The sequence below is a fragment of the Aulonocara sp. 'chitande type north' Nkhata Bay genome, linkage group LG23 (assembly GCF_057382095.1).
Source record: "Aulonocara sp. 'chitande type north' Nkhata Bay isolate Kocher_YH1m ecotype deep benthic linkage group LG23, A_spYH_male_GT1.1, whole genome shotgun sequence".
Taxonomy (NCBI): domain Eukaryota; kingdom Metazoa; phylum Chordata; class Actinopteri; order Cichliformes; family Cichlidae; genus Aulonocara; species Aulonocara sp. 'chitande type north' Nkhata Bay.
In genome coordinates this window covers 51,993,250-52,137,428 of record NC_141365.1, presented here as the reverse complement: position 1 = coordinate 52,137,428, position 144,179 = coordinate 51,993,250, and the positions used below count along the sequence as shown (strand labels likewise).

At 42.3% G+C, this 144,179-nt stretch overlaps 1 protein-coding gene across 1 annotated transcript; it reads right to left on the bottom strand.

The window, feature by feature from the left end:
* Positions 1–28,185: 28,185 nt before the first annotated feature.
* On the bottom strand, positions 28,186–135,649 carry nlgn4xa (neuroligin 4 X-linked a). The gene is made up of 6 exons (XM_086281688.1): positions 135,289–135,649; positions 120,877–121,592; positions 94,449–94,601; positions 47,641–47,826; positions 43,183–43,972; positions 28,186–31,149 (listed from the first exon to the last, which is right to left on the bottom strand). The coding sequence occupies exons 2-6, from the start codon at positions 121,439–121,441 to the stop codon at positions 30,255–30,257; spliced, it is 2,589 nt and encodes an 862-aa protein (XP_086137814.1). The 5' UTR covers positions 121,442–121,592; positions 135,289–135,649; the 3' UTR covers positions 28,186–30,254.
* Between the last annotated feature and the right edge of the window lie 8,530 nt (positions 135,650–144,179).

Genomic DNA, 144,179 nt, shown 5'->3' with positions numbered 1-144,179 from the left:
AGAGAGATAGAAGGCAGGAGAATAAACCAGCTGTTCTCCACAGAACCAGCAAAGGTGTACTCTCAGTGGCAAGGGAACAATAAGAGAACAGCACCACCAAGGCTGGAGACGGAGCAATACTGGAAGAGCATATGGGAGAAGGACGCAACCCATAACAGCAATGCTCAGTGGCTAGAGGATCTGAGGGCAGACCACAGCGACCTCCCTGAACAGGGTCCAGTAACCATCACAGTGGCAGATATCCAAGAAAGGGTCTCCAGTATGAAGAGTTGGACAGCACCAGGGCCCGACATGGTTCACGCCTACTGGCTGAAGAAGCTGACTGCACTCCACGAGCGTCTGGCAGCACAAATGAACCAGCTGCTAGTTAACGAGAGACACCCGGAATGGCTAACTGAAGGTCGGACTGTCCTGATCCCCAAGGACCCCAAGAAGGGACCGGTCCCCTCCAACTACCGACCAATAACCTGCCTCAGTACTACATGGAAGCTCCTGTCAGGCATCATATCGGCTAAGATGAAAAGGCACATGGGTCAATACATGAGCGGGACACAGAAAGGAATTGGCAAGAATACCAGAGGCGCAAAACACCAGCTACTGGTAGACAGAACAGTCAGCCGAGACTGCAAGACCAGACTGACCAACCTGTGCACGGCCTGGATTGATTACAAGAAGGCCTATGACTCAATGCCCCACAGCTGGATATTGGAATGCCTAGAATTGTACAAGATCAATGGGACCCTAAGAGCCTTCATCAGGAACTCAATGGGGATGTGGCGTACAACACTAGAGGCCAACTCCAAGCCCATAGCACAAGTCACCATCAAGTGCAAGATCTACCAAGGAGATGCTCTGTCCCCACTGCTGTTCTGCATAGGCCTGAACCCCCTCAGTGAGATCATTAACAAGACTGGCTACGGATACCGACTACGGAACGGAGCAGTTGTCAGCCACCTCCTGTACATGGATGACATCAAGCTGTATGCCAAGAGTGAACGAGACATCGATTCACTGATCCATACTACCAGGCTATACAGCAATGACATTGGAATGTCATTCGGACTGGAGAAGTGTAGTCGGATGGTAACAAAGAGAGGGAAGGTAGTCAGAACTGAGGGGATTGAACTACCAGAAGGCAACATTGCAGACATAGAGGACAGTTACAAGTACCTGGGGATCCCGCAGGCAAATGGGAACCATGAAGAGGCCGCTAGAAAAGCTGCAACCACCAAGTACCTGCAGAGGGTCAGGCAAGTCCTGAGGAGTCAGCTGAATGGTAAGAACAAGATCCGGGCCATCAACACGTACGCCCTGCCCGTGATCAGGTACCCTGCTGGGGTAATAGGCTGGCCAAAGGAGGAGATAGAAGCCACTGACATAAAGACAAGAAAGCTCCTTACCATGCATGGAGGGTTTCACCCCAAGTCCAGCACCCTGAGGCTGTACGCTAAGCGGAAGGAAGGGGGCCGGGGACTGGTGAGTGTCAGCACCACAGTCCAGGATGAGACAACGAACATCCAAGAATACATTGGGAAGATGGCCCCAACTGACCGAGTGCTCAGTGAATACCTCAGGCAGCAGAAACCCAAGAAAGAGGAGGGAGACGAGGAACCATCATGGAAGGACAGGCCCCTGCACGGTATGTACCACCGGCAGATAGAGGAGGTGGCTGATATCCAGAAATCCTACCAGTGGCTGGACAAAGCTGGACTGAAAGACAGCACAGAGGCACTAATCATGGCAGCACAAGAACAAGCTCTGAGCACAAGATCCATAGAGGCTGGGGTCTATCACACCAGGCAAGACCCCAGGTGCAGGCTGTGTAAAGATGCCCCAGAGACAATCCAGCACATAACAGCAGGGTGCAAGATGCTAGCAGGCAAGGCATACATGGAACGCCATAACCAAGTGGCCGGCATAGTGTACAGGAACATCTGTGCCGAGTATAACCTGGAAGTCCCAAGGTCAAAATGGGAGATGCCCCCAAGGGTGGTGGAGAATGACCGAGCTAAGATCCTGTGGGACTTCCAGATACAGACGGACAAAATGGTGGTGGCTAACCAACCGGACATAGTGGTGGTAGACAAACAGAAGAAGACGGCCGTAGTGATCGATGTAGCGGTTCCGAATGACAGCAATATCAGGAAGAAGGAACACGAGAAGCTGGAGAAATACCAAGGGCTCAGAGAAGAGCTCGAGAGGATGTGGAGGGTGAAGGTAACGGTGGTCCCCGTGGTAATCGGAGCACTAGGTGCGGTGACTCCCAAGCTAGGCGAGTGGCTCCAGCAGATCCCGGGAACAACATCGGAGATCTCTGTCCAGAAGAGCACAGTCCTGGGAACAGCTAAGATACTGCGCAGGACCCTCAAGCTCCCAGGCCTCTGGTAGAGGACCCGAGTTTGAAGTATAAACCGCCCGCAGGGGTGTGCTGGGTGTTTTTCTTTTTATTTATATATATATATTGGAGCTGCAACGATATTCGTATCGATATTGAACCGTTCGATACAGTGCTTTCGGTTCGGTACGCATATGTATCGAACAATACAACATTTGTAATTTATTTTATCAACTTTCCTTCTGACGATGCTGTCTGTGTTGAGCGCTCAGTGAATCTGCGTTCGACTACTCCGCCTAGGCTGCACTGTCGAGCGCAGATCCACTGAGCGCTCCACACAGACAGCATAGTCAGAAGGAAGAGTGCAGGGCAAGCTAGCGAGACAGAAGTTAAGCTCTCCTTGCAACATGGCAAATTGAACCTCTCCCACCCTCATTCAGATCTGGCGTTTGGAATTATTTTGGTTTTCATGTGACGTATGACCCTGAAGGTAAGCGAGTCATGGACTAAAGTAAAACAGTATGTTGGATGTGCCGTGCAATGCTCAATTACATGGGTGGGAGCTAGTGTGTTAGCGCAGTTAGCTCGTTAACGTGTTGGCCGTCTTATTAATCGTTAGCTTACTATGCAAACATGACAAGTGAAATCTCCCGCAGCAAGCTTAAACATGTGAGAGGTTGATCGCGCAGAGAATCGCTGAGCTTATGTGAGTGCGTGTGTAAAAGCAGCAGGATATATATTTTAGTTCTGCTGAGCCAAATAAGACAGGTCAGGGTGAAGAAGTGACAGCCAAAGAAAAGCTTACCACAAAACGGAGAAGTTATGACAAATCAGACTATAAGGCAACAAGAAAGTGCAGCTTTATGGTTTCATGGACAAAATAATTTCTGTGGCTGCGATATGACGAGCTAAATAACCAGGGGTGCGCATAAGTGGTCCGCAGGTGCGCATTCGCTGTCAAAATAAAAAACACGCACAAGGGTTAGGGTTAAATTTAAAAACTGTACTTTTGAGTTAAAATATATATTTATAATTTTAATAAATGACAAATTAAAAAGGCATGAACATTTTTTTTGTATCGAAAAAATATCGAACCGTGACACCAAAGTATCGAACCGAACCCAACCGTGAATTTTGTGTATCGTTGCACCCCTAAATATATATATATAAAAAAAAAAAAAAAAAACACCCAGCACGCCCCTGCGGGCGGTTTATCCTTCAAGCTCGGATCCTCTACCAGAGGCCTGGGAGCTTGAGGGTCCTGCGCAGTATCTTAGCTGTTCCCAGGACTGCGCTCTTCTGGACAGAGATCTCCGATGTTGTTCCCGGGATCTGCTGGAGCCACTCGCCTATCTTGGGAGTCACCGCACCTAGTGCTCCGATTACCACGGGGACCACCGTTACCTTCACCCTCCACATCCTCTCGAGCTCTTCTCTGAGCCCTTGGTATTTCTCCAGCTTCTCGTGTTCCTTCTTCCTGATATTGCTGTCATTCGGAACCGCTACATCGATCACTACGGCCGTCTTCTTCTGTTTGTCTACCACCACTATGTCCGGTTGGTTAGCCACCACCATTTTGTCCGTCTGTATCTGGAAGTCCCACAGGATCTTAGCTCGGTCATTCTCCACCACCCTTGGGGGCATCTCCCATTTTGACCTCGGGACTTCCAGGTTATACTCGGCACAGATGTTCCTGTACACTATGCCGGCCACTTGGTTATGGCGTTCCATGTATGCCTTGCCTGCTAGCATCTTGCACCCTGCTGTTATGTGCTGGATTGTCTCTGGGGCATCTTTACACAGCCTGCACCTGGGGTCTTGCCTGGTGTGATAGACCCCAGCCTCTATGGATCTTGTGCTCAGAGCTTGTTCTTGTGCTGCCATGATTAGTGCCTCTGTGCTGTCTTTCAGTCCAGCTTTGTCCAGCCACTGGTAGGATTTCTGGATATCAGCCACCTCCTCTATCTGCCGGTGGTACATACCGTGCAGGGGCCTGTCCTTCCATGATGGTTCCTCGTCTCCCTCCTCTTTCTTGGGTTTCTGCTGCCTGAGGTATTCACTGAGCACTCGGTCAGTTGGGGCCATCTTCCCAATGTATTCTTGGATGTTCGTTGTCTCATCCTGGACTGTGGTGCTGACACTCACCAGTCCCCGGCCCCCTTCCTTCCGCTTAGCGTACAGCCTCAGGGTGCTGGACTTGGGGTGAAACCCTCCATGCATGGTAAGGAGCTTTCTTGTCTTTATGTCAGTGGCTTCTATCTCCTCCTTTGGCCAGCCTATTACCCCAGCAGGGTACCTGATCACGGGCAGGGCGTACGTGTTGATGGCCCGGATCTTGTTCTTACCATTCAGCTGACTCCTCAGGACTTGCCTGACCCTCTGCAGGTACTTGGTGGTTGCAGCTTTTCTAGCGGCCTCTTCATGGTTCCCATTCGCCTGCGGGATCCCCAAGTACTTGTAACTGTCCTCTATGTCTGCAATGTTGCCTTCTGGTAGTTCAATCCCCTCAGTTCTGACTACCTTCCCTCTCTTTGTTACCATCCGACTACACTTCTCCAGTCCGAACGACATTCCAATGTCATTGCTGTATAGCCAGGTAGTGTGGATCAGTGAATCGATGTCTCGTTCACTCTTGGCATACAGCTTGATGTCATCCATGTACAGGAGGTGGCTGACAACTGCTCCGTTCCGTAGTCGGTATCCGTAGCCAGTCTTGTTAATGATCTCACTGAGGGGGTTCAGGCCTATGCAGAACAGCAGTGGGGACAGAGCATCTCCTTGGTAGATCCCGCACTTGATGGTGACTTGTGCTATGGGCTTGGAGTTGGCCTCTAGTGTTGTACGCCACATCCCCATTGAGTTCCTGATGAAGGCTCTTAGGGTCCCATTGATCTTGTACAATTCTAGGCATTCCAGTATCCAGCTGTGGGGCATTGAGTCATAGGCCTTCTTGTAATCAATCCAGGCAGTGCACAGGTTGGTCAGTCTGGTCTTGCAGTCTCGGCTGATTGTTCTGTCTACCAGTAGCTGGTGTTTTGCGCCTCTGGTATTCTTGCCAATTCCTTTCTGTGTCCCGCTCATGTATTGACCCATGTGCCTGTTCATCTTAGCCGATATGATGCCTGACAGGAGCTTCCATGTAGTACTGAGGCAGGTTATTGGTCGGTAGTTGGAGGGGACCGGTCCCTTCTTGGGGTCCTTGGGGATCAGGACCGTCCGACCTTCGGTTAGCCATTCCGGGTGTCTCTCGTTAACTAGCAGCTGGTTCATTTGTGCTGCCAGACGCTCGTGGAGTGCATTTAGCTTCTTCAGCCAGTAGGCGTGAACCATGTCGGGCCCTGGTGCTGTCCAACTCTTCATACTGGAGACCCTTTCTTGGATATCCGCCACTGTGATGGTTACTGGACCCTGTTCAGGGAGGTCGCTGTGGTCTGCCCTCAGATCCTCTAGCCACTGAGCATTGCCGTTATGGGTTGCATCCTTCTCCCATATGCTCTTCCAGTATTGCTCCGTCTCCAGCCTTGGTGGTGCTGTTCTCTTATTGTTCCCTTGCCACTGAGAGTACACCTTTGCTGGTTCTGTGGAGAACAGAACCAGCAGAACCTAATATATATATATATATATATATATATATATATATATATATATATATATATATATATTAGAGATGGACCGATCCGTATCGGTATCGGTCCGATACTGACCTAAATTACTGGATCGGATATCGGAGAAAAATAAAAAATGTAATCCGATCCATTAAATATCACGAAAGCACCTCACAAAACTTGCAACACGCGGTAACTCACCTCAGAACGTTAGCACGTCGGAGCAGTATGCATCACGTGATAGAGCGGCTGTGGCATGCGGGACCTGTCGGTGGTCTGGATAGCATGTGGAGCTTCGCTAGCAACCCGGCATTTCATCTCCGACAAAGTTATCCCGAGAGAAGTAAAGCAAGTGTGTAAGTCCATCTCTGAATGTTTGTAAAGCATTCCTGCATTAAGCTTACCAAACGATATATGGAGCGACTGCCTCCTCTTGCTGCTACTTCAATCATGAAACTGCTTAACGATCAGCTGATCGGCTTTTCTGTCGCGAGTCCGTGTCTCTAGTTTGTTTTTGGCCCACTTTGCACCAGAAAGAGGAAACCAGCGGCTGAACAACAGCAGCACGTTTAAGCTTGATCAGCTGTTGTTAGAATTTATTTATTATTACTTTCTACTCGAGGATCTTTTTCTACGTAGCTGACGCTGGTAACTGTGCAGGGGCGCATCTAGCAAAGTTTAGCCAGGGGGGCCGATAGGGCATGAACAGGGAAAAGGGGGCACCAAGACATACTTTTCTTTCTTATTCTCATTTAAAATGTCGAGCTTTTAATAAAAAATTATCTGACACCCAAAGTTTTAATTTGATGCAAAATGAATAGAAGTCCATTACTGTATATAGTAACTATTAAGTCTAATATATAGTATACCCTAGTAAGGTATAGTACTTTTTCCTTTGGGAAGGTACCATCTGTGCAGTCTGCAGTTCTGTAGAAGAAAGATGTTGAATCTATTTAATATTTCTTGAAAAATAATTGATTTCTGTGCATTTTTTTTTTCACACTGCATCAAATTAAGGTTGATTACGTCGATTAAGCATCATGAGGTGGAGCGTGAGGGGTGGTTCCCTATTTTTTATTTATTTATTTTTGTTGTTGCTGGGAGTTGGAACCCTATTAGTTAGGTTGCTTAATATTTACGCTAAGTACTCTTTAAAATACCAGAATAGGGAGGATGGTGTAGGTTTAAGTTTATTAGATTGATCAGTATTGCTGAACTATGAAATATTTTTTTTGCATACAGGTATAACAGAATAGCTTTAGTGTAGTTGTTGTTTTAAACTTGAGTATGAACTTATACAAAATGCAGCAAGATATTTAAAAAAAACAGTTTTGTTGATTAAAACACACTATATTGGATTCATATCGGTATCGGCAGATATCCAAATTTATGATATCGGTATCGGACATAAAAAAGTGGTATCGTGCCATCTCTAATATATATATATATATATATATATATATATATGCAGGTTATATGCAGTGAAACAAATTATTTTAAAAAAACAACCAACAGAATAATTTACGTTTCTGTTTCAGACAAACACCATCTGACTTCACAAATAACCCCCAAGAAGCTGTACTAGTCATGTGCTTATTGAACAGATAATTAATGTATTATTATGGGATCTCTTAAATTATTGTGGGGTCTCTGCTTTACAATATTAACAATATAAACTTGAGATGACTGCTAGCACTATATAAATAAAACTGAGTTGAACTGAACATAAAAGAGTAACAACTTTACAGGCCGGGTTGGAAAAAGGAAGAATTTATTGAAATCTTTAGCTTCAGCAACCGTTTCTTGTTGTTCCTCATAGGACTGCTGATAAATTCTGGCATATCCAAAAGGTGCACATTTGTTTTCCTGCAAGAGGTCGCTTATCTTGTTAACAGTATTGCATCTTCACTGCATTAGACTCTTGATACTAAATCAGACGTACTTGACTCTCCGGTGTAACTTTCAATAGGTTATCTGTACCTTAAAGCAGATACCTCATAAGCTGGAGAGGAAATGGTGCATCAATAATTTAGACAATCTTGATTTAGCTTTGAAAAATTTGAATTTCTTCCATGTATCCATTCTGTTCCACTTATCCTTATTAGGGTGGGCTGGTGAAAAGTGGGGTACATCGTAGGCAGATTGCCAATCTGATGCAAGGACAGACAGTTATGCCAGTTCCACAGGGTTCAGTACTAGGACCAGTTCTATTTACATTATGCATCCTCCTCCTAGGGGGTATTGAGACTACATAAGATACGTTTATTGTCATTGTAACACACAGCAAAACTGGAGGCACTGTGAACTTGGTGTATACAGACAAATGTAAGCAGTCATCCCATTTGACAGCCATTTAATTTATAAGCATCTCAGGTATGACTGTAATGAAAACAGACCTACAGGGAGTGCAGAATTATTAGGCAAGTTGTATTTTTGAGGAATAATGTTATTATTGAACAACAACCATGTTCTCAATGAACCCAAAAAACTCATTAATATCAAAGCTGAATGTTTTTGGAAGTAGTTTTTAGTTTGTTTTTAGTTTGAGCTATTTTAGGGGATATCTGTGTGTGCAGGTGACTATTACTGTGCATAATTATTAAGCAACTCAACAAAAAACAAATATATACCCATTTCAATTATTTATTTTTACCAGTGAAACCAATATAACAGCTCCACATTCACAAATATACATTTCTGACATTCAAAAACAAAACAAAAACAAATCAGCGACCAATATAGCCACCTTTCTTTGCAAGGACACTCAAAAGCCTGCCATCCATGGATTCTGTCAGTGTTTTGATCTGTTCACCATCAACATTGCGTGCAGCAGCAACCACAGCCTCCCAGACACTGTTCAGAGAGGTGTACTGTTTTCCCTCCTTGTAAATCTCACATTTGATGATGGACCACAGGTTCTCAATGGGGTTCAGATCAGGTGAACAAGGAGGCCATGTCATTAGTTTTTCTTCTTTTATACCCTTTCTTGCAGCCACGCTGTGGAGTACTTGGACGCGTGTGATGGAGCATTGTCCTGCATGGAAATCATGTTTTTCTTGAAGGATGCAGACTTCTTCCTGTACCACTGCTTGAAGAAGGTGTCTTCCAGAAACTGGCAGTAGGACTGGGAGTTGAGCTTTACTCCATCCTCAACCCGAAAAGGCCCCACAAGCTCATCTTTGATGATACCAGCCCAAACCAGTACTCCACCTCCACCTTGCTGGCGTCTGAGTGGGACTGGAGCTCTCTGCCCTTTACCAATCCAGCCACGGGCCCATCCATCTGGCCCATCAAGACTCACTCTCATTTCATCAGTCCATAAAACCTTAGAAAAACCAGTCTTGAGATATTTCTTGGCCCAGTCTTGACGTTTCAGCTTGTGTGTCTTGTTCAGTGGTGGTCGTCTTTCAGCCTTTCTTACCTTGGCCATGTCTCTGAGTATTGCACACCTTGTGCTTTTGGGCACTCCAGTGATGTTGCAGCTCTGAAATATGGCCAAACTGGTGGCAAGTGGCATCTTGGCAGCTGCACGCTTGACTTTTCTCAGTTCATGGGCAGTTATTTTGCGCCTTGGTTTTTCCACACGCTTCTTGCGACCCTGTTGACTATTTTGAATGAAACGCTTGATTGTTTGATGATCACGCTTCAGAAGCTTTGCAATTTTGAGACTGCTGCATCCCTCTGCAAGATATCTCACTATTTTTGACTTTTCTGAGCCTGTCAAGTCCTTCTTTTGACCCATTTTGCCAAAGGAAAGGACGTTGCCTAATAATTATGCACACCTGATATAGGGTGTTGATGTCATTAGACCACACCCCTTCTCATTACAGAGATGCACATCACCTAATATGCTTAATTGGTAGTAGCCTTTCGAGCCTATACAGCTTGGAGTAAGACAACATGCATGAAGAGGATGATGTGGACAAAATACTCATTTGCCTAATAATTCTGCACTCCCTGTATAGTCTATGAAAAGCATTCTGACTGAGGGTCCTCAGAGCTCTAGGTGGCTTAGCAGTGGAAATGGCACTATCCATTGATCAGTTTGGTCTGTATGCAAATTCATGGGGATCAAAGTCAGGAGGAAGTCAGGCTCTGATATGTTGTTCAGACATAGCTTACATTTTTATTGCTATGCAATGACCAGTGATGACCAATTAGTTAAACTGCAGGAATGCCCTGAAGACATATGTCTGAGATACTTACACTGAATAGCATTAGGTTGTCCTCAAATAACACTGTGAGGAATCTTGGAGTACTTTTTGACAAGGATATGACCTGTGATGTGAATATTGATCAAATATGTAGGAGAGCTTCCTTCCATTTGTGCACCATCTCTAAAATGAGAAAAATCTCAGAGTCTCAGAGTGACGTTGAAAAAGTAGTTCAAGCATTTATTACTTCCAGGCTGGACTATTACAATTCATTATCATAAAAATTCCCTGAAAAGCCTTCAGCTGATCCAAAATGCTGCAGCAAGAGTCCTGACAGGGACTAGAAAGAGAGAGCATATTTCTCCTGTTTTGGCTTCCTGTTAAATCCAGAATTCAAAATCCTGCTCCTCACATACAAGGTCTTAAATAATCAGGCCCCATCTTATCTCAATGACCTTGTAGTACCATATCACCCTATTAGAGCACTTCGCTCTCGCTCTGCAGGCCTACTTGTTGTTCCTAGAGTATTTAAAAGTAGAATGGGAGGCAGAGCCTTCAGTTTTCAGGCCCCTCTTCTGTGGAACCAGCTTCCAGTTTGGATTCAGGAGACAGACACTATCTCTACTTTCAAGATTAGGCTTCAAACTTTCCTTTTTAATAAATGCTAATGGCTCATGTGACCCTGAACCCTTCCTTAGTTATGCTACAATAGGCCTAGTCTGCTGGGGGCAGTTCCTTCCTCACTCACCTGTTTTCACTCTCTATACATTACTTTTTTTTAATCATTTCTGGCTCTTCTACAGAGTCTGCGTCCTTTCTTCCTCCCCTTGTGGCAAATAGCTGCTCCTCCATGAGCCAGAGGCTTCTTCCTGTTAAAAGGATGCATACAATTACAAATAAAACTGAATTATATATACACCCTAACTCTAAGTTGCATCCATTGGAGTGTGAATGTGTGTGAATGTTAGATACAAACGTCTTGATGAATGCTCAATCAACCAGGTAAGGAAATCCCAAAAAGAGGACTGAAGACGTCACCTGGATGAGTGACGAAATGGCCTATAATTAACTAAGACTGCTGGGTCTAGAGATGGGCATGTTTGCTGCGCCATGATACATAACAGTGGTGAGTATATATGCGTTTACTCTCATGTGGTAGATACAGATATATTGGCCACATGCAGGTGTTATTTTCCATCCTCTGTGTGTATTAACTGGTCTGAGGAGATGGGGAGCTGGAAATCAATCCAGTCTCTTTGGGTTGTCACTGCAGCGTATCTTTTTCCTCCTGACAGATGATCAACGTGCTCTCCTCCTTTTTTGTGGTCCCGATCAGATTCAGAAGCTTCCTGTGGCTTCAGCACCTGGATGGTGATGTGATCCAGTTTACATCATCACTCAGACAAACAGGTCAAAGAGATTTTGTCCTCTTTAGAAGGGAAAGGCTTCACTTTGTCAGTCCAGACTGTTATAGTCACAATCCAGAGAAACAAGGAGCTAACCTTTTTTGAAGCCTTATAAATCACTAAATTATGTGTTGTTCCCTCTGTTTTTCAAACACATATTTATTGTGGATTCACCACAGTACTCTAAGATAACCTCTTTATCTTGCACAAAACTGTTGAGTATTTTCATGCAACACTTGAAGAACACAACATTGGTATACATGTAATTAGTTTGTTTTGAATGAAGTTTCACAATGTGAAAAACTATTTATCAAAACACATCATATACAGATCCAACAAAGTTATTACAAATAATGACATTAGAGGTCATTTTTAAATCTGCAGTTTTTCAAGTGTCACTGAGCAGTCCCTACCTTTAAATCTAACCTCTCTTCTACCATTTATCTCCACATCTAAACATCTCTACCCCTGTTTTCTCTCCGTGGGAACTATAACAGCTGGACCTTTACCCAACAATGACACACTGCATACGATCACTTTGTGTGTTTGCTGACATTTCTTCAGCTATTAAAACTCTAACATTTGAAATTACCTACCACCAGTGTTGGGTAAGTTACTTTAAAAAAGTAATTAATTACTAATTACTAATTACTAAGTCAATATTGTATTTAAAATACTTATCTAATTACTGTGTCAGAAAAGTAACTTAATTACTAAATAATAATGGATTGGATTTATATAGCGCTTTTCAAGGCACCCAAAGCGCTTTACAATACCACTATTCATTCACTCTCACACACTGGTGGAGGCAGCTACAGGTGTAGCCAAAGCTGCCCTGGGGCAGACTGACAGAAGCGAGGCTGCCATATCGCGCCATCGGCCCCTCTGGCCATCACCAAATAAGTAATTTAACTAAATACTTCTTAAAATCCCTATAAACCTTGAGTGGCAAACAATAGAAATTAAACTCTTTAAATAACAAATTTTTTTTTTAAGACGGAGACTCTACAGTACGCAGCGGCAGCATCTCTTCCACAATGTAGCCTGCAATCATTTTTTAAGCTCACCTTCAGACGCTTTCTGTGCTGCTGAAGTAAAATCAGGTTTTGCTGCTTAGCAGGAGTTGCTGCGGTGTTATCCATGGATGATGAACAAGAATCACTCAGAAATGTTCGTCTATGCTCTGTGTCAGGCGCTTCAGTAGATTACTTGTGCTATTAACAGCAGCCGATAGTTTTTTCTCCCCAGGACATAGCTTACATATTACTGTAATGTTCTTGTCTGCTTGTTTCAGAAAAGTGAAGAGACGGGAATATGTCCATTTCAAAATGACGCGCAGCTGCACTACAGCGATGTTAAAGCGGCAGAGTTTACTTCTACGTTTAGAAGACAAATTATGGAAATTAAATAATGATATTCAGCGAGTTTAATTATTTTACAATGTAACGCAAGTACATTGTAAGTAACTGTAATTAAAATACCTAAAAATGAACAGTAATTAGTTACTCTACTTTTTCAGTGGAAAAGTAATTTAATTACCGTAACGCGTTACTTAGTAACGCATTACACCCAACACTGCCTGCCACTTAAAACTTTACTCCTTTTTTGCTCACCGCTCTTCTCTAACAGTAGTTAGATGCTGAAGTACATGACTTACAGACTTCTGCACACATTTCAGCCACTTTAACTCCTGAGTGTAGACACTATAAATGATGCTGTTAAACTTAATGTAAGTAGAAAGAGCAGATGTTTGTGTTAAACTGTAAGGAGTAAAGGTAAAAAGTTACAGATACCTGAAACTTCTACTTGACTAACACTCTTTTAAATTCTATTCAGGGGTCAAACTGCAGCAGGGCCTAACAGTAATGAACTCTAACTCCAGACATACATTTTTAGGTCTCATACATCTAATGAAATCTTTTTTCTTCCAGGTACTGAAAACATGCAGGATGTTCATTTAATGTAATGTGGACACTTAACCAACAACATTGCTTCCCAGAACAGTGACAGTGTTAAAATCAGCTAACATGACCATGGGGCGTGATGCTAAATAAAATGTAATGAAATGGCTGTTCAGTTGTAAGCTAGAAACCAGACCTTATCTACTAATATTACGCTGAACCTCACTAATGCTCTTGTGGCTGAAAGAGAGCAAGTCCTTGCAGTCAGATTCCAATTATGCTCTTCCAGGAGAGGAGGGGACTTTCGGTATGTTGCATCATCAGTAACATGTTTTAGAAACAGAGCTTTTAAAATATGTCTTGGTAAATATTTTTAAATGGTTTGGTCTTGAGCTAGTCAGACTGAAGCTTTCTAGAAAACTAGAAAATTGTTCAAGCAATCGGTATAAAATTGTAGTCTGAGCTTAATTTATGTTTAAAGCTGGTCAGAGAAACAAACAATCTCGACTCTCCTCTGAGAATCCTACATGTTTGTGCTGTAGCCATATTGACAGGACTACATTTGTGTCTGCCATAAAGAGACAGGGAGAGATGAGAGACCTCTGTAATCCGACAGTATTAAAACAACCTGCAGGGAAGAAGGCCATGATTAAATTTATTAGTCTGAGACAGACCCTACATTTTGTGAGTAACCCAATTTTAGCTGTGTCTGCTGGGGCCAGTGAAAACACTGCTCCCTGCGCTGCTTCCAGCCAGCCAGCCACCATAAATCATCTCTGCTGTTTCATCTGGCGACTGAGAGCAGGGAAAAATATCATCAAACCTGACCTCCATGTCCTACATTTTATGTTTTATGTTTTCCATCAGAGGGAAACTCACTCTCTGTCTTTGTTTTCCTACACAGGGTAGCACCCTGCAATGATGAAAAGCCGGGAATAATGAACACAGACCTAAACAAGAGCATCGTGTTAAATTGTCTTAGTGTTAGTGTCTTAATGTATGTCTCAATGGAACCTAAGATGCCACAGTGCTACTGCAGATAAAGGAACTTTTAATATTACAAAAAAGAATTCCTCAAATAGATTGAAAACAAAAAAGAGGGTGAAAACCAGAGCAAAAACAAACAAAAGATGAAGATCTGATCCAAATGGGCTTCAGAGTCGTGCTCTCCTCAAAAATAATATCAGCAAACTTAACTAAAGAGACCAAAATTCAAAAACAGGACTGCTGGTAGCCTACGACTCAAATTCTGATTAATATTCTGACCCCTTGAGGGAGAGAATGGATGAGAGACCCTACTCCACCTTATTTAAAAAATTTTATTAAGCGTGCTGCTGAGCCTATGAGTGAAGCAGGAAAAGAGAAATCACATAAGAATGATAGAATAAAACAATCAATGTGCATTTGCATCCATTTGCACTAACCAGAGTGATGATTTAGCAAAGACCTTGAGCTTTTCCACTATTTTTAATGCAATTATTTACCTCTGTGAAATGGGTTAAGTGGCAAATTTGGCTCTGAAAATGTTACATTCAATTTAAAAGGGATTACTACTCTGAACAAAAGCTCCACAGTCTAATCTATCCGTCTAATTCATCCAAAGTGATTTTCTGAAATTGTTCAGAACAGAAAGTTTTCATTAATATTATTTCTAATCACACTGAACTGTATTTTTCATTGTTGAATAAACAGTGTGTAACAATAAAAATGATGGTCTTGCCAAACATCAATTATTTATTTTCAGTGATCCCGAGTAAACCGTCACCAGACTGGTTCAGATCTCTGGAATCATCTATTTCTATATTCCTTTGGAAGGATAAACCCTCGCGTATAAGCTTAAAAACACTACAAAAGACCAAGGATAAAGGAGGACTAGAGCTGCCTAACTTTCAGCACTACTTCTTAGCCAACAGGCTTCAGTTTATCTCAGGATGGCTAAAACATACCCTCTTAGATGAACCTTGGCTAGATGTAGAACAAGCACTTTGCAATAATCTAGAGATCTCAGACCTACCATTTATCAGCTCAAACATCCAACGACATGAATGCTTTAAAAGCATCAACATCAGCTCTTCTCTGACAGCATGGTGGGAGTTTCTAAAAATGACTTCATTAATCCCATGCAAACGTACACCTATCTGGAACAACCTTGACATATTACAAAACACTAATATGATAAACTTCCCAGACTGGAGTGGTAAAGGAATTAAATACTTGGAACATACAGTGGGGCAAAAAAGTATTTAGTCAGCCACCGATTGTGCAAGTTCCCCCACTTAAAATGATGACAGAGGTCAGTAATTTGCACCAGAGGTACACTTCAACTGTGAGAGACAGAATGTGAAAAAAAATCCATGAATCCACATGGTAGGATTTGTAAAGAATTTATTCGTGTGATCGTGGCTCAAGAGTTGGCAGTTCGTCTTGTGATCAGAAGATTGCCGGTTCGAGCCCTGGCACCAACAGTCTCGGTCGCCTACTGCCTACTGGTGGTGGTCAGAGGGCCCAGTGGCGCCAGTGTCCAGCAGCCTCGCCTCTGTCAGTGCGCCCCAGGGTGGCTGTGGCTACAATGTAGCTGCCATCACCAGTGTGTGAATGTGAATGTGTGTGTGGATGGGTGGATGACTGGATATGTAAAGTGCTTTGGGGTCCTTAGGGACTAAGTAAAGCGCTATACAAATACAGGCCATTTACCATACTTAATATGATGTACAATTTTGATTACATTCAGTTTACAGTATTAAGTAGATGGAACAAAATTTTGGATTAACTGACCATCTATATTTCAGTTACATTGACCAAGCATGTCAGTGTTATTTACTCAATTTTTTCATGTTTGTTTAACAACTACAATTATTCATTTCAACTTAATATGTTTAAGCTTTAGTTATTTAATTGATCAAGTATATTGAACAGATTTGGCTGGTTTCCAATCTACTCAATATTTTTAAGTGTAAAAGTGTTCCCTCAAAAATTTTAATTAAATGTCACTTTTAGTTTTTAGAGTGTGTCCTCATGAACATAAACTAAAAATAATCTTCATTCTAACCAATATAGAGACTGTCTGATAGATCACATTATTCTTGATACAGCCTCTCCCACCACATTAGGTCAATCCCTCTGGGCTTCTTTGATTGGCTGCTCCCATGTTTTAAACAGCACGCAGCAACACCACATATGAGCAGGCGGAGTGAGGTATGGGGTCTTCTCAGACCTGTTCTCTGTTTGCCGTCTGGAGCAGGGGACCGGGAGGAGGAGTTGGCCGTCTGGTCGGGGTCTGGGATGCAGTTGTAGAAGTATAGTCTTAAACTTAGTTACAGCAGTTTCAGAAAGTCATCTCCTGTAATGACATGCATTCCCCACTGCCGTGTGGGGATAATTGTAAGTTTTAATGATTAAAATTGATCAGACAGAATAGAGTTTTCAGGAAACACTGTTAAATGTTCAGTTTCTATGCCATACAGGGAGTGCAGAATTATTAGGCAAATGAGTATTTTGTCCACATCATCCTCTTCATGCATGTTGTCTTACTCCAAGCTGTATAGGCTCGAAAGCCTACTACCAATTAAGCATATTAGGTGATGTGCATCTCTGTAATGAGAAGGGGTGTGGTCTAATGACATCAACACCCTATATCAGGTGTGCATAATTATTAGGCAACGTCCTTTCCTTTGGCAAAATGGGTCAAAAGAAGGACTTGACAGGCTCAGAAAAGTCAAAAATAGTGAGATATCTTGCAGAGGGATGCAGCAGTCTCAAAACTGCAAAGCTTCTGAAGCGTGATCATCGAACAATCAAGCGTTTCATTCAAAATAGTCAACAGGGTCGCAAGAAGCGTGTGGAAAAACCAAGGCGCAAAATAACTGCCCATGAACTGAGAAAAGTCAAGCGTGCAGCTGCCAAGATGCCACTTGCCACCAGTTTGGCCATATTTCAGAGCTGCAACATCACTGGAGTGCCCAAAAGCACAAGGTGTGCAATACTCAGAGACATGGCCAAGGTAAGAAAGGCTGAAAGACGACCACCACTGAACAAGACACACAAGCTGAAACGTCAAGACTGGGCCAAGAAATATCTCAAGACTGGTTTTTCTAAGGTTTTATGGACTGATGAAATGAGAGTGAGTCTTGATGGGCCAGATGGATGGGCCCGTGGCTGGATTGGTAAAGGGCAGAGAGCTCCAGTCCCACTCAGACGCCAGCAAGGTGGAGGTGGAGTACTGGTTTGGGCTGGTATCATCAAAGATGAGCTTGTGGGGCCTTTTCGGGTTGAGGATGGAGTCAAGCTCAACTCCCAGTCCTACTGCCAGTTTCTGGAAGACACCTTCTTCAAGCAGTGGTACAGGAAGAAGTCTGCATCCTTCAAGAAAAACATGATTTTCATGCAGGACAATGCTCCATCACACGCGTCCAAGTACTCCACAGCGTGGCTGCAAGAAAGGGTATAAAAGAAGAAAAACTAATGACATGGCCTCCTTGTTCACCTGATCTGAACCCCATTGAGAACCTGTGGTCCATCATCAAATGTGATATTTACAAGGAGGGAAAACAGTACACCTCTCTGAACAGTGTCTGGGAGGCTGTGGTTGCTGCTGCACGCAATGTTGATGGTGAACAGATCAAAACACTGACAGAATCCATGGATGGCAGGCTTTTGAGTGTCCTTGCAAAGAAAGGTGGCTATATTGGTCGCTGATTTGTTTTTGTTTTGTTTTTGAATGTCAGAAATGTATATTTGTGAATGTGGAGATGTTATATTGGTTTCACTGGTAAAAATAAATAATTGAAATGGGTATATATTTGTTTTTTGTTAAGTTGCCTAATAATTATGCACAGTAATAGTCACCTGCACACACAGATATCCCCCTAAAATAGCTGAAACTAAAAACAAACTAAAAACTACTTCCAAAAACATTCAGCTTTGATATTAATGAGTTTTTTGGGTTCATTGAGAACATGGTTGTTGTTCAATAATAACATTATTCCTCAAAAATACAACTTGCCTAATAATTCTGCTCTCCCTGTACACTCCGCTGTTCTTCAGCTTCCCTTCTGTCGGTTCCACCTGCTCGGCTGACTACCATTGGACTCAGAGCCTTTAGTTGTTCTGCCGCGAGACTTTGGATGCACTTCCACTTGTTCTCTGGTCCACACACTGTCTCACCACTTTTAAATCACGTCTCAAAACTCATCTATTTAGAATTGCATACATCTGATCTGTCTTAGTCCATTTTTACCTGCTCAGTTTTTATACTTGCCTTTATACTTTTATGACTGTCTAAATTTTATTTCACCATGTTTATTAAATATACATATATTTTTTAAATGTTTTTTATGCTATTGTTCACGTGTAATTGTAAAGTGACCTTGAGGGTCTGAAAGTCGTCTATAAATAAAATGTATTATTATTATGATTATTACCTTACTTTTCACAATAAAACAGGAAACATAATGAGACGCAGACATGACAACATGAGCTTGACAACACAGGACACCCAGACATTAAACATATGACAGATTAAGACACACAGACTTAACATGACGAACCGACGTTGTACACACGATCACACTCCCCAAGCGTACTCTACAAACCGGGTCTAGGTACCCTTGCCCCTGGAGGGGGGCACTGCACCCAGACCCAGGTGGTGTTTCCCTTTTCCCTGCGGTGGGGGGAGGCAGACCGCCCCGACTCCGCAGCAGCAGGAAGGCTCCACACTCCAGACCGCAGTCGGACGGCCAACTCCTCCTCCTAGCCCCCCCGCTCCAGCAGGTCGCAGAGAACGGGGGTGAGAGAAGACTCCGAACCTCCCTCCACCCGCTCATTGTAGTGTTGATGCATGTGTGTTCTAAGGTGCATTTAAAACCCAGGAGGGCATGGAGCTACCTGCCAGAGAGCAGCAGGTAAGCGCATGGTCCCTCCTGCTAGCCCTCAATGTCTACGTGTATTTAAAATTGAGAGGTGGGCAACGATGCCAGGGGTGAGGTGTACACCCTGATGGTAATTTGGACTCCGTGTATCGTGCCCACCCCCAAGATCCTATATGTATGTGTAATGAGAGTGTGAGTAATGTGAATGTCTAAGTTGTGGGATAAAATTGAGGCAGAGGCAGCCAGAAGGGGACAGAGGGGGGGGGGGGGGGGTAGCCTCCTCTGCACCCTGGTGACATACCCCTACTCCAAGGCCCTGCATGTGTGGGTGGTTGTGGTGGAGCGGGAAGAGGGAGGCAGCTGGAGATGGGGAAAAACAAAAACAAGCGCGTCCATGCTCACAGGTGTACACACGGGTGATCACACCCACAAACTACACCCTTTTTGGCTCCTACCTCAAAGCACACTGTGTTCTGTTGATCTTATGTGCTGCACAATAATGTTTAACATTTAGTATTTACTGTCATATTCCCATATATCATTGTGATGTTGTTTATTCTGTTACTCTTGTTCTCTTCTGCTTGTTTTCTTTTTTCTTTCTCAGCAGGTGATCCAGGTGATTGATATATGCATTTTTTTTTCTCTGCCCGTTCTGTTGGTTTTTGTTTTTTGCCCTTCTCCCCCGTCCCTCTTCTCAGCTGTTTCTCTTTCCCTCTTTCTTTCTCCCCTTCTTTCCCCCAGTCAAGTCTGTCCCGTATTCAGTAAGTGAAAATAAAATAAACAATAAAAGGTGAATCAAATGGACCATTACGGCAAGGCTGGGATGGTCAGTTTGGTAAAGTAAATCCGTTGGGCATCTTTCTTTGCCTTTAGACAACAATTCTGATGCAAAAGAGCCAAACGGGACAGGCCAAAAAAAAAAAAAAAAATCATGTTATATCAATTTTTATTTGGGTTTTATTCGTAGACTTGATATATACTTGGGGAATAAAAAGCTGGCCTTAGACATTAGGAAAACAGATGATGATTAATGGTGTTTCTGATTTTTCTTGTCTTACTTGATTAGATTTAAGTTACAGACAAATCTATAATGAATATAAAACCATTCATTAGTTATACATGTTAATCAATTTCATAAAAAGGGTTGAGTCTTAATTAGAGAAGAAGCTATTTCAACAACCTCTTTCTTGTGTACTACTCATAAACAAAGCTGCCATTTGACCATTTGCATTCCACAATATCTTCACATTGTCGAATCCTTGGTGATGCGAGCTACACTTGACATAGCATAGCTCTGTAGCTCGCAGCTTTAACTGCTTTGGTGGCTGACACAGAGTGGGATCAATGGATTAGTTTCCATGAGATGGGTGTTCTTGGGGGCCGTAGGCGTGCCTGTACATCCTAAGAGCGGGATTACGGCAAGGCAGATAGGAGGTCTCTGGTCCAACGGGCGTCTTCCGGCCCATCTCATGGCTCAAGATGGTGACAAATGGAGAACACTGCCAGCAGAGTGCACTCACATCTCCAACTCAATCACACTGAGTCAACACTGGAAGTCATTCTGTCAATCAGGCTTTCCCATTTATGCAAACACGAGCAAATCGCCAAACACCAGCATACACAGTCACGGCGTTATTTGCCTAGTTTTACGTCAGGGTTTCATGCGTTCTTTCATTTCTGGAATATTACTTTTGTTTTGTGTGCGGGTCTGTGTGCATCTACAAAATACTGTCAATCTATTCAGCTTTGCTGTGTTTCTATTATGATGTTAGGACTGACAAAAAAAATCTCTGTGATGGAAGATCAGTCATATTCCTTACAGCTACAGTCTCTATCAAACTGAAATGACGAGGAGACTTTTAGGAATATGAGGTATTGTGAGGGGGGGGGGGCACGTGTTCTTTTCATTTTTCCATCACATCCGTTATCTTGTCAGAGTGAAAGAACAAAAGAAAAAAAAAAACAAAAAAAAAAAAACATGACGAACCGACGAGGAACACGCACACTATAAATATATACAGAGGGAAAAGGAGACTGGAGGTGAGACATGGACATAACTAAGCACAAACACAACACGATGGCTGGGGGAAAGACAGGTGGAATGGGTCACAAGGGGAAAACATGTAAAAGAGGACGAGACGGGAGACAAAGACATCACTGAAACACATGAAGGTCGAGGGAGACTCAAACACAGGGGGAATCTAATAAACAATGAACTATAAGGGCAACCTAGGCAAAATAGAAATGAGTTTAAGATAACTAAATGAACTTAAACATAAACCATAAACATCAAACTATAAGAAAACACTGGGTCAAACGACCCGGGATGGTGACACCTTCATCAGGTTGCAAGTCCAAGAAGTACATACGGCTATTTTGAAATTTGCCACTGACGTTTTTTTGCCCACCTGTCTTCCCTCATGTCTTCCAGTTTAGATTTTTGGATTTTGGATTGACTTTCTGCTAGCCTCAATAAAGTTTTTTATTTTTATTTATTTACTTTTTCACCACCTGAAGCTCTGGTGATAACAATGAGCTGGTTAAACTTTTCACTAGCCATCCAGTCACAAAGTACTCTGGTTTCCTCCGACCGTCTAAAAACACATCAGATTAGCTTAATTGGTGATTCTAAATTGACATTAGGTGTGACTATGAATGTTAATGGTTTTATATCTCTGTGTGTTACACCTGCGGGGTGCACACGGCCTCTTGTCCTGTGACAGGTGGAATAGGCCAGACTAATCTTAATGCTGTTGGGCATGACACATTCCTCTGCCATAATGAAGCATTGTGGCAGAGGATTCACATTCATTAATGCCAGGAGTCATTTTTAGAAAATTTGAGAAGCATGCTATGGCAGAGGATTCAGCTGCATGAATCCCATGATCCTTTTTGCCATCACACTAAGTCACTCAATTACATGGACAGCAAGTGATGTAGAAAATTCTTGAAATCAGCAGCTGATGAGAAAAGAACAACCTGAATGTGAGTTGAGGACAATGTTCTCCAAAGTAAAAGTTGTTAAGGCGGATTTCTGCAGGCCATTTCTGCCTTCGTGGTTCCTTGCCACCTAACTGCACATATATTGACTTTGAAGAATTCATCTATTGAGGCTCCAGTAACCCAGGGAGGGAAATGCAATCAAGTGGCTTTACTGCTGAGTTATTTACCTGCATTTTAATTCATGTTTGAGGAACACAGCAGAGGTTCTTGCTGCACCTGGTTACTCACACACACACACACACACACACACACACACACACACACACACACACCTCTACTTGCTCCTATTTGGTGCACTACCGTGTCACTGTGAGGATCAATATGCCTCGGTAATGGCTGCCTGGAGAGTGGTGCGCTTGAATGACAGTTCTGGGACCGTGGCTGAGTGATGGAGCACTATTGCCAGCTTAATTAACTTTTAGTCAAGTCTCCAACAACGTTCAGCACCTCACCACCCTCTGCCGCCTCACCTCTGCAATACTCCTCTCCACCTCCACCATCCCATAAGCATAAACAATGTGCCAATTAAAAGGCTGCCTGCACATCCACACCTCTTTGTTTGACACACAGCTCTCTAAATAAGCATTCATCTTGGTATCTATCAGACTTGTTTATTGGATCATACTTTATTGCTCAAACAGTTTTGCTAATGAAGAAAGGTTTTTCCCTTAAATGAATTTTATATGGCAGCCTTTACTTACTGTGGAGCTTTGTATGGAGACATTTACTGCATTTCAGTAACTGCACATTACTACTAAAGAATTCAATTTTCCCCCTGTCAATCCACATTTAACTCAAAACCTAATTTGCTTGCCTTGTTGTAAGGAGGATCAATATTTAGTATTTAGTATTTATTTATTTATTGTCATTGTCAAGAACAATGAAATTGCGTTTGGGGCTTCCATACAACCCAAAAAAAAGAAGAAAATAATAAATACCCCTTAAAACCCAAGTGTACATATTTAACCCAGTGTGACTCCAATGCAATAAGACAATCCTTAGCAATAATGTTCGTAGAAATTCAGACAAAGACCTGAGAAACATGACAAAATACAACAATGCAACCCATTCAATATTATTGTACTGTGAGATATGATATCAGATATGATAGTTATCTATTTAAGAAAGAGGAGAATAGGTTGAATAGTGAAAGTGGTGCTGTTGGGTGAGAGGGGAATTTCAAGGAAGCGTTACTGAACGGTTTATGTCTGCATGCACATGTCAGGGAAGGGCACACACGCTCCACAAACACACCTCTACAATGTGTATATTTTTTCCCTGATGGAGCACAACAGTACGAGAATTCAGCTTAGCTAGCAGAGACCAAACTGTTTGCAGATGCAAAGTCAGTGTTTCAAAAGTTCCAAGCGTTAGACTACCAGTATCGATTTATTCTAACTCAGTAAGCAGCATAGAGCTACAATACAACAGGAGTCAGTCTAAAGTTTTGCAGCATTTCACATTGTATTAGTGTGTTAGAAGAAAGTCAAGTCAAGTCAAGTTTATTTATAGAGCACATTTAAAAACAACCAAGGCTGACCAAAGTGCTGTACAGTAAATACAGATAAAAATACAATAGAAGAAAGAAAGGTGTAATGCAAACCTTCAGCCTGAACAATAAATGACACAACTGATGGTGTAATCCTGAAACTGTGAAACATCTAAATGACAGTCGGAAGAACAACAATGCTGAGGTCAGGAGGAATTATGAGGCACAGTGATGTGCATTTGGTGTCATGATCTGGCTGTGTGGCAGGCAGGAAATAGGACCCAAACGCAAACTCACGGGAAAACAGGACTGAACTCAAAATACAGCTTTATTGCTGACAAAAGATAACAGCGATACAAAATAACATGAAACTAAACTGGGAAGTACTAAGGAACGGACTTACGAGGAAACACACGGACGGGCACACAGTCATGAGGGAGAACACGACACCGAACTGAGGGAGACGCAGACATAAATACACAGAGGGTTAACGAGGGAAGTGGGAACACACGGGGAACACAGCTGACACATACTGACGAGAGACTGTCAAAGTAAAACAGGAAGTACACGGAGGTTCAGACAGGAGGAGAGAGAGCACGGGGAGAACACAGACATAACGGGCTGGGGAAAACATGGAATAAAACACAAGGAGAGACGAGGGCTCACAGATACACAGGGGCACACAGGAGGTAACCAAATAAGGAACATCTTAACTAAACAACCTAGGAACCAAGGCATAAATAGGGAACAAAATACAAAACACACAAAAACTAAGAATACTGGGCCAACATGGCCCAGGACCATGACATTTGGTGTTCTAACAGCTAAATAAGTCACGCTCAAATAACAGTTGCCAGCACAAAAAAGTAGCAAGCGCTGAAAATGGCTGACACTGCCCTCACAACTATGCTCTGTGAACCTCAAATTTTGCCAGGATCAGCTTCCTAATTTTTCCTTATTTGGTTGATCAAGTGCTTAAACATGCTGCCTGAAAGACAAGGATCAAAAATGAAACATGAGTCAAATTATTTCATGTGTTGGGCACAGACTGCAATTTAATTCAGTTCAGTTTCATTTAAATCAAGTCCCCTCAAGGCGCTTTCTATTGTAGGGTAAAGGCCCTAAAATTGTATATAGAAAACCCCAACAGTTAGACAACCACCTATCAGCAAACATAGGTGACAGTGGGAAGGAAAAACTCCCTTTTGACAGGAAGAACTGGCAGAACTAGACTCAGGTTGGAGCAAACATTTGCTATGTGACCGGTTGGGAAAAAAGGAGAGCTAAAGGAAAATGAGGAATGCTTCCATCTTCTATTTACAGCAGTAAAAACCCACTTTGTGTTTCTGTTTTGCAAGAAGAGTGTCCCGGTTACCAGTGTGCTTGTTTTAGGTTTGTGTTTATCTGGAACTAAATATACCAGGGGTTTTTTCCCTTTTGAAGCACATTTCACTGGCTGTAGGAGAGCTGAGTCATCATCCTGTGCCAGTGTTGTGTTAGATTATAATATTATTTTATGCCATGTTAAGATAAGATAAGATAAGATAGAACTTTATTAATCCCTCGGGTGGGTTCCTCTGGGAAATTCGACTTCCAAAAAAAAAAAAAACCACAGCAACGACCGAAGTTACAGTTACAGAATTGTTATATATATATATATATATATATATAGGGGATAAATAGAATAAATAGGAATAAAAAATAAAAATACAAGTGAATTGCATATTTCAAGTATTGAGTCTATTGCACTGTTGACTATTTACAAAAGTATTGCACAAGGTATTGTACAGTGAGGTGAAGAGGCACTACAGCTTAGTTGTTCCCCCCTCCTTTGTCCCCCTGTCTCCCCTCCCTCTCCCCTCCAGAGAGGAGTTAAACAGTCTGATGGCGTGTGGGACAAAGGAGTTTTTAAGTCTGTTAGTTCTTGTCTTGGGGAGAAGCAACCTGTCACTGAACAGACTCTTCTGATTGTTAATGGCCGTGTGCAGAGGATGCCCAGCATTGTCCATAATGTCCATCAGTTTCTTTAATGTCCTTTTCTCTGCCACTGTCACCAGAGTGTCCAGCTTCATGCCGACCACAGAGCTAGCCCTCCTGATCAGTTTCTCCAGCCTGGATGAGTCCCTCTTTGCTGTGCTGCTCCCCCAGCACACCACAGCATAGAAAAGTACTCCAGCAACCACCGACTGGTAAAACATCCTCAGGAGCTTCCTGCAGATGTTAAAAGACCTCAGCCTCCTGAGGAAGTACAGTCGGCTTTGGGCTTTTTTATACAGGTGCTCTGTGTTGCATGACCAGTCCAGTTTATTGTCCACCCACAGCCCGAGGTACTTGTACTTGTTGACCACCTCCACCTCCTCCCCCTCTATCTGAACCGGCAGTGGACCTTCTCAGGACCTCCCGAAGTCCACAACCAGTTCCTTAGTCTTTGAGGTGTTGAGTTGCAGGTGGTTTGTGTGACTCCATGCGACAAAGTTCCTCACCAGACTTCTGTACTCCTCTTCCTCATCGTCCCAGATACACCCCATGATGGCCGTGTCATCTGCAAACTTCTGAATATGGCATAATTCAGAGTTGTAGCAGAAGTCAGAGGTGTACAGGGTGAAGAGAAGAGGGGACAGCACAGTTCCCTGTGGTGCTCCTGTGCTGCTGACCACTGTGTCAGACGTGATGTCCTTCAGCCTGACGTACTGTGGTCTGTCAGTGAGGTAGTCGGAGATCCAAGCCACCAGGCAGGGGTCCACCTCCATCCTGTTCAGTTTTTCCTGAAGCATACAGGGCCGGATGGTATTAAAGGCACTGGAAAAGTCAAGAAACAGTTATACCCCTAACTAAAGCTTGTGAATTATTATGTAGTTTTAGTTTGCATTATTCTCCTGAATTAGAAGAAGCTGATAACTATTGCATTAGTTAAACTGATTTGCATTATATTAGACTGCTGATTTATTGTGGATGAATGACATTGTTTTATGATGCATTATACTGCTGAGTTATAAGAAAATACTGTTTGCAGAAAGTCATCGCCTTATTTGTCTGATTAGAAGAGAACAGAGCATACTGGAGTTTTCTGCCCCAACTCAGCAGGAGCAGATAAACAGGGAGCCAAGGTCGTAGCTTAGGCGCTGTGTGAGAGAAAGCATGTGAATGTTTAGGCTTTTATGATAAGGTGGAGGCACCAGAGGCTATAAGAGTTTGAGCAATGCTCCACCATTTTGAGATCTGAGGCTGTCTGCATCAGTGTCCATCTCCCACGTGTGTGATCATTAAAATCATCGTTTGACTCAACCCGACCGGACCAGTGTTGTTATTGTGGTTTTTTCTCTTGTCTCCATCCCCAATATTTTGAACCTTAACATTTGCCAGTCCCACTAGATTACACAGAGACAGACTGTGCAAACAACGTGGTCACGTGTGATCAGCTTCAGGCCCGTGCTGAATAGTGGCTCCATAATAACTTATTTTCTGCAGTCTTTATCCGACTGGCTGACTGACAATGACTGAGTGATGCAGTAATAGCAACTATTGTGCTTTAACTTCACTGTAACTAAAATGCTACCTCTTTCAATTACTGCAAAATAATTAAAAAAATATTTTTTTGTTAATCAAGAGTAAAAATGATCTAATGACATAATACAGAAAAAATACATAAAATTACAAATAAATACTTTTAACACTTTCACTGAAGGACTTTTAGCTTGGTTTCTTAGTACTTTTACTAAAGCAAATAGTTATTATTCTACTAAATAGTTTTTCTACTGCTGGTTAGTGTGGTGTCATCTGAGATTATACTGGTATACATTGTAAATTGAAAATGGTTTTATTGGAAGAGTGCCACGCCCTTTGTAAGCGTGTAGGCCAGGATGGAGTGGGCTGCTCTCACCCATTGACAGATACTAATTTCCTAGTCTGGCATCAACAGGGCCCACTCTTTGCTTTATGGACCATCCTGTTATCCTTCTACCTCAGTTTGACATCTTGCATTGATTTCACTCCTCACTCACTCCAGTGGTGTCCTCATGATTGTCCACAGGGTAATCTGAGGTGAATTTAACTGATGAGTGTCACCTGGTGGAAACAGGGCACTGACAGTAGCACAGTCACAGTCAGTTCCACACACCAAACTTGTACGTATGGATGGAAATGTTGGTTTCCAATTTTGCACAACCCCTTATTTCCCCTTGAAGAACACACATTTCATTTGATACTTAAAGCCTCAATAATTATGTCAATGAAACAAAACAAAAAAAGCAAGCTTCAAATATACTGGAACTCTATTCGTGTGTGTGTTTGTGTCTTCTTTGTTTTTTCATTGTGAAATTTGTGTTATTATTATTTTGACCCTATAAGTTGTAGAAGGTTTTTTTTTACATGTGTTAGCTCATTTTTTTCTCTACTTAAGTATTTTTTTCAGACTTTTGTTGTATGACTTACATTTTAACTACTGATTTTATCTGTTTTGATTTTATCTGTTTTGATTTTATATACTGTTTTGTTTGTTTGTTTCTTTGCTTGTTTTAATCAATTTTAAATCATGCTTTTTATTTGTTCTTGTTTCTAATGTCTCTGTAAAGCACTTTGAATCACCTTGTTGTTGAATTGTGCTATACATGTGCTACACAATAAACTTGCCTTGCCTATGACAGTGGAATCACAACAAAATACTTGTTTTTAATCACTGTTTTTACTGTGATAAAAAAATGACTAGTTAAGCTGACAGAGTAATTTCTGAACGTTTTAATAAATCAAAGTGTTTTTTACTAAATAAAACAAAGATGAAGAACGTGAGCGTGTAACAAGATGAACATTTTAAAGAATTACACTTAAAACAACATGAAAGACTTACCTTTGCAACATCCTTGTTTCAGATAAAGTTTGAGTTCTTGCTGTGAAGCTGTTTTTTTATTATCAGGGTGGCTGTGGCACAATAAACCCAGATAAACTTCTAATCCAGCAACTCTTGTGTGTGAGTTTATTTCTATAAAATATAAATTGCTGTAGAAATATGTGTGCAAAGGTGAATGTGACTTTGTAGGAGTGAAAACGCTTTGACGTGTGCTCTTTTGTCCAGTGGCAATACTCTCCAATTAAACACACACCAGACAAATAATCCGATCAGACCTTGAACCATGTTTCTTTTCTATCTCTCGCCCATTTTTTTATTTAGAAAATACTGTGATATTTTATTAAAAATGTTGCAGAAAAACTTTATACAAGTGTCCAGAAATATGCGTAGTATTACCGAAGGCAAAACTGCAAATAAATACAAGACTAACTACTAAATAAGGACTTTTCAACTCTATATTAAAACCCTCGTTATCTCGACTGGTTTATAGACCAAATGAATATATATTTAATAGAATTTACAAATGTAGCTTAAAATCATCTGCCTCTTTTTTCATAATAGGATGCAAAATGGAAAGAGAGTTATGACTACTCGTGTTGTAATTTCATAATAATTAGCATCATTAATATTTACACTCATTCACTTTTTTGTAACCCAAAATATCACAATCCTGGCACAATACTTTACATATTGCTAGCATATGACAATTTAAAATATCTAACATATATTTCTTTACAAACATATCCAACTAATATTAATACAAAAAAATCACTGCCTTTTTATTTCTAAATAATACATTGCTGGTCACATTGTAAGCACAGGCAGTGCTGAGACAGAAAACTGCTGGAAGCATAACAGGGTGACAGCAGGTGATGGGAGTGAGTCAGTCCATACTGTCAGACAGTAGATGTCTGAAATGCAAAGTAAAGCTCGTTCTACATGCAGTATCTAAAACGTGGACACGAAGCAATGCACGAGACAGTACTGTATGTGGTGACCTGCGAACCCGCAGTGTGCAACTCTCCGAGTGTGGGATTGTGATCGCAATTTGGTCATTGTGCGAAAATGAATGAAACACAAGTCGTAACAGGAAGAAAGAATGACCGATGTTCAGGTATATTTACACAAACCTCAACATAAAGCACAAGCAAAATAAAAATGAAAACAATAGTTTCAGGAGCAATTTTAATATTGTTTTTCTTCTTTAAAACTTTTTGTATTTCCACTCATGTCTATATACCTTTTTTCGTGTTCTTTTTATACAAAGTTTTCATAAATACATTTCATGTGCCCAAGTCAGGTGCATGGAGGAAAAGATGGTGTTCCATTGTTGCTTTTCACCAACTGTCGTCTTTGTCTGTCAACATAGAAACTGCTGTTTTTGTCTCATGAGATTATATAACAGTCATCCACTGGTTGCCCTTTGTCTTGGTAACACTCCTCGAAAACCTTCGTGACAATTTGCTCCAAACAGTTATTACTGTAATAACATTCATTTTGAATAGTTTTGTGAGTTTATGATCACTTTATATTGTATATGCTTTTCAAGAAGGCTTGGTAGCAAAATAACATCTGCTGAATAACTTATATTCTCCTCGTGTGGGTAGTTGTTAATCCAGAGGGAACCTGGCACAGTCCCGTCCCAGCTGAGCTATACCCGCGTGGTGGAGTGGCCGTGGGGCAAGTTGGTACTGTTCTGGCTGCCACCAAAAGTGTTGAAATTGTGCAGAGGCTGCATGCCAGCCAGGGAATTGGGGATCATGGTGATGGTGCTGGGAGTCATCAGTGGTATATCATCAGGTGACCTGCGGAGAGTCAGTGTGTAGTCTGGTGGGCAGGTGAGCCGCAGCGTGTCGTGGGCCTGAAGTGAGTCACACTCATGGTGGTGCTCGTGTTCCAGCTGTTGCTGCTTCATCTGTAGAGACATCAGTTCCTCACTCTGCAGATGGGCTACGTCATTGGCAGTAGATGGAGTATTGGTTGGAGCAGAGTTGCGCTGCGGGGTGGGGACGCGCTGGTTGGACTCATGGCGACGTTTGTCTTTCTTGTAGTAGAGTGCAGCAAAGGCGAGGATGTTCAGAAATAGCAGCGATGCTCCCACGGCGATCGTGACGCTGAGCTCAGTGGAGTAGTCCCGTTTGGTCTCAATCACCACAGTTGACTCATCAGTCAGGTCCCCGCTCTTGCGCTGGTTGGTTGTTTGCTTGGTGTTGGCAGAAGGAACTCCCGGGTGGCGTGTGGTGGAGGGCCAGTTGTTTTTACCCGGGAATCGTTTGGTATAAGGATACGGTGTAGTGTCCTGTGGAGGTATCTTAGTAGTAGTGGATACATATTGAAAAAATTCATTAATGTTGTGAAGGTGTGGAACCAGTTCGAGCCAGAACGCAACCTTGGTAGCTCGGTAGTGGTCTCGGACTCGAGGTTTGAGGCCAATGTGAAGGTAGAGCTGGTCCTTGGGGTTGTACTTTGTCCACGCTACCTCCTCGAAGCGGTTAGGCTTTGTGTGGATGAATTTGGTATCCTGTGGAACTGGCTGGTTTGGATCCCTGAAAGAGAAAAGCAGATAAAACCCTTTTCAATCAACATGCCAAGGATTTCTGGACAGCTAATTATTACTCCATTACTGTATTTCTAATTCATTTTGACAAAGGAAATATACAGCTGTGAAAAAAGCTAAATATCTCATTCATTACCATTTAAAACACAGCGAACACAAAGTAACAAAGCAGGTTTTTCTGACTTTGAATTAGCTCTTCCTCAAATAGTTTTAAAGTGATGTGATAATACAATTCAACAATGTAAGAGTCCATTAGATTCAGTTAGCACGAATTTGTGACACTTCCAGATGAGTCATCAGCCCCAAACCCCAAAGTCTTTCATCTGTTTTCATCTGTTTGCTCCTTCTTTCCAAAGCTAATGTGTTTGGAGGTGACTCTGAATTTGAATGCACAAGCTGACAAAGTCTTCTGTGTCCTTAAACACCAATGACACGTTTCCAGGTTACATTTTCTTAATATTCAGTGTTACTCAGTGCACTTTTTGGTAGCTTGAGAAAGAGCTACCTCTCCAGTGACTTTGTGAGAATGATTTCATTAACTTTGAAGAATTGTGGGGGAGTGAAAGCTATACAACAACCTTGGAGCTGACACGCGGATTGTGGGTTGTTGTCTATCTCAGTACTCAAGAGGAACAGTTCACACATTGCATTTTAAGATGCAACAAGAAGCACTGTTTGTGACGTATTTTGTGATTACAGACAGATGTGTTGTGTACAGTCAGTTTCTGGCTGTCTGAATGAATGTGTTAGAAAATATCCGGTCTCTTGACGTTCTGTTCTGCTTGGTGATTTGCAGTCCAGCTCTTTTCAGTGCCTCGAATCCTTAGAATCCGTTTCTTTTAAAAGTATTATTATTATTATTATTATTATTACTGTGAATCTTTCAACGCTTAAGTGAAGCCTGAACTGAAACATAGCCAGAGTATAGTACTGCATATTGCTCTTTATGCACTGCTGCCCTCTCAAACTGACAAAAATGCAAAATTCACTTAATAGTTATGAAAGACATTTTTAATGCTATTAAGGCCAAGTTTAGCCTAAGAGCATATGTATAATTCCTACTGTCAGCAATTAAAGATTGTATTTTAAGGGGAAATGTTCATGATTAGCTCGTTGTGTGTGTGTGTGTGTGTGTGTGTGTGTGTGTGTGTGTGTGTGTGAGAGATGGTGGATTCAAATCCAGGGCCTTTTTGCTGTGAGGCAACAGTACTTATTGTAATTTTTATTATTACTACAGAACTGCTGCCCCTGACACTCCATCCGTCCAGTTATTCCACATATCCAGAGCTGAGTCACAGGAGAAGCAGACCCCCCTCTTCCTAGCAGCCTCCTCCAGCTTTTCTGGTGGGACAGCCGAGAGATATAATCTCTTGTGTCTGCCCCAGGGCCTCCTTCCGATGGGACATGACCGGAACACCTCACCCAGGAGGCATCCGTGTCAGATGCTCAAACCACCTAAACTGACTCCTTTCAATGTGACTCTACTCTGAGCCCCTCCCAGATGGCCGAGAGGCCAGCCAACCTTTGGAGAAAGCTCATTTACGCCGCCTGTATCTGCGATCTCGTTCTTACAGTCACTACCCAAAGCTCGTAACCAGAAACGCAGATCAACTGTTAAATCGAGAGCTTTACTCTCAGCTCTCTCTTCACCACAAAGCACTGGTATGTCTGATGACTTAAATCTACTGCCGAGTCTGTTTATTATTCTTAAAGTGTCTTATCTAGGCTCGAAACATGACCGTGTCCAATGAAATAAAGTCTTAAGGGAGAAAAAGCTGACCCAAGAGTTCTACAATCACAGTTTCCGATATGTTATTCCATATATTATCAAAAAATTCACAAAAATACCCACACACCTACACACACACACTTGTATGTGTGCCTTCATATATATCAGAATATATAAGGAGCTTAGTAAAACTGGCTAGATATTGGAGAACTGGAGAATCAAACTAAATTATAATGTTATATTGTTATTAAATTGCTGGTCTTTAAGGTTAAGACGATGTATTCATTTTGTAATCCTTTAAATGTTTATTAAACCCTGTTTTTTGTAAGCTATAGCTCAGAGCAGGTCATCTGCTAATTGGAAGGTTGGTGCTTTGATTCCTCCAGTCTGGATACCAAATATGCTTGGGCAGGATACTAACCCCATGTTGCTCTCCAATGCATCCATCAGAGTATGAATGTGTGTGAATGTTAGATAGAAAGCCCTTACATATAAAGAGCACAGTGTTTGTATGAGTGGGTGAATGAGGTAAGCTGTGTAAAGCGCTTTGATTGCTCTGATAGAAAAGAGCTGTATAAGAACCATTTACCATTTTACTCGATGTGATTGTGTTCTTTCCATAGTATTTACACAGTAGTAAAAAAATAAATATACCAGTGTAATGTATTGCTATATACCAAATAAATAAACAGCTAAACAAATACATTAGTGTAGACATTTATGGGATGGAAATTGTATTTACTAATATTTCACATGTCTGGTATACAGAAGTCAAAGCCACAGCTTGTGCTGTACTACCCTGAGCAAGCATGTCTGGCCTTGGAGGCTTTGCAGGTTGGGTAAAACTCTTACTCAAATAGCCTTATTTTGCTACAGAGATTAGCAGATGCCGTATGTAATCAAGGCACTGCACTGGTTTGAATCTATCTAACCGACTCCAATTTGTTCATGTAAATGAGGAGTTCTCTCCACACAGGTCTAATTGTGGTGTTACAGGGTTTTGTAATACGTGCTTTGCTTAGGCAGCATTATTAGAAGGCATAGCAAATTCAGATAAAACTCTGGATGGCATTACTTTGGACTTTAACGGACATTTTGAACAAATATGTCGGACTGCTTTCTTGCATTTGTGTAATAGCCCTAAAATCAGAAGCATCTTCTCTCAGGTGCTGCATAGAAAACAGCATTATGCATTTCTTCTGGGCTGGACTACTGTATTTATTATCAGGAGTGCTAAAATGCTGCAGCATTTTGGATCAACTAGAAAGAGAGAGCAGATTTTGCCCATATTGGCTTGAATGTTCTTGAATAATCCGGGCCCATCTTATCTTAAAGCCCTTAAAGTACCATATCACCCCATTAGAGCACTGGATGGAAGTGTTCATCCATTCTCTTCCACTTATCCCTTTCAGGGTTGCGGTGGGGGTGGAGCCTATCCCAGCTGTCCTTAGGGTAAGAGGCAGGTTACACCCTGAACAGGTCATCAGTCAGTCGCAGGGCTAACACAGAGACAAACAACCATTCACACTCAGATTAACGCCTATGGGAATTTAAAGTTACCAATTAACCTAACCCCACTGTCTGCATGTCTTTGGACTGTGGGAGGAAGCCGGAGTACCCGGAGAGAACCCACAGAAACACAGGGCGAATGTGCAAACGCCACACAAAAAGGACCAGACCAGGTGGTGGAATCAAACTCAGGACCGTCTGGCTGTGAGGCAACAGTGCTAACCACCATGCTGCCGGCAGGCCCTAACTATATGCTTTAGCAAAAAGGAAAGTTTGAAGCCAAATCTTGAAAGTAGAGATAGTGTCTGTCTCCTGAATCCAAACTGGAAGCTGGTTCCACAGAAGAGGGGCCTGAAAACTGAAGGCTCTGCCTCCCATTCTACTTTTAAATCCTCCCCAAGTCTAATTCTGACAGAGGTTTCTTCCTGTTGTTAGGGAGTTTTTCTTTTCAGCTGTCACCAAATGCTTACTCTGTATTATTGTAGAGTCTTTAGTTTAAAATAGAAAAATGACTTGATGTGTCCAGTTTAGAAATAATTTAGAAATAAAACACACACAAAATGAGACCCCAGCTGACAAAAAGGCTCAAAACCAGAACTTTCTTGCTATGTAGCCAGCACAACGCCACCATTGCTTTCTGCACGTCTTTAAGAACTTTCACAAAAATGAAGACTGCAGTTGTATGTATCTGCTAAGCAGTCTGCTTCGTACTTACATCCATATCTGTCCAGACCTATTCAAACATTTGTTCACCACCTTCTGTTATTGAATAACAGAGCTGAATTACAAGCAGATTTTCTACCTTGTGTGGAAGACATGAATTTGTATTGAAGTTTGATCTCTTACCTTTGAGCGAGTGAGTGCCAAATTTGAAAAACCTCCTATAAAATGTTAAGGAGAGATATCATTTGGGCATGCCCATGGATGGCTGTCTGATTATGTAAACCCACGTTTCATTTCAAGTAAGGAAAAAAAGTCTGGAATTCAGATGGAGACATACAGAAAACAAACAGAACCAACAAAAACCAGCATCAGTGGCATTCATACCTAAACACTTCACAGTATTAATGCTTTCTATATTCTAAAGGTAATGTAGGCCATAGAAAATATTTCTATACAGTTTCCAGTTTTCAAAGACATGAGTGTAATATGTTCACAGCACCACCTGTGCCATTTCATAAATTTGTCCTCTCATTAAAAAGGTTGATCACAGCAACGCTGCGAGGCTTGCCCTCCAACTGGTGCTTACATATGGACTCATACATTAGGCGTTAGCAGGTGGCGGCGTTTCACTTAAGGCCTGTCATCTCAGCACTAACATATGCTGGAACAATATGCCATCCCCTACCACTGCTATCAGCTTTAAGAAATGTCAATGTTTGAGGTCCTCCGTGCTTATTGAACAGCAAAATATATACTCCTCTTCCAGGTTTCCATCAAGCATCCCATCTGTTGGAAACAGCGACTCTTGCTGTAAGTTGGAATCCTACATCTGTGTTCCTGTCCATAAAGCAGGTGTTTTAAGGCATATAATTCACAGCTGCAATGCAATGTCACTACAGAGGTGCAACAGATACTTTCAGTGTTACTTTGTCCCAGCTGAAAATATCTATGAATAAAGTAGTATATTAAAAAATATTTAAAAAAATGTCTAGAATGTTTCAATCCTGTTTTAATCTGAGTTACAGTGATGGGGAATGAGGTAGAGGCCAAATACTTTGCTTTGGGAGAGGTAAATCAGCAAATGATGATATTATGAAGTGAACACAGTCTAAAACATTACTTAAGATTGCAGTTGCAATGCAGCTTTTATGATATCACTTCATGAAAAATGGGAAATATATGGCACTCATAAAACTCATAAAAGACAAAGAGAGGAAGTGAGGAAGCATTTAACGCAGTGAAGGCTGACATACTGCTGATTCTTCCACTTTCTAAATCAGTTGTGGAGACTTCAATATTAACATCGCTCTAGGACTGAACAGAGAGAGACTCAACTTTTGTTCGTCTGCCTGAAAAACATTCACTGTTTCCAAGGGAATGTGCTCGGTCCAGTCAGCAGCAACACACATGTAATGGGCCTGTAATCACTTTTCTCCTTTCCCTACATGTATGTCTGTGAAGATTCTCAGTCATCCAGGTCATCGTGCCACCACCATCTTTGAACAGAGGGCGGGGCTTACGACACCAACTATCCATCTATGATGCGGTTCTGAGATCCTTCCCAGACGCATTAATGCCCACATACATCTTGGGCCATTTGACCGCAGTAAGTCATATGATAGGGTGAGATTAGGTTTCACAGTGAGTGTAGCTGAGATATAATGTACGAATTGTGAACATTCTCAAAACTGTATTGTACATAGGTTATACTTTTTTATTGTGTGAACTTTATTTTTTGTGGAACTGAGGTCCCGTGTGTCATTGTTGAAGTGGGACATTAATCAGTGTAACGCCACCTGCGGCCACATTGCGGGTGTGGGGTTTCCTAGCCAGAGCTGTACGGACTCCACACTGGGTGAGGAGAAGCCTGCTGCCGCTGTGTGACACTGATTTTGCTGCTGCACTCTGTTTTATAGGAATAAACCCTGTTTCCAGCCAGTCCGTGTCTGTTGTCACAACGCAGTCGACCATTTCACATCTGCTACATGAGCTCACCCAAAACTTGCTGATTGTGACCTACACCCGTTTTCACACCTTGGCTTCTGTGATTAGGTAGAGGATCAATGGGGGTCCATGACCCTCTTGGGGACACTCCCATAGGGCTTAAAATCTGGGACTCTCCACCAATTGCTCTTAGAACTGATGAAGCTTCTCAGATGAAATGTTTTCAAGAAAGCCAGACGCTTTTCTTTCCAAGCCCCTTAGACTCTCCCTACACATACCTGTATCAGTGCACTGGCAAATCAAAAGTTCAAAACTTCTAAAACTTATGCCTGCTATGTGACAAATGGCAGAACTGTACAGCTGATATTCTGAAACTCAGCTGTCACTGCATCATCCAACACATCACATCAGTATGTTTCAGTCATATTGAAACGCTTCATCTTTAAGTGGCAGCCATGAAAGGCAGATAAACTGTTTTTGATGATGTGCCACTTCTTTAAAGAATTATGCTGATGTGTTTTGAACATTCAGCGTGCAGTTAAACCCACATGTACACTTATTATTCAGCTGTTATCTCAAACAACGTGCTTTGTAGTGTCAGTTTTAAAATGGTGATCTTTAGAAAAAACTATTAGCAATAAGAAAAAAGGATCAACGGTAAGTTCACATTACATAGGTCATCGCGGTTAGCTCTATCTTAATCTTAAATGTTGTTTGGGATTATACTTAATTACTTTCATCTCAGGAGAGCAGTTTATTTTTCCTCCTTTTTACTCAAGACTCAAGTTATTTGTAAGATACCATGGTCAGCAGTGGGCTGTGTCTATCTGAATATGAAAGCCTGGGATAGCACAGTGATGCAGTGATTAGCACTCTTACTTCAAGTAGGTCTCCCATCTACCATCTCCACACTGGGGTGCTTTGGAGTGTGCATGCTTTCACTTACTATGTGTTTATACACCTCTGCATTTAAACATTATTATTCATCTTTGGCTCTCTTCCACATTGTGTCTTTGTCCACATTTGTGTCTTTTGTCTTGGCTCCCACACCTCGCCCTTAGCCATTCGCAGCAGATGGCCCTGCCCCTCCCTGAACCTGGTTCTGCTGCAGGTTTCTTCCTGTTACAAGGTAACAGGTGGCTGTAGCTCAGGAGGTAGAGCAGGTCATCTACTGATCCGAAGGTTGGTGGTTCAATCTTTGGCTCCTCCAGTCTGCATGTCAAGTATCCTTTGGCAAGATACTAATCCCTCTGGAATGGATGCATCTCCAATGCATCCATTCCAGAGTGTGAATGTACTTAGAAAGCACTATGTATAGAGAAAGTGCTTGTGAGAATGGGTGTGAATGTGGCATGTTGTCTAGCTTTGAGTACTCCGAGAGAGTAGAAAAGCACTATATACGAACCAGTCCAACTCCACCTGGGTGTCTATTGTCTTGTGTAGTCTGGAAGAGGATTGGATGATGGGGTTGGTGCAGTTTTCTCTGCGGTGGAGTCGGGTGGGCTGTCCCGGACTCTGTGGGGCTGGGCGGTGCTGCTGCTGCGGGCCCCGGTCCGGATGGGCCTGGGCCCCCTTGCCCTGGTGGGTTCCGGAGTGTGGGGGTGCCTACTGGGGTCAGCGGGGGAGCTGGCCCCAGGGAGGGGCCGCTTGCCCCTCCCTCTCTTCCCTCCCCATCCTCAGCTGCCTCCCTATTCCCACTCCTCCACACCCACCCACACACGCAGGGCTTGGGGTGCAGGTGTGTCACCAGGGTGCAGGGGAGGCACTCCCCCTCTGTCCCCTTCTGGCCGCCTGTGCCTCAATTTTATTCTGCAACCTAGACATCCACATTACTCACACTCTCACATAACACATACATATAGGGGCTTGGGGGTGGGCACGTCATACAGCATCCAGAGGATGTTCTGTGTATTCAAACCCACCTCTGGCGCTGGTGCCCTACCCTCAACTTTAAATGCATTTAGACACTGAGGGTTTTTCTGGAGGAGCCGTGCTGCTCTCTGAGAGGAAGCTAGTACCATGTTCTCCTGAGTTTTAAATGCACTTTAGAAAAGCACACAGCAACACTACATATGAGCGGGCGTAGGGAGGTTTGGGGTCTTCACTCACCCCGGTTGTGTTAGCCGTCAGGGCTGGGGGGCAGGGAGGAGGTGCTGGCCGTCGGATTGGGGTCTGGGATGCGGAGCCTCCCTGCTACTGCAGATAAGGAGGCGGTCTGCTTTCCTCCACCCCAGAGAGAAGGGTTACATGTCCTGGGTCTGGGTACGGTTTTCCCTTCTGGGGGCGGGGGTACCTGGACCTGGGATATAGAGTATGTTTGGGGAGTGCGACTGTCTGTGCAGTGTCTATTTGTGTCTGTCTACACGTCGGGTGAGTGCTGAGTATTTGGTTGTGCATATGGGGTGGGAATGCATGTTTGTGTCCACGTGCGCCTGTTCGTCTGTGTCTATATGTCAGCTTGGGTCTTAGACTCCACCTCTCTGAGGTATGGAGACCTATCTCCCCTCACCACACTCCCTGCCGGTGGCTGATGCCCTCAGACGTTGGTGTGTCGGTGGTTCTTGGTGTCTGGGGCTGGGCGCTCATGTATGTACCGGCTCACTCCTGGTGGCCGATTGGCGGGGCGTGGCGCCTGTGGCCCAGCTGGGCCCCTTCTGGAGGGTGGGTGCCCTCAGGCCTCTGGGCCCGGTCCTCTCTAGTACAGCTGGTTGCCGGCAGAGCCCGCGGACGCGTCACTGCAACCCCCTCTGGCCTCTGCTCCGTGGCTGCTTGGTGACCTCTCGTTTGGGGCTCTCCTCAGCTCTTCCCAGGAGGGTGACACGGTTCCCCCCCTGGTGGTCCTCCTTGGGTCCTCGTATTCTGGGGCCTCTGGATGTCTGGGGCCTGGATCTCCTCCATACCTGCTTCATACCCTGGTGGACGGGGCTGTGGCTCCCCCACACTCCCTAGCAGATCGTTACATGGAGAAACCTTTGGAATGCAAGCATGCTGATCCACACAGGTGTGCACACAGGTATGCACACAGGTGTACACACGGGTGTTCACAGACGCGGACTACAGCTTTCTTGGCTGCTGCCTCAAAGCACATTGTGCGCTGTCGATCTTGCGTGCTGCACAATAACATGTAATATTTAGTATCTACTGATATCTACTGTTAGCTAGTTTATTGTGATGGTGCTGTTTTTTTATTATGTTGCTCTTTTGTTTGTTTTCTCTTCTGGTTTTTTTTCTCCATACAGGTGATCCAGGTGTTTTGTTTGTTTTTCTTTCTTTCTTCCCCCCCCTTCTCACCGTCTCTTCTCCCCTCTGTTTTTCTTTCTCTCCCTCTCTTTCTTTCATTCTTTCTCCCTGTCCTATCCCCCAGTCATGTTTGTCCCTTGGTATCTTTCTTGGCCTTCAGACAACAATTCTGATGGCTAAAGATCCAAACGGGACAGGCAAAAAAACCAAACTCTATAACTGTAGGGTCTTTATCCTATTATATCAAGCACATTGTTGTGATTTGATGCTACATAAATAAAATTGAACTGGAGTGAATTCAATGTTCTTCCAGTGTCTGCGTGAGTGCTCTTCAGGTACTTTGCTTCATCTCACAATCCAAAGTCATGCAGTTAATGGGATTATGTTAACTGGTTTTTCTAAATTGCCAATGGCTGTGCATGTGAGTGTGGATGTTGTGTGTCACTCTGTGTTAGCCCTACAACAGAGTGGCGACTTGTGATAGGCTGAAAGCCGACAGCTCGCTGATCCTGATGTGTTGGCGGGTCCGCGCTTTGTGTTTACGCCTGTTTTTGCACCGATTCTAAAGCTGTTAGTTTGATCTCTCTCCAAAGAATATTGACCGAACCAGCAGCAAAAGAAGATCCAACCCTTCACATAAACATCGTCATGAATTCACTCTGACTTTCACTGTTTTGCTTCGACCACGATGCACAGCTCCCTCTCTCTCTCTCTGTACTTCAAGAACAGTTTCCCTTTCTTCATTATTCGCTTGCTTGTTACGCACAAGTCTTCCGTTGTTTACAGGCTGTCGGCCGCTGGTTTTTTTTTCTGTTTACATACTTCTGAAAAGAAAACCTAATTTCTGCCGTTCAATACTGAACAAATTTAAACTTTTTAAAATTATACAAAATGCAAAACGCTCCGCCATGTCTCTAATAAAACCGCTGTAACGTCAGAGGTAACGTTCATAAGGTAATTAATGGTTTTCTTTCGTTTTTGATGTACTGCAGAATATTTTTATAAAATCCAGACCAGGAAAATCACCTTCATGTTTTTCTGTGTTTTATCTTCAGCTACTTTGACACAAAGGCCTCTGCTTTGATAAAGCCTTGCGTGTGTCAGCTTCCTTTTTATAGATACAAAAATATGTAAATTTACTGATCTGAATTATAATATTTCTGACTGTCAAAATTTCCCAGATTCAAATCGAATCGAATTTAATAGAATCGTGGCTCGAATCGATTCTAGAAATCAGTGACGATACCCAGCCCTAGTTAACATGCACATATGGTATCATGCTCAACTTGTCCAATTCTCTGTAGTGATATGAGGAAAAGTAAAAAAAAAGAAACGTCACTCTGCCATGATTCATGACAGTGCTTTATTCTGTGCCCATTAAAAAAGCAGCAAGAGAAAAGAGTCTTCCAAAATGTCTGCAAGTCTGCCAGAATGAACACTGCAGATTATGAAGCTGATCATGACTTTATTTATTCGCCTTAAAGTGAATTTTCAGTATGAGTGGGCTGCAAACACGCTGATACCTAATCTCAAGGTGTGTGTGAAGCAAAAGCGTGATCCAAATATAAACAGCAAGAAAATCCTTTCATCAAACCCAGCACTGCTGCAGCAGCTGGGCGGATTTGACTTGTTTTATTAACCTCCACTTGATCTTTTTGACTCACATGTTAATCATTCAAACTCTAGGTTAGCAAGAGTTTATGTTCTGTCTATCCTTAGAATATTAAGTATTTATACACAGTATGTATTATAGGTTACCTGACCTGTATGCATGCCACCATACTGTCCTTTATTGTGTCACAAACATACAATAAATGCATCTCATTAGGGGTTGGAGGTCATTTTGCTGCACTAGATTGGATCCACCTATATTTCTTTCAATTAAATCATGACAGTCTTATTTTAAGTGATCACCTTTACCCTATGATCAAACATTTCTGTCCTTATAGGAGGAGTCATCCATTGCCCATTAGGGCTCACGGAGGTGTTTGCAAGTAATAAAATGATTTGAATCACACGTTATGTCTTCACAGTCACAGGATCTGATGGTGATTCATGGCTACAGTGAAAATTTTAACTGAAAATAAAAAAAAAAAAAAACTACAGAAGTAATTAAATGACTATTTGAATCCACTACAGTCATGAAAACACGTGGAGCTGGTTTCTTGAGAAACAAAAAACACTTTACGATGCTTTTTGCCACTTCACTCACAGTACAATTAAACCAGTTATGAGAATAAGAGGGTAGCGAAATGGGAATATGAATTTGGTTTCTTCCATATAGTGCTTTAAAGAAAGTACATTTCAAATAAATCTGATCCCAAAAGAATGGCAGATTAGCTTGGGTAAAAGACCGAAAGTTGAGGCACACAACGATGTGTGCTGCTGGTAAAGTTTCTGGGCTGCCTTTACTCGTAACAGCCATCCCTCAAGATTCTTTCCATTTATTGGAGATTATGTTTCGGAATTTCAGGAGTGGGACCACGCCTCCAAACACGCTTCCGGCTGTCATCTACAGAGGTTCCCCCAGTTCTGCAAGCTGATCATTCTCGTTTACGTGCCCCACCCTCCCTCCCTCCTTGGTCTCCATTTTTTAACTTCTTCACTTCTATTTAGTGCACGGGGATCTGCCAGGGAGACGTCGCCAGTCCCCTTCGAGGCCTTCCCAAAACAGCAGCTCAATTCATGTCAAAACATCACCTTTACCTGCTAAAACGCTGTCAAACCTAAAATGAGGACGTGGGCCCAGCGAGTGAAAAGCAATGCAATATCAGGGACTATAACATCTAATCCTTTTACTGAATCTGATGTTTTTGGCTTCTTTAATTATTTGTCTGTTTGTCTTGTGTTATTTTACACGTATTCAGAAGAGTTTGATACTACTGATTCTATAGAGGCATTAAATAGAAAGAGCAGTGAAGGAAAAGAAGCACTTACCCTGTTTTAGCAAAGTTCGTCCAGTAGGTCATGACAACAGCACTTAACATCACGTCATTCTTGGAGAAATTGCAGTTGAAGAGATCCGTTGGGCCGATCATGGGGATTCCAAATACGTATGGGACTTCATCTCCATGAGCTGAGTCAGCCCAGCTGGGCTTCATGTCACTCTGACAGTGGTGATAGAAAGCATAGAAATATGTGGGTGAACCATACTGAGCATGGAGGTCAGCTGTGGCCACAGCTGGTGCCACCCACTGATGGTCAGTAAACAGAGCCACCAGGGTTTTGCGGCGAGTTTCTGGGTTCTCCTTGTCAGCCCAGTCAGTGTACATGAATTTGATGGTTTCACGGAGAGTGTCTTTGCCCTCAGGGTAGCCATACAGATGGTCAACAAAGTCAGAAACAGCAAAGTCAAAATCATTGGCAGACACGCCATCCTCACTGTCCACAATGCCATCAACAAATTTGAACCCCTCACCCTGATTGACCCCCAGCATAATGTCATAGTTCAGGAACTCCCCTTGCTCCATGAGAATCTGGGGGTCATCGGGGATCACATCACCATCGATCACTGGCCCGAAGGCAATGTGGTACTTAGCGGGTGTGATGTACTGCTCAATTAGTTCCTTGTAGTTCTTCTTCTGCAGACACTCCACCAGGTCGATGGTGTCCAGCATGTTGCAGCCCACCTTCTCAGCCAGGGCTCTTGTATATTTGGCAGGCTGGTAGTTGACTGCCCAGCTGGACAGAGCAGTGCCGCTCTGGATGATGGCTTTCTGGAACAGATCTGAGATTGGAATTCGTGTTAGTAATATACACACTTCACTGTATTCATGCTTTATGGTTTAAATTGGTATTGCAAAATCGGCAGTACTTTTCTCTTTCAAAACAGATTTTGATGGCACTCCAATCTATTTAACTGTTTGTCTGGTTACAGTGATTACTGAGTACATGCCCTTTTACCATTTAATTGAATTCAGAATCGCTGAAAAATTCTGTGAAAGTTATTTTCAGATTCATTGTCACACATTGTTAAAAACTGGTGCAGCAGTTTATTGAACATGGAAATACAACATATGAAACAAAAACTGAGTTTTCAAGTTCAAACAAGCTAGAAAGTCAGTATTTGGTATGACCACCTTTAACAAAGCCTCAACTCTCTTAGGCAACCTTTCACCTTGATAAAGCAAATGTTTTGCCATTTGTTTGTTAACACTATACCAAGCAAGACAAGCACAGTTATGATCTGGGAGAACTAATTCTCAAGCAATTTGATGTACATTATTCTATTGTAAGACTATAGTAATTAACCCTCTACGGCTCCTCTTCTTTCTTGGGTTTTGCTGCTTGAGGTATTCACTAAGCAAATGACGAGTTTTGGTCATCTTCCTGATGTACTCATGGGTCTTTGTTGTTTTATCCTGACACTCACTAGTCCTTGGCCACCTTCCGCTCAGCTTACGGTCTCAGGGTGCAGGACTTATGATCCCAGCAGGGTGTAAGCATTGATTGCCCAGATCTTGTTATTCCCATTCAGCTCACTCCTCAGGACTTGTTTACTCTCTGAAGGAATTAAGTGTTTACGGCTTTCCTAGTGGGCTCTTCATCATTCCCATTTGCCTGTGGGATTCCAAGGTACTTGTAGCTGTTTTCAATATCTCCAATGTTGCCTTCTGGTAGTGCAATCCCCTCAGTTCTGACTACCTTCCCTCTTTGTCCGAATGACGTTCCAATGTCTTTGCTGGAGTTCCGAGTCGTGTGGATCAGTGAACTGATGTCTTGTTCACTCCTGGCATACAGCTTGTAGCATGCCAGTAGTATGTAATATCTGTAGCCAGTCTTATTAACGATCTGGCTGAGAGTGTTCAGGCCTATGCAGAACAGCCGTGGACAGGTTAATACTTGGGAAATCCCACACTTAATGGCGTTTGCTATATACCCATAAAATTCCTGACATATGCGATTTGGATCTTGTTGCATTTGTACTGTTTTAGGCATTTCTGGATCCATGTCTGATGCAGTGTTGCAGCTTTTCTTATAGTCAATACAGGCGGTGCACAGGTCGGTTAGTCTGGTCTTACAGACTCGAGAGACTGCTCTATCTACACGGAGTTGGTGTTTTGCCCCTCTGGTGTTTCTGCCAGTTCCTTTCTGGGGCCTGCTGATGTATTGAGCCTGTTCATCTTAGCCGCTATGATGCCTTTCAGGAGCATCCATGTTAAGCTGAGGCAGGGTAATGGCTGGTAGTTGGATGGGACCAGTCTGGGGATCCTTGAGGATCAGGACTGTCCGGCCTTCAGTTAGCCATTATGGAGGCATCTCCTCCATTAGTAGCTGATTCATTTGTGCTGCCAGATCTGCTCATGTATTAGTTTCTTTTCGGTTAGCCAGTCCTCCAACACTTCAACACTTACAGAAAACATTTCTATCCATCTACCCTACATGTAAAAAATAAAAATAACAACATGTACTAAGTGGGTACAAAGTGTGATAAAATGTGTTGCCAAAGAGGTCATGACTACACATTAGTACATGATGATGTGCTGTGGGTAAGACTTCTCAAATAACACTGGGCATGCAGACCAGTATAACAGAATTCTAAGAAGCCATGTCTCCATTATTTCCAGCACACATTTCATAGCAAATAATAGAATAATTCATAATATTTAATTTACGTCTTTCTGTCTCTAACGAATGAATGAATGATAAACTGGCATATAGAAGATATTTGCTGTTACTATACTTCAGGCTGGTTCCACATTCTGGAACATTGTTAGCATGACTTCTCGAGCTGCCAGTCAGTAAGTGGGCCACAGTGCGGTAGGAACACTGAAGCCATGGGTTCTATTTATATTCATGCAAACACAGTGGTGACTCAGCCGGGCTCAGTTAAAAGTATGTTATTCGGACAGAGCAGATGTTTCCCATAAAGCCTGGTTAGTCGTGTACAAGCTTTCACCACTGTCACTGTTAGTTAGATGTTCACTCTAAAACTAAACACACTGAAAGAGTGAGAGTGTTATCAGCTTCTGGTGTGCTGCTAATGCAAATGTTGAAGCTACATAAATCTTTATGGCAGCTTTACAACAGAGATCCAACTGAGGCAACAAGTGACAATACCTTCCTTTGTGAAGTCTGATGAAATGAAGGTTGCCTACAAGGGTGTATGGGCACCATGACTGCTGCAGCAATTGAACACAAGGGATTTTATATGTGTCTATCAAGCCATTCATGTTTCTTCAAGTACAAGATAAGGAAAATGAAACGCCAAAATAGCCATGACATAAGGAAATAAAAATCTTCCCTCGCATATTTGGTAAAGCGACCAAGAGACTTTTACCAGCAAGATAAAATTTTTGTGCAGAGTTTTGTTTTTCACAAAGTTTTCATATCACAAAGAGAGGACAGCTGAAGGGGAACTGCGAGAACATTTTCCAAATCTTCCAAATCCTGTTTTTTGCTTGTTTGTTTGTTTTTACTAGAAGAATTATCTTTTGTGTTTTTTAATTAAAATTTTCCATATTATTGTCTGTAAACAAAGATGTAAATACAGTCTTTTTCTCATTCATACCTCATGCTCCAGTGTAAATGACTACAGACTGCATTTCAGTATCAAATATGATAAACAACCCAAGGAACGTGCATGTTTGTCATACGTATGAAGTGTTCTCTGTATTAGAAATAATCTAAGAGACAAAGAGCAAACACTCCATTTTCATACAGGAATATTTTTTGTTTGAAAAAGCTACAAAGTACACACGGTGAACAGGCGGGGCGATGGATATACAAACTGAAGCGCTTCCTCCAGCTGAGCAGAGCTTAGGTTTATATTGAGGTTATGTTCTCTTTTCTGTGGTTTTGTTTCTTTGTTTACAAAAATTGCCCATCGACCTCTAGTTGCTGTGCACAATTAAGTCAATTAAGTGTTTGATTTGCTAGAACTGAATATGAACGAATCCAGTCTATGTTTGAGAAAAATCTGATTACCTAGGTATACATATATCCACTCAAGGACAAATAAATACCTCAAAATAGTGTTGCCATTGTTAACTATTGCACATGCCCCTTGCCACAGATGTATGTAAATGCAAAGCAAGAGGAAACAGATGCAGGAGCTACTTGTTTGCATCCTTAATATCAAGGGTAAGTGAAGGATAGGTCTAAATAACTGCATGAATCTATTTAATACTGTAGGAGTTAATTTTAATTTTAACTAAACAAGAGAAAACAGATGTCTTTTTGCTACATTGTTTCCTCTACTATGAAATGTGTTATCATTTCAGGTCTGCTTTAAAAAAAAACTTCCACGCTTCACGATTCACTGTGGGTTTGTTTTTGATGTGAAATCCACACTATATCAAAATAACAGCAGGAATTATAAACTGATGACAAGACCCCTGCTTTTGACCATATATTACTGTGGTTGTGCCTTGATCCGTGAAAAAGAACATGTACCTTCTGAGTAATGTGAGAGGGTTAGCAGGCTGACACACGATGCTCCTGCACCAGAGCCAAAAATGGTCACTCGCTTTGGGTCTCCTTTGAAGGCCTGGATGTTTTCTTTGATCCACCTGAGAGCCTGAATTTGATCCAGCAGTCCATAGTTGCCCTTGGCTGCCTGGTCTCCTGTGCTTAGAAACCCTGTATTGGTGAAAACACACAAGAGAAAAGAGATCTATTCTTTACTTCCAAAAGGCACTGATTTAATGGGAGTATTCAAATTACAAGTAATTTTTTAATCTCTGAAATGCCTAGTACACTTTTTTTAATCTGGAGGCAAGTTAAACTGGTGAAATAGTGTTATATTTCTCATCTGAATCAATGTGACCTTGAGTATATTATGAAAACAGAAGATTGTGCTTCTCTGTATAATTATTTCAAAGCTGCACTTAGCTTCTTCTGAAACCATCTAGAGGTACTAGTGTGTACAATGCTGTAGAATATACTTGAAGAAGTACCTACTACCTATTAAACTTGAAATACTACCTATCATCCTCGTTTCTACAAGCACAAAGCAAAAGAACCAACCAAAAGCCCACAAATTTCCTTTAAATGTGCCTCTAAACTGTTATGCACAGAGTGTATGTGCACGAAACTGTCTGGTAAAAGCTACCTCCTGCTGGTGACTTTTTTAAAAATAGGAATCTTATATATTAAAGTTTCAAAGGGAGCTTGTGCTAAATTCCAGCTCTGTGTTATTATTTTCAGTCTGTGTTTCCTGTTTTATTTTGAAGGTCCAGGTCTGATGTTATGTATCTGGTTTTGCTTCCCCTGTTTCGTTAGGCCTGATCTGCACACAGCCGTCACATAACAGTGAGGTGATTTGAGCTATGCGACAAAGACACAATAACAAATCTCCAGCTGGAAACAGTGATTAGAAGATGGGGGCACTGGTGATAAGTGGATGGACATGGTCAACAACGATACTGAGGTAGGTTGTTGTGTTTTGACAACCCTGCTGGTTCTAAAGTGTGTCAAGAAAATATCCCTGTTGCACCGGCCTAGGGGGAGCCGGAGTGCAACACAAGGAAAACAAGAAAAAGAAAGCAAAGAAGTAAAACACACAGCCACTATTTGTTTTATTAATTCAACAGGTAGCGAGCATCAGGGTGGGCATGGACAAAACAACAAACAAAACACACTAGAAATGAAACAGAACTAACTTCCCTACAGTGAGAAAACCCTAAAAGAAAATACAAGCCTCTTACCTGTCTCCCTAACCGAAACACGAGAAAAAGGTTCTAAAAAGAAGCGGCTTCCCACCCCTACAGCTACCATGTCCAGATAGAGGTCTTTCTAAACTATTTCCACTGCAGCCTAGCTCTTCTCATCTCAGGAAACTCAGTCACACAGAACACAGGGCCGAACGCACGGCTCGCTACAAACAGGAAGTAGGAGAGGCTGCCGGCCCAGTCAGGTCCCAATTTGTAGCCGGCCTCATTCCATCTTCCACTAATGGTCGGCCTCCACCTGGAAACTTACATAACGCAAACATCACAGAGTGCAGAGGTTTTTTTTCTTCGTTCAATGCATCATTAAGTCCTTGCAAAAATGACACAAAGACAAAAAAATCACTGGAGAGCGTCTTTGAAAATGGAGAGAAAGCCAAAGATGTGACACCAGAAGAATCGGAGAGCGCCAACAAAAAGAAAGCTGCATTTAAAAGAAAATTTCAAGGATCATTATATTTGCATTACATCACCCAAACACACACACAGACAGTTTGTCCAACGTGAAACTGGTCCATGATAAAAAAGGGTTGGGGACCGCTGCCTTAAATCACCTTTTTTCCCACTGCCATGTCATTGTACCTCGTAAACAGGTATAAATCAATCAAATGGCCAGTGATACAGCACAATAGATGTCATGGAATGACTTTATGTGATGACCAAATTGATTTGAAGAACCACAAACATGCCTTGGCATGGAAATGTGCCATTTCTTACTCCAAATTTCAATTTTATTCAATTCATTATCATTCTAGCATTAAAGTATTATCTGAATAATATCTGAATTCATCTCTATTAATATGCAGAATGATAAAAAAATAATTGTTATCGTTTACAAGCCACTCACTGTCAAGTACTGAAAGTGCTTTGAATTTGATTTTGCCCATGCCTACACAAACAGTTGGCCAGCAGACATCCATTTCAGTCAAGTGCCAGACCGAGCAGCTTGGCAGAAGCTTCCACATCCAAAACTTGTTGACAAATTAGCAAATGTGCCTAAACCCATTAAGAGGGTTTCTAAATGCTGACACTGGGGGAACTGGTGGAGCGTTCTTGCCAGGCCTGGGAGCTCGGCAGCCAAGCCGGGCAGCAACAGCCGGGCAGCAACAGCCAGTCCCTGTGAGTTAACCAAGAGTGAGGCAGGGTAAATGACAAATGGGATGAGGGCGGCTGGGTAAGAAAGGGGAAAGAAAGACAAGAGGTAGCCTTTGGCTTTTTCATAGAGAGCCGATCCTGTTTGTCATGGTGAAGTGGAAAGGATGAGAGAGATGGGATGGAGGGCAGGGTAAGGGGAGATTACAAGGCCTCTGGCAGCCTCGTACACCCTGTAGGATGACCACGGGTCCTGGCACTGCTCCCCTTCCTTTTTCCCTTCTCCCTTCAGTCTTTCATTCCTGTTCTTTTCCCCGTTTCTCTCTCCCCTCACATATCTCACCACAAAGAAGCCAAAGAGAGAGGCACGCCTATCAGGCAGTCTTCAGGATGTGTGAAGATTAGTCAGTGCTTCATTTCAAAGCACTATGTCCTCAAAATAGACTGCATGCATAACTAAGCCTACAGCCTAGAGATGCAGCATTGACAACATTTTAGAAGCACAGGCTTAAAGAAAAAAATAAATCTACATGTCAATTTGAAACATCGTTTAGACAAAACTTTTTGGGGTAAATTAGCACGTTACGTGTAGCACTGCATAACGTAGAGTTAAACAAGCTGGTGTTTCATTTTAATGATGACGCTAATTTCAAATAGACAAAAGGGACTCAAAGTTTGTTTGTTTTTTAAAGAAAAATATCAAAAGCTGAAAAATGTGGTTCATTAACACATTTTCCTTGTATCTGAGTCTCACCCAGTCCTCATTAGTAGTCCTACAATTCATCAGTCTCACCTGTTAAAGGTAGTTCCCCTACTGATTGTGGCACTTGTCATTTCTGGAATGATTTTAGTAGCCTGGACAGCAGGCGCCAAGGAAAGATTCATTTAGTGCCACTAGGTAATGGACGGGTTTTTGTACAGTGCTCTTCTGAGCACCCATAGTGCTTTACACAACCCTAACTTTATTCTATGCTCTACGTAAGTGCTTCCATCCCACAGACATTCAGACAACGTGGGGTTAGTATCTTGGCCAAAGATATTTGGCATACAGACTGGAGCAGACAAGGATCGACTGGTAGGCTCTACCACCTGAACTACAGCCACCAGGGGAAACCTGTAAGAGCTATTTGCACAAATAAAGAATAATCCTCAGACTTTTACCTTTACTGCTCCATAAAAGGTTAAAAGTGAATGTCCACAATTTAGAATTTTATTCAAGCAATTTAGCAGGAGCAAAGCAAATGAAGTAGTAGGAATCCTAAACCAAAAAGGACCTCAACAGCTACAGGCCGGTGGCTCTGACATCCCACCTGATGAAGACCCTGGAGCGGTTGGTCCTGGCTCAGCTTCGGCGCCTAATAAGCTCATCACTGGACCCACTTCAGTTTGCCTACCAGCCTGGCATTGGAGCGGATGATGCCGTCATTCACCTCCTACATCGTTCCCTCGCTCACCTGGAGACTGCTGGAAGCACTGTGAGAATCATGTTCTTTGATTTCTCCAGTGCCTTCAACACCATTCTTCCCTCGGTTCTAAAGGACAAGCTGGTGAACTCTGGAGTGGACCATCACCTCACTACCTGGATCCTGGACTACCTCACCGACCGACCACAGTATGTGAGGACTCAGGGCTGTGTGTCGGACAGGGTCGTCTGCAGTACGGGGGCCCCACAGGGAACGGTTCTGGCTCCGTTCCTCTTCACCACCTACACTGCAGACTTCTCCCACAATTCCACCCAGTGCTTCCTGCAGAAGTTCTCTGATGACTCTGCAATAGTCGGCCTCATCACTGATGGGGACGACAAGGAGTACAGAGGTCTGACCCAAGACTTTGTGGACTGGTGCCAGCTGAACTACCTCCAGATCAACGCCAGTAAAACCAAGGAGCTGGTGGTAGACTTCCGCAGGCACAAACATTCTCCACTGCAACCACTGAACATCCAAGGTATGGACATTGAGGCTGTGGACAGCTACAGGTACCTTGGTGTTCATCTGAACAATAGACTGGACTGGACTCATAACTCAGACGCCCTCTACAGGAAAGGGCAGAGCAGGCTGTACCTGCTGCGGAGACTCAGGTCGTTTGGAGTGGAGGGCCCACTCCTGAAGACCTTCTATGACTCTGTTGTGGCTTCTGCTATCTTTTATGGCGTGGTCTGCTGGGGCGGCAGCATCTCTGCTGGGGACAGGAAGAGACTGAACAGGGTGATCCGAAGGGCCAGCTCTGTTCTAGGATGCCCTCTGGACCCAGTGGAGGTGGTGAGTGACAGGAGAACGGCGGCTAAGCTGTCATCCCTGATGGACAACATCTCCCACCCCATGCAGCAGACTGTGACAGCACTGAGCAGCTCCTTCAGTGGGAGACTGCGGCACCCACGGTGTGGGACGGAGAGATTTCGCAGGTCTTTCCTCCCCACTGCTGTCAGACTCCATAATAAAGACTTTAACTGATCAAGCACACACATCCATACATATGCAATAACACTAAGTGCAATAATCCTTTCTGTCATCGTTGTATTTTTACTCAGTTGTATATAGTATTTGTATTTGTATTCTATTTTTATCTTATTGTATATTTATTTTATTTTATTCTACTGTATATAGTATTTTATTTTATTCTGTACAGTTGTGTACTGTATTTATTCTTATTGTATTCTAATTTTTGCCTCATAACTTTTGCACTGTCCACTTCCTGCTGTGACAAAACAAATTTCCCACGTGTGGGACTAATAAAGGTTATCTTATCTTATCTTATCTTATCAAATCACTTAAACTGTACCTAACTAACCTGCTCTGAGCCAATCTGATTTTGTTCTTATTTTGGTGGAGAGAGGTTTATCCCCTTGTTCTGAGTTGATGATAATCAGCCAACAGGAAAGGAGAATCCCCTGGGCATTCAGTGGAAGTATGACATGAATCAAAATCCTCTTCTGAGCTGCTCGTCTCGCAGAAGACAAAAGGGAAGAACCCTGAGTCTCTGTCACACTTTTTATGACCAGTGCCTGCAGTGCTTGGAAAAAGAATTAACATAAATTCCTGATTTTGAAATGTGTTTTATTTTGATGCCAAAGGGAAATAGGATCAGAACAACATGACATGAACATTTTTGGTATTTTGTTAGTAAAATAAGTCCATAATTTATTCTGGTGATGAGTCATTTTGGAAACCAAGTTGCTAATTGACATTATCAATATTGGTGTAGCGAAACCAAGGTCTTGGAGCAAGTTACACTAATGCACGCTAATGCAAACTTACTTCATCCACATAGAAAATCTGAGGTGAGATAAAAAATGGATTTTTACTAGAAAATAGCATCAGATGACATACAGAGTGAGTGACACATATGAAAGTGAAACTGGCACTGCAGCTCTGTGGACAGACGGTGACCCGGCAGAATGCCAAGTGCTGAAGCTTTGGGCACAAACTGTTCACAGGCCACAGAGCGTATGAGTCACTGTGTTTAATTTAATAACATTCACTTACACTCATACTGGAAATGACAAGTATTTCTTTATCTCATTGAAACTTAAATGTATAAGTTACATTTAAGTTAAAAAACAAACTAGAATTACCAACAGGATGTGAATAAACAGCCACAATCTCAGACATACGTCAGACATAATATATGTTGCAACAAACATGTCAATATGTAAAGCCATTAGCAACATTGCAAATCTTACCTCATTTAAACTTCACCAGTTGATGTATCATGACATATAGCACAGCTGTCTAACACCAGGACCAAAGAAAATAATAGCTTGTTTCTATTAAAACTCTCTGACGACTCTTTCCAACCCATATTTCCTGATGAAGCCTTTTATGAAATGCAATGGAGAGTTTTTGGTTACACGTGACCATAGAGGGCATTTTAAACTGTATTTGAAAAGAGAGTGCCTTCCAAAGATCACCTCAAACAAGGATAATGTGAATCTAAGAACCGCTCTTTCTTAAAACCTGTTGAGGACCATACCTGAGGTTGGTATATAGATGCATACGTAAAAAAATGAATTAATAATCTATATAAAACAAGCAAATGATCTGCACTGGTGTCACCTTTTGTCTTTGGTAGTACAAAGAACAACAATAAATGTGAGCGTCGTGCTGTGACCATTATCGCAGCAGACAGCGGCTGCATGAACAGCTGGTTAACATGCAGCCACTATCATATTTCCAACACCCGGCTAAGAAGCACCTGAAATCCTGTTTAATTTCACCTCCTGACATTTTTCATCATCACAGTTTTCATGACAGTTGAGACAAGAAGCTACAAGGTGACTGAGTACTGCATCCATGCCCCCCCACACACACACACACACAGTGAATATTACTATCCTGGATATTGTTATGAATAGGCTCAGGTCTGACTCACTATGGGTGCTTTCAGCGTTTATTGACATGGTGTTCTTGTTGTCCATGTGATGTACAGTGGGGCAAAAAAGTATTTAGCCAGCCACCGATTGTGCAAGTTCCCCCACTTAAAATGATGACAGAGGTCAGTAATTTGCACCAGAGGTACACTTCAACTGTGAGAGACAGAATGTGAAAGAAAAATCCATGAATCCACATGGTAGGATTTGTAAAGAATTTATTGGTAAATCAGGGTGGAAAATAAGTATTTGGTCAATAACAAAAATACAACTCAATACTTTGTAACATAACCTTTGTTGGCAATAACAGAGGTCAAACGTTTACTATAGGTCTTTACCAGGTTTGCACACACAGTAGCTGGTATTTTGGCCCATTCCTCCATGCAGATCTTCTCGAGAGCAGTGATGTTTTGGGGCTGTCGCCGAGCAACACGGACTTTCAACTCCCGCCACAGATTTTCTATGGGGTTGAGGTCTGGAGACTGGCTAGGCCACTCCAGGACTTTCAAATGCTTCTTACGGAGCCACTCCTTTGTTGCCCGGGCGGTGTGTTTTGGATCATTGTCATGTTGGAAGACCCAGCCTCGTTTCATCTTCAAAGTTCTCACTGATGGAAGGAGGTTTTGGCTCAAAATCTCACGATACATGGCCCCATTCATTCTGTCCTTAACACGGATCAGTCGTCCTGTCCCCTTGGCAGAAAAACAGCCCCATAGCATGATGTTTCCACCCCCATGCTTCACAGTAGGTATGGTGTTCTTGGGATGCAACTCAGTATTCTTCTTCCTCCGAACACGACGAGTTGAGTTTATACCAAAAAGTTCTACTTTGGTTTCATCTGACCACATGACATTCTCCCAATCCTCTGCTGTATCATCCATGTGCTCTCTGGCAAACTTCAGACGGGCCTGGACATGCACTGGCTTCAGCAGCGGAACACGTCTGGCACTGCGGGATTTGATTCCCTGCTGTTGTAGTGTGTTACTGATGGTGACCTTTGTTACTTTGGTCCCAGCTCTCTGCAGGTCATTCACCAGGTCCCCCCGTGTGGTTCTGGGATCTTTGCTCACCGTTCTCATGATCATTTTGACCCCACGGGATGAGATCTTGCGTGGAGCCCCAGATCGAGGGAGATTATCAGTGGTCTTGTATGTCTTCCATTTTCTGATGATTGCTCCCACAGTTGATTTTTTCACACCAAGCTGCTTGCCTATTGTAGATTCACTCTTCCCAGTCTGGTGCAGGTCTACAATACTTTTCCTGGTGTCCTTCGAAAGCTCTTTGGTCTTGGCCATGGCGGAGTTTGGAGTCTGACTGTTTGAGGCTGTGGACAGGTGTCTTTTATACAGATGATGAGTTCAAACAGGTGCCATTCATACAGGTAACGAGTGGGGGACAGAAAAGCTTCTTACAGAAGACGTTACAGGTCTGTGAGAGCCAGAGATTTTCCTTGTTTGAGGTGACCAAATACTTATTTTCCACCCTGATTTACCAATAAATTCTTTACAAATCCTACCATGTGGATTCATGGATTTTTTTTTCACATTCTGTCTCTCACAGTTGAAGTGTACCTCTGGTGCAAATTACTGACCTCTGTCATCATTTTAAGTGGGGGAACTTGCACAATCGGTGGCTGACTAAATACTTTTTTGCCCCACTGTATATGGATTAGTGCTACTCGTGGCATTGATGGTGAATGCTCTATGTTAGATCGTTGATTCTGTAGAGGCCCAGGCTGTTTCTTTTCAATCTGCCATTATTCTGTTTTATCAGCTGTCACTTACTGACCTTAAACCACACCACTAAGATTTACTTAAATTGCATTTTGCTCCATCTCTCTTCAGTTTCTCAATCTGGGATAAATATAATATAAATCTCACCAAGCTTGTCAACATTTTCAAGCTTCATTCAAACCGAATGCAAACACGCTGCAAATCTTTCTAAATTACAACAAAATGAATGTTCATCCTCCCATCTGTTCCCATTTCACTTTGCCCTTTGTTGCATTATGTTGTCATCAGTAAGCCAACTTTCATATGTTATTAAAAACATCATATATTAAGATTTCCTTTTTCTTTTCAAGTTTTTTGCTCAGGGTGGCTATAAAAAAGGCGACCGTAACCTGCAGCTGGAGATTCATTTGTAGTGACATTCTGAAATTAGATGCAAGAGACGCATACCTGAGATTCATGAGAAACAAGCTAACTGGACACTTCCTGCTCTCCACTGCTTCAACAAAAGCTCAAGAAAACAAAACAACAAAACATCACTTGGTCTTTGATAGAACCTTGGAGCTATTTATTGTATGGACACATTATTTTGGTGCTAATGCGGTACATTTTCTTGGGCATCAAATTCAACGATACGTTCTTTCGGTCCACGTTTACAGTCAGTGGCAAATGAATGGTAAACTGAGCATCCAAACAGGTGGCTGCTACAGCAAATACTCACAACATGAAGGTAATAGCAGTACACTGTGCATGCTGTCCAGAAAGTAATCTCTCCATGAAACATTAATTATCAGAGAGAATGGAAGGCGGTGATTTAAGATAAGCTTAGCAAGGTCAGCAGCTCTCAGCCATAGCCATGTCCAAACCTTCCTCGTGTCGCATGCAAATTTGCTGAACAGGCTAAATCAACTGAGCACAATCACTGGGGCAAGGGAAGGTGAAGACAAGGCATTTAAAGCGTGTCAATTTCTGGTAATGAGAAAGAAGAAGCTTTAAAGCCCACACGGGACATCCCTGGCATTAAACACTAGCTCCTCTGACTGACAGCACAGCAGTGGAACCAACAGACCACAGCTGTCAGGTACGTCAGCCACTGTGGGTGCATTTGAGGGTCACATCATGTGGCACATTTTTGGATGGCAGCAGAGCAATGAGTCACACTCACAATGGCATTATGATAATGACTGAAAAAGATATTCCTCTACTAACTTCTCTTTTTTTCACGTAAGCTGCAGATTAGCTTTGGTTGGCTAGGCTTCATCCTGTCTCTGCAGACTACACATATTTGACAGTATTTTGGAGGTTAGCACCAATGTCATCATTAATGGAGGTACAAATACATGTAATGTATGTCAATTCACATACTAACACAGTAGGTTTTCCTTCAGGTCCATTAAAGAGTCTCACAGCGACACAGTGTTGCCTTGAATGATGTCATCCATCATGTCCAGCAACACATGCTCCACGGTTTCGTTATGCTGTGACTTTATTATGCAGCCAGTTACCAGTTTAATGATACTATGTTAAGATTATCCATTACAGCGCCCTGCTGGTGGCAATGGGGGCCAAAACAAAGGTAAAGACCAGAAAATGCCCTGTGATCTATCAATGACATAATCGGTAGAAATTAAGTGCTGATATAATCTCACTGCGTAAGGTGACGTTGGAGTGATGTCTTTTAGAAGGACCTTCTTGTAAAGGCTATTTATAGTCCAAATGTGGTCATTGTGGACATCTTTCAATCTCAAACTTTGTTTTTATAATGTTTCTACATGTATAGGCTCTGCAGTCCCATGTTTTCAGCGGAGGGCAGGTTTTCTGGACGGACACAGTCATGTGTGAACGAAGGCAGAGGGAAGAGCATCTCCAAGATGGCGCGAGCTCCTGAGCTAAAACAAAAGTGAACAGCTGCGCGGTGCAGAAATGTCCTCAGCTTCTCACAAGCAGTTTGCAAAATGTGAGCATGAACTTGTACAAACTTCTACTTTAGTCGCAACTCCTCTCCTGTGTGCTACCGAACACAAACACAATTACTTCCTGTTACAAAGCTCTTCATGATAAAACCCAATACCAACCTCACTAAAATAAAACGCAAGTGCTCTTTTAAACTTGATAAACACATTGTACTCCTTTTAAAAGGAATTCAAACTTCTTTCTAAATACTTGAACCATTATTATTTTACATTTTAACATCGATCAATTTAATAAATGACAGTTTTAACCTGGTTACAAACAAATAGGTTGATTAAGTACAATAAATAAACCAATGAAAGAAAAGCAGGAAAACCTACATGCACTGAATGAATCAGCAGGCAAAGACACAATAAATCGTGTTTGTTTATAGATAATCAGTATTCCTATGTATCATTGCTGATAACAACAATGTTAAGATTTGTAAATAAAAATAATTACTTTTATTAATCCTGTAAATTCCCTGCATCTGTCATAGACGTCCAAAGAAATGAACCAGTCCAACGTTCAAATGTTGAACGTCATGTTGATGTCCAGGCTGGGTCATGGTTGGACGTCCAAACTGTGGATCAAGTTTGGACGTCAAACAGAATTAATCACGGACCCACGGACCGAATAAAGGCGTGATCCGCACGTCTAGCCAACGTCCAGTGCTTAGTGGGGGTTTTGTTCAGTCTTTTATTAAGTTATTTTAGCAATTCTTAGTAAAATTCTTTGTGTAGCACATCCTCCTGAGACCCAGCCTATTCATTACTCTCCTCTGTAGTGGGCACATAAATAAAAAAAATTCAACTGAAAGATATTTTCCTCAGTCCTCACGAGCTTTTGGTCCTGACCGTTCAATAGAAATTCGTGGAAACTTTTCTCTTTTGCCATCTACAGACTCAGTGTGGTGCAGCCACCCCAACTTTGGGCCCAGTGAGGTGGATTATTTTGGTAATTGTGTTGTAACCATGTTGGGTATAACCTTGGATACTGAAAGTAACAAATCAAAAAGAAAAAAATCAATTCACCGTAACTCAAAAAAACAAGAGTGAGCAGAGTGATTCCATCTGGCCCAGAAAATCGTAGAATCTTGTATAAAAAGCTCTTTGGAAAGCTAGGACAGACAAAACAAATATTTATTAAGGCTGCTTCGCTTGTGTTCTTTCCTATTTAATCCAATTCATCAATGTGACAATTAGAGCCCATTCCTACAACACTGTTTCATAAAGTACCATTAATCAGTGCTACGATTTTAAATATCAGTTTATCTCTAAAACGCTGTGTTCCACAGGCTTTTAAGGGGCCTGCAATTAAGCCACCTCTTATGAAGCCCTTACTTGATCTAGCTAAATTTACACTAAGATTCAGACCACAGCTCAGAAAGGCTGCAGCATGCCTGTGCTCATGAATTTGATCAGTGGAGGAAATGGAGATGGATGAATGGCACAAACCAATTACTTAAAATACAGGCATGTCTTTCTGGGCCCTCTAAATCTTAGAAACATTTAGTTATCTTGGGATTACCTTGGTCTCCAATAACTACGAGCAACCTAGGACTCATGTTTGACCATGATGCATTCTTCACATAAAACAAATATGCACTACTGACTTCTTTCTTCTGTGCTATATTGATAAAATTAGAAGCATCATGTCTGAGAGTAATGCTGAAAAACCAGTTGTTACTTCTATGTTGAACTATTGTAATTCCTTATTACCAGGCTGTTCCAAAATCTCCTTGAAAAAGCTTTCATTGATCCGGTTGCACTTTACTGTTAGACTATAGGCCTACTTGTGTTTCTTTGTATTTTTAAGAATAGAATGGCAAGAAAATCCATTTGTTATCAGGCCGCTCTCCTGTGGACCCAACATCTAGTTTGGATTCAGGAGACAGACATCCTGTTCTATTTTTAAGATTAGGTTTAAAACTTTCCTTTTTATTAAATTGTATAGTTAGGACTGAATCACGTCACCCTAAATCATCCCTTTGTTACTTGTTGTAAGTTCAGGCTGCCGGGATACGTTAAATGATGCACTGAGCATTTCTTCTGTATTCCACTCTTTTCACTTGAGTTTGACTTTTGTGTTCTCTCTCCTATAGTGTGTGTGTGTGTGTGCGTGTGTGCATGTGTGTGTGTGTGTGTGTGCGTGTGTGTGTGCGTGTGTGTGTGTGCGTGTGTGTGTGTGTGCGTGTGTGCATGTGTGTGTGTGTGTGCGTGTGTGTGTGTGTGTGTGTGCGTGTGTGTGTGTGTGTGTGTGTGTGTGTGCGTGTGTGTGTGTGTGTGTGCGTGTGTGTGTGTGCATGTGTGTGTGTGTGCGTGTGTGTGTGTGTGTGTGTGTGTGTGTGTGTGTGTGCGTGTGTGTGTGTGTGTGTGTGCGTGTGTGTGCGTGTGTGTGTGCGTGTGTGCATGTGTGTGTGTGTGTGTGTGTGTGTGTGTGTGTGTGTCCCTTCCTTCCTTCCTCCTTCCTTCCTGTTCCTGTTGCTTATAGGGCATTTCTGATTGAATTCTTCTCTAATATCGTAGGCTCTTATTTTAAGGTTCAGCCTGTAACTTGCCTCTTGCGTTTCAGTAACTGGTATGGGCGCCAACTAAGACTGAAAGTGTCCATAACCTGCACTGCAAGAATGGTGATAATTAAAAATAATTACTGATCATTCAAAGTGAAAGAAATGGAAAAGAGCATGAGGGAGACAGTGAGTGAGAGAGAGGCGTCATACTGAACATGTTAGTCAAGATGTGTAAACATACAATCACTGAGGGTACAGAATTTTCACGTACTACAATGTAACATAATAGTACAAAAAAGTAATTATTCTATTATTAAATAATAGAAATGTAAAGCATCCTTCCTGGAATATGTGCTCCTTTCTTGTTCGCGAGATGTTGGTAAAGTCAGAGTCAGAGCCAGCTGTAGCGTCCGCTAATCTGTGCTCTGCACACACACAAAAGATTATGTGCCTATAAATAGATGAAGTTTTAATGAACAGGCATTCATCCATACACTTTTGTGGTGTTTGGAAAAGAAGACTTGAACCTGAACACAACTTCTAAATTCTGGGAATTCTTCTCAATAGTTCGTATACTGCCAGACGAACCCAGATGTTCCCTCTTTGAATTATTTGAGGACATTTCAAAGTGGGTAAACAATGTGCATCTGTTCTCTGAGGCTTTTTTCTCACTTTGAGTGAGAAAGTCTTTGATGAGATGCAACTTTTATCACAATAGCAAAGTCAGAGTCTTCTCCTCTGTTTACTTTGACATGAAAGAGTCTGTTTCACAGTATCAAAGGGAACAACACAGACCTCATTTGTGGATTTGGTACAGCTTTGGGCACAAATAAACCCTTCTACACATTTATTCGCTGCCTGCTTAAATGCTAATGACAGGTTTTTAAAATGTGATCAGATCAACACTCGTGATTAGATCAGATCTACACCAGTGGAACACGGAGTGCTGGAGCATCCCCCAGAACTCCTACTCCCCACAGCCTTGCTCCTATTATGTGTTATGTAATGATATCAGCTTTTTGTCTGTTAGCCTGTTGTTTGTGACTCTTGTCATTCAAGCAATCATGTTCATGCCGGTGTATGATCGACAAACACTCGCCACTGTAGACACGCTGGTTAGCTCATGAAGCTGAGATCTGCATTTTTCTACTGTTTTCCAGACAAAGCAGGAATTACCACCTTGCTTCTTTGTGTCCTGGTGCTTCCTGGATCCCACTGACACTTGCCTGGAACCTGTGGTTAGCCTGGATGAGGTGTTCCAACCCCACCGCCTCTGTTGCCCCAGGCCTGCCTGCACAGGGTTAATCTCAGGTCCTAACCTAGAGGTCCTGCTGAAGTCCTGCTGCTCTAGATCCTGCCAGGTTCGGTCTGGTAAATACCAAATCACCGGCAAACAAAACTTTTAACCTTAGGAATGTGTCAGTCACACAGAGAAAAGTTTAGGGGAGCTGAAAATATCCCCTAGTGCAGCAGTCCGCAACCGTTTTTGCTCCATGGACCGGTTTAATGTCAGACAATATTTTCACAGACCGGTCTTTAAGCTGTTTTGTTTAAATACAACAAAATTAAAGACACGACCGAGACAGAAACGGTGGTATTTTGTAAATATAATAATAAACATGAATTCACTGTGTAACTATTAGCAGCGTCCTGCTGAAATGCACCGACAGCATTGAGCGTAACATCCTCCTCTCTGCCCCTTAATGCTCTCTGGTCGCTATGGTAATGCGTAAACATTCCTTTCAAAATAAGACGCACGACTACAACACGGGAAAGACCCAGGAAACCAAGTTAACGATGAAAACCCTGAAAACCATACATTTCACAATTTCACAGCGATTTTAAGCTCAACAGTTAAATCGGTGCAGTAGTGAAGTCTTGTTTCTTTTGTTTGAGGTGAAAGATGAAACCTGTCCTCTTTAGCATTTGGAGACAGTAAAACATGCCTTCATTACGCCTTGGCTAGTTTAGTGTAATGCACTTTATGCTGGAATTAGCCAGTCTTCCCTCTCACAGTTGATTTAAAATGAAGCGCCTCTTCTCTTAACTGGAAGCTGCACATTACACGTTCTAACTTCCCTCCACTGGCTGCCTGTCAACTTTGGTGTTTCCTTCCCTCTGTCACCAAGTGCTGGCTGAGTGGGAGCCGTCTGATTGTTGGGGTTACTGTAGGGTGTTTACCTTACAACATAAAGCATGTTGAAGTAACTGTTGTGATTTGGTGCGATTGAGGTTTTGCACGTGATGTCATGCGCACATCTCTCAAGAGCTGTCCGCCATATTGGACATAATAATGGGTAACAATCACATCCAATAAATCATACGTCGTTAACACAGAAATTTCCATCGTAGCACCCAACAGTGGAGCAGAATATAGACATCGTGAGGGGAAGAAAGCAGTCATCAAGATAGAAAGAGAATCTTTCTTTTTATCACTGTCCCGCCGATTTGGATAGAGGAAGACGAAAACAAACGTTTACCTGATATAGTAGAATCAGTTACGCATCTTTTGAATTTTAAAAATGAACAATATCTGTTTCAAATGCCGGCTAAACAACAACAAAGCATGATAAGCTACTGTCATGCCAGCTAACATTAGACTTAGCATCCTGAAACTCCTAATATGTTTTTCCTTCATAAAAACAGTTTAATTACACTCTCAGATCACATGAGAGTTTTCTTGCTGCGTGCTTGTCTGCCCACATTAGCTTCACCTCAAAAAGACTTTCAGTAACAGCAGTGAACCGGAGCTAACAGCATCTAACAGAGACAAAACCTACTGATGGGAAATTATCTTCATCAGCTCACCTCAGTATCAATGTCTACCTCAAATGAGATGCATTAACTTGTTGACAATGTCAGAGATAATAAGCAGAGACATGGAAATTTAAAAATGTAATAAAAATCAGGTAAATATGTGAGCAGTGACCAGCGACTCTGATTCCAGGCAAAATCAAGTGACTTTAGTTTGTGACCCCTCTCGACAGAAAATACTCATAACCATTCAAACTTTTGTAAGCTTCAGATCTCATCCAGTATCGTCTGAGGGGTCAATATAAATCATGTGAAGTCAGCGATAGTGACAGGATTTCACTTCACAACATCAGTAAGCTGAAACTTCCATCTTCATCCCCCCCTGCCTAAAATCTTTACATAAAGAGCAAAATGCTCACCATGAAAGTGCTGTACTTCCTCTGAGAGAGTATATACCAGGGGTGTCCAACTCCAGGCCTCAAGGGCCGGCGTCCTGCAGGTTTTAGATCTCACCCTGCTTCAAAACACCTGAATCAAAAGATTAGTTCATTACCAGGCCTCTGGAGAACTTCAGGACATATTGAGGAGGTCATTTAAATCAGCTGTGTTGGATCAAGGACACATGTAAAGCCTGCAGGACACTGGCCCTCGAGGCCTGGAGTTCTCCACCCCTGGTATATACTCTTGTTTGTTTACCCTTTAACTACCACACCAAGTAAAATGCAATGGAAAAAGCCTAATGTGCTCGACCATTTGGTTAAGCAGGTTCTTAAAGGGTTAACTCGTCTACTGAATGTTTAGGAGGTTTTTACTCACTTAACGTGCCAGGATTGTCCAACATGTGTTCTTATCTAAATCTGGGTAAGATGCTAAATAAGTGTTTGTCCCAACTGAAACTTTACAAGGAAAGAAAAAGCTGATTTTTCCGTGTACTGCAGCAGTATTTAAATATCAGCTTTAAATATATTTCAGCTCCATGAAGCACAGCAGTGATTCTTTTTGTTTTTAATGTGATCAAAATTCTAAGCACCCTGAGACGTGGTTTAATGGGATCGTAATGCATATTCAGGAACATGCACCATTTGGTGCATTTTTATGTGATTGCAATTTGAATACTAGGGACATTAGGTAAAATCCCTTTGAAGTGATATCTATGTCCAAGATTCTGTGACATTTGACTATCTTCAAAAGCTCGAAATGGGTTTGATTTAGGTAGACCAATGCAACACTCCAGAACAAAAACACTTGAACAGAATCAAACATTTAAACAGTCTGTCCTCTAAAAAAGATTCCAGCAAACTTTAGTGCAGAGAGGAACTCGTCGCCATTCAAGGAAAGAAAAAGGGAGTCTGTGTGTGAGAGAGACAGATATTCTGCTACAGCGAGCCCTTCTCAGCTGTGGAAAAGCGTGATTGGTTTCCATTCATCCAGGGTGCTACCCCAGTCATCCACTGGCGTATGTTCATTAAGTTCTGTAGAGCTAATTAGAATCTATTTGACATCCATGGGGAGACATCTGCACAGCTTGCAGACTGCACAAACATTTCACAGGCACAAGTAGTCGTGCGCACTGTAAGCATTTTACATGGGGGAAGATGCTATCATAGCATGCAAGGTATTATAAAGCACGTGAATAAACGTTTCATTAGCAGTGCGTATAATGAAACCAGTTTTGACTATTGTGCCTCCTTAAAAAATATAGGTGGGCCTGACAGCTGACGTCATTGTTCTTTTATATTATTGGCTCTTTGCTCTCTGAAACAGATCTCGTCCCACCCCTTATTTGAACAATAAAGCAGATTTAATTACATTCAGTTACTGGCTGTGCAAAAAAGGGAAAAAGTGTCCCTGTACCCCCATCAGAGTTCATGTTGACAATAAAAATCATTTGAGAAGTTAGAGTTGAAACAGAACAAAACTTGTAATATTGCAGAATGCACTGGAGGCACTTTGAGCACATTTAGCAAAATAAAGTTCTAATTAATCAAATTACTGCAAACCAACTGACAAGTGATGAATGTGGAACGCTCAGGGCTCCCGTGGGTTAGTGGCCTGAGGGCCAGCAGCCCATTGTACCTGGTTGCTGGTGAAGCACTAATAATAGAAACTCTCCCAAAGAATCCTTTTTTAAATTATTTATTTATTTCTTCAAATTGATTCAGATGTTTAACAACATCATCAGTGAGCAGGGAGAACATGTTTGACGAGTTCTGCTGCAGGAAAAAAGAAAAAAATGCAGATGTTCCCCTGATCAGGATCAATCCTGAGTATTATTTCTCATAACAGCAGAAACATATTTTTTAGGACTTCATTCACAATGAAAAGCTCAGAGGCCATATGTACAAACATTTATCCCAGTAAAAAACTAAGATGAGAAAATCAAAGCCAAAATTACCAGATCGCTAATCCACCATCATCTTGATTTTCTTCTTTGTGTTAGGTTGCTCCCTTCAGGTTGCCGCATTAGATCACCTGCCATCGCTACCACCCTACACCTGGCTTTCACCCACCTGAGCCTGCTGTGCCTGAACACCTCCCTCTGCAACTGGATCCTGGACTTTCTGACGGAGAGAACTCAGACAGTCCGGATCGGCAACAGCATCTCCAACACCACCACACTGAGCACTGGAGCCCCTCAGGGCTGTGTGCTCAGCCCACTGCTGTTCACCACATCATCAAGTTCGCTGACGACACGACTGTGGTTTGTCTCATCAGCCCAAGTGATGAGTCAGCATACAAAAAGGAGGTGCCATTGGGCGGTTGCCCGGGGCAGCATCGTGGTGGGGGACGGCATCACGGGCATCAGCAAAAAAAAAAAAAAAAATTGCTCGTACTCATGCTGCCCCGACATCAGCAGTGCAAGTAAACAAACAATAAATATAAGAAGAGTAAGAAAATAAATATACACTTTAGGACTCGGGGTAAAGGATCAATAACAATTTAAAATTTATAATTTACAGTTTGATGATTTAAAGTCTCACACAACCTGTCGAAAGGGGCGGGGCCGGCTGCTTCCAAATAGAGCACATTTCATTCATAATGTTGTAAATCCATGTCCATCATGTATTCATGATTTGAATCCTGGGTTGTGTGAAATCCCAGAAATACACCTTAGACAAAGTGAATCTGTGAACTAAGGTGTAGGTGTGTTAGGTCATGTTGTGGTGATCCTCGGGTTGGGGGATTTGTGTTCATACTGGAGTGCAAAATTAAAACCAACAGAAGATGGACAAGAAAAGTTCAAAGCCATCAGGTCCTCAGTTTAGAAAAAATAGAAAAGAAGAGAAAAGAGCAAAAGATGCAGGTAAGCAGATGTGTGATTGGATAATGGCAGGTCATCCTGAAACAATCAGTCAGAATACTTTATTAATCCCTAAGGAAATAATGTGGGTTACAGTTACTCCAAGAAGAAATGGATTGGATGCTGGCGTGACCACAGTGCTCACGTCTGCTGTTGCTCACAGTGGTCCAAGGGACGCTCAGGAAGTTTGTGTGTTCAGACACATGAAACATTAGAGGGAACATTGATTATAAGGCGCATTAAGTGAAACAAAACAGTCAGGTAAGTCAAACTTTACTCAACTCATTGTTCTTTCTTCCTCCACTTCCGTAGCTCTCGCAGCTGCTCTATTCCCATGCAGCAGTATATCAATGACTAACCTCGTATTGTGGATGGATTATCTCAGTTGTTCTCCTGGCTGAAGTTTGGTCCGTTTACAGAATCCTGCCATGCGATTGCATTTGTCCCTAACCATATACCAGCTAGCTAAACTTCAGTAACCCTACAAACGTGACTGCTGTTTAGTTTCCTGTCTTCATTTATGTTGGAAGTGACAGCAGAGCTGTACGTTTGAATTCTTTCAGAAATCTCTCAGTCAGAACATGCTATATCATGTTTATGTGGAAGCTAGCGAGCTAACTTCCTGTTAACTTCTAACTCTGTTAAATGTAATAAATTCTGTTTTCATGGATGTTAAACTCAATTATTACACCTAGTAGAGCAGAACGCTGATCATTTTATTGAAGATAAAAGAGTTTAGACAGTTTGTAACTCTCAGTGATGCTTCAGTGTTCGTTTGACTTTGGGACCTGAAGAGGACGGAGTTTAGGACACAGATCACTCCGCGAGGCTCCTGACTACGGCAGCCGTAATGCTCCGACAATCCATCAAGTGGTGCGGCTTCATAGCTTACCAAAGTCGTACTAAAACATTTTTGACAGATTTCTGAGTGCCGTGTAGCACAGCGGTCTCCAACCTTTTTTGCGCCACGGACCGGTTTATGCCCGACAATATTTTCATGGACCGGCCTTTAAGGCGTCGCGGATAAATACAACAAAATAAAAGTAGTACTGGTTCAGAAAAAAGAAGATTTATTTATAACCAGTGTTGGGTAAGTTACTTTAAAATAGTAACTTAGTTACATTACTAGTTACTTCTCTCAAAAGTAACTCAGTTACTTCAAGTTACTCGTTACTTTCAAAGTAACTAGTTACTAGGGAAAGTAACTTTGGTTTTACTCAGAATTCTCTTGTTAATGTGTTGCTTCCATAACTTTGCCAGTCTTCTAGCTTGCTTACTTGCCACAGTGCACTGTGCCACCGACCAATAGAAAGGAAAAGATAATGTGCATATTTCCACGAGAGAAATCCCACGCCTGGACCGTCATTGACTGCTGCCATGATTCTAGCCTACGTCACAGAGTCATGTGCACCTTTTACATCCAACACAAAAACTGCAGTCGTGGTGCTTTGATTGTACTCAGAACTCGGAAATTCTGCCTTCTGAATAGGAAGATGTAGGTAACACCAGACTGCAGATGAGCTGCTTACAGGGCTGGACTGGGACAGAAAATCGTCCCGGGCATTTTGACTAGAGACCAGCCCACCATTATAGGAAAAATCATAAAGCCTTTGAATGAAAACAAACACTGTTGTGACAGTGATGTTCACTGTTCTGATGGTATATATGCATCAATCTATCAATCGTTTGTTGTAAAATTCAGATAATTATTTTTTTAAAAGTGAGACATTTTAAATGAGAATAAGAAAGAAAAGTATTTCTTTGTGCCCCCCTCTCCCTGTTAATGCCTACCTGGCCCCCTGGCAACACTTTGCTAGACCCGCCCCTGCACAGTTACCAGCTGTCATCTGCTTAGAAAAGGATCCTGGTGTTATTTGTCTCTCAGAAACAGTTCATAACTTCAACTCATCCATGTCACCTAAAAGGTAAACCTGTTTCTCCATCACAGCTCTGATGATCCAGTAAGGACATCTCCTGGTTTCATCTTCATGTTTCCCTCTCACCACATAACCAAACCGACATCATGACCAGCAGCTTTACAGCTGTGGCTCCAGCAAACATCAGCTGATACTAGAAATTAATATTAAATAAATTCTAACAACAGCTGATCAAGCTTAAACGTGCTGCTGTTGTTTAGCACGACATCCGCTGGTTTCCTCTTTCGGCGCAAAGTGAGCGATAAACAAACAAGAGAGACGATCAGCTGATCATTGATCAGTTTTATGATTGAAGTAGAAACAGGAGAGGGAGGGGAGAGAATGAGAGAAGAAGAGGCAGCTGTGCAGCAAAGACACAGAATAACTGCAGCTTTGTGCCTTTTTCATTGTAGCTGAATTACGGGACAAACTGTTCCTTTTCACCTCAATAAGAAACGCGTAATATTTTCTCTGAATACCAGACGGGACGGTTGGCAACTCTAATAACTTATGAACAAAATAAAGTTCAACATCAGTAACTTCATAGCACCACCCAGCTGTATAGAAACTCCGTCATGCTAGCTAGCACGCAGTACGGAAAAAGTCAGAATAACGAAAATAAACTCCACCTAAACTTGGTTCATATCTGACCCAGAGAGACTGCAGGTCATAACTTCTTACCTGAAGTTCAGTTCACACTTGGACCGGCGGCCGCCTCGGGTCTCTTTTCCTTCTGCGTCCCTTTTCCTTCATCCACCTGCTGCCTCCACCACTTGCTAATGTTACTGAATCTGTGGAAGCTCCGCGATAGCCACCACACGAAGTAACGAGTAACGAGCCTATCTAAATCCCAGTAACGAGTAACGCGTTCCCGGTTTTGGCATAATAACTAGTTACCGTGCTTGTTACCACAATAATAACGTAGTTACTGTAACGCGTTACTTAATAATGCGTTAGTCCCAACACTGTTTATAACACACGTGAAAAGACCCAGGAAAACCGAGTTAACAATAAAAACGATAACAAAATAACGCGGGAAACCGATAAAAACCCTGAAAACCAGACATTTCAGACCTGAGCCTCAACTCTCGCGGCCCGGTACCAAACGACTCACGGACCGGTACCGGTCCGAGGCCCGGGGATTGGGGACCGCTGGTGTAGCACATAAAATCGGTTTGAGGTCAGTAAGCACAACCAAAATTCATACATAAGGCGCACTGTCGATATTTGAGAAAATTAAAGGATTTTAAGTGCGCTTTATAGTGCAGAAAATACGTTATATGTATTGATAATTAATATGAATTACTGTCATATACTACTGGATACATGTGTCAGTTGTAATCTTTATAACTTTTAAAAATCAAACCAAGTCAGTTAACTCTTAACCAACCATAATAATACACTATATATTACCATATGTAACATGGGTATAACTAAAATTGACAGTTGAACTGACTGTCACACAGTGCACCTTAGTGGCCACTGTTCAAACCCTAGGAATGGTGTTCAGTTCAGTATCACTTTAAAAAAGCACATACTCGGCTGAATCACCTTGAAAAACTATAATGCAAACATGTTTTATCACATTAGAGCACAAAATGTGATGATGAGATCCTGAGGCATCCTGTGTCATTGCTTCATAAACGGCAGCAGAGCACCCAGACTCTGACCATGTGTCACTGCACGTCAGAGCTACCTCCTTACTTCCCCTTCCTCTTCTTAGCTTCCATCTGTGCCTGCAAGCCCCAGGCAGGACTGCTGTAGCTCAGACACCCACATCTTCAAAGACTCATCTTTGAGTGGCCATCCACATGATTTTACACACTCACACTCTGTGAGTGTGACAGGAGTGATGCAAAATCTATGAGACAGTGCCCGCTCCTCTACCGGGCAAGCAGATAGACACTCCCATGCTTGCCTGGTAGAGGGAAAAAACAACCACAGGCTGAAAGGATGCATCCCAATCCAAAATATTTTTCTCTACCTTTGAGTTTCATGACATTTACCCTCTCGTCATCATACAGCTCGGTTAAGTGGGGGTGTCAGCCCCCTCTTAGTTTCCTACAATGGTCCTGAAACCCAGCCAACCATGGCATATCTGCAGTTTGCAGAGAAATGAATGAGGCCACACAGAGAGAAATATGCTTTCAAAATGAAACACGTTTCTGAGCAAGATGGCCTCTGGGAAGCTGACTTGATAACAGGGTGAAGGAGTCACTTAGTCATACCGGCTGACAAAGCCAACCTTCAGGATGTTCATGTGAGGACATTACTGCACAAATGCATGTGGGTATGCTATGTGTAAGATGCTTCCCTGACCATATATCATATTAAATAGTCACAATAATGGGAATTTCATTCAAAATCAAAACTGTAGGTGTTGCATTGGAGGAGGAATACAAGTGCATTTACTCAAGTACTGCATGGAAGGAGTTTCTCCTTTTAGTTTCCAAACACAATCATGTACAGTATATGACATACGCACTCAGCATGGATGATAGTCATCTTTTTTCCTCCCGTGTTTATTTTAACATTTATTTCTTCACACTTGCTTCCTTCCTCTCTAACCTTCCTTCTTTACATTCCTTTTTTCTGCCCTTGCCCATTTTATTCCTTCCAGTCCCGTCTCCAGTCTTTCTTTGGCCCCTCCCTCTTCTGTTTGTTCTCCCTTTTTCCCTTAATTTTTTTATCCTGTTCCACTGTTTAATCTGTGCTTACATCTTTTCTTTCTATTGTTTTATTTACAACTTCTTGCTTATAATATTACTTTTAGTAGTTTTAGTAGTGTTGATTGTTTAACTTTAATAAAGCATCACAATATTCCTTGCATGCAGCACTCTACATAGAAGAATGGAAGTGTACTGGTGTCATCAGAACACTTTACACTTGTCATGTGGGGAAATGGGAGACAGCAAAGAAGAAAATCAGCGGAAACTTGAGGTTGTGGATCTGGCAGTGAGGCTTAATGAGCTTTTCACTCCCACCTCAGCTGTGCTCGTCCCTCCTTGGAGGCTACTGCCAGCTACGGCGTACATATTTCGGGGTTGTATGATGTGTGACAGAGCTGTCACGGGTATCGAGGCTGCGTGCAGCAAATCCAATGACTGTGGCGAGGAGTGCGGGGAGGACAGGCCAGGCAGCGGGAAGTAATGGTGGGATGGAGGGGGAGAGGAGACGGGAGGAGGAGAGCTCAAATAGAGTGACAGCTTGTCCAGGTGGGGGACAGCTTGGTGACAGTGATGGAGGGGGAGAAGCTCCATCGCACACTGTCATCATGTTCCTATGGTCACTGCTATCCTTTGCAGCATTGCAGACTTTCTTTACTACTGAAAACCCAGCAGCGTTTTCAGATTTGTGCAGTGAAAGCAGATAATTCAGTGTGGACACACTGCAGCAGAGCAGACTGTGCACACTCTGCTACAGCACTGAACCCTGGACACAGCTCTGGCTAGATCTGGGTCACAAGGCATTAAATCCCCCTGTTCATCAGCTGCCCTTACACACACACACACACACACACAAACGCACACATACATGCACGCACACACACACAACTGGGCCCAAATATGCAGCCTACTACCGTCACTTCACTGCATCCCATCTGTCCCCTAAAAGCCTGGCTATCAAATCCACCAGGGTCTGATAGGTCAACTTCCATGGAGCTGCCAGACGCACGTGAACCAGCCAGCTGACAATGCTCACATCCTACTAACAACAACACAGAGAACAGAGGCTGTTGCTCTAGGACTGCAATGCACAAACCAGCATCTGGAAACATACCTATTTAAAGCTCACTCAAATATATAAAATATGACATATTTTTCTTAATAATTATGAATTATGAAAAAAAGATTTAATATTGTAGCCCCACCATTCTCAGTCAGATTACTGCAAGCTGCAGTGACCATATAAAGGAGTATAAACAGGTCAGAAATCCAGAGAAGGAAGATATCCAGCAATTCAAATTAAAGGCTGTCTGGTGAAAAAGGAAGACCAACAGAGCTGAGGAGATAACCACATTGCAGAATTCTTTGAGGAGACCTCAGCACAGCTGGTGTTTTTCCAGCTACTATCCACTGTCAGACTTCACCATGAAATTCTTGAGCTGATCCGATGTTCGTTTTTACTTCTGAAAATCAATCCAGGGAGATGAGAAAGCTGACTTCCACCACAAAACAGGGGAAAGGGTGCAAGCAGACATTCTCTTAGTCTAGATTCACTTGATGCTTAAGTTCAGCTGCAATGCTCTGTTAACAACACCTGAACTGCTGTAAATAACCCAAATCAAATTTCAGCAATGCTATGTTCAAGCTCTTACAGCTCCTTTATGTTGAGGATGAGGCGAGAAATCCAATTTAATAAATAATCAATATCTGTGATTACATGTCTGTTGGTTTTATGATGTACCATTCCATCACCTCAACCATTGTGTCGAGTCAACAGACGTAGGTGGAGAAACACATCAGGAATCACCACTGAGCAACATGCAGGCATATCAAAGCAGCTCTTTGTAGGAGGTGCTGCTTTCAAGAACCACATGGCATTCTCAACATGCTCTGCCACCCCAATGCCTGAACAAAATAAAGAGACAAACATCCATCCCCAGTTTGGGTCACAGGGCAGACCTCACTCTTCCTGACCACCACCTCCAGCTCGGCCAGGGGAAAGCAAGGCATTCCCAAGCCAGCCAAGAGACACGTGTCTTGGGTATGCCCTAGGGCCCTGTCCTAGTAGGACACACTTGAAACAACTCACTTAGGAGGTATCCTGGAGGCCTCCTACTCAGATGCCCACACCACATCTAAGTAGCGTCCCTACTCTGAGCCCCTGCACCATGTGATCAAGCGCCTCATCCCACCTTTAAGGGAGTGCAAACTCCCATATGAATTCCCAGAAGAGCAGATTATCTTCTCTGGACGATCTTTCTTTTCTTTTTTTTTAACCACACTTGCTCTTCATGTTCTAGAATAGAGATAAAGGACAACAATGTACAGCTCACAGCGCTAATGTGCTACATTTTTGCACATCTTTGTTACATCATTCTTTGATACCTTTCTCTTAAACAACCATCTTCACCAGTTTTCAGCATCCAGTCTGTATCTGGAGGGATCATTTGGAGAATCACTTGTCAGGTTGCAATGGGTTTGATCAATGCATTCCAGTAAGATCTCATGCATGAATAGCAACCTATTTTGTTGGGGTTGTGCACATGTGCACATCCTTTGTGATACAAAATGATGTGCAAAAAGCAAAAAAGTGGATTTTTTTCACAGTTGTTATCACTTCATGTGTTATGAGTAGTTTTCATACCTGCTTAGGTATCCCTGTGTACTAGAAATTATATTAGACAACTACCTGTTTTCTCAGTTACACCTGAGTGAGACATTATCCCTGTCTTAATTACACTTAGAGACAACGTGAGGACTACATGTATGAATTGCATGAGCTGGCATAGGCTAGACACACAAAACCAACAACTTCATTACTTATTTTAATTTCTCAAAAGAGCCACAGTTTATGTTTTTAGAAGAGCATTCACAATCTGAAGCAGATTCTCCATCTTTTGCGTCCTGAACAGATAAAATCAGATTCAGGTGTTCTGCTGGGGAGTGCAGACAAAAGCCCAGAGTGCAGGAAGCATCAGACAGCAGAGACACAAACACTGTTCATGGTTTCACTGGATTATGTTCACTTGTGTTCTTCTCAGATCAACTGTGGTGCTCCCAATACTCCCACATACCTTAAACACAGCTGGCACGCAGAAAAGGCAGCCGGATAAAGTCCAAACACTTTTAAATTTTTCATCTAAATGCTAAAGGATGAGAACTGGTACAGACCTGTGTTAAAAATATAGTGCGCATGTGCCAACCAGCGTGCAGCCTGTTACAGTCACTCCTGCTTTTTTCTGATTCTGATTTTGAAAATACATAGTGAGACATAAAGTCAGATCTTGCTCACTTCTGTACAAGTTGTGAATGAGGTTTTGATAATGTACGAGATATTAAACTTACTGATGCATGCTCACCACATGTGAAACATCCTGGAAATCATAAATGACCCATAGCAGCAAATGCTGCTCTGTAGGTAAGAGCTGTGCATTAGCGTGAATACATATCTGCTGGCTAACATGAAGTCCATTCTACAAAGACCGGCTGGTGTCACAAGTACCCAGAACCTATTGAGAACTCAAGTGGAGATGTTATTTGAAAATACATCTGTTAATCTCCACATAACATTGTTTAGGTAACCTGAATAATTTCATGTCTTGCTGACAGTTTTCTCTGGTAAGAAGACAAAATTGCCATGTTTTTAGACTGAACACAAATTAGCCCATATGCTGATCCATAAAGGTCACCATGCATGTAAGAATGGAAGAATATGACTAATAGTGACGTTAAACCATGTAATATGTGTAGAGGAGCTCGCATTCATCAAGATTCATTTGAACTGCAATAGGTTCATTAAGGAAATAAGCACCAACCGCTGCCTCCATGCTTGTGTGGTCAGCACATCAAAGCAGCGTTGGCCCCGCGTGGTGGTCGGTCATCTCACTCTTCTCTATCTTTGCCCTCGAGTTGTTGAGCGACAACACTCTTTAATCAGCTTTGCATCTGGGGAATGCTCTCCCTCGCAGATATCATGCAAATGAGGCTACTACTACTCTTTGGTGGGGCCTGATGCATGCTGGTGGTTGGCTGCTATGCAATCAGCCCTGAAATTCGTCTTCTGACAGTCTCTCAGGAACAAACACAATTTACCTCTTACGTTCTGTGTGGGCTTCCAGATGGATGGAAGTGAAAAGTGATCTTTGGTTTTGCTATCAGTGACTAAGACTGTAATGAAAAAGCTGTGGTGAATGTACCGAGAAAAAACCCATTCAATGACCGGTGTGCACATCTGCAGATCCTTCAAGGGCCAAAAGAAACTTTGATTTTGTTCATCGCTGTTAAATCTTAGATTACACTGAGTGCTTGAGTTATTCAGGCGAATGTCCAGACACCTGTAGCAACGACCCACTCTACCTCCTGAACCACAGCCCTTCAACAATCAGCCAGTAATCACATTTTCATATATCACTTTCATTTCCATACCTCACACCCTGATCCAGGATACGTCAGCCTGCAGGTAAGAAGAAATTCAGTCTGATGGCTGTTTTTGCCTTTCTGCAAGTGTAAGGAAGAGCTGTCTCTGATGCCCTAAGTGTCTGCAGGAGCTGAATAAAGGTACACTGAGTCTTTGTGCAGACAACCTGCCTTTCAGCCACAATGGGCTGAGTGTGATATGAAAGCTCATATCGATGGTTGTATAGTCACATCTCTGAGTAATCTGGAACGAAGCTGACATACCAGACGTTTCTTTTCAGTGCTGTTTACTATTCCATGCTATGGCTTTTATGATAAGCATCAATCAGATTCCAGGGTCTGGGCTCTGTAACATCTTAAACACGCTTTAAGAATATGACAGCTGTGATGCAAGAGCAATGGCTGAGTGGTGACACAATGAAAGCTAACTACTAAGGACAAAGGTTGAACAAAGGTGGGAAAAGAAGACTTTACTAATATTCTTATGAAATGAGTGATGTTGAGCATTTAGTCTGCATCACTCGCTGGGCCCACGTCCTCATTTTAGGTTTGACAGCATTTTTTACTAGATAAAGGCAAATGGCTTCAAGATGAACTGAGCCGCCGTTTGGGGAAGGCTTCGGAGGGGGCTGGGCCTTTCTTTTTTCTTTGCTATGAGCCCAGAGTGATGTACAATGCTGCATATTGCAAATACAGTACAGATGGAGTCCATTATGTCAACAAATGAGTGCCAGTGTGAGGAAAGTGTGAGGTAGTCACAGGACATGACAGGGGGAAGTTAGCCGATGCCCACTGAGTGATACCAGCTCTTTAAGCTCTAAAATCTTTGCTGTTATTCTCCTTCACTTTGATTTACATGTGTTGGGGATATTTTTGCTTTGTTTTCTCAGAGTGTTCATGTGGATGAGGTAATTTTGTGGTCCCTTTTATTATCCTCCAAACCTGTGGTGCTGCTTTTCATTCAGAGAAAAACAAGCATGTCATCTTGTCTATACGCAATTACTAAAAAATCATTTGTAGCTTGCAATTATCTTAACTATTCTTTGGTTGTCATAGCATTTACTCAGCGAACGATAGCGTACTCATCTAGCACAGATCTCTGAGAAAACAGGACAGGTCCCCACCCTATGCAGCCTTTGTTGTTGCTGCTGCAGCCAGCTTCTGTCGTCAGAGGAAAACAGTATTAGATCACAGAGGTTTCAGGAGCAATAGACAATTAAAATGAAAAGAAAAAGAAGAGAACAACTGTGCTTCCCTTTGGCCATTGTATCTCCTGTTATTGGCTGCAGCACAGCTATGTTTATGTGTAGGCTGATGCTGCGAGAGGCATCCATCTCCATTCTGCCTTCTGTATATGGAGAGTAGCAACGAAAGCTAATAAAATTTCAAATGTAAGGCAGGGCAAGTTTATTTCTATAGCACAATTCAACAACAAGGTGATGCATAGTGCTTTACAGAGACATTAAAAAACAAAAACAAATAAAAAGCATGATTTAAAATTGATTAAAAAAAAGTAGATACAATCAGTAATGCTAAAGAAAGTAATGCTTTCTTACCAAAAATTACTCAAACAATTCAAAAACTCAAATGACAACAACTTTCCAACAAGTAGTAAAAACCAACAGAGCGCAGGCCCAAAAAGACAAAAGCTGCTAATCCATTAGTACTCGCCACGGCTCGCCACAACTCGGTTTGCCATTACAATTGAGTAGTCTAGGCTCTCTGAGGTATGGAGGCCTGTCTCCCCTCACCACACTCCCTGCCGGTGGCTGATGCCCTCAGACGTTGGTGTGTCGGTGGTTCTTGGTGTCTGGGGCTGGGCGCTCATGTATGTACCGACTCACTCCTGGTGGCCGATTGGCGGGGCCTGGCGCCTGTAGCTGGGCTGGGCTCTTCTGGGGGGTGCAGTACCCTCAGGCCTCTGGGCCTGAGGCCCGGTCCTCTCTGGCACAGCTGGCTGCCGGCAGAGCCCGCGGGCACGTCACTGCAACCCCCTCTGGCCTCTGCTCCGTGGCTGCTGGGTGACCTCTCGTTTGGGGCTCTCCTCAGCTCTTCCCAGGAGGGTGGCACGGTTGTCCCCCCAGTGGTCCTCCTTGGGTCCTCGTACTCTGGGGCCTCTGGATGTCTGGGGTCTGGATCTCAAACTGAACTAAATTATGTGCATGCAGGTTTTAAGGATTTCAATATGTGTATTATAATATACTGAGTCTTTAATACTCTGAATGGAAGAATGTTGACAGTAGATTTACTAACCCTGCGCAAATTTGCGTAAATCCCCTGGTGTGTGTGTGTGTGTGTGTGTGTGTGTGTGTGTGTGTGTGTGTGTGTGTGTGTTGGCATAAACAGGTGGAGATTGCTGATTTAATAAAGTTTCACCTCCCTGTTCTGAGTGGTGAGTTTTGTCTCATGTTATGTCGAGGTTAACCCAAGCCCAGGGACGAAACATGAATTTGGGTGTGTCCATTCTTTCTTGTGTTCATTGTCCTTGTTGTTGCGTTGTGTAAGTTGCTCTTTGTTTTTTTTGTTTTTTTTCTTGTGTTGGGGTGGCACTATGTGAGAGGACTTTAACTGTAACTGAAGAAAAGTCGAACAGGTGTAAGAAAGATGACCTCATACCTTTTGCAAAGTTCTTTGCTTAAGATTTAGGTTTTGCTGGTGTTCCTGGCTGACTGCAAAGTCCCTCTGTGCAAGTTGGTGCTTCGATGGAGGAACTGCAAGTAATGCATCTCATAAAGGAGCTAGAGTTGCTCATTTAGGAACTGCTCATAAAGTTAGAGGTCATGCATTAAAGGAGAGAGCTCAGGAAATGGAGGAGCTGCATCTGCCAGTCCTTCCACTCTTTAGTCAGCCCCTCAGTCATCATCCCCTAAGCCAGAAGACAGCTTTGATGTGAGCAGTCACAAATTAGTCCCACCTTTCAGAGACTCTGAAGAAGATTCACATTTCACAGCATTTGAGCGCACTGCAGGTACATTACAATGCCCAAAGAGTGTGTAGTCTCTTTTTTTGCATGACACTGGTTTCATGGCGGTGTCCTACTGTTTCCAGCTCAGCCTTACAGTGGCAGAGATGGGTTAGCGTGTGGAGTTCTGCATGGTGTATGCGTCATTGCATTTCATTCAGTAGTTGTCCCAGATTGTGTCAGACAAATTTAAAATCGCTGTGCAACCTCAGTTGCAGTTGCGGGTATTGACATTATTCTCTGAAATGGTTTGGCAGGCAGTGAAGTCTTTCCATTCCCTGAGGTCATCGAAACACCACTGACAGATACGAGTGTCATGAAACTCTGTTCCTCAATTAAACTTATGGTCGTGTCTCAAGTCTAATGTTGTGAAAGTCTGTCTCTCATTCCATCCATGTCAAATTACAGACAAACCAGATCATGTGAGTCCTGACACGCCATTAAAACTGATCGCAGGTATTGGAGAGCTATTCGAGCACGTGATTGTTGACTGTGTCGGCTCTTTTCCAAACACAAAATCAGGAAACCATCACATTCATGTCATTGTGCTTTAAAACCTGCACCACTGTGAAAGTGCTTATCAGGTTTATTCAACCGTTGGGTCTCCAAAAGACGTCTAAACAATCAGGCCACAAACTTCATGTACAAAATGTTTACCCAAGATGTGACAGAACTTTACGTCCAGCACTTGTTACACAGAGAGCCAGAGTGCATGAGAAATGTTCTACCAAACCCAAAACATTGCTTTGCATGAGGGCCATGAGCAGAGATGGGCAGTAACGCGTTGCTGTAATCTGATTACTTTTTTTCAAGTAACGAGTAAAGTAAGGGATTACTATTGCAAAAACGGTCATTAGATTACCGTTCCTTTCCCGTAAGCACGCTGCGTTACTGCGTTACTAAAGCCGTGATTTTTTTTGCGAGTGTCTCATGACAGTGACGTAAGCGAGTGCGACGTTCGTGACAACAGCTGTGTGCAGATCAACAATGGATCATATATCATTTGCGGGAGAGAGTATGAGCGTGCAGCGTTTAAAGCGTGGAAGTACTGACCTTACTTTGAGTTTAGTGTCCGCTGTGCGTGAGAAGAAAACTTCTTTTTACAGCAAAAAACCCCTAAACTTCCAACAAGCACCGAGTAGCTACGACGTAATGGGAAACTCACAGAGAAACTGCCGTATCCTTCCACTGACCGCGGCACACCTGCACCAGGGTAAACCTCCGCCTACCGCAGTCCTGCTTTACAGGTGAAAATAGAGCAACAGGGCCGCTGAGTCTTTGACTTTATTTATTTTCTGCTGTTTTACTTGCATCTATTTGAAAGACTGAGTGTAAACACAAAAAATATTTTATTTTATGTGCTGGAATGTGCAGAAAATAAGTTTAAATAGGTTTAAACTAATTTCTTCCAGTCAGAGAATGTTGCATATAATTAAATGTTTGCTTGATGCATAAAGTTAAAAGATTAAAACTAATAAAACAAGTTTTAAAAAGAGACTTTTCCATTTGATTACATTTTGTATGATGGATTATGCAGAAAAAGTAGAATTGGGCTGAAAGATCTATCGCTTTATCACCTCTTCAGGTTGTAAATCGTGTTTTTAAAAAGTAACTAAGTAATTAATTACTTTTGAAAATAAGTAATCAGTAAAGTAACGGGATTACTTTTTGGGGAAGTAATCAGTAATTAGTTACTGATTACTTTTTTCAAGTAACTTGACCAACACTGGCCATGAGAGGTCATCGCTTCTGCTGTTTGCTACCAGAGATGTGTCAGGAATCTTTGGGGTTCAGTCTTCCTGATTTAGTTTTTGGTCACATGGTGCACATTTTGTTACGTCTGCTGAAAGTCCAATCCAGAAAGAAGCATTTTGGACTACTTTACTTTGTTTGTGACTATAAATTCTTGTGACGCTGACTCAACAGAGAAAACAAACTTTGGCAAAAAGTGATTGGTGACTTCCTGAGTCCTTGAACCTCCAGTTGACACCCAGAAAACAGACCAGATGAGTATGAGAAGTCTGAACAAAAGTTGTTGGGGAACATATTCTGATATCTTCTAATATGTTTGTTGTTTTGGAGCATTTTGTAAATAGTTTGTGAATGTTGAAATGAGTCAAAGTTAGACAATTGTCTATAGTTTTACTCTCAGTTAGGGAAAACTAGGCAGCATTAGAAATGAGTTTGGTTTTGAACTGCTCATTTCTACAGCAAATATACTGCCGTCTCATATTTTCAGTGGTTCCGTGTTACTGGTCTTTTCTTGGGGGGTGGTTGGAGTGGGGAGTGGCACCTCATGTTATGTGGAGGTTACCCTTTGTCTGGGGATCTAACACTAGGCTAGGCTAACATATCTGCATTCCTCTGTGCTTTAAACATGATAGCAACTGTTTCATGACATTATCATACATTAAAAAAATCAGAGTATTTCTCGGAAATTGTATCGAACCCAATATCCTGAATCAGTGACACATGGGGGGAAAGGAAAGGGCAGATGTAATGAGAACTAGCAGATACTGCTGAGTAGTTGGGACCAAGGCACTGGCACAGTCTGTCAAAGGCACACAGAGCAGCATTTGCAGAGCAACATCTGTAAGTGACAGATGACTCCACTCACCATCATCCACTCACCGTCTTCATGTGTACAAGATCAAAAGCATGTTTTTCAGGGTTTTTCTGCCCTTTTTTTTCTGGTAGCAGAATGTGAACTGCAGCTCCAGCCGTCGGCCTTTCTGTGTCATGTCAGAAGACATTACCTCATACCCTGACTCACAAGCAAAGTGGATAGCTGCTGCTTACCACTGTCGTGAGGCGACAGCAGTGACAGCATATTCTTCTCTCTCCTCACGTGCTGTCATCGCTGCACAACCAGGGGGAAGAGTTCTGGAGTGGTAATGACCTCCTCCCAGCAATAGCTGTCCTTGCAGAAACTGAGGAGTTATAGAGAAGCAGGAAGAAGAGGCTGCTTGGGAGGCTGAGCACTTTGCCTCTGACTACAAGAGAGGCTGGTAAAGGATTGGAACAGAAGAATTTAGAATGAAATACTAGAATAAAGAGGAATCACACAGAATACGCAAGACAGCTATGTGACTAAAAAAGAGTTTTAAATAAAAGTAACAAACTATCAGCTTCCTGTCTCCCTCTCTGTTATTCTTAACTTCTCTGCAATAAGCTACAAAAATCTAACTTTGTTAAAACTGTTATATGTTTAATTGTGCTCTTTGTTTGTGAGCAGGTACTATGCAGTGGTTTGAGTTCTCTCCCTCAAAGCAGTTGCCCACTGAAGGAAAAAGATTAACGAGAGCAGTGAGACTGAAACTCAAACAGATGTACGGAAACTGGTCTTAAAAAAACACACACACAAAATTGTGCAACACTATTACGTAAGGATTCTTCCTCTTGGATAGTATGATAAAATTAAAACAATGTAGAGGAAATCCTTGTTGCTGCGTGGTCAAGAACTAAATTCTGGAAGATTTAAGAACAAAAAGCTCGGAGCAGAGCATGGTTACATATGATAAGATCTGAAGGGGTTTTGAATCCTAATTAGGAAGGATGGGGTCTATGTCTGGATTCATTTGGGGTATTTTCTTACCTTTCTTTGTTCTCTATGAACAAAGAAAAGCAAACGATAAAGGCCTGGCAGTACTTATATTTTTGTTCGGGTAGGAACATCTTTACACATATTAGTGACTGTTAACTGTTCTGTGTTTGTTTCTAATTAACTGTTATCTCTTGTCTTGGGTAAGGAAAGCTGTGAGATGTGACATGAAAGGTGTGTTTGAGAGTGAGGCTCTTTTCTTTGTTGCAGCTCTGCTTCTTTGCCACAGATTCAGCAATCAGTCCCTGTGGTACAAAGTAACTGGAAAGCTTTTGTTAGCTAATTAGTGATATTACTGAGATCACAACTAGTTGAGTCACTGCAGTAGCTTGTAGCATTCCTTTCAAACTATAATGACTTGACTTGAAATTCTTCAGTGAAAGTCAACAGCAGCAGTCAAACTCAATAATAGCTACATGCTCACATTTTGAATGTCAATACTAAAAAGGCTATTTGAAAGGAAAGTGTATTTAATTCTTTGCCAATGCAATGTGTCTTTATTTTAATAATTTCCAACAAGTATGTAATTTGGAGGGAATTAAATTGAGTGTTTGCGTGTGATAAATGTGTATTACCTTCCTTTAGCTGTGTTCAGCTTTTATAAAGTGTTAGCTTTTGTACACAAACCATCTGCATGCCCCCCTTCCCTGTATCCATGAGCTCTGTGGTCTTCCTCATTGGCTCCTGCCTTTGTTAAATATATCCCTCCCCTGCACAAACCATCTCAGCCTTGCCTCTCCAACTTTGTCTCCAAAGCGTTCCACCCGAGGTGTCCCTCTGTTGTACCCATATGTAGTCCGGTCTATTCTGGTCATCCCCAACAAAATCCTTAAAATATTGAACTCTGCCACCTCCAGCTCTGCCTCCTGTCTTTTTGTCAGTGCCACGGTTTCCAAACCATACATGAAAGCATGTCTTTCTGCCATCGTGTAAACCTTCCCTTTCTCTCTTGCTGCTATCCTTCTGCAATAAATCACCCCTGATACTCACCTCCACCCTTCCTGTACTCTCCCTTTCACCTCTTTTGTGCACCGTCTGTTGTTTTGGGTGACTGACCCCAGTAACTATGCCTACTCTTTGCAGCTTCAGTGTTACAACCAAAAAATGAAAATGACGAGCTGAAAACGAATGCTAAACGCTTCACAGTGCCAAACTCCATAGTTCACACTAATTAGTGCAGCACACAAAAACATTTGTCACAATACTGTTGCTGCAGCGCACTGGGAAATTTGTTAGAAAAGACCAATCACTAAGGGTAATTGGACTCAGCTGTGCAGTTACAAGTCAATATGGTAGAAAGCATAATGCAACAGAAGATGTAGAAATAATAATTTCACACTCAGTGCAACAAGATCCAGAGATATACGACACAAACTGAAACTTTATTTTATGTCCAATCAATTAAGGGTCTTTTCCTCCTGGTCATATAGTGAGAGATGCGCCACAACACTGACATGTGAGGTAATGCGCATGCACATTTGGATCCTGACATGTATGATCCACACAAGCATCGTTCTTGCTCCCCCGCATTGGGCAGCCGATATTGGCCTGACCCAATATTGACATGTGCTACTTTTTGACACATTATAGCAGGTTAATTTTAGCAACAGGGTGGATTGAGTTGTACACTTGTCCTTCGGAAACAACAAGACCAGAGCAGAGCAATGTGAGATGTGGAAAAAGGTGTAAATGATACACTGACGGCCGTCCAGCAGGGAATTTGATGTTAAAGTGGTGCGAGCTGATGAGTGTTTGATGACTTCTTACACCCGTCTCCAATCAGCCTGCCGGCACAGACACGATCGAGCTGCTCAGCCTGCAGAGATTGTTGTCCCTTCACACTAGGCATCTGCTTCAGCCCAGTGTCACACATTTACTCACTCACTGAGTCAGGCACCATTGCATGTTAGCACCTTCTCAACAGCTGCTGCAAATATCTGTGTGAATCCTTTGAACTGCAACACTCAGGCAATAGTGAGGTGACAATACTGCCGTGTTTACAGGTGTTTCACAGACGATTCTCATTCTACCTGTTTTGTTCTTCCTTTGGTGCAGATCCACACTGGAGGATGAGTGTGAGAGCAGCGTTATCACAGAAACAACTTCTCACTGAAATGTATCTAAAATTGCAATTCTTAAATAAAAAGTCATTTTATTTATATAGTTCCAGTTCACAGGTGCTTTATAGAATACGCTACAGACCATCCTGTGTTAAATAACTAATAACAAATAACATTGTATTTATATATCACCTTTAAGTTAACAATTCATAAAGGTGAAACAGACAACATAAAACAGGCAAAAATGAACCAAAAGCGGTTTTAAAAAGGTGAGTTTTGAATTGTTTTTTAAAAACACAGTTCTGAGTCCACAGTCTCAGGCCACAGTGGCAAAAGCTCTGTCACCCTTAGTTCTCATGTTAGTCTGTTTCATAGCAAGTAAGTTCTGATCAGATGACCAGTCAAAACCAGGATCTTAAAATGGACTCTGAGTTCAATAAGAAGCCAGCGTAGCTCAGATAGCAGCGGTGTCACATGTGAATACTGGATTTAGTCAAAAGCCCAGCTGCAGTGTTTTGCACAACCTGCAGAAGCTCCAGGGAACCTTAGACACATAAGCAGTGAGTTACAATAGTAGAAGCGCGAAGAAATAAATGTACGTATAGCAATCAGAGCAAAATAAAATAGTGCCTAACTCAGCCACATTTCTTAAATGATAAAAACAAGACCGAACCAGAGAATTCACATGCCCATCCAAATGCGAGAGTCGAGTCAAAGGTGACACCTAAATTCCTGATAGAGGATTTAACATAGACCGAGAGAGGACCAAGGACTTTCACTATCTGGGATTAAAATCTGTCCGGAGCACATACGAGGACTTCAGTTTTCCCCTCGTTGAGTTGGAGGAAATTTGCAGCCAACATCTGATAGAATCTAAGCAGTCATTCAGAAGCTGAAGCTTCAATAAATCCTGGGGCTTAAAAGAAACATACAACTGAATGTCACCAGCATAACAGTGATAAGAAATGTTCTTGAAGGAGCCCATTATATGCTGGAGGGCGAGAAGATATACTAAAAACAATAAAGGCTCCAAAACCAAACCCCGAGGGACAGCACAAGTTAGGGAGGTAGAGGATGACCTAAAATCAGAGACCACCACAGAAAAACGTCGGTGATGTAGATATGAGAGCCACTCCAAGGCAGCTCCAGGTAGACCAACCCAATGTTTAAGCCTTTCAAGCAGGATGTGGTGGTCAACTGTGTCAAACACCGACGCGAGGTCCAACATAAGCAGAACAGATCATTTTCCTGCATCATTACTCATCAAAATGTCACTTGAGACCCAAAGAAGGGCTGTTTCCATGGAGTGAGCTCTGCGAAAGCCGGACTGAAACTTAGTGCAATGCTGTGGTTTTCAAGAGCTGCTATAAGCTGCTTAGCCACAACATTTTCTAGAAGCTTAGCAATTAATGGTAATTTGGAGATTGGTCTGTAGCTGCTCAAAAGAGAAGGGTCTAGCTGAGGTTTTTGTAAAAGTGGGAGAATAGCAGCATTTTTAAAATAAACCAGAACTATACCAGACGCCAGTGAAGAGTGGATTAGAGTGAGCACAGATGGACCAATAGCCTGGAAGACATTTTTGAATAATTATGCAGGTACAATGTCAAATGAACAGGAGGATGCTTTCGCTGAATTCCCTAGTTAGAGAGAGATAGTTGACGATGGTTGGGCACAAAGGGTCTTTAACAGTCTCTCATAATTGACTGGGAGAGGAAGGGAAAGAAAAGTTGGAAAAGAGTGCACAGAGAGAATACAAAACAACAAAATAAAAAAACTGCGAGAGAGAGCAAACACAAGTTAATGGCATAGAATAGAAGTAACCCCTAACCCTAACCCTAAGAAGCACTGGAGGGTCAAAAACAGTGCATTAGAGGTCCAGTGGGCTGAGCCTAAGGTCTAGAATATGATTCAGGGTCACCCTAATCATTCCTGAGTGTAAGCTTTTTTCTTTTTATACTCAAAAAGTGAAATTTTAAGCCCACTGTTAAAAGCAAATGGGACATTCTGAATCCCAACTGGGAGCTGGCTCCACAGAAGACAGGCCTGATAGCTGAAGCGCTCCCATTCTACTTTTGGAAACTCAGGAATCACAAGTAAGGCTGTGCTCTCAGTGGGCTCTTTTTGCTTGATGCAGTATACAGGGGTCTTTGGAAGATATATAGGATCAAAACTTGATAAAACCTGCAGTTAGGGGTGATCCAGTGACCCTGAACGATTCCTCACTTGTGTCTGTGGGTTTTTTGGCTCAGACTGTAGGATTTCATTTGCACTGTGGACTCCACCCACAGCACTTTCTTACTCACCCACATTCATACAAGTACCTAACACTTTAAGTAAACGTTCACACACTCACATGCTGATGTAGGTATTGGGGGCAGTTTGGGGTTCAGCAAGGACAAATGCAAAATGCAGTAGTCGGGGATCAAACCACCAACTTTCCAAATAGACAATCCGCTGTACCTCTGAGCCACAGAAACGCCCCAAAGCTTGCAGTATTTGGTATTTCCAGATGGCTTCCCATCCAAGTACTAACGAGGCCCCATACCGCTTAGCTTCTGAGATCAGGCGTACTCATGGTGGCGAGGCCATAAGCCTTCCTATACTTTCTTTTTTGAACTTGACACATAAAGTGCCTTGAGATGATTATTGTTGTGATTTAGCACTATATTAAAAAACCTTTTTGAATTGAAAACTAGATGGGGTTTGTTTCAAGTGAAGGATTTTAAACTGAAATGAACAGTCAGTCAGTTTGGGAGAAACTCTCTCTGTAGTTCTTGGTAGTAAGCTTGTTGAGGCATTTTAAATCAGATGGTTTTCATGGAACTGAATCTTTGACTTTTGCATCACTTTGCTTTCTCCTAAATGTAACAGAATAATTTAGCTGTATTGGGAAACACTTTTTAATAGAGCAGGATGATGATAGAAATCTTAAAAATCAATCCAGTCAAACCCTAAGACGTTCCATTCTCTGTAGGAAAAGAAACAAAGTAACAAACACAGAACTGTCACCAGTTTGTTCATAATGCCACTCTACGATGCTTAAGTAACCAGATTGATGCTCATGAGTGATTTTTTTCCCTTTTTTTTCTTTGTTACATAAAGATTTTAGTATTTGAATGTCTGGGTGCATGGTTAATCCAGAAAGGTGATTCTGCTGAAAGCTGAACAGAATCATCTTTCTGGCTACGCTGCCATTCTGACTGTCTTTTTGTTATTTGTCCTAATGTTCTCCTTCATCCGTTGTCTTTATCTGTTTTTTCATCTGTATTCTCTCCCTCTTTTTCTCATTCTCTGTCTCTCTCCTCTTCTCTTTTTTCCTCTCTGCAGTGCACACTTTTCCAGAACACCTTTTCCCCCCGGCTCCCAGGAAACTAAATATAGAGACTGGTGCAGACAGCTCGGCCTTATAACAAATGGTAAGCAGAGCAAAGCACGGCACAGTGCAGCAGAGCAGCGGCAGCGTTCATAAGGATATACTGTGGCTTCACTTCACTAAACAACACACCTCATGCAAACAGCAAACAAACCATATGGAGCGCACTTTCAATTCAAACCCGGAAACAACAACCATGAAGGAAATTTGATATTTAACACCGAGATAAGTGTTTTATATTTGTGTGTATCTGTATAACAAGGTGGTTGTTGAAAACAGCTTCATCAGAAGTGAACAACAACTGGTGTCAAGACAAGTTTCACTCATCCATATGTACAGATGAGTGACACATTTAAGAACAATATGCAAATAATTGAAATCCCATGTTATAGCCTTTGTAACAATAAGATCTCAGCTCCGTTGAACACCTATGGAAGTTTTTCTAACGACGTGTTAGACAGGGTTCTTGTTGGGCTCTGCCTGAAAATTTCAAGCACAGGAATAAACACGACAACATGAGACACTGAAAAGAGCAAAGGTCCTACCAGACCAGTCTGACTGGGGTTCATATGTGGCTCCCTGATCTGCAAACATTCGATAGTCTATTTCTGCGGCCTGTAGCTTTTCTACATGCAAGCCATGATCACCATGTGACTTCAAGTTATACACCTACAGCTGAAGCACAGATGGTTGTGAGGAACTAAAGGCCAGGGAGGTTGCAGCAACAGGTTTACATCGATAATTCATCTGTTACATGTCAGATATTTATGTACACATTTTGTGTACAAATTATGCAAAACTATCTTAACAGCTTGGTAGGTGTATAGCTAACTACTCTAGCTACTTTCCTCCTTGGTTTCAGACTGGCTGCTGTTTTTACTATTTAGTGCTGCATTCTGTACTTCACTGATCTGATGAGCAGATGCTAGCCTGTAGGAGATCATCATATATGGTTTGTCCAATGCACTTGTAGCTGCTCTTATCCTAACAATTTCCAGGGACTTCCAGGCTTCTACTACCAGCAGGATTTTGGCTTGTCCAGGTAACTTCAGGGGTAACCCTGGGTTTTCAGTACTATGAAAGCATTTCACTTCTTACTGGGGTAAATCGCCATGGTAACATGGTAACAAGTTCAACATACTCACACTCAATCCGGTTGTTAAGTCTGACATCACTAGCCGTGTCTGGGCCTAAACTCCGCTGCAGCGTTCTGCTCTACCAGGTGTAACTATTGAGTTTAACATCCAGGCATCCATGAAAATGGAATTTATGACATTTAACAGAGTTAGAAGTTAGCAGGGAGTTAGCTCGCTAGCTTCTATCTAAATACAATATAGCATGTCCTGACTGCGGGGTTTTGGAAACAAATTAAAACGTACAGCTCTGTTATCACTTCCAACATAAATGAAGACAGAAAACTAAACAGCAGTGACGTTTGTAGGGTTACTGAAGTTGGGCTAGCTGGTATATAATGATGTGCTACGTGACCGCTAGCGACACAGCTATGTTAGCATAATATAAACAAGCTAACTTTTTTCCACTGGATAAAAGTTACCGTGAGTGTTCTCGGTGGTCAGGAACAAATGTAATCGCATGGCAGGATGCTGTAAAAGGACCAAACTTCAGCCAGGAGAACAACTGAGATAATCCATCCACAATACGAGGTTAGTCATTCATATACTGCTGCGTGGGCTGGGCTGTAGTTACATCCTAAGGTTTTAAAAACTGAGCTTAAATAAATGATTAGCGGTAATAAAAGCCGAGGGAGGTCAACAGTGATCACTGACTGTTTTAGGAGCTTTTTGAGATTAAATAGAAGAAAATACAAAACATTAAACATGTTAACAACACAAAAGCCATATTAAACGCAGACTACTTTAGACCCGGAAGTAGGATTCATCACGTCATCACGTCATCACTTAACGACCGGATATTCTTTCTGTTATATGGATTTACTTAACATAACATTAGCGATTAGGTGAAGCAGCCACATAAAGCTGCTTATCAAGGTGTGAAATGAACAACTTGAGCTGTTTCATGTCAGGGGTGGTGTTCGTAGCATCTATGCTGGAAATTGTGTGAAACATTTTCACAGGAACGTTGTTAGGTTTAAATTGTTAAATGTTGTCATAGCGTTACTTAAATTTGTAAAGTCTTAACTCAAGCAGCATTATCAAAGACATCCCTTTGTCTCTGAGCACCTCTCCAGCTTGTTGAATGATGGGGGAGGATGTAGTGTTTTATTATGGGACATCCTATGTGAGGGTTCTGTTTTCTTGGTTAGTAAACTTCCTGCCTTTATGACCCTTTTGGTGAGCATGAGGTCACACAAACGTACCCCCAAACACAAACACTCAGATGCATACAGACACACACATTCTCGCACTTGCATACACACACACATACACACACGTGCTTACACGTGCACACACATGGTGTCTTTTAGAACCATAGGCGGGTTTTACAATGGGTGGTGCTTGTGTGTATTGTAACTGTTTTCAATAAAAGGCGGCAAGGAAGGCTGTTTATTTGAAGCTGGCTAGGAGACGGGTGAGGAGCGTTTAGCTCCAAGAGCCTGGTTCCGACCAGCCTCCCTTTCTCGCAAGAAAAATAGGTCGATTGCTGATTGTCTTGCTTCCTTGTCGTTAACGGGAATACGTTTCTAAACCAGCGGGGCCTGTGGAAGCGCAGACCCAACAAATGTATGTATGTAATTTGTTGATTTAGAGCATGGTGTGCTACTCAATGCTAATCTGCTGCTACTCGAACACAGAACGCTAGGGTTGCCAACCGTCCCTTAAAAAACGGAATCGTCCCGTATTTAGAAACAAAAGCACACGTCCCGTATTGAGCTAATAAGGGACGCACTTTGTCCCGTAATACAGTGAGAATCAAAAGTAGTCTATAAATGTTTATGGAATTAACACTTTGTTTGAAAACATAATTCCCAGCCCCTCTCCTGCTTTGTGACCAATGAGCTGACAGCACACTTATGACAATTTGAGTATGACAAGTCGGATTACAGCTCATCTCATTGGTCGAGGAAAGGTCGCTTACAGAGAAAATATTGGAAGACAACAGATGACCACAACAACAAGCATGGCCAGCGGGGAAACAAACGCCGACACTGCGGTACAAGTCTCGGACGACAGTACACCTAAAGCTGGGCAGACACTGTGCAATTTTCAAACTGCACGATTGACTCGCAGGGGTTAGAAGTTGGTAGGTCACGATGCAGGTCTCACACTATACCGCCCGATGCTCTGATACGACCTGAGTGCTCACACTGTGCGTCCATAAAATGAAGGTTATAACAGAAAATCTGTTGCTCGCTCTCTCTGTCTTTCACTCACACAGACACACCACCACAATCAATTATGCTCAATTGCTAATGAAAAACACTGATCAGGCAGCTGTGATTGAGCAGCATGTAAATCCAACTATTTTCATGGTTGTTGTGGTCGTGATAATTTTGTGAGGCCACATCGAAAAGGCTCGGATGAGCCAAAGTTCTACAAGTTGTGCCTCCATCGCTTGTGTCCAGATCACACGCTGCACCGCTGCTCCGTCTTTTTCACCGACGTTTACGTGTTTGAGCGTGAGCAGTGTGAGCGGCTCACGAGCAATTCTCGTTACCCCACGTATACTACACCACGCACGATGAAGGCCAAAATTGGGCCGATCACCAAATCGGTCGCATGACTCAAAAATCGTCTCAAAATGGGCCAAAAACCGCACAGTGTGAGCCCAGCATTAGAGCAGCAATGTTTGTTCCCCTCAGAGAAAGAAAAAAAAGGCTGCAAAAGTACAGGGAGGAATGGAAAAGGAAAACACCTGGCTGGGAAAATGCACGATAACACCTATAAAGCGCACTGCACTGTGTGCCGGCGCACTTTTTCCATAGGCATGCTTCTAATGGTGGGCACATGAAGAACATGAGGGGCGTGAAAGCTCGGGGAACCCTTAACCAATTTCTTGTCCACCAGGCCACGGCAGAAGCAGATATGGTATGTAAACACTGGTTTGTTGTTTAAACCCTCTGGTTAAGGTTAATATGGGCATGTGCAGTGAATATCAGCGCTATGTGGCCAGAAGTGTGATAATATAATTTATTTTGTGTAATAAACAACTGCAAGGATAGATGATTACAACAAATAGATCACTAATACATAAAAGTAATACATCGATGAATAATGATGATGAGTTATGATGCGTAATCATGGGAACAAGTGGGTTTACAAACAGGAGCAGCTGATTAGCATTAGAAAAGCTGAAATAATACCTCAGCTGAAGCCAATTGTACTAAATGCACTATATGTGCACAGTTACAAGAATATTTTTCATTCTATTGTTTTCTATTAATTTATATAATTTTAAGTTAAGCAGGACAGAGTTCTTTTAAAGAAAGATTTACTTATATTCTCAAAAGTTAAGCATGGCAGGCTTCTGTTTAAGAAAGAGACCTGTTTTATTGTGTTAATGTTGTCATTTTGAGCTAAAAATAAATGGCTAAATGATCATTTGTTTCCCATGTGTTCATATCACAAAGAATATGCATCTGCTTAAATCAAGTTCAAGTCAAATGGTTAAAAAATAATTTCACACACAAAAAAAAGAGCTACCACACTGGGAAGGGTGAAGACAACTGGGTTGCCCAGCCCTGGCCACGAGGTGTCCCTTATTTATTTTTCAGGGAGTTGGCAACCCTACAGAACGCATACCAGGAATACCTGGAATAGTCAGTCAAACAAATATCAATTTATCTGCCAAGAAATAAAAAGATTTCCACACCGTCTTCATTAGGCAGTACCCTTAATCATTTAATCCAGTTCAACGTTTGAGAGCTGTAATGTGCAGCCGTCACTTGAGAAATAAATAACAGCATTGACAGCACACACTAGATTATACTTTGTTTTCAAAACTTAATTTGATGTGTTTCATCAGGTTTAACAGATCCTTTAGGTTTATTTTCATAGTCACTAAATTAGTGCAACAAGTCATTAAGGGGAGAGTCTGGCTGGTAAACAAATCTGACTTGTGGGACTACTCAGTTAAATGCTATACATGAGGAAGCTGGGTAGGCACTGCAGGCAGGTAGAGCTAGCTGTGTCTGCCCACCACCACTTTAAAAGGGCGACAGTCTTTAGAAGCAGAGACTCTGACCCTTTAGACAAACAGTTGGTCGAGATTTCCTGTATGTGACGATGTACCAGTCAATTCATCAAACTTGATGTAAAGGAAAATCAAAGTTGTATGATGCTTCTCCAAAGCAGTTTGAACACAGACACAATATCTTCCTCTTATCTTACCTAACTGAACAATTACAATCATGCTGAGTGGAAACAGGTTATTTGTATCTAAATCTAAGACATGGATGCCAAAATATGAGGGATTTATAAATATTATGCATGCTGTAAAGACACTATACAGGAAATATGGACTACTTATTCAAACTGGTAACTGTAAGTTAGTACAACTGTTACAAGGCTTCAGTGCTTTTATCCATCTCGGTTTTAGAATTACAGCGCTCCCTCGTTTATCGCAGGACTTACGTTCTAAAAATAACCCACGATAGCTGAAATCCCCGAAGTAGCCAGCTTTATTTTTTACAATTCTTATAGATGTTTTAAGGCTGTAAAACCCCCTCACTACACACTTTACACACTTTTCTCAGACAGGCATGAACATTTTCACACTTTTCTCTCTTGTTTAAACTCTCGAAGTTCAAACCTTCGTAGAAAAATAAGTCCAGTATCATAGAACGAAACCAAAGGCGCCCGCAGGTGACGACGTTTCGTCGACATTGTTGTGTCTGTTTGGCCAATCAGGACTCAGAACAGAATGCGCTGCACAAAAAAATAAAATAAAAAAATATCAGCCAAACAGCGAGGCCGCGAAAGGTGAACTGCGTTATAGCGAGGGACCACTGTACATCCCTGCAGAATGGTTGCACGCTGCCATCAGGAAAAAATGAAGCAAGTAATAAAGTTTATCAGAGAAACCAATGATTTTAGACTCATTCACAAAGTCAACATACATCTTAATATACATGCATCGTTGTTTTCTAAAGGAAAAATCATAGTGCCTTTATGCCTACCTCATCATTAGCAAGATTATCAAGTCAGCAAGCTGTTTTGATCTTGACACAGTTGGTCCACCAAACACAAGCCTTAGCACCCAAATCTTTGTCCATTTGCATCATGACTTAAATAATTACTATAATGACAAAAAGTGCAGCTTTGACTCGAAATCTGACCCTGGAAAAGCGTATCTGTCTTCATTTGTACATTTTCTTCTGACAACCTGGGATAGCTAGGTTAAAGGGTTTTTTCATGCCAAATTAAAGAATGTTGTTACAATTTGATAAAATACTTTCAGAGAAACACGTCTCTTCATAGTTCATCTCAAAAAGAAAAGGGTTATTGTCCTAATAAGAAATGTGGGCTGCACTGATATAAAGGTATTTTAAACAGAGATGAATACAGACAAAAATGCAAACCACGTCCTAACCTGGCAACATGGAGGATTGGAGAACAGGAAAAAGAAACTGCAGCTTGAAAACTCCACGATGATGAGTGGGAATAGTGTATCAAGTATATCTGTGTACGTATGAATTTCAGCTGCAAATCAATTTTTAAGGAAAAGTTTCAAAGATAAATATGTGATCAAAGAAGAACATTTCTAATGTCCCGCTCCCTGAATGTAACAGCGAGCCAGTTAATGAAAGAGGGGAAGCCAAACAGTCAAATCAATCAACAAATCAATGAACCACTTATGCCACAATCAGCACTTCTCCAAACCAGTTAAAACACCACAATTAAAGCGGCGGACTCACCGAGAACTCCGAGCCGGTAATTGATTGTGATGACGATGACATTTCCATAGCTGGCCAGGATGCTGCCATCAATCATGTTGCCAGTTCCCTCCATGTAGGATCCTCCGTGGATGTAAACCATGACTGGCTTTAACCCGTTCTCATCGTGGATATCTGTAGATAAGAAAATACAACAAAAATGTCTTTTTTAATTGAACCCAATGATTTTTTTAAAATCAGGAACTCGTTTTCATGCAGAATGTGATTACATTTTATTTTGTTTACAACTTTTAAACAAATACACTAAAAGTGTTTTCAGTGCTATATTGGCACCTGAACCTACAAAAATCAGGAAGCGCACAATAATGTTTTACTGAGGTTACTAAAACAACTAAACAGACTAGATAAACAAATAATCGGAGCTAATATTCAGTGTTTCGCTTTTGTTTTATGATCTGTTCTAAAGACAGTATGATAACATATAACATATACTATTTTAATGTGTTTTAGGAGAACAGGAAGCACAAATCAAATGTATGCAAAGATGACAACGTTTCTCTAACTTCCCAGACCATAAAGGGCTCCAGGCCGACTGTGTGGCACTTCAGTGAAGTGCACATTTGTTTGTCATTAGTGGAAAGAGATTACATCAAAGCATCAGATGCTTTAAAGACCTTAAGGCAACCACTATGTTTTAATTGCGGGGCCCCATATTGACAGTGTCATGACCCACTGTTGGGTTCTTATATTTCACTTAATGTGAAACTTTCAAACTGAAAGTGGTTTACATCGTTTGAATCACAAGGCTCTGCTTTTTGAAATAACAATTTAAAAAACTCAAACTTCCCTGTTTCAGGGGCTGAAAGATTATGAGGGTAATGACTATAGTGTTACCATACTATACGATACACAGATTATTGTGTGTATGGTTAGCAGAATGCTGTAAAGTGTAAAAGGTCATTCCTCAAAATAAGATCCGTGGCTCCTCCAGTTCATGTGTCAAAGTATCCTTGGACAAAGTTCTGAACTTGTGCATTTACCCAGTAGGCACAGATAAATGCATGGTATGAATTTGGTGTAATAGACTGACTGACTCTTGTAGTAGCAAGCACTACTGCTCACGTTGTGTAGCATGGCACCTTTCTGTTCACTAAACTGGATATTCAATGTTATTTTTTACATTTCAGTAGAAAATATGACAACAAATTGTGCATTTGACTGGAAATTCATCTGGTAGCTTTTATATCACAAAGCAAATACATCAATATAGTGTGACTGCTCTATGACGACAACACAGTTATGTCGATAACTTTTACAGTTACTACATAATTCACTTTGGTTTCATTGAACACTGTCTGAGAGTCATTTCTCTGTGGTAAGAATTGCTGGTTACTGTTGGCAGGAAGCAAACATGTACGTTGTGTTAAAGTTTTCACGTGGCTCTGTGCAGTTCTGTTCCATACTGTGATTCAGCAGGTCCTACCACAGTATTGAGTTGAGGTCTGGACTTTAACAACTGCTGTTTATTTTGTACCTAATTCCATTTGTCAAAATAACCACATCTGTGGATAAATGCCACTGGAAGTGTTGAACTGATGACAGATTGGCTGAGGTGGGTTTTAATGCACAGCATCCTATATGATTATTGTGCATTAACATCTGTGCATCCACTGTAATGAACATATGACCACTGTAAATTGTTTAACTATTGATAAGAAGAGTTTTAGTGCAGTGTTGTCATTTTAAAGTGATAAACTAGCTCTATAACATGTCTGTGAAGGTTCTCAGTCATCCAGGTCATCGTAGTCAAAGCAGCTTGCAAAGAAAAGCGTCTGGACTTCTTTAAGTTGCTTGAAGACGTTTCACCTCTCATCCGAGAAGTTTCTTCAGTTCTAAGGTCAAATGGTGGAGAGTCCCAGATATAAACCTAGTGGGAGTTTCCCCCCACAGAGGGACAAAAGGACCCCCTGATTAGTGATGGGATTTCCGGCTCTTTTTAGAGATCCGGCTCTTTCGGTTCGGCTCACTAAAAAGAGCCGGCTCTTTCGGCTCCGAACCGGCTCTTCGGGTTGTTTTGTTGCTTTAATTAATTTATTATTAACAATAATATAAAATTATACACAAAAGGAATTACTAACGTAAAAAAAAGTGGTTTTATTTATATATGTTTATATATAAATATATGCAGTGGCCCCTAGAGACAAAACACATTTCTAGCATGAACTGAACCTCCAAAACAGAGCTACTAGATCACTTAAATTACACAATTGAAAGCATGTGTGCATTGTTTGTGTATTTATACACAGGCACTCATATATATTCAAATAATTAAAAAAAAAAAAAAGTTCATTTACCTGTTACTACCACACACCAAATCCGGTCGTTGGTACTTGCTGGCTTGTGTAGCCACAAGATAACAAAAGCTCAACACTGCCCCCTAGCATCCTGGAGCACTTCTGTTGTGTTTTGTACGTGTTTTCAGTTTTTACGTGTTTTGGAGTTTGTACGTGTTTTGGAGTTTGTACGTGTTTTGGAGTTTGTACGTGTTTTGGAGTTTGTACGTGTTTTGGAGTTTGTACGTGTTTTGGAGTTTGTACATGCTTCAGAGTTCGTACGTGATTTGAAGTTTGTATGTGCTTTGTCTCTAGGGGCCACCGTAAATATACTTTTATTTATTCACTCCACATAAAATGCAATAAATAAATCATATAATACAAAAATCAACTATTCACATTTCAACTTTTAACTATTTAAATTTTCAGCTTTTTCCTTTTACAAATTTAAAGTGAAAACAACACAAAACACTGCAAACCACAACACAATTAAATATAAATTATAATATGAAAACAAAAAGAACATGCATATTCTCTGTCATATGGGCCTGCGTGAATAAACTTTCTGAATCCTTTATCATCTGCAACCGAAAATAGCTGTGGATGATTACTATACCTTTCTAATGTGACGTTGTTGTCCCTGGCTCTCTTTCTCTCTCTCTCCCTCTGGCTCTGATCCTGTGCTACTGAGTGTAACTACTGCCCCTCCCCCCTCTGCCCAGCGTAAAGCACAAGGCTGGCGTGCGGAGTGAAGCGGGAAAAAAGTGCGAGAGAGAGAGAGAGAGAGGGTGAGAGAAGAAAAAAAAAATACAACCCACGTGACGGCTCGCGATAAGGAGCCGGCTCGCGTCGTTCACGTCAAAGAGTCGGCTCTAAGAGCCATTTCGTTCGCGAACGACCCATCACTACCCCTGATGATCCTCTAATCGCCTGACAGCTCCTTGGAGGACAGGACCAACTTCACCCCCGATCAGACCTGCACACTATTAGACCTCTGCCTCACCACTACATACTTCAAATACAACGAAGGCTTTTACAGACAAAAACATGGCTGTGCCATGGACTCCCCCGTGTCACCTATTGTAGCAACCTTTACATGGAGGAAGTGGAAAGGAAGGCTCTTGGCTCTTTCAAAGGAAGAGTACCCAGCCACTGGTACAGATATGTGGATGACACCTGGGTCAAAATCAAGACACAAGAAGTGGAATCCTTCACTGCGCACATTAACGCTGTGGATAAAAACATCAAGTTCACCAGGGAAGACACAAAGGACGACTGTTTGCCTTTCCTGGACTGCGCCGTGCACATTGAAGAGAACGGCAACCTCAACATCGAAGTTTACCGGAAGCCCACACACACGGACCAGTACCTCCTCTTTGACTCCCATCACCCTCTGGAACACAAACTTGGAGTAATCAGGACCCTACACCACCGGGCAGAACATGTTCCCTCTAAGCCTGAAGGGAAAAAGAAGGAACACACACATGTAAAGGAAGCACTCAAAACGTGCGGCTATCCTAAATGGGCGTTCTTAAAGTCAGCAAAGAGGCACAGAAAAGAAGACCAGACACCAGCGAGGGAGGATAAGAAGGACAGACGCAACAACATTGTCATCCCCTATGTAGCCGGTGTATCAGAGACACTCAGGAGAGTTTTCTCCAAGCACGACATCCCAGTGTATTTCAGACCCAGCAACACACTCAGACAGAAACTGGTTCACCCGAAAGACAAAACTCCAAAACACAGACTTAACAATGTGGTGTATGCTGTACAGTGCAGCGAGGAATGCTCAGACCTCTACATTGGAGAGACCAAACAGCCACTTCACAAGCGCATGGCACAACACAGAAGAGCCACCTCCACAGGACAAGACTCAGCAGTCCATCTGCATCTAAAGGTCAAAGGTCACTCTTTGAGGATGCCAACGTTCACATTTTGGACAGAGAGGACAGATGGTTTGAAAGAGGAGTGAAAGAAGCTTCTATGTCCACTGTGAGCGACCATCTTTGAACAGAGGCGGGGTTTACGACACCAACTCTCTGCCATCTATAATCCAGTTTTGAGATCCCTCCCCAGACGCCTTAACGCCCACTCACATCCTGGGCCATCTGACCTCAGGAAATCGCAGGATAAGGTGGGGCCAGGTTTCACAATGAACACACCCGAAACTCTGGCTGATTGGGACCCATGCCCAGTTTCACACCTTGGCTCAGGCGATTAGTCCCTCTGTGGGGGGAAACTCCCACTAGGTTTATATCTGGGACTCTCCACCATTTGACCTTAGAACTGAAGAAACTTCTCGGATGAGAGGTGAAACGTCTTCAAGCAACTTAAAGAAGTCCAGACGCTTTTCTTTGCAAGCTCCTTTGACTACGATGACCTGGATGACTGAGAACCTTCACAGACAATAATAAATCCTTTTACTCTCTCAGTGAGCCAAAGATGTGTTTGCAGCATAATGCAGTTGTTTCCGTCCTGGATGCAGTTTGCACTTCACCATCATGCCCTCGCCCTTTTGTGCAATAAAAATATAAGTAATATCCATATCCATGCTGCAGACTGCATCCCTATTTTCTGCCTCCTGCATTTTGATAAAATAGTTTTCAGATGTAAAAGTGGTCTGGCCCCAGTGTCTTTCTGGACACATTCAAGGACATGGCTAAAGGATCATCAGGGGGTCCTTTTGTCCCTCTGTGGGGGGAAACTCCCACTAGGTTTATATCTGGGACTCTCCACCATTTGACCTTAGAACTGAAGAAGCTTCTCGGATGAGAGGTGAAACGTCTTCAAGTAACTTAAAGAAGTCCAAATGCTTTTCTTTGCAAGCTCTTAGACTATCTCTATAACAGCATTGTACACTGGCTAGGCTAGCTAGCCTCTGTGTAACTCCCTTGTAGATTTGTTGTTGTGCTCATTCTGCTGTTTCATGACCCAATTTTAGCCGAGCTGTAGCTGTGGGGCAGATTTCCTTTTCTCTAGAATACTTTGTGATGGAAAATCGTGCGTTGTAGCCAAACATCCCCCCTCCTCACCTGTCCTCCGAACATTATTCCAGAAGCAGTTCATTACTGCAAACCTGTTTTTGCAATTACTCTGACCTTTGACCTCTGGCTTGGGCTGAATTTCCTGGGCTAACACACACCCGAATGCTCCTGACCAGCAAACCTTTGTGTTTATAGATGTGTTAGCTTCATTCCTGCAGACGCAGCAACAGTGTCCTTAGTTTTCCACATGCACAGAGTCCTGTGAAAACCTTTTGCAGTTGTGTAATATTCAGTTTAGATCATACAATCAATATGCAAGTTCTAAAAACTATTATAGTGTGTACAGCGGGGACATTAGTTTGACCTTTCTCTTCTTTAGTAGGACCCTTCCATTTAAGTAACAGCCCATTTTAAAGTGGACATTTGAGGAGTGTTGTGCTGGAGATATGGTTTGACATTCTCGAGCACACCTGCTGGCTTTTACCCAGTAATCTCTATATCTGTCTGCTCTCCCACCTCCTCCTTTTGTTCTTTATATAATGCACAGGCAGCATGGCAATCAGGCCAGATGAATACCGTGTTTATGAAGCTGCCCAGCTGTGATTAAGCAGCATGATTAGTACATGTGTAGGTGGTCATTATAAATTAAGAGCGGGTCCTTTGCATAAAAGAAGATGGAATGAGATGCAACCAGTCAGAAAAAGCAAGGTCTGCAATAAATCGCTCAGCAGCAGCTTCTTCGTCTGGACCTCAGCATATTTTAACAAGAAAATATCTGAGAGTACTCTGGGAGCACTCTGCTGCCACTGACACAGGAAAGCGTTAGTGGACACATCACTTCTATTAACCCAAGGGCAAAAACTCTAGAATGGAGTTATCAGTGCTGTCCTCACATTGCCCAGCATCTGCTGCACTATAACAGTTCTCAGTGTCCAACAGCCGAACGAACACATTATCAATGGCCCTGCTGACTAGACTGCTGCAAACTCTCCCAGATGTCATTTCGATGAAAGCAGCTACTGAGGAAAATACTGAACTGGGAGTAGAGGTGACCAACTAAACATCTGAAAGTAATGATTCTGCATATACTGACAGATAGAAGCCTTTATATACTTCCAAACATCTTAGTAAAAGCTTCTGTTTGAGAGAGCATATATATGTTTTTATATTATTTTAACTTATAGAAAGTTAGCCTGCTTCTTTTTTATTCTTGATGATAATTAAATGATGATTAGTTAACACAATATTGTGTTATGTGTTACATGCTGAAGAACCTAAACAACACAACCACCCCTGGACAATTTACTGATAGTTTTATGTCCTGTCAAATCACCTTAGGTTCACTGAGGCTTTCCAGTGCAAGGCCTGTGATCACCTGTGATCATTTGAGCCAGGATGAATAAGGTTATTCTAGCACGAGACATTTTTTATGGAGATTGTCTGCTCATGACTTTTTGGCTCTTTCAAATTGGCTCAGGTTTTACTTACAAAGTATAGACTAAAAAGGGTTAACATTTATAGAACTATTAACCACTCTGTGTCATCTGAATGAGTGAAATGTTTTAAATCCTAATGTTTCACATTTCAGTATTCTTAATTTTCTTTCCATTGTCATCACAACCATCTAAACAGACCAGTTAGTGTGGATGAGTCTATCCGATTTGGCTAAAAACAAAGATGTCAGCGGCAGCTAAAACTGGTCACTTACTGGTCTGTTCTTCAATTCCTGTAAGCTGTGTGGAAAGCACACGGCTGTATGTATGAGGCATGCCAGTAAGCTTGCTACAAATGTAGGCAGGCGGGCAGGTGGGCATGGAGCAGGAGGAGTGTATCACTCCACTCCTCTGCATAGAAAACAATGAAGTGAAGCAGTGGAGAGCAGCCCACGGAGAGAGGTTATTAATCTCTGCTGTGAATTTGTACCTTAGATTTGCTAATGTCTCTGCATCAAAACTCTCAGAAGGAACTGGCGCTGACACCCAAAACCAACCTTGGACTTACTATGCATAAAAGCAGGCCTGTTAATTACAGGGCCATGATGGCTGCGTGGTGTTAGTGTGTTCCTGTTTATCACTCAGCTCCACACTAGTAGAGGCCCAGTGGAACAGTGTGGGTGGTGGAAACAACCTTGAAGAGGCAGCTGCGGAAAAAACAACTGCCACTGTCATAGGCTCTAACTGATAGACATCTGATGGTCGCTTCAGGCCTCTGTGGGCTCAGGCAAAACTATTTGTTGGCTCTCCATCAAACTAACAGACAAACCGGTACTACCCATCTCTTCTGGTGTATTGCACCAGTGGAGTCAGAAGTCTGAGAGAAGGAGGAGGTGAGTGAATGCACTCAGGGCACTTTTATCCAACAGAGAGAAGCCCATAGATTTAGAGCTGTGTTTTATGACTGGAGAAGGAGAGGTGGTCTTGGGGCACCATGTCCCAATCCTGTCAGCTTGGAATGCACTTAGAATTAAAGAAATCAAAGTGCTTCAAGTACTCCTCTCTCTGCCCTGTTCTTACTATCTCTGGCTCTCTGTACTCTCTTGGGCATGTGGAGCTGCCGGGGTGACTGTGCAGCAACTTTGTCCCACACATTCATCACTGCCATCCAGGCTGGGGAGAGAATATATTCTTCTACTGGCTGCGCGTGTTGCACACATTACTCATTTTATATGGGTGTGGAGGCTGAAGAGAGTGAAGCGAGTGGGGTAATGTTTGGGGTAGTGTAGTGGGGTGGAGGGGTCCTTCAGCTTTTTCTGCTGTTGGCAGTGGAAGATGGTTAATGGAAACTCTGTAAAGTGCATCTCCATCGCACCACTATCACTGCAATCACAGTGATATAACCTCCTCTCTCAGGAGTGATAGTTGCTTTTTGGCCCAGGGCATGAGAAACAAACCTGCACCGCAGACCATCTACTCTGTATGTTTAAACCCATCAGAGAGAAGAAGGAAAAATCTTAAGCAAGGACACATTACACAAGAACGGGGTGACAAGTCTGATGTAGCGATGTATCTCCATTTGAAAGTTTTGAGTATTGACAACGTTTTCTTCAAGGTGCTTTATATTGTATATTACTGTTTATAGCCATCTGTAAAACATGGTGGAGGCTCTATCGGTGCTTCATTCCAGCAGGTGGTGTATGGGATTGTGTCAAAACTGAACCTGGAAAAACACCATCGGATTTTCATCTACGAGTCAATACAACCAGTGTTGGGGAGTAACGGAGTACATGTACCGCTGCTACGTATTTAAAATACAAAATATGAGTAACTGTACAGTTGCTGTTACAGTTTCCATTTAAAAGGGTGGTATTCAGAATACAGTTACTTTGTTGAAATAAATGGATTACACGGCGGTATTTTCCTGTTTCACATGTTAGATTGTCCCTTCTCTATTTTTGGTAATTCCACACCGGTGTAAAACCAAACACAACACGCATTAAGAGGCTCTAATGCCTGTGTCTCATTCTCGCGGCCCATGTCATCCCTAGTAAATGGTAAAATGGTAATGGTCTGTATTTGTAAAGCGCTTTACTTGGTCCTGAGGACCCCAAAGTGCTTTACACTATACACAATCATCCACCCATTCACACACACGTTCACACACTGGTGATGGCAGCTACATTGTAGCCACAGCCACCCTGGGGCGCACTGACAGAGGCGAGGCTGCCGGACACTGGCACCACCGGGCCCTCTGACCACCACCAGTAGGCAACGGGTGAAGTGTCCTGCCCAAGGACACAACGACCGAGACTGTCAGAGCCAGGGCTCGAACCATCAACCTTCCGATTACAAGACGAACTCCCAAATCTGAGCCACGATCGCCCCTAGTTGAAAAAATATTTTTAAAAATTATTTTAAAAAATGATTTAATAAGAAGGCAACAGGCAGAGTGTTACCTAAAGATGGCGGCGCACACTGTTGCAGCGGCTTACGGCTCTCCGTCTCAGTACTCCTTTCTACACCCGCCAGGGCCTTGCTGAGGCTAAAAAACCAACCACACAAGCCACCTCTGCCAAGCCTCTATCTCTCCAATGCCAGATCCCTCATCCCCGGACGGTGTTCACATAATTGCAGGTGACTTTAATAAGGCCGACATAAAGACCCCAGCGCTCCCAAAGTTATCAGCATGTCAAATGTTGCATGTCAAAAACTTTGTTGAACGCAGCCTCTTGGAAGAGTCCTTTGGTTTCTTACTTTAGGACATTGGTAGCTAAACCTGGATGTAGTAAATGTCTGGATACTCGACTGGATGGCAGTTTGAAGCCTTGGCCAATGAACTGGTTTCTGTGAAGCCACTATACTCTAGACTCATCACAATGCTTTCCTAATCATGCAACACAATAAAAAAGTGTGAAACTGTCTTTATACTTCATTTGCAGTTGTTAGAAAAGTTCAGCTAATGCTCGAAAGCAAACTTCAAGAGTGATTGTGGCAGATGAAGTCTAAAAGGTTCTCTGCAGTGCTGCCTGTTGCATCAGCCACTGAGGTATAGGTGGAACCACAGGGGAGCTACAGGAGTAATAAATTGCCACTGCAGATATTCAAACAGTCAGTATGCATCGATCCTGAGTGCTTCCCTTAAAAAACAGGCAAGCCAAAGAAGTGCCTGAAGATGCTTTTTCGAGACCTTTCAGCATAAATCAATCTATTCTCCTGGTGCATCAGGCTATATTAAAATCTGATGTTTCAACTTAGCTGGTATATTACTCTTTAACAGTGAATTTGAGCTAGCAGTGTCTCAGTAGGAAAACTACTGAGTGCATAGTCACAGGCAGTGTGTTTCGCCCTTGCAGTTAAAAAGGTGGATATCCAATATGGCTCTTTTGTCTCTTTTCTCAACACCTGCTGTCAGCAAATAGTGTGTTTTCAGATCTGTTTTAACATCAAAATATCATCTCCCAGTGGACTGGTCCATCTAATGTCATGTAAAATGTGCTAACCCTCTTTGGGGTAAATCCAATAAACTAATGTAATAAAAACCCCTGAGGAAATGCAAGGTTTTTGCAAGATCCTAATATAAAACAGTAAATAAATAAATCACAGTTACCTACAAAACATTCGGAGTATTTAAAATGTATCACTTCATAATATTTTTTCAGCATTTTATTCAACCAAAATTCATAGAAAGCAAGTTGACAACACAATAAAAAGCTTTTCTCCTGAAATTGGTTCATCTGTCACAGATACCCGCTTGTGCTTTCATGATAGCTAATACATACATTTTAGTTCAGTTATTTCAGTTAATTTACTAATAGATTACCAATCCAGAATTTGGGATGGGATACTGAGCTGGGGAGGAGAAGGGGAATGTGATGGGAGGCATGGAAAACAGGGAGGGAAGGGAACCTTTGATTCTGCTGAGTCGAGCAGAGAATTACTGCTGTGGCAAAATAATCTAAGCAAGTAAAGACTAGAGTAAAAAGCAGGGCTGGACGAGGCGATGAGACCAAACTGGGACAGAGTAAAGTGGGTCGTTGAGAACAGAGATCTGGTGGAAGAGGAGGTAGCATTGAAAGATGAGATACATTTTTACTGTTCCTTATTTTATTCTCGCTTTCTGGTCAAAAACAGATTAGAAATTATATGACTGAAGATATTTAGGTTTCATTTAGTCATAGCCAATTTTCTGTGGACTTACTAACTCTATGGCTAACTAAGAGAGAAGGTGGGCAAAGACACTAAAGTGAAATGTCTTTAGTTCAATGTACCCTTTAACTGAAACATGCACTTTGGCTTTTTAATCTCCATATGATCTATAATTGTGTACACAGCACAGAAAACTCGATGCTGTGCTGTTTGGTTATTATCATGCATAGCAAGGTGTTAATAGAAGACAGGAACAAAGAAACACACACACGTGGCAAACGTTTTTCCAGAGCTACAAATTTCTCTTTCTAAACAACAAAAGTTAGCGCTCATGCTGCACCAAGGAATGAAGGACAGAATGTACAAAAGGATGTTTAGATGTTTAATTATAGGGACCTCCTTCCTACTTAAAGCTACCCCTTTGCCTGAGAAACCTCTGATTTAAAAGGTTAATCCGAAAGATCAAGCCTGGATTTGAGTTTGCTCAAGGATACTGAAAGGAGAGCAAAAACTAGGAGACTCTTGAAAAACAGCTACGACCTGCAAGAACTCGGTCACATGATAAGTGAAACTGGCACATTTTAGTTATGACTTTTAGCAGCATTTGAAAATCACTGTTTTATGTTTTCTACTCTTCTGATTTTGAGGCTTCATGAACAAATATACACAGCCTATACAGGGAGTGCAGAATTATTAGGCAAGTTGTATTTTTGAGGAATAATGTTATTATTGAACAACAACCATGTTCTCAATGAACCCAAAAAACTCATTAATATCAAAGCTGAATGTTTTTGGAAGTAGTTTTTAGTTTGTTTTTAGTTTTAGCTATTTTAGGGGGATATCTGTGTGTGCAGGTGACTATTACTGTGCATAATTATTAGGCAACTTAACAAAAAACAAATATATACCCATTTCAATTATTTATTTTTACCAGTGAAACCAATATAACATCTCCACATTCACAAATATACATTTCTGACATTCAAAAACAAAACAACAACAAATCAGCGACCAATATAGCCACCTTTCTTTGCAAGGACACTCAAAAGCCTGCCATCCATGGATTCTGTCAGTGTTTTGATCTGTTCACCATCAACATTGCGTGCAGCAGCAACCACAGCCTCCCAGACACTGTTCAGAGAGGTGTACTGTTTTCCCTCCTTGTAAATCTCACATTTGATGATGGACCACAGGTTCTCAATGGGGTTCAGATCAGGTGAACAAGGAGGCCATGTCATTAGTTTTTCTTCTTTTATACCCTTTCTTGCAGCCACGCTGTGGAGTACTTGGACGCGTGTGATGGAGCATTGTCCTGCATGAAAATCATGTTTTTCTTGAAGGATGCAGACTTCTTCCTGTACCACTGCTTGAAGAAGGTGTCTTCCAGAAACTGGCAGTAGGACTGGGAGTTGAGCTTGACTCCATCCTTAACCCGAAAAGGCCCCACAAGCTCATCTTTGATGATACCAGCCCAAACCAGTACTCCACCTCCACCTTGCTGGCGTCTGAGTGGGACTGGAGCTCTCTGCCCTTTACCAATCCAGCCACGGGCCCATCCATCTGGCCCATCAAGACTCACTCTCATTTCATCAGTCCATAAAACCTTAGAAAAACCAGTCTTGAGATATTTCTTGGCCCAGTCTTGACGTTTCAGCTTGTGTGTCTTGTTCAGTGGTGGTCGTCTTTCAGCCTTTCTTACCTTGGCCATGTCTCTGAGTATTGCACACCTTGTGCTTTTGGGCACTCCAGTGATGTTGCAGCTCTGAAATATGGCCAAACTGGTGGCAAGTGGCATCTTGGCAGCTGCACGCTTGACTTTTCTCAGTTCATGGGCAGTTATTTTGCGCCTTGGTTTTTCCACACGCTTCTTGCGACCCTGTTGACTATTTTGAATGAAACGCTTGATTGTTCGATGATCACGCTTCAGAAGCTTTGCAATTTTGAGACTGCTGGATCCCTCTGCAAGATATCTCACTATTTTTGACTTTTCTGAGCCTGTCAAGTCCTTCTTTTGACCCATTTTGCCAAAGGAAAGGACGTTGCCTAATAATTATGCACACCTGATATAGGGTGTTGATGTCATTAGACCACACCCCTTCTCATTACAGAGATGCACATCACCTAATATGCTTAATTGGTAGTAGGCTTTCGAGCCTATACAGCTTGGAGTAAGACAACATGCATGAAGAGGATGATGTGGACAAAATACTCATTTGCCTAATAATTCTGCACTCCCTGTAAAAAGAAAGCATGTGTACCATATTAGTTTTGCTGCCAAAATTAATTAATTAATTGTAAAGTGTTTATTTGTGTTAGCTATTATGCAAAACACGTTCCCTGCATTGCAAACTGATCAAGATATGATATGACAATGAAAACATTGTCATATCATAAAAAGGTAAAAAACAATGACTGTGATGATATTATTTCTGCACAATACTTAGGTTAAGACTTTTGATCCATGGCCCAAACAACATTTACAAATGGTGTAACTAAGCCATAAGCATTTAAGAAGCCCAAATTAAGCCCAAGTGTATATCTTTGTTCTTGTTTAAAAAGTCTTAACAACACCAACTTAGTCAAACTAATAGAACAGCCCAATTTTTCAAGTTAGTTATTGCAGTTCAAGTCATTCAAGTCCAATGAACAGCTTAAATGGTACAAAGGTAAGTGCTGAACTGCCAGAGGCTAAAAAAGGTAAGGTTGACCAAAACTGAAGAATAATGTGCATTTCAGAATTATACAAAAAGGCCTTTTTCAGGGACAACATGGGTTAACTGTTTAAAGCTGTTCTGCAGCAATGGAGGTTGATCAAGCCTTGAAAGCTGCTGCTACTAATTCCTACAGCTGTTCCAACCTTTCTGGATTACTTCCCCCTCTGTCTGCATAAAAGCAGTGCTGGGACACACTGATGTACCCTCGTGAGCATCAGCTGAACACTATTGTCCTGCAGAAAGTAATGTGTTGCTACAAACATGGTGAGAAAGAGGCAATTAACAGTGGAAGAGACACAGACCATCATAACACTTATAAATGTCGGTCTGTCCTACAGAGAGACTGCAAAGAAAGTCAAGGTGTCAGTGAGTCCAGTTTCCTTCAGCATCAAAGGCTCAGAAACTGTGACAGCAGGAGGTCTGCAGACTGGGCTGATGGATCAAAATCTGAAACCTACGGTTCATCACGCAGGATCTTTGTACACCGTCAAGTGGGTGAAAGGACAGTTCCACAGTGTGTGGCATCAACTGTCAAACATGGAGGAGGAAGTGTGATGGTCTGGGGCTGTTTGCTGGATCCAGGGTCGGTGACTTTTACAGAGTGAGAGGCTCCCTGAACCAAAACAGCTACCACAGCATTCATGCAGCACTGTGCAGGACCCTCTGGTATGAGGCTAGTTAGTCAGGGGTTCATCCTACATCAGGATAAAGACCCCAAACAGTCCAAGCTGTGCCAGAACTACCTCAGGAAAAAGAACAAGATGGTGAGCTTGAAAACATGGAGTCCAGCACAGCCTCCAGACTGAAACCCCATCGAGCTGGTTTGAACTGGACAGAAATGTGAAAGCAAAGCAGCTACAAGGTCCACATTTATGGGAACTTCTGCAACAGATATGGGAGAATATTTGATTTCTATTGTAGAAAGAAGCCACGGCTGTGTTCAGCTGTTATATCTGTCAGAGGTGGCTCCTGATGAGTCAAAGTTTTGGTTCATTTTGGTCCATAAATTGATTCCATGATTTTTTTTAACTCCAATTGCGTTTTTGCACAATGCTTTCATTTCAGAGTGCAGTGAGACATTAAACGGAATAATTTTCAATGAAAAGGGATTAAAAAAAATGTGGTTTTTCTAAAAATTTTGACCATTAGTGTATATTACCATGTAATTTTCCATTTCTAAAAATAAACTCTGTAGATGCTAGAATGTTTATTTGTGTGGATTCTGCATGAACTGCTCTAGTCAAGGTTATAAATATTTTTCTGGCTATTCTGTTTCTATTCACATTATGCATGCGTTCCTTGGGCAGTACTATTGGAAGACATAACATAAATTTCCCCTGCTACACAGATGATGCCCAGCTTTTCTGTTTTGTTTTTATATGGGGTGGCTGTAGCTCAGGTTGCAGAGCAGGTCAGCCACTAATCAGAAGGTCGGTGGTTCGATCCCAGGCTGCATCCTGGCTGCATGCCAAATATCCCCATGTTTGCCTACTGGTGGTGGTCAGAGGGCCCGGTGGTGCCTGTGTCCGGCAGCCTCGCCTCTGTCAGTGCGCCCCAGGGCAGCTGTGGCTACAATGTAGTTTGCTATCGCCAGTGTGGGAATGTGTGTGTGAATGGGTGGATGACTGAATGTAGTGTAAAGTGCTTTGGGGTCCTATGGACTAGAAAAGCGCTATACAAATGCAGGCCATTTACCATTTACCATATATTTATTTTTTTGCTTTGAGAAATGGATTTGATGCAATTTGATGCCAGAGTGAGGTCACTGAAGCAGTTAAACAACTCCTTGGTGGCAGAGCCCCTGGGTGGAGGAGGTTCGCCCTGAGAATAATACTGTAATCTTGCTTGAGATGCCTCTACGATGTTGCGTGTTGATCAGACCAGGGTGTTAAATCCCATCTTTATGAAGGGAGACCGGAGAGTGTGCTCCAACTATAGGGGGATCATCTCAGCGTCCCTGGAAATGCCTACACCAGGGTGCTGGAAAGGACAGTCCTTTGTCTTTTCATAATTTTTATGGACAGAATTTCAAGACGTAGCGAAGAGCCAGTAGGCTTCTGCTTGGGTGCTCTCAGAATCTCCTCTCCTTCACTGCAGAGTGTGAACCGTCAGGAATGAGAATCAGCATCTCCGAGTCTGAGGCCATGGTCCTCAGCTGGAAAAGAGTGGAGCGCCCACGTCGGATCATGGATGAGTTGCTGCCCCAATTGGAGGAGTTTAAGTATCTCAGACTCTTGTTCATGAGTGAGAGGAGAACGGAGTGGGAGATTGACAGACGGATTGGTGCTGTGGCTTTAATGATGCAGACGTTGCACTGGTCCATCACAGTGAAGAGAGAGCTGAGCGTAAAAGCGATGCCCTTGATTCATCAGTCGATCTGCCCTCATTTTGGTCACAAAGGTAAAAAAGGTAAAAGTGCCGGAAATGAGCTTTCTCCCAAGAGGGGCTTAGAATAGAAGTCCACATGGAAAGGAGGTGGTTCAGGCATTTGACAAGGATGCCTCCTGGGCGCCTCCTGGGTGAGGTGTTTAGGGCATGTCCAACCAGGAGGAGGCCCAAAGGCAGCCTCAGGACATGCTGGAGAGATTATATCTCTCTGCAGGCCTGGGAACGCCTCAGTGTTCCCCCGGACAAGCTAGAGGAGCTGGCAGGTGAGAGGGAGGTCTGGCCTTCTGTGCTTAGGCTGCTGCCCCTGCGACCCGGCCCCGGATAAGCAGAAGAACATGACTGGATGGTTGAATGAGTCTTCATATAGTTTCCAAATGCACATTGAGTTTTAATGACTTGCAAGTCATGCATTTTGTTTTTAACATCTCAGTTCTTTTGTAAGCTGTGTTGCATATCTCTGAGATACCAGTAACTTTGGCAAAATGGCAGTAAAGCTAAAAAAAAAGAAAATCAAAACCTGATTTGGGAGTCGACACGAATAGATGGGCTAATTGGGTTGACTAAAAGTTGGAAAACAGCGTGGAAACTGATCTAACTAATCTAAGCTTATGGTATCACTCATATGCCACCATGTACTTTTCAAGGGCTATTTTAAAGATGATGGCAGCCAAGTGCAAGATCACACACTTAACATGTCACATCCTGACTGCTGTTATATCGCTGTCACCTCGAGCGGACTAAGAGGAGTTTGCAAGACAGACACCACTTCTGTCTTTCTGCTACGTCTTGAACAGAGATGGGCAGTAACGCGATACTGTAATCCGATTACTTTTTTTGAGTAACGAGTAAAGTAAGGGATTACTATTGAAAAAAAAGGTAATTAGATTACTGTTACTTTCCTGTAAGCACGCTGCGTTACTGCGTTACTAAAACCATGATTTTTTTTGTGTCTCATGACTGTGACGTAAGCAAGTGCGACATTCGTGGCAACAGCTGTGTGCAGATCAAAAATGGATAATACAACGAGTGCTGCAGAGAGTATGAGCGTGCAGCGTTTAAAGCGTGGAAGTACTGACCTTACTTTGAGTTTGATTCCTTAAAAACATTAGCGTACAGCGAAAAAAAACCCTAAACGTCCGAGCAAGCATAGAGATGAATGTGAAATCCACAGAGAAGCTGCCGTATCCTTCCACTGACCGCTGCGCACACCTGCACCAGGGCAAACCTCCGCCTGCCCCACTCCTGCTTTACAGGTGAAAATATAGCAACAGGACCGCTGAGTGTTTGACTTTGTTTATTTTCTGCTGTGTTTTACTTGCATCTATTGAGTGAGTGTAAACACAAAAAACTATTTTATTTTATGTGCTGGAAATAGGTTTAAATGTTAAACACATTTCTTCCAGTCAGAGAATGTTGCATATAATTTAATGTTTGCTTGATGCGTAAAGTTAAAAGATTAAAACTAATAAAACAAGTTTTAAAAAGAGACTTTTCCATTTGATTACATTTTATATGATGGATTATGCAGAAAAAATAGAATTGGGCTGAAAGGTCTGTTGCAATATTACCTATTTAGGGGATAAATCATGTTTTAAAAAGTAACTAAGTAACTAATTACTTTTGAAAATTAGTAATCAGTAAAGTAATGGGATTACTTTTTTCAGGAAGTAATCAGTAATTAGTTACTGATTACTTTTTTCAAGTAACTTGACCAACACTGGTCATTTCCTTCGTCTTCTTCATGTGAATGAATGTGTGTCCTAACCTTTCCTGCCTTTCATGACACTTAGTTAGTGCTGAAAAGAGAGCCAAAAGATCACAGCTGTGGAATTAGTGAAAATGCAGCCTTGAACAACTGGGATCAGTAAAGCAACAAGAGGGTCCTTTTTTAACAGGTGGGAGCATGAAAGGCCTCACACACGCTGCATATTCATAAATCTTGGATGTGAACACGAGTCACTCAATACTTGAAGGAAATTTGGCCATTTCCCCTTGCTGTTTGGTGGAATATAGAAAGAAAAGTAAATAAAATAATACATTTAAAGATGTATTACTTCCTTTTATACCTCCTCATCATTTTAGATGAGAAGGTATAAAACATAGATTATTGTGATAAGATTATGGTAGATATTCATCAAGCTAAATGGAGCAAGGTGCAGCTGAAAACAGGCAAAAAGGGTAAACAGATTAGCAACATTAATACAGCATTATTAACCCTTCATGGTTCAGACAATTCACTTTGCATTAGCATACTTTTTTCTTGATGCACTTGTTTGACTTGTGGTCACTAATTTTAGAAAAGCTCTATAAAAATATGACATTTTTATTACATACAATGAAAAGACAAGAAACAGTGTGTAGTGTGTTTGAATGTTTGTTGGATTTGGCTGTATGTAGGCACTAGAGTCCATCCCCCTGAGCTTGTAGGGCACTGCAGTTAATTGTAGGTGCTGGATCAGTCCAATCATCTAACTGTGCGAGCACAGAAGAAAGGAGGCTGAATAATACTGTAATTGATTAGGACTTTTATAATGATAAAACATATAAAAATGACTGAAAATATTAATTGATTGATTTTATTTCCCAAAAGGAGACAATTTGATCCTTAGGGAAGTAAAAAGCTGGACTGCACTGGCTTGGAAAAGTCAGTCTTTTTGCCTTTGCTGCAACACTTTCCTCCAGTGCAGCACAAGGACCTGAAAAATGTCTTCTGGTTCTACAGTTTGGAGTAAATCATGACCACTGAAAGATTAATCTGCTGGTAATGCCAATAGAAGGGTATATGAAGGAAATGTTAACACTGTTTTGGGTCTCACAATTGAGCCTAATGTTAAGCAGTAAAACAGAACCAATGTGCGAGATGTTGGAAATGTAAAAACGGGAGTGAGTCAGCCTCAGCATTGTCTTACTCTGTGAGAAAGCCCCCTGAGGAAACACCTTCACTCTGATTAATGCACTACAGCTGCATACCACCTCCCCAGTCTACTGCAGAGGCTGATAAAGGAACATACACACTCCAAACTGCCTCCCTTTCTTGTATCCACATCTCCATATCCACATCCTCTCTTTATGCAAACAAATGAAAAGAACGGCTGGGCATTTCTGTTGCAGACAGCCAGTGCCTCGTTTGCTCGCCCAGTGAATTCAGTAAGAAATCTAAAAGGCTATGAAAATACAGTCATCTGAACGTGCTCAGCACCGGCTGTGGTGGATTTGGATGACAAAGAATAGGTGTCTTAATCTCTCAACTCACTTGAGGTGCAGAAAAACTATAAATCCAGTCTGATCCTCAGCTGGCAGGATATTTTGACATTACACTGGATTTCTGAAAAGGCCGACTCAAGGGATATAAATATGATGGACAGTGAAGGGAGCTCTAACTGGGATACACATGTCACTCCCTGCTGAGCTCAGTCTGTAGAGGTAATTTATTATAACTCTTTTAGCCACTGTGCCTCACACTTTTGGTTCTATATGTGCAATAATAAGACCTAATGAGATGCTGACATAGGATGCAATGTAATATTTGGCCCATTTATCAAGCCACAGATGTTGCACAAGCTTCACATTTTGTGTAATGTCAAAGTAAAAAGTCCATTGTAGGTGGCCTGCTGTAGTCTAAAGCCTCTATGTTGTGCTTTCCTACAGAGTCACCTCCAAACACAGCGGCTCCCACAGCTTTCAAAATTGCATTAAAATAACTCAGAGACCCCGTTGGATAAATGTCATTGCAGTGTTGAATAGGGCTGAACAGCATCTGTTATGGAGGATTTCAACAAAAACAGTAAAAAATGAGGGTCGGTACGTTTCTTTGCCTGTACCAAGAATTGCATGTGGCTGAATCTTTTATAGGTCAACTCCTACCAAACACAAATCACAATGCACAGTAACTATAACAACACTTGCACAGGTATGGCGATATGGCAGCCTGGCTTCTGTCAGTCTGCCCCAGGGCAGCTGTGGCTACACCTGTAGCTGCCTCCACCAGTGTGTGAATGTGAGAGTGAATGAATAGTGGAGTTATTATTATTATTACTATTATTACTCTTCTGGCCTGGTTATTGCTTCAAACATGGAAGGAAAGATGAGACATCACCACGGCTTCTATTTGTTGTCTTTGCTGCAGCATTTTTGATTCACCACAAACTGAAAAGACCTCAGAGAGCTTTGGAGAAAAGTCCCAGCAGTCTTCTCATGACACTTTATATTTAGAGGTTTCATTTCATTGTAATAAAAATATAGGTACAATTCTGTCTGTCACCTGCAGGACTGTTATCTGTTTTCAGTAACACTATTCTGAATCACTGAGTCGAGGCCTTTGTCATGTATGTATCCTGATGAAGAGCATTTAAAAAAAGGAAAGTGAAAGAACCAACGTGAACAGAGTGACTCGATTTAGCCCAACTGAACTAAGGCCTTTTGTAACTTTGGAACCCACCTGAGATTCTCCTTATTGGCACCAAATCCAACCTTTTGAAGGCGAACCATTTCTCACTCACCATCGATAACCCCACAGTTTTCCCTTCTCCTCAGGTTAAGAGCCTTGGTGTCATCCTAGACAGTTCACTTTCCTATAAATCTCACATCAATAATCTCACCCGTTCTACCTACTTCCATCTATGCAATATTAACAGATTGCTTCCTTCTCTTTCCACCCAGTCTACGTCCATTCTTGTCCACAGTCTTGTTACCTCCCGTATTGACTACTGCAATTCTCTTCTGCATGGTCTCCCCCAAAAATCCCTCCATAAGCTTCAACTGGTTCAGAACTCTGCTGCTCGCATTATCACCAGAACCCCTCCTACCAGCACATCACCTGTTCTTCAGGAACTTCACTGGCTCACAGTGAAAATCCAGATAATATTCAAACTTCTTCTACTCACCTTCCAGGCCCTTCATAACCTCGCTCCTTCTTACCTTTCTGACCTCTTAACCACCACCTGTTCTGCCCGCTCACTTCGTTCTTCTTCTTCTATCCAGCTTACTGTACCTTCCTTCCGCCTCACCACCGTGGGAAGCAGAGCTTTCAGCTGCTCTGCTCCCAGGCTGTGGAGCTCTCTGCCCCCTGAAATAAGAAACATTGGTTCTCTCCCCCAGTTTAAATCCCAACTCAAAACCCATCTGTTCAAATCTGCATATTCACTGTGAATCCACTGTTTGTCAATTTTATCTTGTGCTTTTGTTTTATTGTTCTTATCTTGCCATTGTTTTACTAGGTGTCTTCTTATTGTAAAGTGTCCTTGGGTGACTTGAAAGGCGCTCATAAATAAAATTTATTATTATTATTATTTAAAGCATTTGTACAGCATATTGAAGAGGAAATCTTCTATTTAAAAAAAAACACTCCCACTGTGGAAGACAAACAAAGCTCTGTTACTGACATTACAGATCTGCACCAAATGTGTCTCTGGGATAAGAGATATCAATAATATTGCTTTATTTGCAAAACACAGTCATCTGCTGGTTTATCTGTAAGGGGAAGGGAAGTGACTAAAAGGAGATGGGACAAAAGAAACACATGGGAGACAGCCAGAGGTTAAAATGAATTACTAATTATTAAATGTATTGGCCGTGTACAAACACAAAGAGAGTGACAATTTTATAAAAACTTGGATAAATATAAACTGGTTCTGAAAAAAGTTTTGATATGTAAAATAAAACAATAATCCTGCAGTTTGAACTTTCATAAACCCATATCCTACTGACAGAAGACAATATGTTTCTTAGTTTAAATATATCAAATGTTTAAAGTCAGAAAACTTTAAGAGAAATAATACATCATTCTGAATCTGATGGCTGGATGCAACAAAATGCTGGGACAGTCAGTCCTACTAAAACAAAACAGCTGGAAACAGTTGTGGGTGTACATGAGTATAAAAAGAGGATCTTAGAGAAGAGCTTCTCAGAAATAAAAATGGGCCGAACTTCACCGGTCATCAAAAATAAATCTACAAATCCAATGATTTAACATAGAATTAGAGTCTCATTTGCATAAATGTAACTCATGTTCTTCAAGTGTCGAAATGCATAGAAATCAATACAAAAGAAATTTTGTTCCTCTAACACAGTTATATAACTATACCTTACATTTATTAAAAAAAAGGTAAATACACAGTTCCAAGTGTGGCAGACGAAGCTTCCATGACAGCCTTCTATCTAAATGATTACTCTCGGTGCACTGTGTACTCTGCAGTCCGTATGCTCTCTAAAAAAATGTCCTCTGGGAAAAGCTTGACTGCCAATGAGGTTTTGGCAAATATTTTATCTGCTAACAGTCTGACTATGCAGCAAAAGCCAGTTAGTTATAGTAAGGTAACTTTACCAAACATTAAATGATGCTGCACAGAGAATTCAATTTAAACACAGGCTTATCACGCATTTAAAACTTGCCTTTTTGTCCTTCGGGAGGGAAAATGAGCCTAAAATGGTGACAGTGCAATCGCTGTAATGCTCTGTATCCTACACAGACCATCACCAGTCTGAGAACTGGGAACTCTAAAGTGGACATGAGACACTACACTATGGAGCCCGACTCTTAAAAACTGACATAGACTTGTGAAGGTGGGATTAAGAAATAAGTCCTTAAAGTTATCAGAGCATGTTTAGGGCCATCTTGTGCCAGCACACAACATAACGTCATTGGTTAGTTGGTTGCGGCTAACTGACTTACATTGGTTTAAGTTAGGTAACTGGTGACAGAACTGATAACTCAGATGAAAATAATGAGAACAAAACTAAAAATCAGTCTGTGTGTGTGTGTGTGTGTGTGTGGGGGGGGGGGGGTGTCCACTTTTGTAGCGTCTCTGGCTGCAACATTGAGTTTTATGTTAACAAACCAAGGATGTGCTATCCAGCTTCACTCTCTATCTCTCAAGCCATAAGTGGTTTCTCACTGTTTGGCCAGCTGCCCTGAAACAGGTAAATCCACCTGTAAGCTGTAATGTGTTTGTAAATGAGGACTATGTGCAGGAGATCCTGTTTGAATCACCAGACTGACAATCTGGAGTCCGACACTCTGAGTTCCCCTCGTCCGCCCGGCTGTGATGAACTGCACAAACCAGATGTGATCAGGACTATTTTATGCAGTAAAACAGTCTCATTTGCCAAGAACACTCAAACAGTTTATCACATAGTATCAGACTAATATATACATATGGTATGTATATATTAGTCTATACTAATCCATATCTTTATATGTCTGTGTGTCTGTGTGTGTGTGTGTGTGTGTGTGTGTGTGTGTGTGTGTGTGTGTGTGTGTTTTGCATGGAAGTGCTTAATAGTCCTTAATAATTTGAGATTAGCTCCCAACTGTGCACCAAAGTAGGATTGTGAGATTATCCCTCTCTTCAGCACTTTTTAATCTACAGCGTACTCAAGGGCTCAGACTAAATTTAGCATGGAACTGTCAAAGATATGAGCCAGACACACAACTTGATGTGTTTCACTGTCCTTTCAGAGTCTACAACAGATCTACAGCCCCTGATCTTCATTGACTCCGAGTTACACACTGTGCTTTTAGAATCCCGTCCACAGACGATGCTGCAGAGCCTGAATTGTTGAAGTGCTCGGCTGGTACCATTAGCACACCTACTCCAAATCACAAGTACTCCTTCAAACAAGAGCGTGTGGAAAATCAGCTAACGTAGAAGTCTTCCACTCAAACCTCATGCTTTTTAAAAAATATTTAATCAAACAGTGCTCTTGGTTAACACAGCAACGTGGACTCTAAGCCATTTGACAAGAATTTTTGCATTTCCTCTTTCTTTGGAAAAGAAAAAAGAAAGAAGAAAGGAAACGTGTGGTTATTTCAACCACTGTGTGCTGACTGTCAGGAGACCTCACTGGCTGAGCCCTAGAAATCAAATTTGCAAAGAAATCAAGTACCGTAATTGTCGGGCTATAAGCCGCTACTTTTTGCACAAGCTTTGAACCCTGCGGCTTTTAGTCAGGTGCGGCTTTTCTATGGATTGTCCGTGATTTTTGTCATATCGTAAGAGGATTTGTTTTGTTTGTTCCGCTGTTGTACGGCACTACGTTGCCTGGCGGAAGGATCGGGGTTCAAGAGTGGTATGTTGGTCACATGTCCGTCCGCCAGGCAACGTAGTGCCGTACGAAGTAACGGGAAAAACAAACTTCAAAGTAGCGCTACGCGTTCAGCGGGAGGCGTGGATGACGAGCGGCGATAAACTTGCGAAAAGCAAGTTATGCTCAACTCCACCATTGGATTCTGACAGCGTGGAAAAGTTTGAAAACATCCACGATCACCAACGGATTTTGAAGGGCTGGACTGCTGCATGATGGAGAGGAGGACACCGCCACGGCCCTTCTGAGGGTGTTCGACTCTGACACTGACAACGAAGATTTCTTTGGTTTTGAAAGTGACAACGAAGGAGAGAAGCGGAGAGTGGATGACGAAGCCATCCTGAGCCTGTTCGTATCCGACACTGGAGAAGAGGACTTTGGTGGTTTTAGTGGCAGGAAGATGGTGAATGACTGACTTTTCTTCTTGTTAAAGCTGTGTCGCTGCACCTGAGCCTAAAAGGTAGTCCGAATCTATTTTTCTGGTGTGCTGTAGGTTATTGTTATGTACTACATTTGTTACTCATTTATGAAGCACAGCACATGTGCAAATATGTACCCATAACTTGTTTTTCAAAATATTAATAAAAGGGGTGTGTCTCCAAACAGCCATCTCTTTCCTGACAATTCCCTTTGTGCATATTCTCTTACATATGATAAGTCAACATTGAAACACCTGCGGCTTTTGGTCAGGTGCGGCTAATGTATGTACAAAACAGGATTTTCCCCTGATTTTAGCTTGTGCGGCTAATATTCAGGTGCGCTTTGTAGTCCGGGAAATACGGTAAGTAATAAATGAATAGGTAAAAGGTAATCGGCAATTAGAATCTGGAAAAGAAAATCAGACAACCTGACCAGGACCACCAAAAGACAGGTGTTGATTAGCTAATCACAGGCATACAAATGTGCAAGCATCACTTAAAGTATGTAAGCAACAGTCGTGGGTAACTGGTCAGAAGAATCTGTTGACAGCTTGTGCAGGTGATCCTCACCAAGCTGCTGACCACACCTCTGTTACAGAGTTCACACATACATGTGGGAGATTCATTATATTTTGGTCATAAACTCAGACAACAACTATCCTCCTCTATCTTTACATGACTTTCACCCAATAATGAAACTGCAGAAGTATCATATCTCAATAAAGACCATTCTAAAGTTTTTATCGACCTTAAGCAAACTGTCAGTGTTTGACAGGTTTGAGGTTTCTACCTGTGCTTTCTCTCTCTGCTCTCTCAGGTGGAGAGGGGGGCTGTGTTCTGCCCACAGGTGGAACTGCCCTTCCCAGGCTCGCACTCTTGCACCTGCAGTGCATCCTCTCATAATGACTGTGCATTTATGAATCCACCGTGGTGCTAATTTGGCTCGCTCATTAGTGCTTATTGCTGAGTTATTTGTCCCATAACCTTGTGCTTCTGTTTTTTCTCCCAGTTCTCCATCGGTAGCTCGATTCCTGTTCCATGGACGGTTTAAGTAAGTTCCAGTAAGGAGTCACCTGAATGTCACACGTGACTCTGTGGATTTATGGATCAATTCAGTATAAGGTTGATTCAAAAAAATTAATGCTCTGTAATACTGAACAGGATGTATTTATCATCACATCTTTTCTTGAAATGAAATATGAATGATAACATATGAAACTGGGTTAGCCAAAAAAGATCAATAAATGGATTCGATGGTTAAAGATCAGTGTTATTAGCTAAAATTAACAGGTAGCGACTTTTTATCTCTCACGTCATTAAATCATGTCATAATCACCGTTGTGCTACTCACTCTGCTTTAAAGAGGTTTTAAAATGTGCTTTTATTAGCAACTGACTTGCAGAATTATAATTCCTGTATATACCATGTTTTTGTTATATCAGCACAAAAAACAATTAAATGTTTTGTAGATGTAGTTAACTAGAAAATAACAATTGTGATTCTTTTTAAAAATATTGTTATGTAAATTATTTAACATTACTACCCTGTGGATTCATGGAACTTTGAAGGAAATGTGGCGCTTTAACAATGTATATTTGAAAAGAGGATTGGGTCATTGCCCCGGCGCAGCACCTGTAGGTGATGCAGACCTGTCTACATCTAATCCAAGCTCATGTCTTCTATTAGTGGATGAATAATTCACTTAGTAAATGTCTTTCAGGGAACGGTGAAAGCAGTCTGTCAAGGAAAGAGCTGTGCTTTAGTCATAACACAATACAAAACTGCAGAATCATTACAAAATGGAAGTGGCAGATTGATGTGAGACTGAGCAGGTGTTGGGAGATGAATGTAAGTCTGCCAGAGGAATACTAAAGCTCAAATAAAGTGAAATATAAGCTGTAAAAACACAGACACATGACAACGAGCAGAAAAACGAGGTTTTCCTACCGTCCTCTGTGGGGACATAGATGTTCAGATAAAGGCAGTCCTCGCTCTGCTCCTGCACGTAGGTAACCACTGTATCCAAGTTAGCCGTGAACCACACGGGGAGCATATCATTGAGTAAAAAGCGGTCCTCTAAGAACTGAGGACAAACTGAAGGAAACTGAGTAGCATTCCTGATACCGGGCCACGACATGGGGGGCTCTGGTGGTTGGAACCTCCTCTCCCCCGTTGGGGCCATTGCATATGGAATCCCCAAATACTGCTCCACTGGTCCCAGTATCTCATTGGGCAATGTAAGTTTCACTCCCCGCAACTTCCCATAATTGGTGGTGACTACAGGGTGCTGCTGGGCTTGAACGATAGCTGACGAGATCAACACCAGCCCCATCCACGACAGAATGCTGACCTTAGCCATGCAGTAACACATCCATGAAAGGCCTCCAGATGCTGTCATGCTCCTTTTGTGCTGAGCCCGAGCCTGGCAGGTTGTGGTTTTGGTCCACGCTTGGGTCCTGGGCACCCCACCAAGAAGCTGCCTGCTTCTCCTCAGGATGCAAGTTGAGCACATGAGCCCCGGCCAGTCAAAGCAGCTTTCTCAGAGCTCCCCATCCCAAGACTCTGTGGAGGTTGATGGCTGCTGGGTAACTGTCACTCCCAGAAGAAAGCACTCTGAAGAACACTTTGGTTATCTCAAGTCCAGCTTGACGAGATAGATAGTCCTAAAAGAACAACAAAAAGCATGTTGAGTGTTTCCACTACGACATATTTACAGTGTTATTGCAGTTTACCAGATGAGTCTGAGCAGATTAATCATCTTTAATTCAGCAAATTACTAGGGAAAAATTACTTGGATATATGATGTGTATGCACACGTATGTTCTTGAGAGGGTGAACTTAACCTTGGTTATCTCCTAAATGGTTTTGTTGGTTAGGACGAAGGACAAAATTTTGACTTTAATTTAAAAAGTGTTCAAACTTTTATTTGAAATGATTTTCTGTGCTCTCAGAATATATTGTTTGGTTTAGGTTTTCTTTAAACTTACCTTGACCTCACCCCCAACTGTAATGTTTCTATGTGTCGTTTTGCATCATAGATTGAAACATTAATGGTTTCAAAATGTTGCTTTTTAACAAGCAGAACCACGATTCGTCTTATATTAAACAACCAGTTTGGCTGCATGTACCTAACCACATTTTGAGTGAAAGTAGCAGCAAATAGTGTAAATAAATATACTATAAAGTGTATACGAGTCTAAACAACTCTTCCTGTTTTCCATATTCCATCCTACATCCTGTTTTGCTGTTTTGTGTTGGTGGCCAGGAATGAAGTCAAAGTTTGATCTGACCTCTGCGACACTCGTAACTCTCTGCTGATTGTGTTTACATTAATTTGAATAAAACATGTGTTAACTATACTTTATTATTATTGTTATCATCATCATCATCATCACATTGGTTTTTGTTTTGTTAAAGTGACCGAAGGCATCGGTGTCCTGCAGTTATTCTGAAAACGTCTTCATTTTCACTGCTTGCTGCCCAATAGCTAAAAATGAGAATACTTTGTTGGCTCCAGAACAAAAGAAAAGAGCGAGCAGAGGACTGTGGAGGATTGAGACTGGTGGAAATGAGTCAATAACAGCACATTTTCTTTGGTGAGGGAGTTCTGGAAAGTTCCTGGAATTATAAATCTATCCTGTAGGCTCTGAAGCATCTCACTGATATTAATTCAAGGTCCTGTTATAGCACCTTCTTCATTTTAAACTATATAGTTTTCATATTTTATTGGTTAAGGAAAATCAGCTCCAATCCAAATGTGTTGATTAATTATCCTCCCATTAAGTGCCACTGAAAGCAGCCAAATCAGTGATTCAATCTCATGCTGACCAGCACTGAGTCCTTTCTCAAAATGAAAAAAACAAAACTGCATGAATAGATGATCTTAGTAAGAGAGTCAAAGTGCCGATCTGTCCGATTCCAACAGCTTTACAACAATGATTAGTAAAACAGAACAGAGGGGAAGAAAATGTTGACTACATAGTTGAGACAAAGGCAAATGGCTGTACAGGCACCCTAACACTAACTGAGTGAATTTCCGAAACATTAACATCACAAAGTCAATCAGCCCTACAATGAGTGTGGATGTAGTGAAAAGAGAGTATGTCCCTGATCAGCGACACTGCAGTGCAGCAAGTGTAATTAGTTAAAGTCATCACAAAAAATGATAAAGAATTTTATAGTTTTCATGTTTCAGGAACACTGTATATGCCTGTAACACTGTGTAACATGTGACTATAGTTGCCTGCAATGCACTGGGTGTCTGCTGCTGTGCTCCATATGTATCGAGGATCATTAGTTTCCATGATCAGATTCACATTTAGTTTGTGAAAAGAGACACAAGTATACACATTTGTGTTGGCAGCAAGTAGAAATAGTTTCCCTTACAAATAACTTCCATTCACTGAACTAACACAACCAGTGCCTCAACATTTTAATGCTTTGAGCTCATATTTCTTTAATGCTACCTTTTAAATCTTGAAATGGCCTGACTCAGCGGTCCCCAACCTTTTTTGCTCCAGACCGGTTTAATATCAGACAACATTTTCACGGACCGGCCTTTAAGGAGTCGCGGATAAATACAACAAAATAAAAGGATGCAGCCAAGACAAAAACTGCTATTTTGTAAATATAATACTAAACATCAATTCACTGTGTAATTGTGTAACTTGCACCAACAACATCGAAAGTAACATCCTCCTCTCTGCCCCTTAATGCTCTCTATGGTAACGCGTAACTATTTCTTTCAAAATAAGACACACAACCACAACATTTGAAAAAAAAACAAGGGAAACCGAGTTAACGACAAAAACCCTGAAAACCATCAATTTCACACCCGAGCCTCGACTCTCGCGGCCGCTGGCCTAACAAATAAAACACCTGAATACACGTTTACACCAGACACATGATAGCTGTGGAGGACCAGAAGAGCCATGTGCATCAAATTCATTTTTTAATCACTGTATTTATTTAAACATTAATATATTATTTAATCATTTCATTTAAATAAAAATTATATTTATATTTCAAAATGAATTTCATTAATAAATACTACAACTTTAACATCCATTATCTGAGCTGGCTTCCACTCTGGAGGTTCTTCAAAAGGTGAGCAAATATGTCTTTCTTATTTCTCAGACCTGAGAATCTCGCGTTATAACAATTGTAATTGAGACTCTGGAATCCAGGTCTGGCTCTGAGTCTTGGCTGGGTTTGGACCCGGATTCAGACTGTTTTTATAAAATAACAGTCTGAATCTGGGTCCAAGCCTGGCCAAGATTCAGGGCCAGACCAAGACTTGGCTGACATCTGACTACCTATAACCTTTTTTTTAAAAATGCAAAAGTGTGATTTATCACTGCAACAGACACATGTTTTTGACCATGCAGTGTTCACTTCCCAAAGCATTTTGGTTATATTTTAACTTGAATTTGGGGAAAACAATTGTTATGGTAAATGGCCTGTATTTGTATAGTACTTTACTAGTCCCTAAGGACCCCAAAGCGCTTTACACAACCTGTCATCCACCCATTCACACACACATTCACACACTGGTGATGGCAGCTACACTGTAGCCACAGCCGCCCTGGGGCGCACTGACAGAGGCGAGGCTGCCGGACACTGGCGCCACCGGGCCCTCTGACCACCACCAGTAGGCAACAGGTGAAGTGTCTTGCCCAAACACACAACGACCGAGACTGTCAGAGCCAGTGCTCGAACCAGCAACCTTCAGATTACAAGGCGAACTCCCAACTCTTGAGCCACGATCGACCAGGGCCACGGTTGTGGTGACAGCAGAGTATGTGTCGTGCGGGATGGTGATTACGGTAATTTTCGCACAATATGTCATTTTTTAGTCTTAACAGGTTACTGTAACTTTTTCTGGTAGAGGGTGTGCCACATGCTTGTTTAATGAAGATGGTTCTTGCTTTGTGGCAATGTTCCACAGTTTTATAGCATTTTGATTGAATTGTGTGACTGCTGTGCAAGTTGTTGTGTAAGTTGGAAAAAATGCATCCAATTGTTGTCAATTGTTTTATTGATAATGGCTGCAAAATGCTGCCCCCGCGACCCGGCCTCGGATAAAGCGGATGAGGATGGATGGCTGCAAAATGAATTCCCCAAAACATCATCATTAATGGGGATGATGATTGTTGAAATAGGTTCTGGACCGAACCATTATAGGAGTGTAAAAGTGGGTCATTCCCACAGGTGCACATAAAATGCAAACAAGATAAAAATATACATAACAATCACAGGAACTCTACGAAATCAATTCCATGAAATAAACAACAACAATTTGCATCACAATTTTTAGAGACATTTTTTCAGAGACAAAAATAGATTGAATCAGAAACTTTTTTAAAAGGTTCCTTCATGTAATGATCTGCTAGAGGGTGTGGGGGGGCCACAGCCTCGTCCTCCAGGGCATGAAGCAGGTATGGAGGAGATCAAAACTCCAGACATCCAGAGGCCCCCAGAACACAAGAGACCAAGGAAGACCAACAGAGGGGCAACAGAGTGTGGGGCCTCCGTGGAGCAGAAGCCAGGGGGGGTTGCAGCGACGTGCCCGTGAGCTCTGCCGGCAGCCAGCTGTGCCTGAGTGACCGAGCCCCAGACCAAGAGGCCGAGAGTACCCCACCCCCGAAGTGGCCCTAGCGAGCCCCAGGCTCCAGGCCCCGATAAGCAGCCACCAAGCAGTGAGCCAGTGTGTACCCGGACGCCCATCCCGGACACAAAGAACCACCAACGCACCGATGTCTGAGGGAGTCCGCCACTGGCAGGGGAAGTGGTGGTGGTGGTAGTGGTGGTGTTGGGCGGGGGGGGGGGGGGGGGGGGGGGGGGGATAGGCCTCCAAACCTTGGAGGGCCTGAGATGTCCCCAGAGAGGTGGCGTCTGATACCCAACCTGACATATAGACACAGACATACAGGCACACACAGACACAAACATCCATTCCCACCCTCATGCGCTCATATGCACTTACTCCACACTCAACCAACGTGGAGACAGACATAAAGAGACGCTGTACACACGATCACACTCCCCAAGCGTACTCTACAAACCGGGTCTAGGTACCCTTGCCCCTGGAGGGGGGAACTGCACCCAGACCCAGGTGGTGTTACCCTTTTCCCTGCGGTGGGGAGAGGCAGACCGCCCCGACTCCGCAGCAGCAGGGAGGCCCCACACTCCAGACCCCAGTCGGACGGCCAACTCCTCCTCCTAGCCCCCTCGCTCCAGCAGGCCGCAGAGAACGGGGGTGAAAGAAGACTCCAAACCTCCCTCCGCCCGCTCATTGTAGTGTTGATGCATGTGTGTTCTAAGGTGCATTTAAAACCCAGGAGGGCATGAAGCTACCTGCCAGAGAGCAGCAGGTAAGCGCATGGTCCCTCCTGCTAGCCCTCAATGTATACGTGTATTTAAAATTGAGAGGTGGGCAACGACGCCAGGGGTGGGGTGTACACCCTGATGGTCTTTTGGAGTCCGTGTAGCGTGCCCACCCCCAAGATCCTATATGTATGTGTAATGAGAGTGTGAGTAATGTGAATGTCTAAGTTGTGGGATAAAATTGAGAAACAGGCAGCCAGAAGGGGCAGAGGGGGGGGGGGGGGGGGGTAGCCTCCTCTGCACCCTGGTGACATACCCCTACTCCAAGGCCCTGCATGTGTGGGTGGTTGTGGTGAAGCGGGAAGGGGGAGGCAGCTGGAGATGGGGAGGGAAGGAAGGGAGGGGCAAGTGACCCCTCCCTGGGGCCAGCTCCCCCGCTGACCCCAGTAGGCACCCCCACACTCCGCGACCCGCCAGGGAAAGGGGGCCCAGGCCCATCCAGACCGGGGCCCAGTACAGCAGCGCTGCCCGGCCCCACAGAGCCCGGGACAGTCCACCCAACCCCACCACAGAGAAAACTGCACCCACCCCACCATCCACTCATCTTCCAGACTACATGAGACAATAGACGCCCAGGCTGAGATCTTCCTCCACCTCTCCTGTATCTCCCCCTCCTGCAGAGGGAGCTCCTGAGGAGAGGAAAGCTCCTGCAAGATGTGACAATCTCCCCCACCAGTTGAAGAGCCCCCCAGGTGGCTCAATGCACTGGCGGCACCCTGCTCCAGGGCTGGGCCCCATGCACCCACCCGCCCACAACCCCGGCAACACACCAACCAGGACCCAAGCCCCCAAGACCCAGCCAGGGCCCCAGCCCAGAGACGGAGCACCCCCAGAACCTCACGCCCATCCCGGACCCACCCAGGGCCAGCCAGTCTACCAGGTCAGTAACCCACGTCCTTCAGCACAGACCCTCCCCTAGCCCCGCTGCACGCAGCCGCGAGGAAACAGTCACCTGAGAGCCAACAGAGCCCTTAAAGGGCCATGACCGCTACCCCGTGTTGAGTCCTCCAAGGAAGATGCTCTCCCCCCCCCCCCCCCCCCCGACGCCCTGAGCCTGTCCCTACCCCCACACCAATCACAACAGTGAAGGCGGGACCAAACTATGACCCCCCACCCCCACTAGGTGATGGAGCTGATCAAAGGAGCCCAGAGCAATTGATCTGATGTGGTGGCAGAGGCTGTATCAAGACTAATGTAATCTAATAGATAATTTCTATATTGGTTAGAATTAAGATTGTTTTTATTTTTCCAGTTCATGAGGACTGTTTTCTTGGCTATGCATAGGGCAGTGAAAACCATATGGGCTATATTCTTTTCTGAAGTGACATTATCTAAGCTGCCCAACAAACACACTAAGGGGGAAGTTGGAATGTTACATTTCAGACATTTTGATAAGTCTTCACATATCTCGCGCCAAAACTTCTGAACTGGTGGACAGAACCAAAGAGCGTGGATATAATTGTCCGGTGAATTGGTTTGGCAGTGTGAGCAGTTGTTGGTAGACGTAAAGCCCATCTTGAACATCCGATGACCTGTATAGTGCACTCTATGTAATATTTTGTATTGAATTAATTGAAGACTGGGATTTCTAATTAGATGAAAGGTTTTTAAGCAAATCTGAGACCAGAAGTTTAGGTCTAAGTTAACTGATAAATCCGCTTCCCATTTTGCAATAGGAAGTGATATTGATTCATCTGTTTTAGAAAGCATTCTGTATATTTTGGATAGTAATTTGGGAGTTTTAAGAGTAAGGAAATGTGTCGCACTTGGTGGTGTTTGTAGTTCAACTTGACCCGGTTTAAATTTCTTTCTTACTATGGATTTAATTTGTTGATATTCTAAAAATCTTTTCTTGTTGATCCCATATTGTGTAACTAGTCCGTCAAATGAAATAAATTCTGTTTCTTCTAGTATATGTTCTAAATATTTGATTCCTTTACCACTCCAGTTTACATATCTTCTGTGTAAAGCTATCTACTGCTGCTGTATTTTTTACAGGAAGTCCCTGGTAACCCCAGCTGCCAGCGTTTTCCTGTAAAAACAGCACTTTTTGTTTTTTTTACAGTGATATGTCTAAAAAAAACACACAAATATACATTTGTATACAGTGTTGGGAAGGTTACTTTTAAAATGTATTCCATTACAGATTACAGATTACATGCCCCAAAATGTATTCTGTAACGTATTCCGTTATGTTACTCAATGACAGTAACGTATTCTGAATACTTTGGATTACTTAATATATTATCGTGCTTTTTACAACAACGTGAATGTACTATTGCTGTGTGATTTATTACTATTACTGAAGGTCCGCGACTCCGAACTGTAGTAAAGGGACCTCTGACTAATACGGCGGGGTCCCTGTCGGCTCATAACCAAAAAATAGCTTTACTTTCTTGTGTGGGTCAATTTTTCTTGCAAGAGACAGAGAGAGGCGTTGAAAGGCTGCTCCAACGGAACTTATTGTTTCGGAGGAAAACACGAACACGGTGTACAGTCGAGTCTAAATAGCTTACTTACAACTGGGCTCGTCAGGCTCTCTTCTTGGCTGCAGTGGTTATTATTATATTTACATGCTTCCAGCTCCCGTTTTTGCTCGACGACAACTCGTACCTTTCCACTCCCCTTTTTCTCCCTCCTCGCGCTCACAGACACATAACGTGTATGGCAGTCCATTCTCCCTGCAGCACGGACTACACTGCCCATGATGCTACATTCTTTAGAGCTATGCTTGTAGCATTCTGCCTGTTAGCTTAGCACAACAACAACAACAACAGGCGCTCTCTCACCCAGGAAACACAGAGAGAGAGAGAGCATCACCCTGTAACCATGGCAACCGTAACGCTGCCGCCTGGAACAACAGAACGTAGCTGTCAAACAAAACCCAAACAGTCCTGACCCGCGACAACATGAAACAGGAAAGTACCGCAGTGTAATCCATTTATTTCAACAAAGTAACTGTACTCTGAATACCACCTTTTTAAACGGTAACTGTAACGGAATACAGTTACTCATATTTTGTATTTTAAATACGTAACGGCGGTACATGTATTCCGTTACTCCCCAACACTGTTTGTATATGTATTTTTAACAGTTAGTGCTTTTTTCCCTTTTAAAGCATATATTGTAATACTGCGCTCAATAAACTAATCACCTCTGAGTCCATTTGTGCTTTCTTTCTTGCCAGCCACTTGGCAGCACTTCTGTTCACACAGCTGAGCCATATTTACTCTGATGGATGTTACAGATGAAACTCTGAGTACAGCTTCCAGGTGGGCATCTGGAAGCCCTGACCTGAACTTGCTTTAACAAGCAAGACCTGGAATATCAGCAGCATGCAGCTCGTCAGCTGTCAGGTAACTTACTTCAACTGCAGCGTCAATATCCAAATTCCTCAATCCATATAAGTCATCTCACACTTCTATTGAACTCAACAAAAAAGTACTGGAACATCCATCTTTCTTGAAATTTTCTTCATTTGGCACCGAGTTTTCTTTTAGGTTTTTGAGAGCAACTTTACAAAGCATTCACAAAATTATGTTTAAGTAATGATTTTTAATAATAATTAGTGCTGTCAGCATGGATCTAGTTAAAATGACGTTAACACCATAACTGCATTAAAGTAAATCCTGTTAACGAGTTACCACGGATCAGCCCGTGTGGGCTGCACGGTGTCAACGCGTTAGCACCGTTAGCTCTTTAACGATCCGTGGTAACTCGTTAACGGAGATTTACCGCATTAATGAATTTATCCTCAGCAGCAGAGGTGGCTCTTGGTCCTCATGTCAGACAGTTTCATCGTGGTCTTGATGGTTTCTGCGACTGCACTCGGGGACACAGTCAAAGTTTTAGCAATTTTCCGGACTGACTGAGCTTCAGTTCTTAAAGTAATGATGGGCTGTTGTTTCTCTCTACTCCGATTGGTTCTTGTCATAATATGAATTCTAACAGTTGTCAAATAGGGCTGTCAGCTGTGCACCAACCTGACTGCTGCACAACACAACTGATGGTGCCAACGTCATTAAGAAGGCAAGAAACTCCACCAATGAACCCTGACAGGCTCACCTGTGAGGTGAAACCATGTCAGGTGACGACATCATGAAGCTCACTGAGAGAAGGCCGAGGGTTTGCAGCTGTCAACACAGCAGAGGGCGGCTACTGTCAGGAATCTAAATATAAAACATATTTAAAGTTATTCCTCAATTTTTTTCTTTGCTACATAACTCCATATATCTTTCTTCGTGAATTTGATGTGTTCAGTTTGTATCTACAACGTAGAAAATAGTAAAAATAATGAAAAAAACATTAAATGAGAAGGTGTGTCCAAACTTTGACTGGTAGTGTACCTGGTAATGCTGAGCATTCACTTGTTTCAGGTGCTTATAAGAGTCAGGACTGGTGTCAGGCAGGACGGCCTCTTGGCTCTATGGCTCCTACACCTGTACTTTCTTCCTCCCTCAGAGGATTTACCAGACCACCATGGTCTTCCACTACATTGCTCTACAAGTTCCCAAGGGCAATAAAACCTCCACCACAAAAGAGCCATAGTGTTATGTCTTCATCAGCGCATGCAGAAAACTACTGATGGATGAATTAATACAATTTTGGCTTTTCAAGCCACTACGGGTTACTTAACACAGGGAACCCATAAATAAAAACATTATACATGTTTGCATATAAATAATAAGGAAAAAGCAAGTTTCGACTCATTTAAAAGTCTTATTAATGAAAATGATGTGAAATAAGCTATATGCCTTTGAAAATGGGCAAGGGCTTTTATTCACTGTAACATTATATAACTGCATATATTCAACATATATTTAACAGAAGATGTATTGATTTTAGTGAGCAGTTGTTTGGTGTTTGACTACAACCGCAGGCTGTACATCACTGGCTCCTATTATGTTCACGCTGCCTCGCATGGCAGCACAGGAGTCACCAAACAGTAAAAGCATGAATGCAGCAAATGAAATGAAATTGTTACTCATTCTTAACTGAGGGTATATGCTTGTTTTTCTTTTTTTCCCTTGTGTGTGTGATAAATTGACAGAGTTTATATTACTTGCAGTAATGGGGCATTTTATGATGTGTGTTTGGGGGATAGGGTGTGTTTGTGTTTTTCAAAAAAGTCCTTCAGATGGCTCGAGCTGAATACAGAGTATGCATCCATAGGTCTCCTTGACAGAAGCACACAGGAGATTGTGAACATTGTTCTGACTCGTAATGATTATATGAGATACGTCTTATGAATATCAATGAAGCCGCAGTCTGTCATTTGCATTTCAATCATCATAAAATGATCCAGTCAGGCACTCTCTACTCCTGTGGCTATCACAGGAAGTTGAACAGACATAAAACAATAGAACTGCAACATACAGTTGCAAGAAAAAGTAAATCTTTTAGAGTTGTCAGGATTTCTGCATTGATTATTAATAAAACTGTTCTGAGATTCATCTAAGTCATAACAACAAAGCACACAATCTGACAAAGCTAATAACACACTTGTTTTTTTCAGAATCTCCACTTTACAGAAACAACCACTGTCTTTCTTGAACATAGTGAGTAATCAGTAATGGATTACAGGCTGGAAAAAGTAAACGTGTCATTTCTCCAGAAGCTACTTGGATCAGCTGACTTTAGAGCAGCGCCACCAAAGAAATCTGTGCTGCCAACATCAAACTGCACACCAACAACAAAATATCACCACAAATTTAAAGGAAAGTGGAGGGAGCATCGGGGTTTGAGGCTGCTTTGGTTGGTAATAAGTGAAGGAACAATGAATGAAAATGCTACCCACAGCTAGCTGCCTCATCTTAGACAGAAGATAACTAGTAGATGTTGCATGAAAGAACAAGACAATAAACGAGCATATCACATGCAGAAAAAAGAGAAAAATACATTTTTAAAGAAAATTCTAAGCTTTTTAATGAAGGCATCCAATAAATCTGAATAATCTGAAATATTTGAAGGATAAATGATCTTAAATCCCTCTTCACTGTAAAAGTGTCTTAAGCAGCAACAGGGAACGTGTGAAAGAGGCCAACGCTCCTAAAACACATGCTATGAAACTTGGGAAATTCCAGCAATCACTCTGATGTGCTAAGGCCAGATGGATGGATGGATGGATGGATGGATGGATGGATGGATGGATGGATGGATGGATGGATGGATGGATGGATGGATGGATGGATGGATGGATGGATGGATGGATGGATGGATGGATGGATGGATGGATGGATGGATGGATGGATGGATGGATGGATGGATGGATGGATGGATGGATAGATAGATAGATAGATAGATAGATAGATAGATAGATAGATAGATAGATAGATAGATAGATAGATAGCATGTCTGTTTTGCATTTTCCATCTCGCCTACTAACATTGGTTTTAAACCAGAGAAAGAAACTCAGATATGCTGTGATGTGAAGAATGTCTCTATTTTCTCCTTCTTATGTTACACAAACATGATGAGTGACTCAAGTTGTTAGCTTCTTAAATATGTGTTTTCCTGAAGTATCCTTTACCAGGACGATGACGTTTACACCTGTGCTCTTCATCTCAAAAGTCATTTCGATATAGTTCAGAGATTTCATAGCATTTCATATAAATGACATAAAATGTTTGTGCTGATCAATAACTATTGACTGTGAGCTCTTTGCATCAATATGACTGCTTAGCACTAGAAGCAACCGGAGGCTAACTCTGATCCCTTGGCGAGTCAAATAACTTCATCATCTCGTTTTTCATAACTTGTCTGAAGATTGGTTTAATCATCACAGGGTGATTTTTGAAGTGTGTGGGATCTCGATGCGCGGCCACCGTATCCTAGAGAAAGCAGACTAATCATTTTAATTTTGTAAAGAAACATTTCTCAGGGAAAAAGAACCCAATCTGATTTTTTATCAGCTTGTAATCGACAACATTAACTTTTAATTTCTTCTTCCTGATAAAGGCAGGCCCTTGCAACGGGGTGCAATGGTATAAATAGCAAGGAGGCTGCACTTTGCAAGAAGTCTTGTAATGGTAGCATAACAATGCTGGGACTTTCTTCACAGCCAAGCCACTTAAGGGCCTGATGTCTGATTTTTTACATTAACTGTGGGTAACTCCCTCTAATTCTGCCAATTTATGGACACATTGATAGAAAATGTGCATAAAGGGGTCAAGATGTTTACAAGAAAGTATTCATACTTACTAGCAACCATGTTGCTAGCAGGTTGCCATAGACCTAAACGTTTCCATACAGTACTCTACTAAAAACACACACCCCATGTGCCAAGTAATTCCTGTTCCAGTTTAGCAGCAATGTGAGAAAGTACCCCAATTATGTAACCAATCTAACGTAAACATAACCTGCAAATGTCAGGGAGAAGACCACCTGCTTTGAGCAGCATGTGAAAATGCACTGACACTTTGTGTTTGCCAGGCTCATCCCATCAGGGGTGCAAAACATGAACTACCCACAGAAGCCATTGTGGGGTAAACTCACACTCCACACCCTCACATGTGTGGTAACATGGTGGCAGAACAACCACTGGCTAACCATGAGTCGGGTCCATCTCTGTTTGCTTATTCTACCATCACAGAGGAGCCGGCCCTTTGCATTGGCCCCTGTGGACACCAGTGACACAATGAACTAAAAGTTAAGGTAGGCCCAAGCGCGTAGCTCATGCCATCAACATGCAACAGTAAAAACATTCTCTAAGAGAGATGATGCTTTCAAGCACCCTTCTTTGAACATGAGAGAGAGTTACCCCCCCCCCCCCCCCCCACACACACACACACACACACACACACACACACACACATCAGAATGAATCAAAGCTTTGCTAAACTCAAGTCTTGGTGTTTGAAGAATGTATTTCTTTAGAGAATCATATGATTATCAATAATAATCAATAATACTCCTGCAGCGGCTTTCAGATGCAAAACATATGTTTCACCTGATGTTCACACATCACATCTATTTTCTGGGTGTGTCTATGTTTTTATGGTCCCTTTTGCACCAAGTTCACCACTCCATTGTGCGTTCATGAATGACAACACATACAAGGTCATCCGTTTTTAAACCAGCAGCCTGTGTGGAACTGCAATCTGCTGCTGTTACGGAGCCAGTGTGAATGCCACAGATCCATTGAAACCACAGCATTAGCAGCGATGAAGCTGTAAATATCCACGCAAGAGACAAACCCCACTCAACCTTCCACTCTAACCGCCTTTTTTCCTGTTTTTTTCCTCCCTTTTTCTCAAAATCCACGTACAGATATCCACACCACCATCTTGTGGATGCTTCGATAGAGACGCACGCAGAGAAGTCCTGCTGGAAGATGCCCGTCTTTGTTGCATCCCATACACACAAGAGTTGTGGAAAAACGCGAGTGTGTGGCGTGTTGAAACGTTTTGCCACCTAGAGGGAAAAACGTTTTTAAGCTGGTGGAATACATCCGCCTATCGTGTCGGCGCTGTCGCAATAAAGGTAACCGAGCTGTTCAACGGGCGCAGAGTTTGGTTTAAGACACGATTCCAAGTCTGCGTGTCTACACAGAAATACACAAATAAACAAAAAGTGCAGTTCGGGATTTGAGATGTATGTTTATCATCTTCTGCATCAACCGACATCTTTACTGCAGCAAATCGTTTCTCTAATCAACACGTTCACGTGAACTGGAGTCTAATGAAAGTGCGCAAGAACAAGCCTGTCGTGCTGCGGGGTTTTCAGGTGAAAACATCGCCATGCCAGACTCCTAACAGTTTTTCCAACTGTAAAAAGGAAAAGCCTGATTCTATTAAGGTTACCAGTGTCTGGAAGAATCCCCTTTGGACTGTGCTATGTTGCGAGACAGCAGAGGAGGGGGTCAGCCCATGGAAACGCACAGACCTTCTCCCCTTCTCTATAAATCTACACTGTTATTTCTCGCTCGGGAAAGCTGTGAGGCTCGCCATGACATCCCGCCGGCAGCGCACTTACCTCAGCCTGTATCACCACCGTCTGACTTAAATGTAAGTCCCGACTTCAGGCGAAATACACACCACATAAGAAAAACGCAATAAAGTCCACGTCCAACCCGCTGCTCTGCAAATCCAAAGTAAGACGCGCAGTCTTTGCGCTCTGAACACAGTTAACTGTACGTCCAGCATGTGTCTTTGAGACAGACTGAGTGTGTGTGTGTGTGTGTGGTATGGGAGAATAGAGATGCGGCTTTATCAGCACAGAAGATGTTTCAATGAGTCACTGCAGAGGCACTGGAAACGGTGCTGAATCTAATTGCTCTCGCAGACCGAGTGTATTGCGCGGACAAGATTAGTGATAGAGAAACCAGGTCTCTCTCTCTCTCTCTCGCTTGCCATTGGACTACACCGACTGAAATATACTAAGCCTGCAGCCAATGGATTGCCGCATTCTCTCCATCACCCTTAACCAGCCGCTGAGTTGTGGCAGCTCTGGCATGGAGCATGGCACCAGCTACTCTTCAAACCCGGTTCTGGGTGCTAACATCACTGCACAATAGCTCACAATCACAAGGCAGGCTTTGCACTCATGCAAATGAAAAACTTTGTCTTCCTATTCTTGTCATAGTTTAGGATAATCTGACAGGTTAGCACTGTCAGATTATCCTAAACTTCACTGTCCACTTTTAAATCACGTCTTAAATCCCGCCTTTGGCTTTTAACCTCAGTGAGACTCAGTTTCTCTTGTAATGAAATTAGTTATTTAATTAATTATTTTACTTTTGCTTTTATTTATATCTTATGTAATTTTATTATATAGTTCCAATGTACAGCACTTTGTGTCAGCTGCGGTTGTTCATATATATATATATATATATATATATATATATATATATATATATATATATATATATATATATATATATATATATACATATATACATGTAAGCGCCAGACGTCTGCTTTATATTTTTATTTACGATTGAGTTCATGTTTGTTTTATAATTCATAGATTCATTACATAGGTCATCTTTTCAGGATTAATAAATGTGAAAATATATGTGTTTACATAAAGTAATTTTAAGTCACTGTTTTGGGATTGGAACCTAAAAGGGGTACCTCTCACTTTAAGTATGTAAGTGCAATAGTAGCATAAAACCCTGTGTGAGAGGGAAGGGGAGGAGCATGGACAGAGAGGTTAGGAGTCTCACGGTTTTCTGACCGTGTGCACAGCTAGTTCTGGATAACTGCTATTTTTTGGAACTTTCATGCCTTTTAGGAAGGAGTTCATTGTTACATCTTCAGTTTGTAATAAATAAACAGTCTTCAAATCAAAATGCAACTGGAAGCATTTCTTTTGGAAACCAGGAACACGCGTCAGCCATAGACTCTTCTCTTTTGAACTTGGTTTATTGGAAATTACCCTACATTTAGTCAGAAAACCCCTCTTGCTCCTTTTTTGGGAAAAGGAATACTGAAAAGGATCATGTTTAGCAACGCCGTGCACTGTGGATTGAAGGTAATAGCCTACTTGGAGGAAGAATCACGGTAAGCAGTGAAAACAAGCTTTGCTACTGTGGAAATTTGTCATAATGCATGAGAGTGATGAAGAACTAGTGTGTGGAAAAAGAGAATCAAAAATGACAGAAAAGGCTGTCGAGGAAAAGCTGCAGAGGTTGACCCAGTCTAGAAAGGCTAAGCTAGGCCACCTAACTAGCCAAGCTAATCAGCTCGAACGGCTAATGGAAGATGATGCTAACGTGAATGCTGTTAAGCAGAAATTGCGTTTAGACTACCAAGATTCATTTGGAGAACTGTGTAAGATAAATGATAGTTTGAGAGTATTAATGCATGAGGAAGAATTTGAAAAGGACCAAAGTGCTTGGTATGAACCTAATGCTAGTCGTATTCGTGGATTTATGCAACATGTGGAAACGTGGGTTAAAGCAGCTGAGGAGCGCACAGAACAAGCTAAACAGTGTGATGCAGACATCCAGCCTTCCGACAGTGTTTCTGTGATGTCCGCTGCATTAAGCAGTAAAAGCAGGAAGCGCAGGTCAGCCGTTGGGAGCCAAGTGTCCACTGCTTCCTCAGTACGCCTCAAAGCTGAAATGGAGAGGGCCACATTGCTCGCACAAGCAACTGCTCTCAAACAAAAACAAGAGCTTGAACGACAGGAAACTGAGTTGAAAGCAAAAAGAGAGCAGCTAGATCTGCAAACTGCTATTGCCGCCTCTGATGCTAAATTAAAGGTATTAGAGAATTTTGAAAATGAGCGCTCGTCACATGTGAGTCCTGCATACCCAACGACTATTGATTCTGGATTCATACCATTACCTGTAAGTCAAACTCCAGTCACCAACACAGAAAATGGATATGGGGAATTCATGCCTTTACAAAATCACCCTATTGGTACGCAGCAGTCTAGAGTGGATTTTGCAGCAGATGAGCAAGCAGTTGAAACGCTCTGTACTGTTATGACACGTCAGAATAATATAACTGAGCTGATGGTGAAACAACAAAAAATGATGACATTGCCACCTTTAGACATCCCTACCTTTAGTGGTGATCCTCTAGATTACAATACATTTGTAAGCGCCTTTGAGCACGGAGTAGAGTCTCGCACTGAAAGTCCTAAGGACCGCCTCTACTTCTTAGAGCAGTTCACTAATGGACAGCCGAAAGAGCTAATAAAGAGCTGCCTTCATATGAAGCCAGATGTAGGCTATCACAAGGCTAAACAGCTCCTTAAAGAGCATTTTGGAAATGACTACAAAGTTGCTGTAGCCTACATGAACAAGGTCTCAAACTGGGCACCTATCAAGCCAGAAGATGCAGAAGCTTTAAATGCGTTTTCACTCTTTCTGACAGCTTGCTGTAACACCATGGCTGAAGTGAGTTACATGGAGGAACTTGATAACGTCGCAAGCTTGAAAGCCATTGTAGCAAAACTTCCATACAAGTTACGTGAAAGGTGGAGATCTGTTGTGTGTGGTATGCAAGAGCGAGGCGACAGAAGAGTCAAGTTCAAGGATTTGGTGGAGTTTATTAATAAACAAGCCAAAATTGCACTTCACCCTGTTTTTGGTGACATAAAGGATAGCACCACTGCTAAACCATTCACCATTAAACAAAACAGTAACAAGGATCAGAAAAGGGTTGTAATGAAGAAGTCATTCACCACCAGTGCCATACCATTGGACATGCAGGAGAAAGACACAAAGCCAATGGAAAACACAAATTATGTGAAACCCACTCCACAGGCATGTCTGTTCTGTAACGGTGGGCACATCATAGACCTGTGTGGTAAGTTTAAGGGCAAGCCACACAATGAAAAGTTGGAATTTTTGAAAGGCAAAGGACTGTGTTTTAGCTGTTTGAAGCAAGGTCACATGAGCAAACTTTGTAAGAGAAAGGTGAGCTGTGAGGTATGTTCTCTTGCTCATCATACATTGTTGCATATTAAGAAAAGGGACACAGATGCTGACACAGAGAAGAAAACTAAGAACAGTGAAAGTCAAACGATCTTAAGTGCCTTTGTCTGTGCAGAGTCTGAGGATTGTGGGCCAACTGGGGCCGGGGAAGATAACTGCACACTTGCAATAGTTCCTGTACAGGTCAAAGCCAAAAAGGGAAGTGTAGTAGTGCAGACTTACGCCTTCTTGGACCCAGGAAGCTCTGCCACATTCTGTACAGAGACATTAATGGACAAATTGAAGATCACTGGAAGGAAAACTGACATACTACTGAAAACTATGAATGAAGAGAAACCTGTCTGTACTCATGTAGTGTCAGGCTTGGAGGTCAGTAGTTTATCTGGTGACAACTTTATTGATCTGCCAGATGTCTTCACACAAAGGACAATACCTGTAGGAAAAGAAAACATACCCCTACAGAAGGATCTCGAAAAGTGGCCTTACCTTAAAGAAGTAAAACTGCCTCGAATTGAGACTGACATTGGATTGCTCATCGGAGCAAATGTACCTAAAGCAATGGAGCCATGGGAGGTTGTAAGCAGTGTAGGTAATGGACCGTATGCTGTAAGAACCAAGCTAGGTTGGACTGTGAATGGACCTTTGAGAGAAACTGGCTGTCATGCAGACAAGAGAAACCCAGCCAAGGCTAATGCAAACCGCATATCAGTGAGCCGTTTAGAGAACCTGTGGCTTCAACAGTTCATGGTGGATTTTCCAGAGGGAGGAAAACATGATGAAGTGGAAATGTCAAGAGAGGACCATCAGTTTATGGACATGGCCATGGAATCTGCAAAACTGATGGATGGCCACTATACAATATGTCTACCTCTGAAGAACAGATTGGTCAACATGCCAAATAATCGCTCAGTCGCTGAACAACGAGCACGTAACTTGAGGCTTAAATTTCTCAGGAATGACTGCTTCCGACAAGAGTACACAGACTTCATGGAAGACCTTCTTAAAAAGGGCTATGCAGTACAACTGTCAAATGATGAACTGGCGCACAAAGAAGGAAAAGTGTGGTATATACCCCATCACGCCGTGTACCACCCTGTGAAGCAGAAATTAAGAGTTGTGTTCGACTGTGCAGCATCCTATCAGGGCACATCCCTGAATGATCAACTTCTTCAGGGTCCAGATTTGACCAGCAGTCTCATTGGTGTTGTCATACGATTTAGACAGGAACCTGTTGCAATTATGGCAGACGTTGAAGCAATGTTTCACCAGGTGAAGGTGCCTGACGGTGACTCTGACTTACTTAGGTTCCTCTGGTGGACAGGTGGCGACTGCAATCAAGCTTTGACTGAGCACAAGATGACTGTGCATTTGTTTGGGGTATATATATATATATATATATATATATATATATATATATATATATATATATATATTAGGGGTGTTACGACTGTGACCGTAATTGTGTGTGGATTTGAGTATCCAGGTGCTCCTCCGGGATTGGTGCATCCAGGGTGGATGGCTCACACCGATTGGCTGAGGACTGGGAAACAGCGGATAAGAAGAGCCCGCCAGGGACCGCCCAGTCATTCATCCTCGGCCCAACCCAGCCGGCAGACCGGTCACTGTATCGACGTATTATGTAATGTAAGAGCATGTAGGGGTGGACCGCCTTTTTGGTTGATCAGTTTTCTCCTGTTTTTGTTAGGTAGGGAGGAAAGTGATTGTCGTTTTGTTTAGTTCCTTTGAGTAGGTAAGTTTCGTTTACTCCTGAGATAGGCTACTTTTGTTTGTTGTTTTGGCCTTGGGTTCACCCTGAAGCTATGATATGCTCCCTTCCTTTGTTTAACCGCACCTATTGTAAATAAATCACTGTCACAAAATAGTAAGTGTGTGACGTGCTGCTTGGGGTTGGACGGGGATGGATCACCCTTTATGTTGTGGTCTGGCCGCGCCTAGACGGGCCATAACATAATTGGGGGCTCGTTCCGTTTCTTTTCTCGCTTGTTGGTTTGTGGGGTTGGCGTGTTTTTTTCTGGTTGGCGGTTTTGTTTTTTGTGTGGGGGTGTGTGTGTGTGAGTATGGAGTTTTCGCTGGACGGTTTTGTGAGAGCACCTTCATGGGAAAAAATTGACAAGTGTAAGAAAGCGGACCTGCTCATTGTGGCTAACTCTTACGATGTGGAAGTGTCTTACAGTGCTCGCAAGGCAGAGTTGAAGGATGCCCTGGCTGAAAAGCTAGTGGAAAAAGGTGTGCTTCTACCACGGGGAGATGATGCGGAAAGCAAGCCAGTGACAGGCACAGATGACACTGCATTTGAAGCGGCTGCTGACGCAGTTGATGCGTCTGCTGCTGGCACGGAGGCTGATCGGATTTTTGAATCCGGTGCAGGTACGTCCACTGAGGATCTGCGCCTCACGCTCCGCATAAAGGAGGTGGAGACCCGCAACAGGCAGCTGGAGGTGCAGGCTATGCATCTCCGTATCAGGGCTCTTGAGCTTGAAAGGGGCTCAGCGGGTGTTTCCCCAACGTTGTCAAGCACAAGTGCTTCTTCTGCTGGTTTTGACATAAGTAAACACATCAAGTTGGTTCCCCCGTTTCGCGAGTCTGAGGTGGACTCCTATTTTAGTGCATTTGAGCGCATAGCTGCTGCTTTGAAGTGGCCGAAGGAGTTTTGGTCCCTCCTACTCCAATGTAAGCTTGTGGGGAAAGCCCAAGAGGTGTGTTCAAGCCTGTCTATGGAGCAGAGTTTAGACTATGAAACTCTTAAGAAAACTGTGCTGCAGGCGTATGAACTTGTCCCTGAAGCATATCGCCAGAAATTTAGGATTCTTGATAAAGCTGCTAACCAGACTTTTGTTGAGTTTGCGCGAGAAAAGAATGTGTTGTTTGAGAAATGGTGTTGTTCATGTAAAGTTAAAACCGTGGAAGAGTTGAAAACTCTTATTTTGCTGGAGGAGTTTAAAAAGTGTCTGCCGGAACGCATCGTGACTTATTTAAACGAACAAAAGGTGTCGTCTCTCACTAACGCGGCTCTCCTGGCTGACGAGTTTGTTTTAACACACAAAAGTGTGTTCCGTGCACAGAATTCGTTTCAGGAAAACTTATCTGAACGAAAATGGTCACCAAGTGCAGTGCGTAAAAACGTACCACAGTTTAGTGCTAAATCAAACGGTCGGGAATGTTTTTATTGTCACGATTCAGGGCATCTGATTGCTGCGTGTCCAGTATTAAAAAGAAAAGAAGCGAGGGGCACTAAATTTCCCGCAGGCGTGGGTTTGATTAAAACCGCTTGCTCGCCAAAAGTGCACGTGGAGGCTGAACAAAACCCGAAAACTGACGTTGATCCGCAGTTTCTACCATTTGTGTCATGTGGCTTTGTTTCGTTGACAGGTGAAGAACATGATAAAGTGCCAGTCACGATTCTTAGAGATACGGGTGCGTACCACTCGTTTCTACTAGAGTCTGTGCTGCCTTTGTCTGAAAAAACATCCTGTGGTTCCGACATACTGGTATGGGGAATAAAAATGAGCGTCACCAAAGCCCCTCTGCATATGGTGCACCTGCACTCGCCGTTAGTGTCGGGCTACGTTAAAGTCGCCGTGCGCCGGCGATTACCAATCGAAGGAGTTTCCTTCATTCTTGGTAATGATCTAGCTGGTGGGCATGTTTTTCCCCCGCCAGAAGTTGTTGATATTCCTGCCCTTGCTGCTGACTCAAGCTCCACTGCTTCAGAGGTGTTTCCTGCGTGTGCAATTACTCGTGCTCAGGCTCGTAAAATGGGTGAGATTGTGGATTTGTCGGGGTCGTTTATGGCTACGCTTGATGAAGACGACTCTTTCGTGTCACCCATTGATTCTGTGAAACTCTCCACATGTGACGTCCCTGAAATGATACCTGAGGACATTAATCAGAGCTTGAATATTACCAGAGAGCTGTTGATCAAAGCACAGCAGGGTGATCCTTCACTGGTGCCTTGTTTTTCCTCTGTTGTGGACAGAGAGGGATCTAAAGCTCCCGTAAAATATTTCATTGATAATGGTGTACTGTTGCGATCTTGGTCTCCTGATTCAACTGGTTTGCATCGGGTAAACCAGGTTTTGGTGCCAAAGGAATATAGACCCCAGATTCTCAGTCTCGCGCATGATGCCTGCTTAGCTGGACATCTTGGGGTCAAAAAGACGTATCATCGTGTATTACGTAACTTCTTTTGGCCTGGTTTAAAATCAGATGTGGTGAAATATTGTCGTTCGTGTCATACATGTCAAGTGGTGGGAAAGCCAAATAAACCGATTCCGCCAGCGCCTCTTCACCCGATTCCAGCGCTGGGTGAGCCGTTTGAGAGAGTTCTATTGGATTGTGTGGGCCCGTTGCCAAGAACAAAATCAGGCCACCAGTACATGTTAACGGTAATGTGCGCTGCCACTCGTTTTCCGGAGGCAATTCCATTACGTACCTTAAAGGCAAAGAACGTTGTGAAAGCCCTCACGAAGTTCTTTTCGACTTTTGGGTTACCCAGGGTTGTTCAAACTGATCAGGGAACAAACTTTATGTCAAAAGTGTTTGCCCAGGTTTTAAAGGAGTTAAAAGTTAAACATCAAACGTCCAGCCCTTATCACCCAGAGAGTCAAGGTGCACTGGAACGATTTCATCAAACCCTAAAGACCATGTTGCGCAAATACTGCCTTGAATCAGGTAAAGACTGGGATGAGGGACTTCCGCTTTTGCTTTTTGCTGTTAGAGAAACCACCCAGGAATCCCTTGGATTTAGTCCGGCTGACCTGGTTTTTGGACACACTGTACGCGGTCCCCTGCGACTGCTTAAAGAAAAGTGGTTATCTGAGTCGCAGCGAGCCGAGCATAACGTGTTAGATTATGTTTGCAGTTTTAGAGAGCGTCTTTTCCGGGCATGTCAGTTGGCCCGTGACAATTTGGAGCAAACACAAGGCAACATGAAAGCCCGGTATGACAAAAAGACAGTGGTCCGACATTTCGCTCCTGGTGAAAAGGTTCTAGTGTTGCTTCCTTTAGTTGGGTCTAGCCTCCATGCGCGGTTTTCTGGTCCCTATGAGGTGGACAAAAGGATAAGTGACACTAGCTATGCAGTAAAAACCCCTGATCGAAAGAGAAAACTGAGGGTTTGCCACGTTAACATGCTTAAACGCTATGTTTCTAGAGAGGACGTGGCAGCTGACAAAACCATACCCATAACGCCTGTCTCTGTGTGTTCGGCACCCCCATTGTATGTTTTGCAAGATGATGACTTGACTGACAAGTTTGCGAAACTCAGAAGCGTTAGAAAATTTAGACTCTTTCCTGTCGCATCTGTCAGATTCCGCCCGCAAAGATATCCTTGATCTGATTGAAGCTAATTTGCTGCTTTTCTCTGACCATCCGCGGCAGACGTCTGTGCTCTTTCATGATATCGTTGTGGAAGTTGATAAGCCAATAAAGCGACATGCTTATCGAGTAAATCCAA

Bases quoted from the DNA above. Each gene is read 5' to 3' on its own strand.
- nlgn4xa (XM_086281688.1), bottom strand. From the start codon at position 121,441: ATGTGCTCAACTTGCATCCTGAGGAGAAGCAGGCAGCTTCTTGGTGGG. The intron at 43,973-47,640 runs GTACATGTTCTT...TTCCAATCTCAG, and splicing joins CCTCTCACATTACTCAGAAG to ATCTGTTCCAGAAAGCCATC. The intron at 31,150-43,182 runs GTAAGTGCTTCT...TTTCTCTTTCAG, and splicing joins ACGAACTTTGCTAAAACAGG to GGATCCAAACCAGCCAGTTC.